At 42.3% G+C, this 144179-nt stretch overlaps 1 pseudogene; it reads right to left on the bottom strand.

The window, feature by feature from the left end:
• Positions 1-58141: 58141 nt before the first annotated feature.
• Positions 58142-120431, bottom strand: LOC138733780 (A disintegrin and metalloproteinase with thrombospondin motifs 6-like; annotated as a pseudogene).
• Between the last annotated feature and the right edge of the window lie 23748 nt (positions 120432-144179).

Genomic DNA, 144179 nt, shown 5'->3' with positions numbered 1-144179 from the left:
GCAGGCATCCATATCCCCAAGTCACATACCTTGTCTGCCCACTGATGGGCCGTCTCTCTCCCCGCAGCGATCGGATGGGGATGGGAGATTCACCAGAGAAATTGTCCAGAGGCGCCGAGAATGTTCCACTCCTCACTGGTCCTGCAGCCGGACAGAGAGGGTGTCCCATCTGGGGTGCCAAATTGTTTTGCAGAATCAAACTCTATAACTCAGTTAAGGGTTATAAAGCAGGTATGTGTTTATTTGCCAGCGGGTGTGAGGGGGTAATCCTCCTAACTCGCACACCGTATGGTCTAACAAGCAGATAGTTATAGTGTAAAGACATGCCTATTCATAAGCGCCTATTACATATTCATGACCTTTCCCTGCTTCTTATTATAATTAGATTCGAGAAGCTTCTCCCATACTCGCACAGGCGCGGTGTCGTGGTCAGGGGCTCAGGGCTGAAGTAGCCTTCATCTTCTTCATGAATCGTCCCTGAACCCAGTCTGTGCGCAGGCGCATTCTCATCCTGGTCAACCTCCAAGACTGCAGAGACAGGTGCAGTCAGCTTTCTGCTGTTGTCCACATTTCAGCTTTCCCTTATCAGTGAATGTCTGCGAATGAGCTCCTCCCTTATCAACATCCAGGGTCTTCAAGGTCTTTATTAGCAGACAGTGCGTATTTCAGCAAGCTAAGCCTTCTAAGTTTTTCTAACCTTTCCCCTATATCATATGCCCGCACATCAGTGTTACAAGTGATATTCTTGGGAATGCAATTGGTTCCATATGATATTAATCAGATAGTTGGCCTGTTGTTAACACCCACTCAGTTGATTTTGTTTGGAAGTAGCTGGCGGAAAGCAGTGGAATCTGCGGCTTTAGAAAATCTTGATGGCGGCACAAAGATGTTCTGTTATAAATGCGGCAAGGAGGGACATTTTAAACGAGATGGCCACATGCTATGCCAGGATAGAGGGCCTAAAATCTGCCCCTGCTGTAGAAAGGGTAAATATTTTGCCAGTTCCTGCAAATAAAAATCAGATAAGTACAGGAGACCATTGCCAGGAAACCAGCAGCAGAGCGCGGTTTGGAGGCACATGCTGACACAAATGCCTCTGCGGCAAGCAGCGGCTCTCTCCTCTGAGCAAGGGCCAGTGGCAGCACCGGGATGGACATGGCCACCACCATCGCAGTAGTACTACAATCATATGCAGTCCACACAATACCACTGAATGTAAAAGGACCATTGAGGGGTGGCTTTAGTGCCTTGTTATTAGGATGATCATCAATAACTCCATTAGGAATCTTTATTTTACCTGGGGTCATAGATGCAGACTTTACTGGAATAATTCAAGCAATGGTATCGACACTGTCTCCGCCAGTCTTAATACCAAAAGATAGCCGGATAGCACAATTAGTTTGGTTCAAAGCAGCTGTGTTCCAAGCTGACTCTAGAGAGCATGGCTCACAAGGTTTTGGGTCCATGGGAGTTCCTGAAGTACATTGGGTTCACTCCTTAAAAACTCAGCGTCCTATGTTAAAGTGCACATTAACTTTAAAAGGGGGGAAGCCAGAACATATTATCTTGGACCACATGATTGTTACAGGAACAGATGTTACAGTGGTATCTCATGCAAAATGGCCTGACATCTGGCTGTTAAAAGCCATAAATGCACCCTTATCTGGAATAGGCGGAACCACTACATCTTTTCCAAGTGTAAACCACATACAAATCCAAGGACCTGATGGCAAAATGGCTGTAGTGCAACCCTTTGTTGTGCACATTCCACTGATTTTGTGGGGGAGACGTGTGCTAAGTGCAATGGGAATAGGCGTTGGAACCATAGATGATGGGCATTTTTTACCGGGGCCACCACAGGAAAGTGCCCAACCATACCTTTAATATGGAAATCAGATACTCTGGTATGGGTCAGGCGGTGGCCCCTATCTAGTTAAAAAACTGGATGCATTGCAAAAGTTAGTGGAGGAGCAAATAGATCAAGGGCATATTGTCCTGACTAATAGTCCTTGGAACACATCTGTATTCGTGATAAAAAATAAATCTGGAAAATGGCATTTATTGCATGACTTGCGAAAGGTTAATGAAGTAATTGAGGATATGGGAACATTATAGCCAGGGTTACCTTCACCTACCATGATTCCAGCTAAGTGGCATATAGTGGTGATAGACTTAAAAGACTGTTTTTTTACCATTCCATTAGATGAAAAAGACGCACCATGATTTGCCTTCTCAGTACCATTGATTAACGTCCAAGAACCAGTAAAGCGATATCATTGGGTAGTTATACCACAGGGCATGAAAAATAGCCCCACAATTTGTCAAACCTATGTAGCAGGTGCATTGTCTGAGGTCAGAGTTCAATGTAAAGACTTGAATATACTAATATATCATTACATGGATGATATATTAATTGCAGGATCTGATACAATTCAATTGCAAAAGGTTGCAAAAAAACTTTTTAAAAAAACAGAAAAATGGGGCATGAAAGTAGCCCCTGAAAAAATTCAACAAACCATGCCATGGAAATATTTGGGATGGAAAATATTTGACAGCCATATTGAGCCCCAGGCAGTGCACCTAAGACACGATGTGCGAACATTAAATGATTTGCAAAAGGTTTTAGGGGCCATCAATTGGATGAGAACACTATTGGGAATTACCAATTATGATTTACAACCTTTGTTTGATTTGTTGAAAGGTAACCCCAATCTACAGTCCACACGATGACTTACCTGGGAAGCAACTAAAGCTCTCAATAAAATTGATACAATGCTGCAGCAATGACAAGCTCACCGTATCGTAGAAGGAAAAGGGCTTTGATTATTTATATTAAATGGAGCACGAAAACCGTTAGGGATATTAGGCCAATGGACATAGGAAAATTCAAAAGATTCATTGCAAATTATTGAGTGGATATTTTTACCACACCAGCCTCAGAAAACAGTAATAACTTGGCTTGAGATGATTACAATGATAATCACCAAGGGAAGAAAAAGAGGTGTTCAGTTATTAGGCCAGGACTCAAAAATCATTTATATCCCAATGACAAAAGAATATGTTAAGTGGTGGATAGCAAATAGTTTGAATTTATAGGTAGCTCTAACATATTATCCAGGAAGTATTGATACCCACTTACCAAGTCATAAATTTTCCTCTTAACAAATATTACAAATAGAGCAGAAACCCTTATGTAGAGAGCGACTGGTTGACAGCTCTACAATATTTACTGATGGCTCAGGAAAAACAGGAAGAGCCGTACTAATGTGGAAAGAAAATGGACAGTGGGCAAATAAGGTGTATATAATAGAAGGATCAACAGTAATAGTGGAATTATATACAGTGGCAAAGGCCTTTAAAAGGCATCACAGTCCTTTTAACTTAGTCACAGTTTCACAATGTGTACCTGGAGTAGTGCAACGTATAAAAAGAGGATGGTTTAAACAGGTAAACAACGAGGGCTTGTTTTTAATGTTAAGGCAGTTATGGTTTCAAGTCACAACTAGAAGAGCAGAATTTTACATGATGCACATTGGGAGTCACACATCACTTCCAGGATTTATAGTCGAAGGGAACAGAATAGCAAACAAGCTGACAGCAGGGGCAGTCCAAGGCCCACTACCAACAAGTGCTGATTTCACATAATTTTTATCACCAATCTGCCAAGGCACTACATAGGCAATTTAAAATTTCGTTAGAATTAGCACGGAACATAGTAAAAATGTGCCCAGATTGTCCACAAATAACGCCATTACAGCCTGGAGGAGCCAACCCAAGGGGATTAAGCACTTTACCAATTTGGTAAACAAATATTACTCACATACCCGAATTTGGAAGACTGAGATATGTACATGTTCCGATTGGCACGTATTCGAATGCAATATGGGCAACAGCACATACAGGGGAATCTTCAAAGGGAATAGTGAAGCATTTTGTCAATGCATTTGCAGCCCTGTGAATTCCCACACAGGTATAAACAGACAATGGGCCAGGATATGTAAGTGACCGACTTAAGAAGTTTTTTCAAACCTGGTGAATAACACATGTCAAGGGCATACCACATTCTCCACAAGGACAGGCGATAGTAGAACGAGCCCATCACACTCTAAAAAATATGTTATTAAAACAAAAAGGGGGAATGAAGGGTGAAACACTGCAGAACAGATAAGGGAAAGCACTGTATGTATTGAATTACTTAAATGTGCGAGAGAATCAGGGAATAGAACAATCACCTGTAGTAAGGCATTTTTCATCTTTACAAACAGAGGGTCAGTAGCTCAACAAGGAAGGAGCCAAGGTATTATTAAAATCTTTGGAATCAGGCTGATGGGAAGGACCATATCAGTTAAGAACATGGGGTCGAGGATATGCTTGTGTTTCCACAGGTCAAGGACCCAAGTGGATGCCAGCGCAGTGTTTCCATCCATATTTAAGCAGAGATGGTAATTATGACGAAGATGACGGCGATACTAATATAGACAGCAATAATGCTGGGGCTGTATCAGCACTCATGGACGGGACAAGAAGTTTGAAGATGAACACTGGTTGAAAAACTTGTTATAAAGGATTGATGAGCTAGCTAAAAGGTTTAATCAAAATCACTTTTCTTTGCATTAGTATATTTCTGTGTATCTATAGTAAGATATTTCTATGTCTAATCATGTGTTTAACATGTTTTCCATGAGAGGTACAAAAAGCAATTGATAGTCCTTCAAAAACTGTGATGATTGTAAACAAAGAAGGGGGAGATGAGGGCATAAAAGATTCCACTGTCGCTTGTATGCTGGGACAAGCGGCCAATGCCTTGGCATACCCGCAAAATTAGCAGCAAGCACAGAACAAACGGCTGGTGTTCTCATGCTTGCTAGCTTTTTGAGACCTTGGAATCTTTACCAAGACTCGTGAGTTAATAAGAAAAGAATGCATTAGATGGAAAACATGAAGATAAGGGGCACATCGCTGGTGAATAGTTGGTTGCACTGTATCACTGTAGCTGTGGGATTTTTAGAAGTGGAAATTCACTGGGGTAGCTGCTGACTGGATAGAGAAACACTATATAAGGCTTTGCGTCCACTCAATAAAGCGATCTTGTTTGTTGCCTCAGAATGGGGTCCATGCCTCAATCTCTACAAAAAACAGGGTTTCCAACCAAACGTTCCTGTGTAGATCTCAAGAGATTCTTAAATGAATCCAGCAGTTCATAAATTTTCTAATACTTAGAAAGGGGAAAAATTAGTCTTTTGTCTAGCAGATGTGTCTGTTAACCATTGAAGTGAGATAGAGGTAGTAAAGACCATTGGTGAAACCCAGGAATATAATCTTGATGAGAAAGAGATCACATTTCAAGCCACATTCACATTAGACTAGACATAAGGAGGAATTTCTTCATGATGAGAGTGGTGAGGCACTGGAACATGTTGCCCAGGGAAGTTGTGGATGCCCCATCCCTGGAAGTGTTTAAGGTCAGGTTGTATGGGGCCTTTGGCAGCCTGATCCAGTGGGATGTCCCTGCCCACAGCAGGGGGGTTGGAACTAGATGATCTTTAAGGTCCCTTCCAACCCAAACTATTATATGATTCTATGATTTGTATTTGACCTCCAAGGTAGACATACCAGGAAACACCAGTAAATTCTTCCCCCAAACCTTCCCTTTTTCTTTTTACATCCCATTTAGGGACAAGGCTGGAAATCGGTTTTGAGGAACAGCCCACTCTAAACAAAGGCTGGATGAACTGTCTCCTGCAGTACCTGTGGCTTTACCAAATGGATGGATATCTCTGACAGACAGAAATGTTGGCATGTTTTGAAATGTGAATTGCAGCAGGGAAGTTCCTGTCATGGGGGAGGAAAGGAAGGGGAAAGATTTCCTTTTACCAACCCTTAATTAAAACGGAAGTAAGTTAAACTCAGTAGAGAGGGTCAAAGCAAGCCATGGGAGACAATGCATAAGGGAAAGAGAGCATTAGGCATGGTGAGCAATTTCATAGTTCCATTTTTATGGAGTGCAGCATACTGGGATGGAAAACATAGCTCAGAGAAATGCAGAATGAGGCATATGGGAAAAGAATAGGCACAGTGGCAAAGATTTTGCAATAGTGAACTTCCTTAAGAAAAAAAGCATGAGATTTGGAATATCTCCTTGAAACCATTCACCTAACTAGCACCAGACCTCTCAAAAATCACTTATAAAAGTAGCAAACCAAGTCTCAGCTAGAAGCAGCATGACCTAGTCTAGAAAGGTAAAATGAGATAGAGTAAATTCAGATTATGTAAATTCTTAATTAAAGGAAATGTTTGGAAAATAGCATTTTATTTAGGAGTGAGAGAAGTAAGCTTTATTTTTCCTGCAACATAAAATGATACGGAGAATTGGACTGCATTGATAGACAGCAAAGGGAATACTAAGGAAAAATCTGAAAAACTACGCAAGATAAAAAGCTTTGGAATTTTTATTCGCACTTTGGCAGCCATCCCCTTTGTAACATCCTCTTTGTCTGTTGCTGTACATGCTGCAGAGAAAAGGAACTAAAAAATGCTCCAGCACAAGCATGCATCACAAGGACAGGTGTCAATCAGGATGAAAATACCAGGCACTCAAATGAAAAGCTGGGGAGAGCTCTAATTTGCAGAAGACATTGCTGAAGGTGCACAAGGAAACATGGAAATCAACATATTGGTTTGTTGACAGGGGCATCAGTTTTTACAGATCAGAGTACAGAATCCAGAATCCAGCATAGCACAAAGAAGGATAAAACAAGAGGTGCAAGTGAAGAACATGACTTACCTGCAGATTTACAAGTAATGAAATTTTGTTGGGTCTGAACATGATTTGTGAGGTTACGTCTGGTTTAGGAATCCCAACTGAAATGGATATGATTTTGTTGTTGTTTTTTTTTTACTGCTAGCCTTAGAGCTGAATTTATACTAGACAATTATAAGTTTTTCTGCTATGGAGAAGCTTGGAACTGTGTCATTTTTTAAAACAATAGACTGCTCAGAGCTTTTTAATATAAAACAAACACAAGTCAAAATGCAAATGAACAGAACAATATATTTTTGAACAAACCTTGAAATCAGATGTTGAATAAGCAACATATTTTTCAAAAGCACAAAGATTAAACATTAACATGTGACAGGAATAGAACATGCAATATGAGGGCAACGCTGTACTCAATATATTTCATGAAAGCAGCACCGTGAAGTACTTCATGGGTTAGCGGGGGTAGGGGAGTGTCAGAAGAGATGCTGAGCAAAAAATGACCACGAGTGTTGCTGGGCCTCTGAAAACAGAGTGCAGAGAGCTTTGATAACCAGCGAGCCTCCAGCCTGAGAAGAATCAACATCAGTGGCAAAAACAAGAAGGCAAGAAAACAATAATTGTGGTCACAAGGAGCTTGGAAGGAGAAGAACATGCTGTGGTAATTTTTATGAAGGACTTGTGGGACTGTAGGTGACATTTTTACTAATGTATAAATACGAGTTTGTAACAATAAACTTGGTCTTAGCTTGAAATGAAAGCTGAGTCCGTGCTTGTTAATACGCCACAAACGGCGCCCGTATCGGGTCTGAACGGAGGCTCGCGTTAGGAGCACGGTCCGGTGGCATACATCGGCAGAATGTTTGGAGGGGCTGAAAAGAAGCCCAGGGTGCACCCGTAGACACCTGCCTGCTGGACGGAAGGTGAGCTGCCAATAAGGGGATGGGGAACACAGTAACCCAGGAACAGAAAGATGCAATAGATTTATTTAAATATATTTCAAAGAATCAAAACCGAACACTAGATATTAATGATCTTAAAGCGCTTTTGACGTGGGCTCGGGATCATGAGGCCCCTTTGATGTTTGCTCAGCATTCGAGCAAGAAGTCTGGGATAAGATCGGAGTTAGACTATGGGACAAAGCGACTTGGTCGGATAAAACGGCTACTAAGTTGTACGGTCCCTGGCAGAATGTTCTTGAAGCGCTAAAGGCATATGTCGGCTCTATAAAGCACAGCGATAAGTGAGAGCCAAGTGCAGGATAGTCAACAACTGCACTAAGCCCCAACTCCACTAAACTGTCTGCACTTGCCTCCGCACCCCCCGACGAGGATGCTGACAATCGCTTTGATCTGGGTCCGATAGACACCGAGAAGGAGACTGATCCATTTCCACCCTGTCCCTCAGACCGATGGGCACAAGCCAGGAGGGAGGCGCAGCAGCAGGGGGAAGTTGAATTGTTGCAAGCTTTTCCTGTGATCTATGCACGGGACAGCGGTCCGCGCTGGGAACCAATTAGTTATGAAGCGATAAAGGAGATTCCAAATGCTGCAAAAGAGAACGTACTACCTGCTCTGCAGCAAAGCCGCCCAGCCAAGGGGGGGCCGCCCCCACCCTCCCAGCACCCGCAGCCCCGACTGGAGTGGCTGGAGCAGCTCCTGGTAATTTACAGCCCCTGCAGGATGGTCCTTTGTGACAGAAGGGCTGCAAGAATCAGAAAATTTAACTGCCTTAAAAGAACAGAAACACGTCAAACTGCAGTTCAGCTCATCCCTACAGCAGTTAAGGGCCCCTTAGGAAGCAGACTTAGTGCACGGTTAACTGGACGATCATCTGTCACAAAGCAAGGATTGTTTTACCGGGGCTAATTGATGCCGGTTTTACGGGAAGAATATAAGCAATGGCTTGGATGCCTATGCCTCCTTGCTTTATACCAAAGGGCATTAGAATTACTCAGCTTATTTGTTTTCAAGCAATTCTACCCCATGGAGCAAATCTCATACGGGGAGAAGGAGGCTTTGGCTTGACTGACCAGCCCATGATTCTATGGACGCAGAAACTGCATAAATCACAGCTGACGTTAACCTGCAAAGTACGACACTCACAGACCAATAGAGAACAATATTTTGCTGATATTATAGACTGCAGCACTGATGTAACAGTCTTTTCTTTAGCAGAGTGCCCACAGACTGGCTATTGACCAAACCACATACTGCTCTGACGGGGGTGGGGGGAGTGACTAGCCCATGACAAAGTTTACACTCCGTAATCATATATGGACCCAAGGGTCATGTGGCAAATGTTAAACCATACGTTCAGTCACTTCCCACTATCTTATGGGGTGGAGACTGTGCAGCACAACAGGGTCTGACTTTGAGCACCCATTTTTAATGGGGGCCACTGAGGCGCAGACCACCCTGCCTCTAACCTGAACTACAGATGAGCCGATCTGGGTGGAACAGTGGCCCCTCAGCACCGAGAAACTGCACCACCTTAAAGCTATAGCGCAAGAACAATTACAAGCCTGACACATCGTACCAATTACCAGCCTGTGGAACACACCAGTGTTTGTAATACCGAAGAAAAGAGGAAAATGGTGTTTATTACAGGACTTGCAAAAAATAAATGCGATTATTGAGCCTATGGGAGCATTGCAACCAGGAATGCCCTCACCGACAATGTTACCACAAAACTGGGACTTAACTGTTATAGACTTGAAAGACTGTTTTTTTACCATTCCATTACATCCAAAGGATGCAATCTTTTTCTATTCCTTCTATTAATAGGGCAGAACCGAGCCAATGGTATCACTGGACTGTATTGCCGCAAGGCATGTGTAACAGTCAAATAATTTGTCAGTGGTTTATAGCAAAAGCTTTATCACCAGTTCGTGAATTATATCCTCAAGCCCTGATTTATCATTACATGGATGATATTTTAGTTGCAGCCTCGACACCAGAACAGACAGCTAAGGCTGTAGCAGCTGTGACCGCATCAGTTACCCAAGTAGGTCTTTGTGTTGCACCAGAAAAAATCCAAAAAACTTCTCCATGGAAATATTTGGGGTGGAAAATTCAAGAACAAACTATTCAACCACAGCAAGTTAAACTTTTATATTCTGTAAAGACATTGAACGATGGGCAAAAATTGTTGGGAGCCATAAATTTGGTACACCCCTTGATAGGCATCACTACAGAAGAATTACATTCTTTGTTTATGTTGTTAAAACGGGATTCAGATTTAACCTCTCCCAGGCAATTAGACAAAGATTCATTGGTTGCATTAGACAAGGTCACTAAGAAGCTTTGACAGGAACAATTATTTCGCAAATGTTTAAATACTCCAATTGAATTGTATATTATTTCAGCCAAATTCCAACCATTTGGAGTTTTAGCCCAGTGGGCAGAAGGTGTGTCTGCCAAATTTAGACCTTTAGAATGGATATTTTTACCACATCAGTTTTCTAAAACAATAACAACTCAGCATGAAATGTTAGCTATGTTAATTCAAAAGGGTCGGCAATTGTTTCTTGGAATTGGATGGGATGGATCCCTCAACCATCTATGTTCCAATGACTCAACAACAAGTAGACTGGCTTTTGCAACATTCTTTTTCTATGCAAATTGTATTAGCAGACTTTAAAGGACAAATTAGCATTCATTATCCTCTGAGCCCCCTTTTGAGTCTGTTTGAGTGCATAAGCTTAATTCCTGTCACAAAATTAAGTCATATCCCTCTTAAGGAGGCGTTGACACTTTTTACAGATGGATCAGGGAAAACTGGGAAATCAGTGATTGTTTGGAGGACCAAACAGGGCATGTGGAAACCAGACATTTGTCAAGTGTCAGGGTCACCTCAAATTGTGGAATTGGCTGCAGTTGTTAGATGCTTTAAGCTGTTTTCACAACCCATAAACATTGTTACCTATTCAGCCTATGTTGTTGGCATTGCTTCACGCTTGGAGAATGCCTGTTTAAAGTATGTAGACAATGGACAGCTATATGCTTTTTACAGGAATTGAAATATCTGTTAGACAATCGACATGAACCTTACTTTATAATGCATGTACATTCTCATACAAATTTACCAGGATATTTGGCTGAAGGCAATCGCCGAGCTGATGCTCTGGCAGCCCCCGTAATCATTCCAGATACATTACAACAAGCATGCATGTCACATGATTTTTATCACCAAGGTAGTACAGCCCTTAGGACAATGTTTCAGTTAACTCATGAGCAAGCCCGGCAAATTGTACACATGTACCCTGATTGTCAATTAATCCCAAACACTACTTTTGATGCTGTAAATCCTCATGGATTAGGTCCTCTTGAAATATGGCAAACTGATGTAACACACATCCCCGAGTTTGGACATCTAAAATATGTACATGTATCAATTGACACCTTTTCTACCAGCATTGTTGACTCCGCACATACAGGAGAACAAGCAAAAGATGTAAAAAACCATTTATTATATGCAACTGCTATTTTGGGGATGCCAAAACCAGTAAAAAAAGACAATGGCCCAGGATATGTTTCTAATATAACAAAATCCTTTTTTCAACAATGGGGAATCACATATGTCATGGGCATTCCTCACTCACTGACAGGGCAAGCCATAGTTGAACGAACTCATGGTATGTTAAAAAATATGTTGTTACAACAAAAAAGGGGGAGCATGGGATACGCCCCTCAAGAGAGACTAGTAAAAGCTATGTATGTTCAAGTTTTTTAAATTGTTGCCAAGACAACATACCCCCAACAGAGCAACATTTTATTGCAAAATCAGTTGATAACATGAGTAAAGCTAAAGTAATGATACGTAACTTAGAAACAAGACAATGGGAAGGTCCATGGACATTAATAACGTGGGGGCAAGGGTATGCTTGTGTCTCTACAGATCGTGGACCACAATGGATGCCAGCAAGATGTGTGCGACCTGCGTTGCAATAATTGTGGGAATTTCGTGTTGAGCAATCACCATTCCATGGATCCCCACACAATCCCAAGAAAACATCTGGGTAACCCTAGCCAATGCAGCACAGCAAGATTTATTGTGTTTGTTGGTAGCAACACCGACCAATCTATTTAGCACCTGTTTAGTAAGTTTGCCGATAGATGATGTTCTTTATTAGGTGTGATAACAGTAGATTTTAGTAAATATTTTAGTTATATAGGCAAAAATGTAACACTTATATAAAATGTTAATTCCTTTCTTAGTGTTTATAGAAATTATTTTATGTGATGTAATTACATATCTGCAGATATATCCAAATCCAACAACATCTCCCTGCAATTACCAAGAGAACTGTATTTTATTTGAGGAGATAGAGCATGGGCAGGTATTCCTGCCTATATCTCAGGAGGCCCATGTACATTTGGCAAATTCACGTCATTAACTCTGAATGTTTCTATGATTTTTAAACCACACTTTGGCTCACCATCTTCAAACAAATGCCACATTAGCAGCTTTAGCTAGTCTTTTGACGAATTTATCAGACTATTCAGAATTTATACATTAAAGTATTAACACCTTAGAAGATTTAACAGAAAAATTGCAAATATAGAATTAATGGAATACATTTGCAGGGCTTTTAGTTGGAACTGGACTTTGGATTATAAAATTAGTCATGATAGGTTTTATGATTTTACTTGTTTTTTTTCTAGCATATTGATTTGTGTGCCTTGCTTAATCAAATTAGTGCAAAGCTTGATGGATAGAGTGTTAAGACAAATATTAGTAGTTCACAAAAACAAAAAAGGGGGAGATGTCAGAAGAGATGCTGAGCAAAAAATGACCATGAGTGTTGCTGGGCCTCTGAAAACAGAGTGCAGAGAGCTTTGATAACCAGCGAGCCTCCGGCCTGAGAAGAATCAACATCAGTGGCAAAAACAAGAAGGCATGAAAACAATAACAGTGATCACGAGGAGCTTGGAAGGAGAAGAACATGCTGTGGGAATTTTTATGAAGGACTTGCAGGATTGTAGTTGACATTTTCACTAAGGTATAAACATGAGCTTGTAACAATAAACTTGGTCTTAGCTTGAAATGAAAGCTGAATCCATGCCTGTTAATACGCCACAGGGGAGTTATTTACTTTTGGAGTGGTTGTTTTTTAACAGGATTTATGATAAGGTCTTAAAAAGCTGAAGACAAATGGGATTAGGGTGCTCTCTACATGAGGAGACTTAGGTGTCTCAGGATGGGATCAAAAATTGCCAGCTCGATAAAACACCAACACCCAATGTCAGCAATTGGCTTCATCTATTCTGCCTGTGATAAACCCCAGATAGCAGAGAGACTTAAGGCCCTCAGACTAAGCAGGTTGGATTATTTATGCTGTCCAAGTCTCAGGATCCTTTGAAATAACAATTTGTATATGGTTTGTGTCTGGTGCAGCCCTCCCATAAGTCCATTGCATCTAGACAGAACATCTCTGTGCAGGTTTTTGTAGACTGAAGGTCACAGGGAAATGGAAGCTCTTCTTGAAAGACCTTGGCTTAGAGAAGGAGAAACAAAGTAACAAGAAGAGACACGAATACAGTGAGTGAACATCTAATCTTAGCCAATCCTATGCCTGGCCTAGGCCCCTGAACAAGTAGCAAACCCCAATCATTGTAAAGAAAAGAGAGTGTGTTCTTACTAGTTAACATATATAAAGGAGCCATTAAGCCTAAATAAAGGTCTTCTGCAGTCCATGCCTCAGTCCCCTCACATCTCCTCAATAGACCCCATTCCTAAGTATTCTGGGAAACATAAGGTCTGCACAGATATCCTTGGAGGTAGTCTAAATCTAACCTGTCATGGCTTGCATCCATGCAAGGGCCTTGGTGCATATCATCCTCCGCTTCTGCAAAAAAAAAAAGGAATTACTTGGTTTGGCCCTGAAAGGAGTCCCGGTATGAATTTTGATATAGTCACTGGGAAGAAAGTGGGGACAAGAACTGCAGAGTTTCAGTTTCAATGGGTCTAAGCACATAGCTTACATCTAATTCCAAAATGTGACAAAAGCCATAGAAGAGAGGTGCTCAGACAACTTAGACTGAATTGATTAAGCCAGAAAATAACTGAGCTAGGAAAAACACCTCTCAATGCTTAGATGTATATAAGGTCCTGTAGGCGGTATTTTCTCTTACTCAAATAAGTTGCTTTTGTTTTAAAGAACTGCAATTAATGCTTTCTGTCAGCCTGAAAGCACCTACCATGGTCACATAAATATCAGTGACTGCACTCAAATGCAGCTCACTCCAGGCTAATTTGCTATTGTGCTAGCAGTTCTGTATTTAGATTTTCATTGCTACCAGTTTTTACTGCAGACAACACACTATTACCTGGATGCTATTTAATTGACACTAAAAAGGTGGCCTGTCAGAGGAATAAAGTTTTTTTAAAAAGTTTCCCTTTTGAGAGCTGAACAGTAAAGACTTCATGGAAGAAAAGTGAAAAGTGATTTATTTTTTAGTGCTGGTAAAAAATACCAACCCTATAGGCTTCAAAACTGAACTCCTCAATTATCCATTGAAGAAAGAAATGATTTGTTATAAGTTATAAGTTATAAGCTTCTTCGGCAGCACCTGGCAGCAGGACGGTGAGTTCTGTGGTGGGGTGGACTTTTTGAGGCGGTGGGAGCTTCCCGGAGCCGGGAAAATCCCAGAAAAAACCCAGGCGGGGGTCCTGACAGCCCCCACACGCTGGTCCCGCGCGGTGCCTGACGGGAGGGGGCGGTCCCGGCAGCTACCGCGGGAGATTTAAACTACGCCCCTGGGAGCACCGCGAAGAGGAGTGTGGCAAAGAGGTGTGGGGCAGTTTGAGCGGCAGTTCGAGCAGGCAGGGTGAGAAGTCAGGGCGCAGAGAGGACCTAGGGAATAGGCAGAAGACACTGAAGACCATGGTGGCCACCCGGCAGAAGGTTAAAGCTGCTCCGTGTGCTGCAGCAGGCAGGGTGGATGCAGCCACCCAGACGGAGCCACAGTGGGTGCGTGCAGCTACCCAGACCCTGGGCTGCAGGCAGTGCCCCCCTCCCACACCGGCTCGTGCCTCTGGTACTGGCTCCACTTATGAAAGCTGCGCTCGAGTGGGGGAACTCCTTCACATGGTGAAGGAGCTAAGAGAGGAGGTGAAGAGGCTGAGGACCATCAGGGAGTGTGAGAGGGAGATTGACCAGTGGAGCAGGGCCCTCTCACTAACTCAGCAGGCTGCTGGGGCTGGTGTGTCTGAACATCATCCACCTGCAAACTGCAGGGTTGGGGGAACAAGAGATGGGGAATGGCAGCAAGTTCCTGCCAGAGGAAGGAAACCTGCTCCCCTCACCCAGACACCAAAGCCCCAGATCCCCCTGGCAAACAAGTACCAGGTGCTGCAGGTGGAATCCAGCCCTGAGGATGAGGATGATGACTCCCACAGCCTAGAATCCTTCCCTAGCCTGCACCATCCTCAGAAGAAGATAAAAACATCCTCCATCAAGAAGAGGAGGGTGATTGTTGTATGGGACTCCCTCCTAAAAGGAAGAGAGGGACCCATTTGCAGACCGGACCCGCTCCACAGAGAGGTCTGCTGCTTACCGGGGGCATCAGGGAAGGAGGTTGCTAGAAAACTTCCTTCCCTGGTCCATGAGACAGACTACTATCAGAGGATAGTAGTCCAAACTGGTAACGATGACCTAGCAAACAAAAAGGCCAAAGCAATCAAGAATGGCTTCAGGGCCATTGGGAGAATGATGGAGGGCTCTGGGGCACAAGTAGTATTCTGCTCCATCCCATGGCTAAATAGAGAGGAGCGGGAAGCCAGGATGAAGAATTCGATTAATACCTGGCTCCGAGCCTGGTGCGAGGAGAGGGGCTTTGGCTTTTTTGACCATGGGGTGGCTCACGCACCCCCAGGCTTTCTCGCTAAAGGCGGGACACATGGGTCTCCTAGTGGGGCTAAAGCCCTTGCTAGAAACCTAGCCAAGCTCATAAATCGAGCTTTAAACTAGATGTGAAGGGGGAGGGGGTTGAGCCCAGGCTAGACAGGAACGAGCCTGGACATGGGGCAATGGGGATTGGGAGAGGGTGTGCTGGTGACGACCACCAGTACCTCACCACACAAAAAGTGGGGGAGAACACACCTCGGGGTGCTAAGGGAGATGCAGGCACTCTGGTGCTAGCTACTCCAGTTACCAGGCAATTGGGAACGAACCCTGTTCCCTCTAGGAGGGCTGAAGGCTCGGCAGCTCAGCTGAAGTGCATTTACACCAATGCACGCAGCATGGGGAATAAGAAGGAAGAGCTGGAAGCTGTCGTAGGGCAAGGAGCCTATGATGTCGTTGCCATCACGGAAACGTGGTGGGACGACTCATATAACTGGACTACGGCTATGGTGGGGTATAAGCTTTTCAGGTGGGACAGGATGGGTAGGAGAGGAGGCGGGGTAGCCCTCTTTGTAAGGGAGGACTTGGACTCCATTGAGATGGATTGTGGCGATCAGGAGGTTGAGTGCCTGTGGGTCAAAATCAGAGGAGCCCACCAGAAGGTAGATTTTGTGATGGGAGCCTGTTACAGACCACCCAGCCAAGGAGAAGCAGCTGATGAGCTCTTCTATAAACAGCTGCGGTCAATCTCTAGATCAATGCCTCTCATTCTGGTGGGAGACTTCAATCTGCCTGATATCTGCTGGGTGTACAACACAGCAGAAAGGAAGCAGTCTAGGAGGTTCCTGGAGTGCGTGGAAGACAACTTCCTTGCACAGTTGGTGAATGAAACGACAAGGGAAGATGCCCTCCTGGACCTGCTGTTTGTGAACAGAGAAGGCCTTGTAGGGGATGTGGCAGTATGTGGACGCCTAGGACTAAGCGACCATGAGATGATAGGGTTTTCTGTTCTAGGTGAAGTGAAGAGGGTGGTTAGCAAGACGGTAGCATTAAATTTCCAGAGGGCAGACTTTGATCTCTTCAGAAGGCTGGTTGGCGAAGTCTCATGGGAGACAGTACTCAAGGGCAAAGGAGCCCAGGAGGGCTGGGAGCTCTTCAAAAGGGTGGTCCTAGCAGCTCAGGAGAAAGCCATCCCCATGTTCTGGAAAAAAAGCCGGCAGGGGAGAAAGCCAGCTTGGTTGAATAGAGAGATCTTGAGGGATATCAAGAAGAAGAGAAATGTTTATGGGCTCTGGAAGAAGGGACAGGCCTCCTGGGTGGACTACAGGAGGGAAGTGAGATTGTGTAGGGAAAAAATCAGAAGGGCTAAGGCTCAGCTAGAAATTGGATTGGCCAAGTCTGTGAAAGATAACAAAAAATCTTTCTACAAATAAATAAACAATAAAAGGAGGACTCGGGAGACCATACAGTCCCTATTGGACACAGAAGGAACAACAGTGACAGGGGATGAGGAAAAGGCTGAGGTACTTAATGCCTTCTTTGCCTCAGTCTTTAGTTGTAAGGAGGGTCGTTCCGTCTGTGTACAAACCCAGGAGCTAGAGGAGCATAATGAGGCTCCCGTGATCCAAGAGGAGGTGGTCAGAGCCTTGCTAGCCCAACTAGACACCCACAAGTCTATGGGGCTGAACGGGATTCACCCAAGGGTATTGAAGGAGCTGGCGGATGTGCTGGCCAAATCCCTTTCCATCATCTTCCAACAGTCCTGGAAGACTGGGGAAGTCCCACTGGACTGGAGGCTGGCTGATGTTGTGCCCATCTACAAGAAGGGTCGCAGGGAGGACCCAGGAAACTACAGGCCTGTCAGTCTGACCTCAGTGCCAGGGAAAGTCATGGAGCAGGTGATCTTGAGTGCTATCATGAAGCACATGCAAGAGAACTGGGTGATCAGGCCCAGTCAACATGGCTTCACAACAGGCAGGTCTTGCCAGACTAACCTGATCGCCTTCTATGACAAAATGACTCGGCTGCTGGATGAGGGAAAGGCTGTGGATGTGGTCTTCCTGGACTTCAGCAAAGCCTTTGACACAGTTTCTCACAGCATTCTGCTTCAGAAACTGTCAGCCTCTGGGCTGGACAGGCGCACACTCTCCTGGGTGGAAAACTGGTTGGATGGCCGGGCCCAGAGAGTGGTGGTAAATGGTGTTAAATCCAGCTGGAGGCCAGTGACAAGTGGGGTTCCCCAGGGCTCAGTGCTGGGTCCAGCCCTGTTCAATGTCTTTATCAATGACCTGGATGAAGGCATTGAGTGCACCCTTAGCAAGTTTGCGGATGATACTAAGCTGGGTGGAAGTGTCGATCTGCTGGAGGGTAGAGAAGCTCTGCAAAGGGATCTGGACAGGCTGGACCGCTGGGCTGAGTCCAATGGCATGAGGTTTAACAAGGCCAAATGCTGGGTCCTGCACTTGGGGCACAACAACCCTATGCAGTGCTACAGACTAGGAGAAGTCTGGCTAGAAAGCTGCCTAGAGGAGAGGGACCTGGGTGCGTTGGTTGACAGCCGACTGAATATGAGCCAGCAGTGTGCCCAGGTTGCCAAGAAGGCCAATGGCATCTTGGCTTGTATCAGAAACGGCGTGACCAGCAGGTCCAGGGAGGTTATCCTCCCTCTGTACTCGGCACTGGTGAGACCGCTGCTCGAATACTGTGTTCAGTTCTGGGCCCCTCACCACAAGAAGGATGTTGAGGCTCTGGAGCGAGTCCAGAGAAGAGCAACAAAGCTGGTAAAGGGGCTGGAGAACAGGCCTTATGAGGAGCGGCTGAGAGAGCTGGGGTTGTTCAGCCTGGAGAAGAGGAGGCTGAGGGGAGACCTCATTGCTCTCTACAACTACCTGAAAGGAAGTTGTAGAGAGGAGGGTGCTGGCCTCTTCTTCCAAGTGACAGGCGACAGGACAAGAGGGAATGCCCTCAAGCTCCGCCAGGGGAGGTTTAGGCTGGACGTTAGGAAAAAATTCTTTACAGAAAGGGTCATTGGGCACAGGAACAGGCTGCCCAGGGAGGTGGTTGAGTCACCTTCCCTGGAGGTGTTTAAGGCACGGGTGGATGAGGTGCTGAGGGATATGGTTTAGTGTTTGATAGGCACGGGTGGACGAGGTGCTGAGGGATATGGTTTAGTGTTTGATAGGAACGGTTGGACTCGATGATCCGGTGGATCTCTTCCAACCTGGTTATTCTGTGATTCTGTGGAGTTGCTAACCTATTATATATTTGAATATATTATGCATAGTTTTTTGTGAATTTAGAACTAACATATAGGATTAGCTTGAATAATAACTTTTAGCCTGCCTGTGCCTGGATACTTATGCTTACATAAGGAATTTTCACAAGGCTGCAGTTAGAAAGAACTGTATCTAATTAAGCCAGATAACAAGGACTAGCGCAATGATAAGAGAAAGAAGAACCAGCTAGGACCAGATGCAGCCTTGAAGAGGTGCCCAAGGAGTCTAAGAGCATGCACAAGAAGGAGAGTTGAAAAGTTCAACTCTGAGGAACTTCTACGGCCTTTATCTGGAGACCTCTGAAGAAGACCCCTAGAAGGCAGAGCACGTGCACCAAGGGAAGGAAATTTATGTAAATAAATTCCAGGAATTGATTGATAATAGACACACCTGTTCCAGGAAAAGTGATGAATATGTATGCTTTGACTGTATATAGCCTTTGTGAGTTGTACTGGAAGTTGTGTGCACATTAGGTGGAGCAATCCCTGCATGACCGACATCGCATTAAAGAATACCTTACTTAATCAAATTGGCATTGATTATTGGATTATTGGATCTGGCTTTTCACAGCATCACCATGGTCAAGAGAGTCTACAGTCTGGAAAATAAGGAGAGACTGAGAGAGGTTGTTTATTCAGCCTTAGAAGAGATGGCTATGGGGAGACCTTGTGGTCTTCAGTTACCTAATGGAAGTTGTTAAACATGTCAGAACTAGGCTCTTCTCCGAGGTGTGCAGTGATCGAAGATGAGGCAATGGACCCAATCTACAATAATAGAAAATTCCAATTAAAAGTAATGAGAAAAAAAATTCACCATGAAGATGGTCAAATAGTGAAACGTACAGGAGTAGTTGTAGACTCTCCTTCTCTGGAGATATTCAAAGTTTGCTGATCAGAGTTTTGAACAACTCGGTCTACTCATGACATGCCCCAGATCCACGAGCTACACACTTGCGCATGGGCTTCTTTCGACCTGCACAGCTGAAAGACAAAGGTTTGTTTATCCAGAGGCCGACAAGGTCGCTGCAGGGCAAAAACACAAAGCAAAATTTATTCTGACTTTGACCAAAATACTAAGGTGCAGCTTCCCAAAGTTGCAGAAAACATATTTCAATGTATTCAGATCACAATCTGATCCCTGAACACAGTCAAGGTCACTGGGATTTGATCTGACACACACCAATACCAGTCAAGAAACAGTAAGGTAAATGAGAGAGAGAGAAAGAAAGAAAGAAAGAAAGAAAGAGAGAGAAAGAGAAGGGGAAAAGAAAGAATTACCACTTCCATGGGCAGCAGCAATTCCTCGGGAACACATGGTTGCTGCAGCAGCTTCTTCCAGGCCGCGTGGTCTAGGCTGGTCTGATTGAAGTGATAGGTGCATGCACACGGCGTGGCTCCTTGCGAGTTCTTTTAAAAGGCCAGTCCATGCCCCACTGATGGTGGTGGGGGAGGGCGTCTTGCCACATATGTGCAGAAACTCCTTTGGCCAGGGCAGTCCCATGGCTGTGAGGAAGGGGGGGCAGTGCCCGCAGCTGCATCTCCTCCCCCCATAGCAGCCAGCTCAGGACAGTGAGCTTGGCCTGGCAAGGGGAAGCGGTGCTCACTCCTGCACCTCCCCTCCATTGAACCCAGTGCCACAGATGAGGCCCTCAGGCGATATCCTAAAATCAGTCTTTGTGGAGCACTTGCTGCTGCTGCACCCCCTCCGCTATTCGTTTCCAGTGCCACTAAACAAAGGCAGAAATGACCAGCCTTCAGACGAAATGTTTAAGGCAAAGAAAGAAGCAAAGTCAGACTTTACAACTCAGAACCCTCTTTGAACATTAGTGAACAAGATGACATCCAGAGGTACTTTCCAATCTAAATTATTTTATAATTCTATTTTTTTGTGCCATCTACACAGCAACAGGATTGGGACAACATAAGAGAACTCAAAAGTACTTACGAGCTTAAAGACATGATTTTCAGGCAATTTTGAATAAGAAAATTTCACCAGTAGAAGCACAAGCCTTTTGCCACCCAAGCTAACAGCACGTTAGGCTGTAGATGTGACAGGACTGCTGTCTCTTTGGCCCAGCCACTACAAGCAACATTTCCCCATCCCACTGAGCTCTTCACAATCAGCTGAAATAAGATCTTCTCTGGGCTGAAGCTGCTGCTCTCACGCAACCTAAAAGGTGCCTTACAAGGAAACACCCCAGGAAAAATGTATCAAGATGGTTAATTAGTTATGCATTGCTGTTGCAACATGTCTACAGCACTTCTTGTGCTGACCTCATGCCTATATCTGTGTAAAGTTCTACTCTTAGCCCCATTAAATAAAACCAACTAAATACAAAAACACAAAAAAAAGTTTGTCACGAGGCAGATTACTAAAATTAGGCAAAATAGAAATGTTTTTCCCCTTAAGATTTGGCTTATGTAGGATTTGGATGCTTATTATGTTCTTTCAGAGAAAGGTCAGACTGAGTGAAACTGCAAATAAATGACTTGCATTAACAGTACTTTCTCATCATCCATGTTAAGGATAACCCTGACAGGGCAGGCTTTTTGGAGACTAAGTACCCAAGCCCCAAAACCATCTCTGGGTGTGATACAGGCAGCCTCAGACTCACTGTTTATTTAAGCAACGTCGTTACGTGACAAAATCTTACAACTGGCATTTTCTGTGTCTCTCTGTGATGGTGAGGTGGAAGATGTCAACATGCAGCAATTCAAAGAGAAATCCAAATTTCCTGATTTGTGAAACCTTCACTTTTCTTTCCTCTCTGTGTTTGTGATAAAAGCAGCTACTTTGGTTCCCTTCTACTAACAAAATGGCTCTTGATCTCCTTTCTCTGTTGGTGTAAGGAAGCAGAAAACCAAGACACATCTTTCTGCTCTGTGTCCTGTTCTGATCATCAGTCCTCAAAGCCTTCCCTTTTTCTTATGCCTTATCTGTTGTGGAATTCAAATGATTTTTAATTAAAAAATACAATTCCAACACACATAGCCCCAGGCAGATCACCAACAAGGCACAAATCCATAATTTTGAGACCCAGCAAAGACTGGTATCACATGAATTACAAGGGCAAGCATCTCCCTCACCCCCACACAAATACTGACTAGCCAAAAGAATACCACACAGAAACATATCAGCAAAAACGCTGATCATGATTCCAGACGTTTAATACTGGAAAGGAGCACTATCATTTAACTACAGATCACTGGCAGGCTTCACACAATGCAGCAGAAGAGAAAACTCCATGCAGCCAAAATGCAGAATGTTCTTCCTGATCCAAGCACATGGATAGGTGGTCTGTACCTCATTCGGAGTTTAGTTCTAGGATACTTCCTCTTCATGAAAAAAACAGGTTTCTTCTACTACAGTATTATCCATACTATTTCTTAACTTAAGAGGAAAATTTTAAAAACGCTTTTTTAAAAAAAAAAATTTCAAAAAGTAAACTAATTTGCTGTTCAAGACCTCTGTTTCATACCAGTGAAATTTATCACGCCCTATTAGTTTTAATCTGCAGCTTCTCAAGCCAGGAGTAATGTACTGGAGAAGCCTCTGAATTAGGAAGACAATGCAAAATTAATTCACATTGGAAGCATTGCTTTAGCTACTTTCTGCTTTTCCAAATAAAAAGTCTTTAATTCTACAGGTATCTTTGCTATTTTCCACAATTCTAAAACAAACAAGCAAACAAACAAACAAGCAAACAGAAGAGTTTTCTTATCATGTTTATAACATTTTTTTTCTTCAATTGCACTGTTCATGTGACAAAGTATTAAGAAAATCCTTTGTTTCCATTTCTGTGGCTCGTATGTTCTTCATAAGAGTTTGGAGAAACTGTAAAAGTCAGGTCTGTAAAACAGTGGCAAGAACAGAGACAACTAAATGCTCAGATTTTAAATTCAGAATCGTTTACCATCTTTTTTCAGTATAGCACTTGTCTAACCCCAAACATCTTGCTACCTCCTCCTTCACCATCACCTCCTGTTAGATGGTGCTAGGCCTATATTTTACCTCAATTAGTATCCTACCTGAATGAGACTCAGAAATCATATCCTAGATCTACTTTTGCACTTCCACAACTCTCCTTCCAAAACGTCTTCATTCTAAATTTACTAGTCCAAAACACAGTTGCTGGATTATGTCTGTATTGCCATCCTGACTTTTAGATCTCTGTGAACTTGCCTATTTTGTCATCTCCAAGTATTTGGATTTTTCCCTGGGACTGTCAACCCTTAAAAACATATTTTCACATTTTTCCCAGCTCTAGAATTCTCTCCATTTTTAAAAATGTGAACAAAGTCCTATCTTACAACAAGAAAAATCTATTGGAAAAGCCTAAGGAACAGTTTGAGTAGTTTTACGCTCTTTCCCTTGTTTCAGGAATACCTGGAAGAGAACCTCTAGTGATCTCCCATAACAGCATTTTTCTAAACACAGTAGAATTACATTAGTTTTGTTCTTATAAGAAGCTGTATATTTTTAAATGCAGAAAACCTGACAGTAGCTAAAGCTTTTGCATCTTTCACAGAGCAGTAGGCTTCTCCATGAATGGTCCAGAAAGGGGCCTAGTTTAGATACAGGGATAGCAACAACTTTAACTACTTGAGCAGAGCGCTCTTAAGTTGTCTTCATCTCCCTACCACAAGCACCTCTGCTCTCTGTCAGGAGAGTTGTTAGACAAGAGGGAGGAGTAGAAACTGAAAGTAATAGATGGAGACTTTGAGGTGGAATATGTCAATATGGAATGAATCCTATTTGAAACATTCATTTTGTAATTAATAGCTAGTGAGCATTCTTGCAAAACAAAGTCCAGAAGGTTAGTTGTTGAGCCTCAGCCATTGCAACATCCATACTGTTGTAATATTTAAGGCTATCAGTTTTCCTCAGTTCTTCTGCCTTTCCACAGCTGACTTTCAGGGTTTATAGCACTTTCTCTCTGCCTTTAGTTTGTCACTGCTTATTTGATAACTTCAGAGACCAGACTGCTTCATGACGCCAAAAAAAGTATGCTCAGCTCATATCAGAGAGGAGCATTTGTTTCCAAAATCAAAAAGGCAGTCCATACTTGACCAATAGATGTATGTACACACATGTATTTGTACACACTGTAGTCCAAAAGATAAAATGAATTTTTATGAGCTAAAACATATCCAATCCAACATTTTTTTTATTATTAAAAAATAAGGATTGGTGAATAACTTAGGAAGCTTTGCTCATGTGCCCAAGTGGCAAATCACACAAACTGAAGGAAGCAGAAAGAGGAAGGAGTTAAAATAATAAGAAAACTGAGAGCAGTGAGAAATTCCTCAGGAATGCACAGCTGCCACTCAGCCATTTAAACAATAAATAAAAATAAAATTAATGCACTAGTAAAGTGAATAATAAGGATGAGTAAGTTAAAGCCTATTACACTGATACAACAATGAAGAATAAGAGATCCAGATTTTTTTCCTGTTACATCAGATGTTTAGCAGCTATGCTCTGTTCACATCTACCATAAAAAGGAATGACTTTTAAACTAAAACTAATGCATATTTTATATTTAGCTTGTCATTCCAAGAATCCAGTCTAGAAACATAACATTTTTATCCTATCACAAGGCCATGATTCATAAGCAACTTTTAATCCTTACAAAGATTTATTTTGCTCTGCTCACCTCTCTGACAAATTTTCAGTTTAGCTTTCTTTATATTAAACCCACTTAACTCCATGACTCGCAGAAAAAAAAAGGCGTCTTTAACTGAACAGCTTTTGGCATTTAACAATATTGTGCAGTAAGCTAGGCACTACAGGTTCTTCCGTCAAAATATACTGGAAATATATTATACTGTTAGCATTTTAATTAGCCAGAAAAGGGCAACTGAAGTATTATGCTACAGAAAGGTTTATTAGCAGACTTATTATTAATAAACATATATAAAAAATAAGCTGCTGAGACACAATCCTGGCTCAATGAGCTAAAAAGTTAACCATAACCTGCAATAATCAATATGCTTTTTAGGCCAATATCATACTCATATACAAGTTTGAGATGTAACAAAAGCCAGCAATAAGAGGTCCGCATAATTATGATCACAGTAAAAAGGACATAAGTCTTCACTTTGAACAATGTGCCAGGATAATTGTAAACAGAGGCAAACAGATGTTCTTCATGATCTGTTCACACACGAGTAACTACACACCTATTTACTACATGGAAATATGAAGCAATGAACTTACCTTTAACACTTTTTCTGTGGAGACATTTTACAGGGAAGAAGGACTCGACGCTGTAGGTCTTCTTGATATCGAGCAATTCTGGCAAGACCTTGAAACAGAGAGCCGAGAGATAAACAAGAGCTAGTTCACTGGGAACAAGCAGCAACTGAGAGAAAAACAAAAGAAGCAAAATATCAACATGGGTAATTTTAGTGTAACTTGTTTTTTTAGCATGTGCAGTTTTGTAGCCAATAATACGTTAGTAATAGCTTTATGGACAGCTATTTTTTAGCCAATAACACACTGTAGATATCCTCATGGACAGTCTGTTATGTAACCCAAAAGGGTATATAAAGAAACATCTAACTCAATAAAGGGTCTTCGATCAATCAGATTAAAGTCCATGTCTTAATCCCTGGAAGACGACCAGAGATACTGAAGATAGCCAGAGATACTGAAGACGACGGGAGATACTGCAGTACGCTGGGTTGATAAAGCACATCCCATCGCGGTGTGTCTGGAGGGGAACACTCGGCTGATCGATTGTCTACTGGCTGGACCAAGTAGGCACAGAGCTCGAGAAGGAGAAGAAACAGAAGTAGTTCTGGAACTGCCTGTTCTCATCAGGATCAGGTGAGCAGCTGAGATCGTAATGGGTGTGAATATGTGAGCAGAAGAAAAGTCTGTGTTGAAGATGTTTAAGCATATTTTAAAGAAACAGGGGGTACGTATAGAAGGAAAAACCTTAGAACTTTTATTGACCTGGTTAAACAGTAAAGGAATGCCCCCAGAAAGCTCTCAAGAGTTGGATTTAAAAAAAACATGGAAGGACGCAGGAGGACAGTAATATTCCATATTCAGAGTCGAATGCAGGGCCATCAGCACCTGCTGATAGTCCCTTTGATCCGGGGCCAGCAGCCCCTGAGAGAACTTTGATTTATTTTCATCTGTGGAGGTGTGGTGACCTTAAACAGTTACAAACTTTTCCTGGGATTTGTTCACGGGAGGCCGGAGACTCGAAAAACCATAGAGAAAGTACTAACTTCTCCGCTACCACTGTGGGGGGGCCGCTGCCCTGGGCCAAGGAGGTCCACCCACCACCGCTGCTGCTGCTGCTTTCTGTAACCCAGGCAGCTTCAGCGTTACAGAAGGGACTGTTAACAGATATGATAAGAAATGACTCAATTAAACGACATTGGTAGCAGTTCAAGAATCAAGACAGTTTAAATAATGCGATTTTACAACAGGTGCGGCTTTTTGGTTTATCAAACACTTATGAAGATACTGGATGTTGGAAAGTTGAAACAGGCATGATCCATATATGGCATTTATAGACAGACTGAAGGATGCGCTCGACAAGCAGGTAGACAACCGAGCAGTTAAAGAAGCCTTAATTTTGCAATCAGCGATAAAAAATCCTAATGACAAATATAGAAAGATATGGTGCAGTCTGAAAACTCCTACAACAACAGCTGGGATTATTTAGCTATCAAGCACAGCTGATGGCTGCCACCCGAACTGTACACGGGGAGAGAAAGACATTCTGTTATAGATGCAGGCTTTACTAGAATAATTCAAACAAAGGAAATCATATACCGGGAGATGAAGGCATTGGCTTACTGACCAGTCCGTGATTCTATGAATGCAGAAACTACAAAAATCATGAACCTGCAAAGGATGACAATCACAGAGCAAAGAAGAATCATATTTTACCAGAAGTGAAATATTTGTTAGACAATCGATATAAGCCTTATTAGATAATGCATGTGCATATTTTAAGTGTTGTATGTGCCCGGTACCGTGTGTATTTTAAATACTAATAGCATCAAAAAATTGTGGATCCAATAGTGATAACCAACATTGTATGAATGTATTCAGCCAGCTGAGAAATGAGTGGTCATGTGTGTGTGGGTTTGAAGCACTTCAAACGTTTGTAAGACTTGCAAATTGGTTTTGATTAATCTTGGAAATACATCTCTGGGACCTTTCAATCTCAAATGTCCACTAAGCTGGCAAACAGGTAGATTTACCTGGGGATGTTTGGAATGAAAGGCTTCAGAAGGAAAAATTTTAAAATACCTAGCAAAACAAAAAAAAAAGGAAAAAGAGAGAAAAAAAAATGGAAAAAAACCAGCCATGAGGATGCATGTGTGTGAGTGCCGCCCCCATCCCAACTCTTTTCTAAGTTTTTTTCTCTTTTCTAGCTTTTTTGCCGAAGTCCAGAGGAGTTAAGGGTCTTGTCTCTCTAAGGGAATGACAATTTGTGAGAACACACTGCATTCCAGTGTCCCTCATCAGATCAACAACTCCTGGGCCCTAGCACAGACAACCCTTAGGGATATTAGGCCAATGAATAGAGGAAAATTAAAAACATGCATTACGAATTACTGAGTGGATATTTTACCAAATCAACCTAAAAAAACTCAAACCAAAAACAACAAAAAAACCCCGAAAAAACATAGTCACTAGAATTGAAATGATTACAATGATAATCACCAAGGGAAGAAAAAGAAGCATTCAGTCATTAGGCCAGGACCCGACAATCATTTATATGCCAATGACAAAAGAATATGCTAAGTGATGCATGGCAAATATTTTGAATTTACAGGTAGCTCTAACAGATTATCCAAGAAGTATTGATATCCACTTACCGAGTCATAAATTGTTTTCCTCTCTGCAAACATTACAAATAGAACAGAAGCCCTTATGTAGAGAGTGACCGGTTGACAGCCCTACAATATTTACTGATAGCTCAGGAAAAACAGGAAGAGCAGTACTAACATGGAAAGAAAATGGACAGTGGGCAAATAAAGTGTAGTTTATATAGTAGAAGGATCAACACTAATAGTGGAATTATATGCAGTGCTAAAAGACTTTGAACGGCATCATAGTCCCTTTAATTTAGTTAGAGATTCACAAAATGTAGCCAGAGTAGTGCAGCATATAGAAAGGGGATGGTTAAAACAGGTAAACAATGAGTGATTGCTTTTAAATGTTAAAGCAGTTATGGTTTCAAGCCACAACTAGAAAAGCAGAATTTTACATGATGCATATTCGGAGTCACACGTCACCCAGAATTTATAGTCGAAGGGAACGGAATAGCAGACAGGCTGACAGCAGGGGCAGTCCAAGGCCCACTAACAAACATTTTTCAACAAGCAGTAACATCACATAATCTTATCACCAGTCTGCCAAGGCACTACATAGGCAATTTTAAATTTCGTTATAACTGGCCTGGAACATAAAAATTTGGCAAAAAGATACTATTCACATACCTGAATTTGGAAGATTGAGATATGTACATGTTTCAATTGATAGGTATTCAAATGCGATATGGGCAACAGCACATACAAGGGAATCTTTAAGGGATACAGCAACTCACACAGGTAAGAACAGACAACACGCCAGGATATATATGTGACCAACTTGAGATGTTTTTGCAAACCTAGGGAATAACACATATCACAGGGGCATACCACATTCTCCACAAGGACAGGCGATAGTAGACCAAGCCTACCAGATGCTGAAGAATATGTTGCTAAAACAAAAATGGGGAATGAAGGGTAAAACACCATAGAACAGATTAAGGAAAGCACTGTATGTATTTAATTGCTTAAATGTGAGTGAGAATTAGGAAATAGGAAAATCACCTGCAGTGAGGCATTTTTTCATCTTTACAAACAGAGGGTTAGCAGTTCACTGAGGAAGGGCCATATAAGTTAATAACATGGGGTCGAGGTTATGCTCGTGTTTCCACAGGTCAAGCACCCAGGTGGATGCCAGCACGGTGTGTCTGTCCGTATCTAAGCAGAGATAGCAATTATGACGAAGATGACGACGATACTAATATGGACAGCAATAATGCTGGGGCTATATCAGCATTCATGGACAGTGCAAAGAAGCTTGAATAGGAATGATGATTGAAAAAAAAAAACAAAAAACCCCAATCTTTTTATAAAGGATTCTTAAGTCAGACAGCTAGCTAAGGGCCTTAATCAAAATCGCTTTTATAAACAAAAGAAGGGGGAAATGTGAGCATAAAGATTCCAGTATTGCATGTATGCTGAGGCAAACGGCCAATGCCTTGATGTACCTGCGATATTAGCAGCAAGCACAGAACAAACGGACGATGTTCTCATGCTTGCTAGCTTGTTGAGACCTTGGAATCTTTATTAAGACCCATGGGATAATAGGAAAGGAATGTACTAGGTGGAAAACATGAAGATAAGGGGCACATCTGTGGAAAACAGGGGGTTGCACTCTGTTGCTGCAGTGCGGGATTCTCACAGGTGGAAATTCACTGGAAATGGGCCAAATCGGGAAAGGCAGCTGGCCTGGACAACCATGGAAAATTGATTTTCACCCTCACACAGTATGGTTGGTATGATCAATCTATTTGGCTGATGTGGCAAAATGTAGCTCCCTCATTTATCCTTGTCAATGAAAGTTGGTTTTGTACAGTAAATAGTTATGGAAATACGATTGGAATGTATTTGACGGAAAAGGGAATATGGAACAATGGATCTGTGAAATTGTTGCCACCAGGCTACCTTTTGATCTGTGGTGATCGGGCTTGGGCAGGAATCCCCAGTAAAGCAGTAGGGGGTCCGTGTTATCTTGGCAAATTGTCCCTATTTGCTCCTAGTATGGATCATTTCAATATTTCAAGACAACCTCGTGTGAAGCTACGCACAATTTTAGTACCTTTAATTGCAGTAGGCCTGTTAATTTTTTGTTTCCCTATTTTGTTAGGATGCTGCCAGACTTGTTTGGAAAATAGCATAGATTCGATTTTAAAAAGAAAGGGGGGAAAAGTAGGAGCATATTCTGGTCTAATGATGTGGCCTTATCAGGTTGCTAGGGAGAAGTTTGGAACACATCAAGGTCGAGAAGCAGCTACAGCGTGAGAAGAAGAAGGCAGTCTACCTGCAAAATTACATGTAGAAAAACTACTAAGGGAAACTTTGGGCTTTAGCCAAGTATTATGTAAACGTAAGACAAGATAACGGAAAAGTACAAAAGGCTTGCTTGCTTGCATATAAAGGACTTGATTTCCAACCATATTGATTGTCTGTGATCTTGTCCAGGGTACCTGCACGGGTTCAGTCTCCCACACAGGACCTTGAAACAGAGAGCTGAGATGAAAACAATAGCCAGTTCGGTGGGAAGAAGAGACAGCCGAGTTCAGTGGGAACAAGTACCAACTGAGACAAAAACAAAAGAATAAAAATATCAACATAGTTCATTTTAGTGCAACTCATTTTTTTAGCATGCGCAGTTGTTTAGCCAATAATATGTTAGTAATAGTTTTATGGACAGCTACCTTTAGCCAATAACATATTGTAGATAGCCTCGTGGACAACCTGCTATGTAACCCAAAATTGTATATAAAGAAACAGCTAACTCAATAAAGCGTCTTCGATCCATCAGATTGATGTCTGTGTCTTAATCCCCTCGACAAATGGATAAAGGTCTTTATTATTTTATTTACAACTCGTAAGTCCTGGACCACTTGGTATGAACCATCAGGCTTACAGACAGGTATTGGCCAAATTTCTTCCCTGTCTTCCCTCTTTAGGGGTTATTATTTAATTCTTATTGGCTGTCGCTTTGTAATTTCCTCATTGACTTTTCCTCCTGTGGGAACACTAACTAGGGATAAGCTCATTATCTGTATGTATTGTCGATCATTTACCTCCAGAGTAATTTCTCCTTTTTCAAATTTAATCAGAGCCCCTAATTGTTCTAATAAATCTCTCCCCAAGAGTGCCTTCAGGGAATTGGGCATGTACAAGAATTGGTGTATACCCCATTGTTTCCCCAGTTTGTAGTTTAGAGGTCTGCAAAAATACGCCTTTTCGCCTTGGCCAGTTGCTCCCTTTACCATCATGTAGTCATTTCCCAGGGGTATCAAAGCTTGGTTTAAAACTGAATATATTGCCCCGGTATCAATTAAAATTCTACCTTCTTTTAGTCTTTCCCTAGCTTCATTATAACCAGAGGATCTGCTAGGGTGGATTTCCCAGATCTCCATCAATCCTCCTTCACATGGACAACTACCTGTCCTTTCTGATTACTCCCCTCTCTTTCATTTCTTTTTCACCTCATTCAACAATACTTCCAGGTTCCTATCTTCTGTGGAACGCAGCTTCTGAAATTTTCACCTGATATCCCCTGCTGAGTGACCCAAGAACAAAGAAACTAGTTGTTTTATTCCTACCTCCGACCCAGGATCCAGTGGTGCGCTGTGGGACTTCGCGTCCCTTAATCAATCCAGGAATTCAGATGGTGACTCGGAAGGACCTTGCTTAACTGCATATAATACTGACCAATTTTTTTTTGGGGGGAATGGCTCTCTCCATCCCTTCCTGAATCCACCCTTGATATGCTTGCAGCCTTTCTTTATGTGCATTCCTGTTCGTATCCCACTTTGGGTCTTGAAAAAGGAAATAATCTTTAACGTCCACCCCTTCTCGTTTATAATAATCTTCAGCCAAATCCCCCCCAGTCTTTAAGACTGTTTAATTGTTTCTCTGTCTCTGTCAAACACTCCAATAATAACTGAAGATCACCCCCATCGGGGTTGTGCTGTTTTATAATAAACTGAAAATGTTTTGACTACACTTACCGGATCATTTTGGTAGTCTCGGGCAACCCTTTCCCTACTTCTAAGTCGGAGGTGGAAAAGGTACCTTGATTAGCACTGGCCCTCCATCAGGTCCTACTGCCTCCTGGAGATGTGCCTGCAGGACCATTGGAGAAGACTTCTTCTGATGCAGGAGGATACAGAGCTATCTGGAGGAGTGGGGGTCCTTTCTGAGTCGGCATCTTGTTCCTGTGATTGAGGGGGAGGCTTAAACAGATCACTTAGATCCTGTTCTGGTGCCTGGCGAGTTTTGTTTAACTTTGTGCACTTTTGTCCATTGCTGCATGCTGAACAACACCGCCTCAGTTTACCTCCAGATTCCTTGTTATTTTCTCACTCAAGGGCGAGTGCCAGAGGGTCCTGTGAGGGGCACAATTCCACAGTCCCTTTGCTACTCCGGATGGTTACGGAGGGTTAAGAACATGTCCCTGTGAGACACTTCATCCCACTTTCCTTCTCTCCTCAAAACCAATATTAATTGTAAGATGGTGTTATAATCTATTGTCTCATTAAGTGGCCACTTTGCCCCATCATCTAATTTGTAAAGCGGCCACCATTGGTTACAATATTTAATAATGGTCTTTTTGTTTTCAGTGCTCCCAGTTCCAAACAATATCCTTCCAATGTGTTAATACACACCCCAGAGGGCTCTTTTTATTTTTGTTTTTAGTTTTACCTGCATAGTACTTGAAACTCCTTGGTGGCACAGGTCGGCAGCTTGAGCCCACCCCGGCGTGCCCACTTCTCTCTCCACTAGTAGCTAAAGTTTTAAATCCCTGCCAAACTCCAGCACTCTGTCATACATGAAACAATTCACGGAGCACAGAACAAATTAGCAACACACAATAGTCAGAACTCCTCACTCGCTCCACAATTTCCAATGTCATGGATATCCAAACCACACACAGTACTGGGCACATACAACACTTAAAATACAACGATAGCTATCCCCAGCTTCAGATGCCATACAAGGTCTTGGCAAGTTAAAGGGAACCCCCCCACAGCTCACCTCACTACGCGTCCTGATGCCTTACAAGGTCTTGGCAAGCTATAGGAACCCCACAGCTTACCTCACTATGTGTCCCGTTGGGCCCAACAATTCCAGAGGCGAGCATTCTAGCTCCTTGTTATCGCATATGGCATCCCACGCACGGCTTACAGACTCATCCCCTCTTTCCACTTCCCAGGGGTGAGCAATCTAGCTCTTCGTCTTTGCGTGTGGCGTCCCATACACAGCTTACAGACTCATCCACTACCTCCCCTGCAGGTATCCGTAACCCCAAGTCACATACATTTTCTGCCCACTGATGGGCCGTGTCTCTCCCTGCAGCAATCAGATGGGGATGGGAGATTCTCCAGAGAAATAGACCGGCGGTGCCTAGAACGTCCCACTCCCCACTGTTCCTGCAGCTGGATAGAGAGGGTGTCCCACTTGGGTCGCCAAATTGTTTTGCGGAATCAAACTCTATAACTCAATTAAGGGTTATAAAGTAGGTATGTGTTTATTCACCGGCGGGTGCAAGGGAGTAATCCTCCTAACTCACACACTGTATGATCTAAGGAGCAGAGAGTTATAAAGACATGTCTATTAATAAATGCCTATTACATATTCATGACCTTTCCACGCTTCTTATTATAATTAGATTCGAGAAGCTTCTCCCACACTGGCGCAGGCGCAGTGTCTCCTGGTGATTATGGTCTGGGGGCTCAGGGATGAAGTAGCCTCCATCTTCCTTTTGAATCATCCCTGAACTCAATCTGTTCGTAGGTGCAGTCTCATCCTGATCGAGCTCCAAGACCGCAGAGCAGGGTGCAATGGGCTTTCTGCTGTTGTCCACATTCCAGCTTTCCCTTATCAGTGAATGTCTGCAAATGAGCTCCTTCCTTATCAACATCCAGGGTCTTCAAGGCCTTTACTAGCAGACAGTGCATATTTCAATGAGCTAAGCCCTCTAAGCTTTTCTAACTTGTCCCCTATATCATATGCCCATTCATCAGGGGCAATCCCTGATTTCAGTACAGGATAGGGGATGACATGATTGAGAGCTGCCCTGCAGAGAAAGACTTGGGGATGCTGGTTGATGAGAAGCTCAACATGAGCCAGCAATGTGCGATCGCAGCCCAGAAGGACAACCATATCCTGGGCTGCATCAAAGTAGCATGGCCAGCTAGTCGAGGGAGGTGATTCCTCCCTTGTGAGACCTCATCTGGAGTATTGTGTCCAGTTCTGGAATCCTCAACATAAGAAGGATAAGGAACTGTTGGAACAGGTCCAGAGAAGGGATGCAATGATGATCCGAGGGCTGGAACACCTCCCATACGAGGACAGGCTGAGAGAGTTGGGCTTGTTCAGCCTGGAGAAGAGAAGGCGCCGAGCTGGGTGGAAGCATGGATCTGATGGAGGGTAGGGAGGCTCTCCAAAGGGATCTGAACAGGCTGGACCACTAGGCTGAGTCCCATGGCATGAGGCTTAACAAGGCCAAATGCTGGGTCCTGCACTTGGGGCACAACAACCCTATGCAGTGCTACAGACTAGGAGAAGTCTGGCTGGAAAGCTGCCACTAGCAGAAGGACCTAGGGGTGTTGGTTGACAGCTGACTGAACATGAGCCAGCAGTGTGCCCAAGTGGCCAAGAAGGCCAATGGCATCTTGGTTTGTATCAGAAACGGCGTGACCAGCAGGTCCAGGGAGGTTATTCTCCTTCTATACTCGGCACTGGTGAGACCGCTGCTCGAATACTGTGTTCACTTCTGGGCCCCTAACCACAAAAAGGATGTTGAGGCTCTGGAGTGAGTCCAGGGAAGAGCGACAAAGATGGTGAGAGGGCTGGAGAACAGGCCTTATGAGGAACGGCTGAGAGAGCTGGGGTTGTTTAGCCTGGAGAAGAGGAGGCTGAGGGGAGACCTCAGTGCTCTCTACAACTACCTGAAAGGAGGTTGTAGAGAGGAGGGTGCTGGCCTCTTCTCCCAAGTGACAGGGGACAGGACGAGAGGGAATGGCCTCAAGCTCTGCCAGGGGAGGTTTAGGCTGAACATTAGGAAAAAATTTTCACGGAAAGGGTCATTTGGCACAGGAACAGGCTGCCCAGGGAGGTGGTTGAGTCACCTTCCCTGGAGGTGTTTAAGGGATGGGTGGACGAGGTGCTGAGGGGCATGGTTTAGTGTTTGATAGGAATGGTTGGACTCGATGATCCGGTGGGTCTTTTCCAACCTGGTGATTCTATGATTCTAAACACAACGGATCTGGCTGTGCCACATTGGCTAAGGTTACCCAGATGTTTTCTTGGGATTGTGTGAGGATCCATGGAATGGTGATTGCTCAACAGGAAATTCCCACAATTATTACAACGCAGGTCGCACACATCTTGCTGGCATCCATTGCATTCCACGATCTGTAGAGACACAAGCACACCCTCGCCCCCACGTTATTAATGGCCATGGACATTCCCATTGTCTAGTTTCGAAGTTGCGTATCATTAATTTAGCTTTACTCATGTTAACATTTGCATTCGCAGTAAAATGCCACTCTATTGAGGGAATGTTGTCTTGGCAATGATTTAAAAAAATTAGAACATACATAGCTTTTAATAGTCTTTCTTGAGGGGCGTATCCCACACTCCCCCTTTTTTGTTTTAACAACATATTTTTTAACATACCATGAGCTCGTTCAACTATGGCTTACCCTGGTGGAGAGTGAGGAATGCCCGTGACATGTGTGATTCCCCATTGTTGAAAAAAGGATTTTGTTATATTAGAAACATATCCTGGGCCATTGTCTTTTTTTACTGGTTTTGGCACCCCCAAAATAGCAGTTGCATATAATAAATGGGTTTTTACATCTTTTGCTCATTCTCTCATGTGTGCGGAAGCAACAATGAACATAGAAAAGGTGTCAATTGACACATGTACATATTTTAGATGTCCAAACTCGGGGATGTGTGTTTCATCAGTTTGCCATATTTCAAGTTGACCTAATCCACGAGGAGTTACACCATCAAAAGTAGTGTTTGCGATTAATTGACAATCAGGGCACATCTGTACAATTTGCCGAGCTTGCTCATGAGTTAACTAAAACTTTTTCCTAAGGGCTATAATACCTTGGTGAGAAAAATCATGTGACATACGTGCTTGTTGTAATGTATCTGGAATGATTACGGGGGCTGCCAAAGCATCAGCTCGATGATTGCCTTCAGCCAAATATCCTGGTAAATTCATATGAGAATATACATGCATTATAAAATAACTTTCATGTCAATTGTCTAACAGATATTTCAATTCCTTTAGAAAAGCATATAGCTGTCTGTAATACCAGTAAAATATTTTTATGTGTTGCTCTGTGTGTGTCGTACTTTGCAGGTTGACGTCGGTCATCATGTCTGCAGTTTCTGCGTCCTCGCAGGTTGGTCAATCGAGCCAAAGCCTCATCCTCGCCGTATGCGATTTGCTGCATGGGGTACAATTGCTTGAAAATAAATCAGCTGAGCAATTCTAGTGCCCTTTGGTATAAAGCAGGGAGGCATAGGCGTCCAAGCCATTACTTGTATTGTTCCCGTAAAATCAGCATCAATCAGTCCCCGTAAAACAAACAGTCCTTGCTTTGTGACAGATGATCGTCCAATTAACATTGCACTAAGTCCGTTTCCTAAGGGGCCCTTAATTGCCGTAGGGGTGTGATGTGTTTCTGTTCTTTGAAGGCAGTTAAACTTTCTGATTCTTGCAGCCCTTCAGTCCCAAAGGACCGTCCTGTGAGCGCTGTAAATTACCAGGGGCTGCTCCAGCCTCTCCAGTCAGGGCCGCGGGAGCTGGGACGGTGGGGGCGGGCCCCCTTCGGCCGGGCGTCTTGGCTACGGAGCAGTTAGTACGTTCTCTTTTTCAGTTTGTGATATCTCCTTTATTGCTTCGTAACTAACTGGTTCCAGCGCGGACCACCATCCCACGCATAGATCACAGGAAAAGCTTGCAATAGTTCAAGGTCCCCCTGCCACTGCGCCTCCCTCCTGGCTTGTGCCCATCGGTCTGAGAGACAGGGTGGCTCCTACTCGGGGTCTCTCAGACCCGGATCAAAGGAGTTGTCGGCATCCCCGTCGAGGGGTGCAGAGTCAAGCGCAGCCAGTTTAGCGGGATGGGGACTTAGTGCAGTTGTTGACAATCCTGCACTCAGTTCTGAATTATCACTGTGCTTTTTAGAGCCGACATATGCCTTTAGCACTTCAAGAACATTCCGCCAGGGACCGAGCAACTTAGTAGCTCTTTTATCCGACCAAGTCACTTTATCCCATAGTCGAACTCTGATCTTATCCCAGGTTTCTTGATCGAATGCTGAGCAAACGTCAAAAGGCGGCTCATGATCCTGAGCCCATGTCAAAAGCGCTTTAAGATCATTAATATCTAGCGTCAGTTTTGATTCTTTGAAATATATTTAAATAAATCTATTATATCTTTCTTTTACTGGGTTACTGTGTTCCCCATCCCCTTATTGGCAGCTCACCTTCCGCCCAGCAGGCAGGTGTTTACGAGTGCACCCTGGTCTTCATTTCAGCCCCTCCAAATGTTCTGCCGATGTATGCCACCGGACCGTGCTCCTCACACGAGCCTCCATTCAGACTCGATACGGGTGCCATTTGTGGCGTATTAACAGGCACGTACTCAGCTTTCATTTCAAGCTAAGACCAAGTTTATTGTTACAAGCTCGTATTTACACATTAGTGAAAATGTCAACACCAGTCCCACAAGTCCTTCATAAAAATTCCCACAGCATGTTCTTCTCTTTCCAAGCTCCTTGTGACCACTGTTATTGTTTTCATGCCTTCTTGGTTTTGCCACTGATGTTGAGTCTTCTCAGGCTGGAGGCTCACTGGTTATCAAAGCTCTCTGCACTCTGGCTCCAGAGGCCCGGCAACACTCGTGGTCATTTTTTGCTCAGCATCTCTTCTGACAAACAAGGGCATCACCAGCAGAGATAAAGAAGTCATTATCTCACTCTACTCAGTGCTTATCAGTTCACACCTAGAATACTGCGTTCAGTTTTTGTCACTGCTATAAAAAAAGATGTGGACAGACTGGAGAGGGCCCCAAGAAAGGCCACAGAGATGATCAAAGGACTGGGAAGCCTGCCATCTGAAGAAAGGCTGAGAGAACTGGGTTTGTTTGGCCTTGCGAAAAGAAGGCATAGGGGAGACCTTATCATCATGTTCCAGTATTTAAAGGGTGTCTACAAAGATGGCGATTCCCTTTTTACGAGGGGTCACATGGAAAAGATGAGGGGTAATGAGTACAAGTTATTCTTGGGGATATTGCAATTGGACAAAAGAGGAATATTTTTCACAATGAGAACAATCAGCCACTGGAATCATCTCCGTAGGGAAGTGGTGGATTCCCCAACATTGGACACACTTAAGATTCGACTGGACAGGGTTCTGGGCCATCTTGTCTAGACTGTGATTTTGCCAAGAAAGGTTGGAACAGATGATCCTTGAGGTCCCTTCCAACATGGGATTCTATGATTCTATGATTAATGGAAACGGAGCACTATTATCATACAACTTTCACAGCAGAAGAATATGGATCTGTTCTTGCAATGGAGAAGCATGTTTTTTCAGTCTAAATTTAAAGAGGAAGGCCTTAGTCAATGTGACACAATGTCTTAAGTGTCATAAAATAATATTAATTATATGACCTTATATAAGAATTATATTAAAATCCAAGTGCTCTTGGAAATTTTTAAGATTATTTTCTAAACTAATTAAGTTATTTATACACCTTTATTTTTGCTGTTCATCTGAACTTGACAGGTACAGTAAAAGTACTCAAGATCTTACACCTATGGATCGTGACTATAATAAATATGGTTTCAGTGACAAAGGGCAGTAAAAGTCTTTAGGAAGAAGTATTCATCACTTACCTTTGGATTCATTATCCCTTCTTACTTAAAACAGCTATAAAAAAGTACCCATGGAAAACAGTTATCCATAGTGCTCATCATTGTAACCACCTGCCAGATGTCCAAAAGTAGCTAGCATGTTTGTTCCTTAAAGTAGATAAACATCAATATATTTAAATCAAATGCAGTTATTTCATTGATGTATACAGTACTTCAACTTTATGAAGAAATTAATAAGGATTTTGCATCAACTACTTTGAAACTTCGAACATAAAGAGTCTGAGTATACCTCTAAAAGTATTGGCCATATTCTGTTGACTACAAAGGAAACAGAATTTTCCATTTTAGGCTAGTTGCACATCCAACACTGATGTGACAGAACATCTAATGTGGTATTCACATCTATTCACTCTAATGTATAATCTCCAAAAGGTTAATTTTTATATTTAACTTAATCTTCCATCAAAAGAGATCATGAAGATAACCCCAAGGGAGAAGAATTCCCATTGTATAGAGGCAGTCACTTAAGACACCAGGGCATTCCCTTGGCCTACCTGAAACGGCTGTGCTTGGAAAAAGACCTCCTTATTGCCTGAAAAAGGGGACTGATAATTGTTCATCTTAACCAGGCACACTGGGGGAAAGAATACCCATTGTCACAATGCAATGATCCAGAACACTAAGGCATCACCTCAGTGCTCCTGGGGTCCTGTGTGCCTGGGAAAAGGCTCTGTCATTGCTTGAGAAAGAGATTGACCATTAGTCACCCTCCCGGCAGCTGAATACGCCTGATACCTGGATTGTGGCCCAAGTGAGGTAGTCTGATATAACTGGTAAAAGTTGCCAGAATCACATCTTCCAAGTTGCAGCCAAAATGAATATTAAACATCAAAATGAATATTCAAACATCTGAGGAAAGTCAATTATCTCAAAGCCCGATAAGTAAGCGATCATATGGAAGGCTCTTTCACAGAATCACAGAATAACCAGGTTGGAAGAGACCCACCGGATCACCGAGTCCAACCGTTCCTACCAAACACTAAACCATATCCCTCAGCACCTCGTCCACCCGTGCCTTAAACACCTCCAGGGAAGGTGACTCAACCACCTCCCTGGGCAGCCTGTTCCAGTGCCCAATGACCCTTTCTGTAAAGAATTTTTTCCTAACGTCTAGCCTAAACCTCCCCTGTCGGAGCTTGAAGCCATTCCCTCTTGTCCTGTCCCCTGTCACTTGGGAGAAGAGGCCAGCACCCTCCTCTCTACAACGTCCTTTCAGGTAGTTGTAGAGAGCAATGAGGTCACCCCTCAGCCTCCTCTTCTCCAGGCTAAACAACCCCAGCTCTCTCAGCCGCTCCTCATAAGGCCTGTTCTCCAGCCCTTTCACCAGCTTTGTTGCTCTTCTCTGGACTCTCTCCAGAGCCTCAACATCCTTCTTGTGGTGAGGGGCCCAGAACTGAACACAGTATTCGAGCAGCGGTCTCACCAGTGCCGAGTACAGAGGGAGGATAACCTCCCTGGACCTGCTGGTCACACCGTTTCTGATACAAGCCAAGATGCCATTGGCCTTCTTGGCCACCTGGGCACACTGCTGGCTCATATTCAGTCGGCTGTCAACCAACACCCCCAGGTCCCTCTCCTCCAGGCAGCTTTCTAGACAGACTTCTCCCAGTCTGTAGCACTGCATAGGGTTGTTGTGCCCCAAGTGCAGGACCCGGCATTTGGCCTTGTTAAACCTCATGCCATTGGACTCTGCCCAGCGGTCCAGCCTGTTCAGATCCCTTTGCAGAGCCTCCCTACCCTCCAGCAGATCGACACTTCCACCCAGCTTAATGTCGTCCGCAAACTTGCTCAGGGTGCACTCGATGCCTTCATCCAGATCATTGATGAAGACATTGAACAGGGCTGGACCCAGCACTGAGCCCTGGGGAACCCCACTTGTCACTGGCCTCCAGCTGGATTTCACACCATTTACCACCACTCTCTGGGCCCGGCCATCCAACCAGTTTTCCACCCAGGAGAGTGTGCGCCTGTCCAGGCCAGAGGCTGACAGTTTCTCAAGCAGAACGTTGTGAGAAACTGTGTCAAAGGCTTTGCTGAAGTCCAGGAAGACCACATCCACAGCCTTTCCCTCATCCAGTAGCCGGGTCACTTTGTCATAGAAGGCGATCAGGTTAGTCTGGCAAGACCTGCCTTTTGTGAACCCATGTTGACTGGGCCTGATCACCCGGTTCTCTTGCATGTGCTTCATGATAGCACTCAAGATCACCTGTTCCATGACTTTTCCTGGCACTGAGGTCAGACTGACAGGCCTGTAGTTTCCTGGGTCCTCCCTGCGGCCCTTTTTGTAGATGGGCACAACATCAGCCAGCCTCCAGTCCAGTGGGACTTCCCCAGTCTTCCAGGACTGTTGGAAGATGATGGAAAGGGGTTTGGCCAGCACATCCGCCAGCTCCTTCAATACCCTAGGGTGAATCCCGTCCGGCCCCATAGACTTGTAACTGTCCAGTCGGGCTAGCAAGGCTCTGACCACCTCCTCTTGGATCACGGGAGCCTCATTATGCTCCTCTAGCTCCTGGGTTTGTACACAGACGGAACGACCCTCCTTACGACTAAAGACTGAGGCAAAGAAGGCATTAAGTACCTCAGCCTTTTCCTCATCCCCTGTTACTGTTGTCCCTTCTGTGTCCAATAGGGACTGTATGGTCTCCCTAGTCCGCCTTTTATTATTTATATATTTGTAGAAAGATTTTTTGTTATCTTTCACTGACTTGGCCAATCCAATTTCTAGCTGAGCCTTAGCCCTTCTGATTTTTTCCCTACACAATCTCACTTCCCTCCTGTAGTCCACCCAAGAGGCCTGTCCCTTCTTCCAGAGGCCATAAACATTTCTTTTCTTCTTGATATCCCTCAAGATCTCTCTATTCAACCAAGCTGGCTTTCTCCCCTGCCGGCTTTTTTTCCGGACCACAGGGATGGCTTTCTCCTGACGTTCAGTTATTAGGCCAGGACCCAACAATCATTTGTATGCCAATGACAAAAGAATATGCTAAGTGATGCATGGCAAATATTTTTGAATTTACAAGTAGCTCTAACAGGTTATCCAGGAAGTACTGGTATCCATTTACCATGTCATAAATTTTTTTCCTCTTTACAAACATTACAAATAGAACAGAAGCCCTTATGCACAAAGTGACTGGTTGACGGCCCCACAATATTTACGGATGGCTCAGGAAAAACAGGAAGAGCAGTACTAACATGGAAAAGAAACTGAACAGTGGGCAAATAAAGTGTAGTTTATATAGCAGAAGGATCAACACTAACAGTGGAATTATATGCAGTGCTAAAAGACTTTGAACGGCATCATAGTCCCTTTAATTTAGTTACAGCCTCATAATATGTAGCCAGAGTAGTGCAGTGTATAGAAAAAAGATGGTTAAAACAGGTAAACAATGAGTGCTTGTTTTTAATGTTAAAGCAGTTATGGTTCCATGTCACAACTAGAAAAGCAGAATTTTACGTGATGCGCATTCGAAGTCATACATCACTTCATGGTTTTATAGTCGAAGGGAACCAAATAGCAGACAGGCTGACAGCAGGGGCTGTCCAAGGCCCACTAACAAACATTATTCAACAAGCAGTAACATCACATAATCTTATCACCAGTCTGCCAAGGCACTACGTAGGCAATTTAAAATTTCATTAGAATTAGCCTGGAACATAATAAAACATGCCCAGATTGTCAAGAAATCACACCATTACAGCCTAGAGGAGCCAACCTGAGGGGATTAAGCGCTTTACAAATTTGGCAAAAGGATATTACTCACATACCTGAATTTGGAAAATTGAGATATGTACATGTTTCAATTGACAGGTATTCAAATGCGATATGGGCAACAGCACATACAGGGGAGTCTTTAAGGGAAATAGTGAAGCATTTTGTCAAGGCATTTACAGCCTTGGGAATTCTCACACAGGTGAAAACAGACAGTGGGCAGGATATGCAAGTGACCAACTTAAGAAGTTTTTTCAAACCTAGGGAATAACATGTCACAGGTATACCACATTCTACACAAGGGCAGGCAATAGTTGAGTGAGCCTGTCAGACGCTGAAGAATATGTTGTTAAAACAAAAAGGGGGAATGAAGGGTGAAACACCATAGAACAGATTAGGGAAAGCACTGTATGTACTGAATTGCTTAAATGTGCGAGAGAATAAGGAAATAGAACAATCACCTATAGTAAGGCATTTTTTTGTCTTTACAATCAGAGGGTCAGCAGCTCAATAAGGACAGAGCCAAGGTGTTATTAAAATCTTTGGAATCAGGCCGATGGGAAGGACCAAGATGCCATTGGCTCTCTTGGTCACCTGGGCACACTGCTTGCTCACATTCAGTCAACTATCAATCAAAACCCACAAGTGCTTCCCCTCCAGACAGCTTCCTAGCCACTCTTCCCCTAGTCTATAGCACTGCACAGGGTTGTTGTACCCCACTGCAGGACTTGGCACTTGGCCTTGTTAAACCTCATGCCATTGGTCTCTGCCCAGTGGTCCAGCCTGTTCAGATCCCTTTGGAGAGCCTCCCTACCCTCCAGCTGATCGACACTTCCTCCCAGCTTAGTGTCATCCGCAAACTTGCTAAGGGTGCACTCAGTGCCTACATCCAGGTCATTGATAAAGACATTGAACAGGGCTGGACCCAGCACTGAGCCCTGGGGAACCCCACTTGTAACCGGCCTCCAGCTGGAGTTAACTCCATTTACCACCACTCTCTGGGCCTGGCCATCCAACCAGTTTTCTGTGATGTATTAAATAGACACGGACTCTGCTTTCATTTCAAGCTGAGACCAAGTTTATTGTTACAACCTCATCTTTATACCTTAGTGAAATGTCAACAACAGTCCTGCAATTCCTTCATGAAAATTTCCACAGCTGTTCTTTTCCTTCCCAGCTTCTCGTGACCACTGTTATTGATTCTCTGCCTTCTTGTTTTTGCCACTGATGTTGAATTTTCTCAGGCTGGAGGCTAGCTGGTTATCAAAGCTCTCTGCACTCTTATCTGCAGAGGCTCTGCAGCATTCATGGTCCTTTTTGCTCAGCATCTCTTCTGACATCTCCCCCTTTTTTGCTTTAACAACATATTTTTTAACATACCATGAGTTCGTTCAACTATGGCTTGCCCTGTCAGTGAGTGAGGAATGCCCATGACATATGTGATTCCCCATTGTTGAAAAAAGGATTTTGTTATATTAGAAATATATCCTGGGCCATTGTCTGTTTTTACTGGTTTGGGCACCCCCAAAATAGCAATTGCATATAATAGATGGTTTTTTACGTCTTTTGCTCGTTCCCCCGTATGTGCGGAGGCAACAATGCAGGTAGAAAAGGTGTCAATTGATACATGTACATATTTTAGATGTCCAAACTCGGGGATGTGTGTTACATCAGTTTGCCATATTTCAAGAGGACCTAATCCATGAGGATTTACAGCATCAAAAGTAGTGTTTGGGATTAATTGACAATCAGGGTACATGTGTACAATTTGCCGGGCTTGCTCATGAGTTAACTGAAACATTGTCCTAAGGGCTGTACTACCTTGGTGATAAAAATCATGTGACATGCATGCTTGTTGTAATGTATCTGGAATGATTACGGGGGCTGCCAGAGCATCAGCTCGGTGATTGCCTTCAGCCAAATATCCTGGTAAATTTGTATGAGAATGTACATGCATTATAAAGTAAGGTTCATGTCGATTGTCTAACAGATATTTCAATTCCTTTAAAAAAGCATATAGCTGTCCATTGTCTACATACTTTAAACAGGCATTCTCCAAGCGTGAAGCAATGCCAACAACATAGGCTGAATAGGTAACAATGTTTATGGGTTGTGAAAACAGCTTAAAGCATCTAACAACTGCAGCCAATTCCACAATTTGAGGTGACCCTGACACTTGACAAATGTCTGGTTTCCACATGCCTTGTTTGGTCCTCCAAACAATCACTGATTTCCCAGTTTTCCCTGATCCATCTGTAAAAAGTGTCAACACCTCCTTAAGAGGGATATGACTTAATTTTGTGACAGGAATTAAGCTTATGCACTCAAACAGACTCAAAAGGGGCTCGGAGGATAATGAATGCTAATTTGTCCTTTAAAGTCTGCTAATGCAATTTGCATAGAAAAAGAATGTTGCAAAAGCCAGTCTACTTGTTGTTGAGTCATTGGAACATAGATGGTTGAGGGATCCATCCCATCCAATTCCAAGAAACAATTGCCGACCCTTTTGAATTAACATAGCTAACATTTCATGCTGAGTTGTTATTGTTTTAGAAAACTGATGTGGTAAAAATATCCATCCTAAAGGTCTAAATTTGGCAGACACACCTTCTACCCATTGGGCTAAAACTCCAAACAGTTGGAATATGGCTGAAATAATATACAATTCAATTGGAGTATTTGCGAAATATTTGTTTCTGTCTAAGCTTTTTAGTGACCTTGTCTTATGCAACCAATGAATCTTTGTCTAATTGCCTGGGAGAGGTTAAATCTGAATCCCGTTTTAACAACATAAACAAAGAATGTAATTCTCCTGTAGTGATGCCTATCAAGGGGCATATCCAATTTGTGGCTCCTAACAGTTTTTGCACATCGTTCAATGTCTTTACAGAATATAAAAGTTTAACTTGCTGTGGTTGAATAGTTTGTTCTTGGATTTTCCATCCCAGATATTTCCACGGAGAAGTTTTTTGGGGTTTTTTTCTGGTGCTACGCAAAGACCTACTTGAGCAACTGCTGCGGTCACAGCTGCTACAGCCTTAGCTGTCTGTTCTGGTGTCGAGGCTGCAACTAAAATATCATCCATGTAATGATAAATCAGGGCCCGAGGATATAATTCACGAACTGGTGATAAAGCTTTTGCTACAAACCACTGACAAATTGTTGGACTGTTACACATGCCTTGAGGCAATACAGTCCAGTGATACCATTGGCTCGGTTCTGCCCTATTAATAGAAGGAATAGAAAAAGCAAAACAGATTGCATCCTTTGGATGTAACGGAATGGTAAAAAAACCAGTCTTTCAAGTCTATAACGGTTAAGTCCCAGTTTTGTGGTAACATTGTCGGTGAGGGCATTCCTGGTTGCAATGCTCCCATAGGCTCAATAATTGCATTTATTTTTTGCAAGTCCTGTAATAAACGCCGTTTTCCTCTTTTCTTCGGTATTACAAACACTGGTGTGTTCCACAGGCTGGTAGTTGGTACGATGTGTCCGGCTTGTAATTGTTCTTGCACTAAAGCTTTAAGATGTTGCAGTTTCTCGGTGCTGAGGGGCCACTGTTCCACCCAGATCGGCTCATCTGTAGTCCAGGTTAGAGGCAGGGTGGTCTGCGCCTCAGTGACCCCCGTTAAAAATGGGTGCTTAAAGTCAGACCCCATTGTCCTGCGCAGTGTCTACCCCATAAGATAGTGGGAAGTGACTGAACGTATGGTTTAACAGTTGCCACATGACCCTCGGGGCCATATATGATTACGGAGTGTAAACTTTGTCGTGGGCTAGTCACTCCCCCCACCTCCATCAGAGCAGTAAGTGGTTCGGTCAATGGCCAATCTGTCGGCCACTCTGTTAAAGAAAAGACTGTGACATCGGCGCCGCTGTCTATAATACCGGTAAAATATTGCTCTCTGTTGCTCTGTGAGTGGTGAACTTTGGAAGTTAACGTCGCTCGTGATGTTTGCAGTTTCTGCGTCCATAGAATCACAGGCTGGTCAGTGGAGCCAAAACCTTCTTCTCCCCGTATGCGATTTACTGCACGGGGTACAATTGCTTGAAAACAAATCAGCTGAGCAATTTTAGTGCCCATTGGTATAAAGCAGGGAGGCATAGGCGTCCAAGCCATTACTTGTATTGTTCCCGTAGAATCGGCATCAATTAGTCCCGGTAAAACAAACAATCCTTGCTTTGTGACAGATGATCATCCAATTAACAGTACACTAAGTCCGTTTTCTAAGGGGCCCTTAACTGCCGTGGGGATGAGCTGAACTGCAGTGTGACGTGTTCCTGTTCTTAGAAGGCAGTTAAACTTTCTGATTCTTGCAGCCCTTCGTTCCCAAAGGACCGTCCTGTGAGCGCTGTAAATGCCCCGGGGCTGCTGCAGCCGCTCCAGTCGGGGCCGCGGGAGCTGGGGCGGGGGCGGCTCCCCCTCGGCCGAGCGGCTTGGCTCCGGAGCAGTCAGTACGTTCTCTTTTGCAGCTTTTGGAATCTTCTTTATCGCTTTGTAACTAATTAGTTCACAGCGCGGACCGCCGTCCTGCGCATAGATCACAGGAAAAGCTTGCAATATTTCAACTTCTCCCTGCCGCTGCGTCTCCCTCCTGGCTTGTGCCCATCGGCCTGAGGGACAGGGTGGAGGTGGATCAGGCTCCTTCTCGGTGACTATCGGACCCGGATCAAAGGGTTTGTCGCCCCCCCCATTGGGGGGTGCAGAGGCCAGCGCAGGCAGTTTAGGGAGGTGGGGGGTTAGTGCAGTTAAACTCGGCTCGGAATTATCTCTGTGCTTTTTAGAGCCGACATACGCCTTTAACTCATCAAAAACAGTCTGCCACGGGCTGAGCAACTTAGTAGCTGTTTTATCTGACCTAGTCGCTTTATCCTATAGTCGAATTCCGATCTTATCCCAGGCTTCTTGACCGAATGCTAAGCAAACGCCAAAAGATGGCTCATGATCCCAGGCCCACGTCAAAAGCGATTTAAGATCACTAATATCTAATCTTTTAGAATATGTTTAAATAAGTCAATTACATCTTTCTCTTCCTGGGTTAACGTGTTCCCCATCCCCTTATCAGCAGCTCACCTTCCGTCCAGCAGGCAGGTGTCTATGGCGCGCACTCCGGACTTCGTTTCAGCCCCTCCAAACGTTCTGCTGATGTACGCCACCGGGCCGTGCTCCTAACTCAGCCTCCGTTCAGACCCGATACGGACGCCATTTGTGGCGTATTAAACAGACACAGACTCTGCTTTCATTTCAAGCTGAGACCAAGTTTATTGTTACAACCTCATCTTTATACCTTAGTGAAATGTCAACAACAGTCCTGCAATTCCTTCATGAAAATTTCCATAGATGTTCTTCTCCTTCTCAGCTCCTCGTGACCACTGTTATTGATTCTCTGCCTTCTTGTTTTTGCCACTGATGTTGAATTTTCTCAGGCTGGAGGCTAGCTGGTTATCAAAGCTCTCTGCACTCTTATCTGCAGAGGCTCTGCAGCATTCATGGTCCTTTTTGCTCAGCATCTCTTCTGACAGTTTTCCACCTAGGAGAGTGTACGCCTGTCCAGTCCAGAGACTGACAGTTTCCGAAGCAGAATGCTGTGAGAAACTGTGTCAAAGGCTTTACTGAAGTCCAGGAAGACCACATCCACAGCCTTTCCGTCGTCAAGTAGGTGAGTCACTGGCTTGTCATTGAAGGCGATCAGGTTAGTTTAGCAAGACCTGCCTTTTGTGAACCCGTGTTGACTGGGCCTGATCACCTGGTTCTCTTGCATGTGCTTCATGATAGCACTCAAGATCAACTGTTCCATGACTTTCCCTGGCACTGAGGTCAGACAGAAAGGCCTGTGGTTCCCTGGATCCTCCCTGCGACCCTTCTTGTAGATTAGTTTGGCAAGACCTGCCTTTCATGGAATCCAGCCCAAAGGATTAAGAAGATGGTTCCCACAGCCTAGAAACATTCCCTAGGCTGCGCCATCCTCAAACAACCATAAAAACATCCTCCGTACAAAAGAAGAGAAGAGTGATTGTCTTAGGGGATTCTCTTTTTAAAGGAACAGAGGGACCTATCTGCAGACCGCACTCACTCCACAGGGAGGTCTGCTGCTTACCTGGGGCATCAGTGAAGGATGTAACTAGAAAACTTCCTTCCTAGGTGAAAGAGACAGATTATTAACCTCTGGCAGTATTTCAAATCGACAATGATGACAAACAGCACAGAAAGCTGAAAGCCATTAAGAGAGACTTCAGGGCTCTGGGGAGAATGCTGGAGGTCTGTGGGGCCCACATAGTGTTTAGCTCCATTCCAGTGCTAAGGAATGAGGAGCAGGAGGTCAAAAAGAATCACTTGATTAATACCTGGCTCTGAGCCTGGTGTGAGGAGAGAGGCTTTGGGTTCTTTGATCATGGAGTGGCCCACGCACCTCCAGGCTTCCTTACTACAGGTGGGGAACACTTGTCTCCTAGGGGTACTGAAGTCCTTACTAAAAATCTAGCTAGGCTCATAAATAGAGCTTTAAACTAGATGTGAAGGGGGAGGGGGATGAGGCCAGGCTAGTCGGGAGTGAGCCTGGAAGTGCAACTCCAGTGCCTGAGAGATAGTGTGCTGGCAAGGACCACCAGTATGTCACCACAGAGCGAGTTGGGGTGAGTACATCTGGTGACGGTAAGAATGAAACTGGCACTGAGTGGTTAGATATACCAAGGACCAGTCAATCGGGAATGAACACTATTCCCTTTATGAGGGCTGAAGGTTCGCCAGCCCAGATGAAATGCATTTACACCAATGCAAGCAGCATGGGCAATAAGCAGGAGGAATTAGAAGGTATTGTAGGGCAAGGAGACTACGATGTCATTGCCATCACGGAAATGTGGTGGGACAACTCGTATAACTGGAGTGCAGCTATGGTGGGGTATAAACTCTTCAGGAGGGACAGGAAAGTTAGGAGAGGAGGCAGGGTAGCCCTCTGTGTTAGAGAGTGCTCTGATACCCTTGAGCTCAATTATGGTGATGATGGGATAGAGTGCCTGTGGGTTAAAATCAGAGGAGCCCACAAGAAGGTAGATATCGTGATGGGAGTCTGTTATAGACCACCCAGCCAAGAAGAAGCAGCTGATGAGCTCTTCTATAAACAGCTGGGGTTAATCTCTAGATAGATGCCTCTCATTCTTGTGGGAGACTTCAATCTTCCTGATATCTGATGGAAGTACAATACAGCAGAAAGGAAGCAGTCTAGGAGGCTCCTGGAGTGCGTGGAAGACTACTTCCTCGCACAACTGGTGAATGAACCGACAAGGGAAGGTGCCCTCCTGGACCTGCTGTTTGTAAACAGAGAAGGCCTTGTTTGGGATGTGACGGTTGGGGGACACTTGGGACAAAGCGACCACGAGATGATAGGGTTTTCAGTTCTAGGTGAGGTGATGAGGGGGATTAGCAGAACAGTCACATTAAACTTCCAGAGGGCAGACTTTGGACTGTTCAGAAGGCTGGTTGGCAAAGTCCCATGGGAGACAGTCCTTAAGGGCAAGGAAGCCCAGGAGGGCTGGACGCTCTTCAAAAAGGAAATCCTAGCAGCTCAGGAGCAAGCAATCCTCATGTTCTGGAAAAGGAGCAGGTGAGGGAAAAAATCAGCTTGGTTGAGTAGGGAGATCTTGAGAGACATCAAAAAGAAGAGGAATGTCTATGAGCTTTGGAAGAAGGGACAGGTGTCTTGGGTGGACTACAGGAGGGAAGTGAGATTGTGCAGAGGAAAAATCAGGAGGGCTAAGGCCCAACTAGAAATCAGATTGGCCAAGTCTGTGAAAGACAATAAAAAATCTTTCTATAAATACATTAACAATAAAAGGAGGACTAGGGAGAATATTCAGTCCCTACTGGATGCAGAAGGAACAACAGTGACAGGGGATGAGGAAAAGGCTGAGGTACTTAATGCCTTCTTTGCCTCAGTCTTTAATAGTAAGGAAAGTTGTTCCCTCTGTGTAAACACCCAGGAGCTAGAGGAGCAGAATGAGGCTCCCATGATCCAAGAGGAGGTGGTTAGAGACTTGCTCGCCCAGGTAGACACCCACAAGTCTATGGAGCCGGATGGGATCCACCCAAGAATACTAGGGGAGCTGGCGGATGTGCTTGCCAAACTTGCCCTCTGTACTCGGCACTGGTGAGACCGCACCTCAAATACTGTGTTCACTTCTGGGCCCCTCACCACAAGGAGGATGCTGAGGCTCTGGAGCGTGTCCAGGGAAGAGCGACGAAGATGGTGAGGGGCTGGAGAACAAATCTTATGAGGAGTGGCTGAGATAACTGGGGTTGTTTAGCCTGGAGAAGAGGAGGCTGAGGGGAGACCTCATTGCTCTCTACAACTACCTGAAAGGAAGTTGTGGAGAGGAGGGTGATGGCCTCTTCTCCCAAGTGGCAGGTGACAGGATAAGAGGGAATGGCCTCAAGCTCTGCCAGGGTAGATTCAGGCTTGACATCAGGAAAATTTTTTCACGGAAAGGGTCATTGGGCACTGGCAGAGACTGCCCAGGGAGGTGGTTGAGTCACCTTCCCTGGAGGTCTTTAAAGGACGGGTGGGTGAGGTGCTGAGGGGCATGGTTTAGTGACTGATAGGAATGGTTGGACTGGATGATCCAGTGGGTCTTTTCCAACCTAGTGATTCTATGATTCGATGATAATTTTCTAACTGGCAACTACATGACTTCTGATGATTAACTGTGTGTTCCATAGCCTATCTAGCTCAATGAAAATGTCAGTCCTGCACAGAAATAGAAGAAAATAAATGATGCATAGTATTAGGTGATGTGCCATTTTAAGGGATGCCGTATCCTTAAATGCACACTGTATTTCATTTTTAGCAGCTGTTTCCTAAACTGGTCATGAGCTCTCCCTTTAGCTGGGCCCAATATACTTATGAAACTACCAAGTTGCTAGTTTGCTGTAGCAAAACCTTTTTTGTGGCTGACTGAGCCCTTATAAATCTGTTTCAGATTCCATTCTGATTACTGCATGCAAATGCTCTTGCATCATTCTGTCTAGGACAAAGATTGTAGGGATCACGCAGAAACAATAATCCATTCCTTCTACCTAGTTGTTGTTTGTGGTGAAGGGAAGATAGCCAGACAGGGCTTCACTTCTCACAGAATGACAGTCTTAGCTTAGTAGTGGCCTTTTCTTAAGACTCTTAGATTGATGACTGACTGACTCCAGATGACACTCCCAGGACTCATCCGAAGTCCATTGCTGTAAACCTCCACAGAACAATTCTGGATTTATTTCGTAGTAATAAATCATTTAAAACAATATCAGTAAAATAACCAAGATCTGTTCAGCATTCTGCAGAGGATACTGAAAAGTCCTTCTTGTAGATCAGATAGTTTCAGAGAGAACAGGGAGGTTAGGAACAATTGTGGGGTGTATCAAGGGAAATCAGAGAAATGATAAGCAATACCTCAGGTAAAAAATCGTGTCTGTTTCCACAAGAAATAAACTGAAACAGTGTAACAGAGAATTATAACAGCAGGGTTGGCTCCAGAGAGAAGTTCAGGTGCAAGAAGAGTGCATTTTAGGAAGACTGAAGGGAGTTTTGTGTGCCAGGAATTCTACAGTCAGCATGGGTGATGTTAGGTATAGGGTAGCAGGAGTAGGAAAAGAGAGGGAAACACAACAGCATCTGTTTCAGTGTACGCAGTTTGTTGTCAGAAGAGATGGTCAGCAAGAAATGGCCACAAGTGTTGTTAAGCCTCTGGAGCAGGAGTACAGAAAATTTAATATCCAGCAAGCCGCTGGCCTGAGAAGAATAAACATTGCTGGCACAAACAAGAAGGCATCAAAACAATAACAGTGGTCACAAGGAGGGTGGAATGAGAAAAACATACTGTGGAAATTTTTATGAGGGACTTGTGGGAGGGGCATTGACATTTTTAGTAAGGTATAAATATGAGCTTGTAACAATAAACTAGGTCCTAGCTTGAAATGAAAGCTGAGTCCATGCATGTTAATATACCATGGTTTGTCGTTATAATCCAAAATGCAGTTGCTCCAGGGGGAAGAATACTCAAAACTGAACAACAGTGGGAAACCTATCAGCAAAGACAGTGTCCTTCAGCCTTATCTCACTCTCGCAAGCAGCCCAGCTGTACTTGCTGCCCAGAGAGGTCATGCTGCAGCCTTGCCGGTAGGGAGAACAGGGGCAGAATGATACCTCAGACTCACCTTGGACCCCAGAGCCCCTCCAAACTCAGTTCCAGAACTTTCCTAGAAGAAGCACTGTGCAGGCCCACCAAAACTTATAAATAATACTCTGCAAGGGGGGCCATTTGTAGCGCACCCACTGTCCTGGGAGAGAGAAGAAGAGGACCAGAGCCCAGGTGGTGTCCTTGAACTTCTCTCTCTCCCCTCCTCTCTCTCTCCCCCTCTTTCCTCCCTTTTCTCTCTTTCTTTCTTTTCCCTGACCACAGATTTAGCAGCCAATGTCAATCTGATTCCTAAGAATACCTGTACAGATAAATTCCTTTTGGATCAATCATTTGGCATTGTTTTGCCCTCGTTTAGCCCAGTGGGTACTGAACCCATAAATTTTACCAGGAGACCCAGGATCTTACCCCAGTGACCCCTCGACTGCCCAGCCTGGGCTGAGACATGAACGAATGGGAGGAAAGTCAACAGAGTTTTGGAATGGCAGAAAACTCTTAATAGACTATGTAATTTACTAAGAGTATTCCATCTTTAACTTCTGATCTGTAGGGCAATAAAACTTTGTGATAGAGCTCAAGAGGAAATATCAATATCTTTAAAACAGGTTATTGTTTTTTGAATCCTCATTAGCAAACAGAAGAAAGAATAATAACCAAAATTAGTAAATGCCTTGTCAAAATATTTAAGGTTCTCTGTACTTTCTGTAGCATAGCATTTCTCATAGTACTAGATTGATTATTTTCATTAAAACAGATTTTAACTGTTATTCTAGAGAAACAAGAAATAGTTCATAGGACTTGATCAGATGTTTCAGTATATTTTTACTGTATCAGGTTAAGAAAAGATGCATCTCTCAGCAACAGTGACCTAAGCACTAAGTCTCCTGAAATGACTTTCATTTTTATATTTAAAAACATTATCATTTCAGTTAAAATCTTAAAAGCTCAGTGCAAGAAGGACATGTTATTGTTATTGTTATTGTTATTGCTATTGCTATTGCTATTGCTATTGTTATTGTTGAGTGGCTATTAATGAAATCACTCCAAGAAGTACAGGAGATTTTGCTGCCATTAATTTCATTCTTGATCTACATTTATTGCTTTAGCTAAAATATTATCTAATAATGTACTTGATCATGTTCTTGAATTTTCCTTTTCCTTTTTGTTTTGCTTATATGTAACAAACATTGCTGTTTACAAGGACAGAATTATGGCATACCATATAGATGTTACTTGAAAGAAAACATTTTATATATATTTTGATGCATTGGGCGAAGCAAATGTTAAGCATTAAGAATTCTAGCAACTGTAAGTCAGGGAATAGACAACTGTACCATGGGTATCATTCTTAAAAGCTGCAGTTTTATTTTGCTAAGTTATCTATGTTAAAACAAAACTGTGCCAGGTGTGGAATTTCACTGCATCAAGTGTTACAATATTTTTGGTTTTATTAGAAGCAGGAGGATGCATGTAGAACAAGTGTTAAGAAACATGACAATAAATTAGAATATAATTTACAAAAGTTAATAATAATAATAATAATGATAATGATGATGATGTAGCAGTGTACCACATTAATACTGAATATAAACTAATAAGCAACTAATCACAATAATACAAAGATAATTTCAGTCTGTAGTATTAAGGATATCTATGAGACATTCACTCCATTAAAAAGTTCCTAATGAAATGGACTACTTTGGGGTGAATACACCTTGAGGAGTTAATCTGTAGATTTTTTTTTCTGTTTTGATCTTCTTCAGCTGATAGTATTGCTCAGTGGAAGTACTGGCACCAGATTTATTTCTGCATTTAGTATTCTACTAGTTGATTCTAGGCTTGTCATATTTATGACCTATGTTGGAACATTTTACAGAGAACAAGGCCTGGATGCTGTGATATTGTCCCTGGGTGATCGATTCTCAAAAGAATGGGTGGATAACAGGATGGGTATGAGAACTGTTGGTCAAAGGAGGAATGTTATTTTTAATGGTGTTAATTGCTTTGACAATTATCCTGTGTGTTACAGTGTATACAATGTCAGGTCAATCATATGTTTCACCTGAACGCTTTAGTCATCGAAAAACTAAAAGGGGGAATTGTGGGAATATTCTACAGAGAACAAGGCCTGGATGCTGTGAGATTGTTTAATACTGAACAACTCTAACAAGGCCTTGAAACAGAGAGCCAAAAGATAAACAGGGGCCAGTTGGGAGGAATGTAGTGGCTACTTCTGTGGGAACAAGCACCAGCTGAAAGAAAAACAATTGAAGAGAACTGTCAACATAGTTAAGTTTAGTATAACTTGGTTTCTTAGCATGTGCAGTAGTTTAGCCAATAATATATTAGTAATAGCCTTATGGACAGCTACCTTTAACCAATAATACACTGTAGATACCCTCGTGGGCACCCAGTTATGTAACCGAAAAGGGTTTATAAAGAAACAGCTAAGCTCAATAAAGTGAACACTCGCTGATCACATTGATCTCTGCGTTTTGATTCCATGCTCCCGTCAACAGAACTATACAAATAATCCTATTGCCAATATTTAGGAATATAGGATAGAATCATAGAATCATAGAATCACCAGGTTGGAAGAGACCCACCTGATCATTGAGCCCAACCATTCCTATCAAACACTAAACTATGCCCTTCAGTGCCTTGTCCACCTGTGCCTTAAATTCCTCCAGGGAAAGTGACTCAACCACCTCCCTGGGCAGCCTCTGCCAGTGCCCAATGATCCTTTCTGTGAAATTTTTTTTCCTAATGTTCAGCCTAAACCTCCCCTGGCAGAGCTTAAGGCCATTCCCTCTTGTCCTGTCCCCTGTCACTTGGGAGAAGAGGTCAGCACCCTCCTCTCCACAACTTCCTTTCAGGTAGTTGTAGAGAGCAATGAGGTCTCCCCTCAGCCTCCTCTTCTCCAGGCTGAACAACCCCAGCTCACTCAGCCATTCCTCATATAACACTATTTATCTTAGCTTACCTTAGAATGGAATGGAATGGAATAGAATAGAATAGAATAGAATAGAATAGAATAGAATAGAATAGAATAGTTCAGTTGAAGGGACCTACAATGACAATCTAGTCCAACTGGCTGATCAATTCAGGGATGACCAAAAGTTAAAGCATGTTAGTAAGGGTATTGTCCAAGTGCCTCTGAAACAGACAGTCTTGGGGCATCGACCACCTCTCTAGGAAGCCTGTACCAGTGTTCAACCACCCTCTCAGTAAAGAAATGCTTCCTCAAGTCCAGTCTAAACCTCTCTTGATGCAGCGTTGAACCATTCCCACACGCCCTGTCACTGGACACCAGGGAGAAGAGATCAGCACCCTCTCTGCCTCTCCCCTTCTCCACCTCAGGAAGCTGCAGAGAGCAATGAGTCGCCCCCCAGCCTCCTTTTCTCCAAACTGGACAACCCCAAAGTCCTTAGCTGCTCCTCATAGGACATGCCTCCCAGCCCTTGCACCAGCTTTGTTGTCCTACTCTGGACGCATTCAAGGACCTGAACATCCTTCATAAATTGTGGGGCCCAGAACTGCACACAGTACTCAAGGAGGAGCTGCACCAACACCAAATACAGTGGGATCATTGCCTCTTCTGATCAGCTGGTTATGCTGTTTGATGCACCCAGGATGCAGTTTGCCCTCTTAGCTGCCAGAGCACACTGCACATCCATGTTTGAGCTGCTCTCGACCAGCACCCCCAGATCTCTTTCTGCAGGGCTGCTCTCCAGAAAGCTTAGATTATATAGATTGCTACAGTTCAGCAGCAGCTATGAACTGTGCTGTGGAAACCAATTATTTTTCTTTGAATTAGGTTTTATTTTCAGTCTTAGTCTGAAGTGTTGCTTATTTTATAAATTCACGTACATTCTTTGTTTTGTTCCCTTTTATATTACAATTCATTGTTGATTGAGGAAGTTCTTTAAATTCCAACCTCAGTACTGTTATGTTGCAGAGTAAACATTGGACTGCCTAGTTGTCTAGCACCAGTAAGATAGTAAGATTCATCTTTAGAAACACTCCTTACAATTTTAATGTCCTAAGTGAGGTTTAAAAAAAAGGTTTCTTTAGAATGCTTAGAAAACCCTTTTTCTTGTTAGCTGAAAAGACACATTAGCTGGTAAATAGAGAAAACCGGACCCTGCTACAAAGAGGCCTCTTGCTTAAAGAATGCCATAGCAACCCCTTTCTCTTCTATAGTTTGGGGTTTTTTTTTCTTTTTTTTTTTTTACTTAACCAGGGTATGTTAGCACCGAGGTGTTTTGTCAAAAGGATATAGAAAGTCGATTCGCTGAACATAGAAGGACTATGTACTGCCCTTAATCCATATGTGCAACTCCTAAAGAGTGGAGTTTTTTTTATCTTCTGGTGTCAGTTTTAACAAGAGTTGTTTACATGGTGATGAGATCAGCAGGGGATTTATGTTTAGTTGTAAACCCTGTTCACTCAGATGCGGGCTCCTGAACTGTACATTCACATATCCTTTCTCATAAACAGATACCCTCCTGCTATGGTATCAAAGAAGAGACCATCTGGAATCCATTTCACCTTTCAGCTCGGCAAAGGATTGTTGCTATTACACAGTAGGCTTATCTTTTGCATTGGAACTCTGTTGTTGGAGAATCAAAAGTAACATATAAACCAGATCTAAATGCCCATAAAGTTTTATCTTCTTTGTGGCTGATGTTGTAAACAAAAGTGAGCTGGAGTCAAAGTGGAAGTTCTAAGCAATCCGTATGGTCGTAGTGAAGGAGCTGTTAATATGGTCTACACCTCTATTAGAGTCTGCTTCCTCCATGATACTGAAATATGTTCCCTTTCAGTGGAAATCTCAACTTCACTTTTACAATGGCAAGATGGCTATAAAACTGCAACACAGATTTCATTTTGTTTCATGGAACGCTTGTAGTTCATGCACCACTGCAATAACTGTTGCACCTCTTAAAATTGACTAGAACAGCTTTATATATTTCTCATAGCAGTGTTCAGGAAATACGGATTACTCCAAAGGGAATTAGGTGGAATGAAGGAAAAAATGATATAGTTTTAATTTTTGCTCTTTAAATAACATTTCCAAGCTAACTTCATAATTTAAATTGTGGTTCTGTATTGTGAGAGAAAATAGTTAATGTTTTTTAGCTATGACTTAACATTTCTATGATTCTTCTTTACTTCCATAGTAGACCAAGTCATAACAGTTACATTTCAAACAGTTTTAAATACAAATGGATTCAGTGTCATTGCTAAGTCCATAATAAAAATTATTTTAATGGTACAAGGAGGTAAACAGGGTATTTGATTTAGTAAAAAACCACAATTGTTCCACAGTAAGCTATTCTATATGTGTGGATCTTTCCAATTTGGTATGCCCTCCTTATACTGTGTCCAGCACTTTGGATGAATTAGTCCCACTTCACAGAAGTTAAAATAATATTGAAATCCTATCAGCTGGCGCTGACCAGTGGTTACGTTTTCCACAGGGTAATGCATTTGCAAGGACGTCAATCTCATTCTTCTGTGTGGCTGTCTTCAATGGACACTTTTCCACAACAATAACAAGGCACATTCTCATGCTTTCTGTGGGTCAGTGTCCTTGGCAGGTCTTGCAGCACATCTGTCTGAAGTATGCTTGACTGCAGAACTTGAACTTCAACACCAGTGAGCAATATGCCACTTCGTTCACATCTTTGCACTCTAATAATTAAGGGCATTAAAGAGAAAAAGTCGGAAATAAAAATTAAAGTACAAAGAAAATTTGACATTTAAGATGCTGCTTCTCTATCCATCTACCTTGCCCTCTTTGTAACTACTCTTTCTAGTGCAAACAATATATTTTAAAAAGCCATAAAAATGTTTGTGGAGCTTCTCTCCTACACATTTAGAAGTGTGCCCACTTTGTCTTGAAAGAATCAACATTTATCGGGTTAAATGATCACTTCAGACAGCTAGGAAATACAAATAATTTTTCTTACAATACTTTCATGTCTTTTTTCTCAGGAGTTATTTTATCCATCCATGAGAAGTTACCCAAAATCTAACACAATTCACACTATTTGGTACCATGCCTGCACATTTGTAAGAAACCTTGAAATAGAATATGCATTGCAGCTAGCAAGAAAGCAACAAGTGTTATAAATAAAGGCACCAACAGTGTGTGTTCAGTGACTGGACTAAATGGTGGATTATACTTCAGGTTTGGTTCCATACATCCACACTGTCTTCTATGCAGGAAGAAAAGGCATTTTAATATCTGTAATAGACATGTAAGAGAGTTTTTTCATACTTGTGCTTGTTTCCTGTATGCTGGGCTTACTGCCTCAGCAGCCCTTATCATACTGGCAGGTAACTTCCAGGAAGCGAGAACAAAGCAGAAGAGTGATTACTTCTTTTCCATCCCACACAGGTTGTATCTAAAGTGACTTGTGGGTGTACATTACAGGAGCACTACCGGTGTATGCTGTGGTTCTCCTCAGGCTCAGTTTTCTTTCTGTAGAAAGGTGAGAATAGGGAATGGAATAGTTTGGTCCATGCCCAGTTCTTTGATTATAGCTGGAGGTACAGCTGTATCTGAGAGCTCAACAGTATGCTCAGGTTCTACAGTTCAGGCGTTGCTACTGCAGAATTGCTTTGCACTGGAGTGACTATTGATAGGTGCCTGATAGGGGATTTTTAGTTAAAAGCATTTGCACAGTTTCTTCCAGACTGATATTAAAACAGGACATTGACAAGGAGCCTTGCTTCATGTATAGGAAAATGGAAGAGATGTATACAGACAAAAAACAAGTTTCAATTGCAATAATGAAATGGTGGGAAGAATGAATTTAGATTAATTTATCAGAAAATATTTTGTCTCAAAATAATACTGTAAAGTTTTACTGTTTTTAAGGGTGCATTTGATACTGACTTCCTCCTACAATCTTTCTCAAATTACAACAGCTATAAAGAAAATGTGAATAAAAAGGAGAGAAACTAGCAGTACTTCGACTATAACCATATTTTGCATTGATATGATATCTAGAAGTGAAGACTGAAGGCCAGGATGCTGTTGCTCCAAGGCCTGGCAGAACAACAGTCCCTGACTCTGAGATGTATGTAAGCCAAATATGAAAGAGACAACAAACAGACACAGCAAACATAGAAAAAAGTAATAATGAAAAACCACAATAATAATGTACAATTCTTCATCTACTTCTATTTGTCTTCCTTCTAGTACAGTATTTTTGCTCCAGAACAGGTAGTTACGAACAGTGCATTAAGGTTGCAAGCATACCGTAGTAGCAAGTTAAGTGCAGGTGAGTATTTTTAGTATTTGAACCTAGGAAAGCATTAGTGAGGTTGAAATTCAGGGTCTGTACTGAATGGCATTTCCAATAATGGCAATGTGCATGTTTCTAGCTAGACTGATTTAAACTTTCATTTCATTAATACAGATATCGTGCTTTCATTGTAATGTTTTACTCCACCTACCCAATATTTTATGTACTACTTTTCTACTTTTTTTAATTGTCAATTTGTAAATGAAGTTGGATGTCAGCAGAAAAGACATTGAATGTAGCTGGTTGAAACAGACATATTTCTCTATCAGCATGGTCATTATTTTATTTCAAAAACTCTTCCCAAAAGAGGTCAAATATCTTCCACAAATATTTCAGGTTATTGTGCTTGTGGAGATATGCTCATGCCTGGCCAACTCAGAGTGCAGGCCAAAGAAGTCTATCTAGAATACTATGTAAGTGATTTTTAATTTGTGGATCCCAAAAATTTTCCAGTGAAAATGTAGGTCCCTGGAAAACACTACTGCAAACAGGCTTGCTTTTCATAGTTTCCCTGAACAGTTCTACTTTAAAGTTGTCCATGGCCACCTAGTGTCCATAGATCACACACAGAAAATTCCCAATTGAATTCATATATTGGAGATCAGTGTATTTTCCTGATAATATCAAAGAATCAGTAGCATAATGATCATAAATAAGAAGATGACTTTTTAATCTTGAACTTAAGAGGAGACTGAGACTAGTTATGCACTTAGAAGTACTTTATTACTTCCTTCCTTTGGAGAAAGGCATCTGTTTTTGTAAATAAAGCATCAGTTAGCCTTCGAGCTTCAAAGGGCAGAATGTTTTCTAGACTGATAACCATAGAATAAAGATTATTTAAGAGCATAAAACATAAAAATGAGAATTAAAATAACCAAGTAAAAGTCTGTTGTGGAGGTGTTTTCAAATGCCAACATGGAATGATAATCCTCTATGTAAAATTAAAACTTCCAAGCAGTAAATTAAAGTGCTCATAGTGAATCAACAGTGTATTTTTGTGAAGATTTTAGTATGCTGCTTTTCATTACAGACATCTCAGTTTGACAGACTTTTATGACAACTTTGAATCTATGGCATGAACCTGAATAGATACAGAAGGTATTATATGAACACCAAATCAGAGAAGACTGTAGCATAAAGTTGCCTTTTTTGATTTAAAATCAGAATATTTGTTCCATACAAATAGAATATTAAACTTTGGTGCATTTTGAGAACCTGTGTGAAAGATACTCCATTATATACTGCACAGAGATTAAATACATTAAAAGGAGCAGCTTTAGTGACATTATGAAGTCAAGCACTCAAAATTTAGGGAATACCTGTTTTAAGAGAACTATTATTGTTGTGCAATCTTTCTTTATTTTTGGACATGTGTGCATTGGTAATTTTTGATTCCTCTTCCCATTCCACACAAAATGTAATGTACTCATTTGGTGAGCAACTATTCTAAATTTTTACAATCAGTAAAAATTTTTACTGTCTAGCACTCAAATTTACTTTGATGACAGAATTTCCTAATACGTTGACTTGGACAATTTATGAGTGCGGATCTGGAGCCTTTAATAAACATTAATAAGCTTAGTTTGACATTATTATCTAATGCATCCTTTAGCAAAAAAATGTTATGATAAATTTATATAAAAGTAAGTCAAAGTATAAGAACAGGCTTGTAGCACCATGCAGCATTAAATCTGTGGTCCCAGTCTTTCAATGACATGTGATCAACTATTTTTGCCACTATGTTGTTATGTTAACCACTTATGGACTAGGCAACAGTTCAGTGGATGAGAAGTATATCATGCTCTCCCTGCTATGATGGACATTTCCACTGAACCAATAAAGAGACTGGAAAACCAATGAGACAAAACTATAGTATTTTGTCCATGACTTATGCTTTATATTTTAAGGGCGTGGTTTTTTAAATGAAGAACCTGTATTTAGGTTTTTATTGACTTCACCTTTGAACTACAATGGCTAATTATGAAATAATTGTAAAAGATTCATTCACAGTCTGAGACATGACATAACGTAGAATTTTACTAATTAATTAATGCAGTAAGACTGACCATGTCACTTTACTGTTTCCAGAATAAATTATATTAAGATGGCAAATTTATCTTCTGTGTTGGAAATGGGAGTATTGTCACATTTACTTTCACACTGCTGCATTGATGGTGGTCTAAGTGCTTCTGGACACTCACTGGATGCTTGTCTGGTATATGAGAGGCACTGTAATATTCGCATCTGTTGCCCAAGACCACACTGTGCAGTACACTAAAAATAAGAGGTTAAAAAAGTAAAACAACTTGGATCCAATTTTTAAATGCAAAACAAGATAACAAGAAAGCAAATAAGAACAGTACACACATATAAATTAAAAAAAAAAGCATCTGAAGAGATTTGGTTAATGCATAAAATAACAGCTTAGATTTTTTGAGTTTTTGACAGTATATGCAATCAATTGACTTTTAAAGAAAATAAAACACAGTGCAATGTTAGCTTCCTGAACAGCTTGGATTTGAGGTATGAGAATATAATTTATACAATTTCATATACTGTGCCTGAGTTTTGTTGCATGTTTTCAAGAGAGAAATCATTTACTTTAGAACAAAGAAGAATAACCAAGGAGAACAACAATTCAAATGAGCTAGAGGACTTTTCTATGGAAAAAGGAAAGTATCTTTTAAACAAAAATATCTTGCTGTTTCAAAATATTTTTTAATTTCTGTAACTGGTTTTAGGACATATCAATTTAAGATAAATGTGCACCTGGACAACTAGCATAAAAGAAAAGTCAATTAGACTGTAATACCACAAATTATTGTCCTGTGGTTAGTTAAGCCAATATGTTTTATTTTCATTAGTGGCAAATTACTCAGCAAACTTAGAACTGAAATATCAAGTCATTGTTTAATAACAGGTCATTGATCATAACTGAGATGCAAAAACATAATGAAAGAAGGATATTCAGTATATCCTATTTAGAAACACTGCGTAATGGCAGTACAGTTCAGCCTGTGCTGTAGCAATTTAGATTCCTGTCTGGTATTTAAGTGTATTTTATGAAAAATTATATAGATCTCAGAAAGTTTTTTGGGTGGCTATAAATCTTAGTAAAATTTTAATTGGCTTTGTATTTCCATCATGTTTCTCAACTATGTTAAATGTGTTTTAAAAATACTAAATCTTGCAACACTGCTGTATGCCAAAATCCTATTCTAAAAAGCTGTAATAAGAACTATTTAATTTTTTTAAAAAAGCATACAGAAATTCATCCAGTAGAAACTAGATTATTGACAGAAAATTCTTTATAGTTCAGCAGACAATTATCATTCAAAATCACATTTCAGTCTGAGACAAACAGGCTTTTGCTTCAGTCATGAGAACCATTCTTATCCATTTCCAGCAACGTCTTATCCTTAAATGTACTAATGTGTAGGAGACTAATCAAAAAATACTGTCTATATCTTAACTATCTTACCTGTCCCCAGTCTCCAGTAATCCAGCGAGGAGGAGGACATCGGCCTAAACTACAGCGGATGTGGACTGGAGGTTTGCTTTCCTCTGGGCATTGTGAGGCTGGAAAAGTTTTTAAAAGATCACTGCTTTTGCACAGAACAATTTGATGTTTGAATCCTGGGCCACACTTTGGTGTGCACTGAAAAAATATTGATATAAATGAATAATGAAAATCTCAGTAAATGTCAATTAAAGTGTCAGAAATGCTATTATGGAAAACGGGAGAATATATTTATGTTCTTATAATTAAACTATAAACACAAATTTAATGATAATTTAAAAATGTTCAGAAACACAGACAAGCTGGCTGATGATTACTTTATTTAGTTAAAGTTTTAATTTGATAAAAGTAGATTTCCTTTGCTATTTATATTTAGGCTATTGCATTACTATTTACTTTTATATATAAAAAGCCTTTAGGTTAGGTTTAGGAAAAGCACTTTGCTACACAGTAGAAAGGTCTGCCAATGTTACATTATTATGAAACAAACTTGAGTGTGCATTTCAGAAATTAAGGGAGAACTCTGTTCTTAATATGACCTTAGTAGAGTCTTTCTCCACCTCACTTAGAGACCACTGAGCTACAATGAACACATCTTTCCCCAATAAACATAGGGAAAGATAAATGCTTTACTGGACTCCACAGAAACCAGATTATTGTTTCAGATAGAAATACTGTACTCTCTTCCCTACAATACATGCTTTTCTCTCCTTTCCTATTTAAATTTGAATTCTGTTTTCTCACAGTTCTTGGTTTTCCTCCTTTTATTGCTCCTCTGCTCATTCTAACAGCAAGCAGATAACAAAACATTAATTTGAAAAGAAGCAGATCTGAAGATCTCTGCTTTTCCTCCTCTTTCTTCATATTGGTTCCCCCCACCTTCTCCTTCCTTTTTCATACTGACTATTAACTGTCATTTACATTAGCATAATTCCAGAACAGGGAAGAGACAAGGGCTAACAAAATTAAGACCTTCCTCAAATCAGTCCCTCTTTAACATCTGAGCAGGAGTTTTGGCAAGCACAGTTTTAGAATTCCCTATAGGCATGTTTACCTTTAACCTGTAAACATATCTGCACTATTTGAATCAGAATAAATTTCTGATAAATTTAATCCTACACACAGATTGTTAAAGCTGTCAAGAGTGGAACTGCTTTCATATGAAAGCAGCAGCAGAGACAAAAAACTTATCTGGGAAATAATACTATGTGGAATTGAAGAAAAATTCAAGAGTTGGCTTGCTGAAGACCTTCCACCCATCAAAACAGGTCATTATATAATTGGGGGAAAAAGAAAAAAACCCAAAATTCACTTTCAGAAAATGACTTGAGTGATCCAAACTTTAATGTTGTATGCCTAATTCATATCTGCCTAACTTAAAGACACTTTAAAGCAGTTCCACAGGACTATGTAAGGTATCAATATTCCCTATACATAAGTAAAGGTGTATATATACATATACAGTGAGACTGAGTGCATCCTCAGCAAGTTTGCTGATGACACCGAGCTGAGTGGTGTGGTTGACATGCCTGAGGGATGGGACATCATACAGAGGGATCTGGACAGGCTTGAGAGGTGGGCCTGTGCAAATCTCATGAAGCACAAAAAAGCCAAGTGCAAGGTCCTGCACCTGGGTTGGGGCAATCCCAAGCACAGTTACAGGCTGGGCGGAGAATGGATTGAGAGCAACCTTGAAAAGAAGGGCTTGGGGATGCTGGTGGATGAGAAGCTCAACATGAGCTGGCAATGGGTGCTTGCAGCCCAAAAAGGCAACTGTATCCTGGGCTGCATCTAAAGTAGTGTGGCCAGCAGGGCGAGTCCCTGTACTCTGCTGTCAGGAGACCTCACCTGGAATCCTTCATTCAGTTCTGGAATCCTCAACATAAGAAGGATATGGATCTGTTGGAACAGGTCCAGAGGAGGGCTACAAAGATGATCCGAGGGCTGGAGCACCTTCCCTCTGAGAACAGGCTGAGAGAGTTGGGCTTGTTCAGCCTGGAGAAGTGAAGGCTCCGGGAAAAACTTATAGCAGCTTTTCAGTACCTGAAGGGAGCCTACAGGAAAACTGGGGAGGGGCTCTTTGTTGTCCCTCTTTATTTATTTCTTGTGTGAAATGCTGGCTAACAGCAGGGAAAAAAATATGTTGTTCTGCATGTAGGACATGACATATTTTGAGATTCACTGTGCAGTTTCTAAGTTTCTTGAGCTCCTGGCCTACACTGAGAAAAATTGCTGAAAGAAATTGCTTAATTACAAGTTTCAAGATATAAAGTTGACAACTTTTTACAGAACTGATTCCCAAAAATATTTTAACCCTAAATAAAACTAAAGAGAGATTCAAGTATAGTCTGGGAAGTAATATCTGGTTTATGATAATAGGTTATTTACAAAACCTGTTACAAATAAAAGATTAAGAAGATAAGGAAAAGCATCTGTATGATAAATTAATGAAAGCAAAAAAATTAAAAAATTCAGAAGTCCACATTACATTTTAGAAAAAGTTACTTTGATATAAAAGCTCACTAAAATGTCATTTCATTCATAATTCCTTATGGAACAAAATCAAACAATTGAGCAGTGCAGCAAATTGACACATTTTACTTTTATTCAAATAAAAACAACATAAATTGGTTGGATGGAAAACTGATTGGATGGCTGACCCCAGAGAGTGGTAGTAAATGGAGTTAACTCCAGCTGGAGGCCAGTTACAAGTGGGGTTCCCCAGGGCTCAGTGCTGGGTCCAGCCCTGTTCAATGTCTTTATCAATGACCTGGATGAAGGCATTGAGTGCACCCTTAGCAAGATTGCAGATGATACTAAGCTGGGTATAAGTGTGGATCTGCTGGAGGGTAGGGAGTCTCTGCAAAGGGATCTGGACAGGCTGGACCGCTGGGCTGAGTCCATTGGCATGAGGTTTAACAAGGCCAAATGCCGGGTCCTGCACTTGGGGCACAGCAACCCTATGCAGTGCTACAGACTAGTTGAAGTCTGGCTAGAAAGCTGCCTGGAGGAGAGGGACCTGGGAGTGTCGGTTGACAGCCAACTGAACATGAGCCAGCAGTGTGCCCAGGTGGCCAAGAAGGCCAATGGCATCTTGGCTTGTATCAGAAACGGCATGGCCAGCAGGTCCAGGGAGGTTATTCTCCCTCTGTACTCGGCACTGGTGAGACCGCTGCTCGAATACTGTGTTCATTTCTGGGCCCCTCACCACAAGAAGGATGTTGAGGCTCGGGAACGAGTCCAGAGAAGAGCAATTAAGCTGGTGAGGGGCTGGAGAACAGGTCTTACGAGGAGCGGCTGAGGGAACTGGGGTTGTTTAGCCTGGAGAAGAGGAGGCTGAGGGGAGACGTTATTGCTCTCTACAACTACCTGAAGGGAGGTTGTGGAGAGCAGGGAGTTGGCCTCTTCTCCCAAGTGACAGGTGACAGGATCAGAGGGAATGGCCTCAAGCTGCGCCAGGGGAGGTTCAGGCTTGACATCAGGAAAAAACTTTTCACAGAAAGGGTCATTGGGCACTGGAACAGGCTGCCCAGGCTGCTGGCTCTTGTTCAGCTGCTGTCAACCAACATCCCCAGGTCCTTCTCTGCCAGGTAGCTTTCCAGCCACTCTTCCCCAAGCCTGTAGCACTGCATGGGTTGTTGTAACCTAAGTGCAGGGCTCTGCACATGATCTTGTTAACCTCATCCCGTTGGCCTCAGCCCATCGATCCAGCCTGTCCAGATCCCTCTATAGAGCCTCCCTACCCTCAAGCAGATCGACACTTCATCCCAGCTTAGTGTCATCTGCAAACTTACCGAGGGTGCGCTCAATCCCCTCATCCAGAACATTGGTATTGAATAGAACTAGACCCAACACTGAGCCCTGGAGACACCACTTGTGACGAGCCTCCAGCTGGAGTTAACTCCATTTACCATCACTCTCTGGGCCCAGCCATCCAGCCAGTTCTTTACCCAGCAGAGGGTACGTCTGTCCAGGCCAATGGCAGCCAGTTTCTCAAGCAGAATCCTGTGAGAAACAGTGTCAAATCTTTACTGAAGTCCAGGTACACCACATCCACAGCCTTCGTCACTAAGTGGGTCATCTTGTCATCGGAGATCGGGTTGGTTTGGCAGGACCTGCCATTCATAAACCCATGCTGACTGGGCCTGATCACAAAGTTATCTTGCGTGTGCTTTGTGATAGCACTCAAGATGATCTGCTCCATGACCTTCCCTGGCACTGAGGTCAGAATGACATGCCTGGAGTTCCCTGAATCCTCCCCTGCAACCCTTATTGTAAATGGCCTCCATTCAAGTGGAACTTCCCCAGTCAGCCAGGACTGCTGGTAGATGAAAGAAAGGGGTTGAGCACCTCCACCAGCTCCCTCAATACCCCTAGGTGAATCCCATCCGGCCCCATGGACTTGTGAATGTCTAATTGGCCTAGCGGGTGTCTAACCATTTCCTCTTGGACCATGGGAGCTTTGTTCTGCTCCCCCTCCCTGTCTTCTGGCTCAGGGGGCTGAGTATCCAGGGAAAAGCTGACCTTACTATTGAAGACTGAGGCAAATAAGGCATTAAGTACCTCAGCCTTATCCTCATCCTTTGTCACTATTTTTCTCTTTGCATCCAGTAAAGGATGGAGATTCTTCTTGGCCCCCTTTTGTTGTTGATGTACTGTAGAAAGATTTTTTGTTATCTTCCACAGAATTGGCCAATTTGAGTTCCAGTTGGGCTTTAGCCCTTCTGATTTTCTCTCTGCATGATCTCACTTCAGCTTTGTAGTCCTCTGGAGATGCCTGCCCCTTCTTCCAAAGCTCATAGACTTTCCTCTTTTTTCTGAGATCCACTCATATCTTGCTGCTCAGCCAAGCCAGTTTTCTTCCCCACCGGTTCATTTTCTGGCACACGGGGATGGCCTGCTCTTGTGCCACCAGGATTTCCTTCTTAAAGAGCATCCAGCCTTCTTGATGCTACAGAGATATGCTGTACAGAAGAGCTGGACAACCATGAAGACACAAATAACTGAAATGAAGTGAAATTTGGGAGTATGATGCGCAAGAGCATACATTTTAAAAAAATAACAAGAACCTTTGTTTAAATTGGGAGATTACTAACCAAAATGCAAAAAGGAGGATAAAGTTCATATTAACAGAGCATAAGATGACTAAGCAATCAATATGTGATAGCTGCGGAACAGAAGGAGATTATTTAGGGTATACTGATACACTCTATGTTATGGGTATTTTCAATAAAGGCAGGAAACAAAAGGATGAGGCACATGTGAAACCTACTCTGGGATAGCATATACATTTAACTCTAGTAATCCATGCCCAAAAAGGTGACTTCAAACTGAAACATGAAAGCAAGAATGTGGTCAATAATTCCTTTCTGACAAACAATAACTGGAAAGGAAGAGGAGCTGTTTCAGATAACAAAAGCAAACAGGTACAAACTGTCATGGAACTAGAACATTGGAACACTTCTTGCAATTCAAAGACTAAAGTTCAGGTATAGTTTTCCAAGAAGCATTAGGACAAATCCCCGAATTAACTAATTTTAAAACAGACATTTTTGCACTCTGATTTGCATGTGATGCAGTCCTATTCAAATGTATCACAGATCAATCTATCTTCTTTTAGCTGCACTGGTTCACATCCTTCAAATTTAATGCTTGAATCAGTATAAGGTCATGATTTGGCTTATACTATAAGAGACCACCATATTTAACAGAAGATGCTTTTTCTTTAATAAAGAGAATATCAATTTTCAGGTCTGCCTCTGAAGATATGTTGCTAAGAAAGATGATGCTTTACATCAGCATGGTTAATTAAGAAAAAAAACCCCAGCAGATTATTCTGCCTTCTGATATTGTAAACCTGTCATCTCTACTCTCCAGCTATTTGCTGGTTCAGGAACTAATGGAAATGGAAATTGCTTTTTCCTTTAAGCTAATTATTGCATACCAAGTGGTTATTCTAGGTTTGGGTCTTTTTTGGTTGGTTATGTTGGGTTTTTTTTTACTACTTTATTATTCTATTTTGTATTTTACTATTTTTCTATTATGATTAATAACAACAGTTCATAGTCATTTGACAAAACAACAAAACTGACAACATAGAAGAAAAGGAAAAAAATATGAATGACAAAAATTTGCATCAATACTCTAAACCTATCAGGTTTTGAATTTCTTATTAATCCTTTACTTAGCAAGCAACAATAGAAAATGTACTAATATTCAGTGATCAAGTGCTCTTGTCTTCACTGTTGCCAATAAGCTAACATAGCAAAATTTCCTTACTTCTGACCAGTCCAAACTAACCCACTGTGGGGGACAGGACTGATTGTTACAGGGCTCTTTTTCAATAGGCCAGTGTGTTAAACAGTTGGTATTGTCCAGCGTCTCCTCCTCAGAAGTTCCAATCTTTCTGATACAGAGAACTGTTCATGAACGCATTCCTCCATCACAGATCTTACTGCATTCTGACCAATCTCCTATAAACCATCTGGATAGAAAAAGTTAGGAGACTCAGTTAACGCATTTCAGAGATGGAGTAGATAATTACCCAAACCCAGAATCCAAATAGTTTAAATAACTAAATCTAAATAAATGTCAACAATACATGTATGTGAAATAAAGTAGAAACTTACGAGTCTTTTAATTGAGCATTTTTTCTCACTGCAATCATATCTTCCAATAATAATACTACTTCATATTTTTCTAGAGCAGCAATTTCCAGCCTAGGCTACAGTAGTTAGAAAGGAATGTTGAACCTGTCAAAACTGCAGCTATTTAGGTAGATTTGTACTGGACTTGTATGAAATTATTCCTGTGAAAGTGGTTCGCAACTGGAAATGTTTGGGAATCACTGCTGTAAATTACAGCACAAGTTAAAAGCCAATATGCTTGCCTCTCTAGTCTCATTGCAATAAAATAATTTGATCTCAAAATTGGGCTATATGAGATTTAACTCTCATATGATAATGAAACATTTCTAAATTTTTTATAGAAGGTTATACTGAAATGCAAAATATTCTCATTTATTAAACTAAAGTAAACACTAGTAAAGCATAATTCATCACAAAAAGACCTCAAAAATATTTAAAAAATGTAATATGCTATCACATGCTGCCAGCATGCCAAAAATGTCAGGCATGTCAGTCACTGTGGATGTTCCTGGTGATATGCTTGGAGCTGCCTCATAAGATCTGTCATTTTCTGAAGCCTCTGTCAAATAGATGTTCTTCTATCCTGTCATGTATTACAGAATATATAATATATTCTAATATGAACCTAAATCAATGCAGAGATGCAAACAAATATGCCATATTCAGTCATTTTTTGCCCAGTGAAAGAGAATTAATTTGTGATTATTCACCACCAAACTTATGCTCTTACCACAGTAGGGAGAATTAGAAGCTCTTCACAGCTTTGAGGGGCTGAGGAGTTAATTTTCAGTCGTTACAAAGATTTGCTCAAGTGCATTCTCAGGTACCTTTTATGTTTATACTATATCTCACATTACAATACTGTTCATAGGATCCTGAGAGAGTTACCTATATCTTCTCTTGAAATCTGGAACTTCAGAAGTTACTTATTGTAATAACAAACAAAATACTGTGAACAGTCTATGGTGCTGTTCAGAAGCCTCAAGTACAATGTAACAGGCATTCAGTCAGAAGGAGTAACATTTTCACCACAAATAAAGTGGAATTGTGTTAATTAAGAACAGGAAATATTTGGCCACTTTGTTTAAGTACTAAGCCTTAGTGGGTGATAAATCTTCCAGCCAAAAGGGTCAAACTTCTTTGGGGAACTATCTCAAAAGATGGTATTTGAACAACCTTCTTCTAGACGACTTACAGGATCAAGAATCAAGAAACATTCCTTAGGAGTTTGGCACTTAATGTTCACCTTGTGGTGGGCATTAGAATGGAGACAGATGTGGGTTGTTCAACAAGGCCAAGTGCAAAGTCCTGCACCTGGGTTGGGGCAATCCCAAGCACAATTAAAGGCTGGGTGGAGCATGGATTGAGAGCAGCCCTGGAGAGAAGGACTTGGGGTGCTGGTGGATGAGAAGCTCAACATGAGCTGGCAATGGGCACTTGCAGGCCAGAAAGCCAACTGTATCCTGGGCTGCACCAAAAGAAGAGTGGCCAGCAGGTCAAGGGAGGAGATTCTGTCCCTGTACTCTGCTCTCAGGAGAACTCACATGGAGTCCTGCATCCAACTTGGGAGTCCTCAGCACAGGAAAGACATAGATCTGTTGGAATGGGTCCAGAGGAGGCCACGATGATGATCAGAGGCCTGGAGCACCTCCCATATGAGGGCAGGCTAAGAGATTTGGGGTTGTTCGGCCAGAAGAAGAGAAGGCTCCTGGGAGACCTTATAGCAGCCTTTCAGTACTTAAAGAGGGCCTACAGGAAAGGTGGGGAGGGGGTCTTTATCAGGGAGTGCAGTCAAAGGACGAGGGATAATGGTTTTAAGCTGAAAGAGGGCAGATTTAGATTAGATATTAGGAAGATATATTTTCCTATGAGGGTGGTGAGGCATGGGCACGGGTCGCCCAGAGAAATTATGGATACCCCACCCTTGGAGGTGTTCAAGGCCAGGTTGGATGGGGCTTTAGGCATCCTGATCCAGTGGGAGGTATCCCTGCCCATGGCAATCTTTAAGTACCCTTCCAACTCAAACCATTCTATGATTCTATGATTCTATGATTTTATGATTCTGTGAACTGCTCTGATATATTCAAGCATATGAATATACTGATTAATACACCCTATCCACTTTCTGAATCTTGATGACTTGAGTTTCACCATGTTCATCAATGGCTCTGCTGTACTGGATGGAGAATGCAGAAGTATCCTACTTTGTGAAGGGTTTTTGTTTGGTCGTTTGGTTTTTGTTTTTAAAATAAGGTCATAATGTCAGTACAAAAAATAAAAATTGACTATGTTAGAATAACTATGTTAACACTACTTTTTAAAGTACTAATTTGTTAATAATTAAACCACACAAAGGAAGGGATATGGATATGTTTGGTGAAAAGAAACTGACCAAACATGACCACTTCCCAAATTCTGCTCTTGGGTACATGGCATGAGAGTTTAGTTACTGCACTTACAGCCACACTAAACAGTGTTATAGAAACAGAAATCAAATGCATATCCTTGCAGAATAAGCATATATTTACACATAGACTATGGGGGACAATAATTTAGATCTGGTTTTGAGACAGCACATCCACCTTCAAACACACTTAAGGTGAGAACAGCGTAATGGCTTCACTTCTGCTTACTTTATATTAAAATAAGTATGGTACATGGCACAGGGGGAATAAGTGTAAGACATTGCTCTGCCATCCTGCAACCTGTCACCATGCCCAGGGAAGCAGTTGATACTCAAAGAAGAAACTGGCTTCATGAAGACCTGTTAGATTTTAATGCATTATATAATAGTATTTTCTCATTCCTCATGGCGCCCTTCATGCTATAGTTTTAAAGTTTCTAAGAGACATTTAAAAGAGACCACAGTATTCCATTACTGTGCAATATCTACACTTAATGATTTTCATGCCCAATTAGAATTAGCTACAGATTATCATGAAACTTAAACTAATCAGAGCTTGTGAATCAATAAACTGTTGTACTATTTGTCTCAAAACATAAGAAGTAACTGTTGTGCATATGCCAAAATTATTTTCTAGTGCAAAATATCACTGCAGATTCTAGTTGGTTTTGTAGTAAGATTAAGCTATGCTATAGGTCCTTACCAAATTTCTTTTAGGAACAAATGAGTTTCTGTGTTTTAATTATTTTTTCAATATGTCTCATAAAGTTACTTTCAAAATAAAACTAAATAGACTTAACCAAGTATGCATCTAATCCTAAAGGTGCACAGCATTACTGTACAACACTGAGCATCCTGGAGAGAAAGGTTGTTTGACAAAACTATTATCAGGAAATGGTTTGGTCTACTAAGCAGTTTCTCTGTTTACCGTTTCTCATCTGAACATTTTAACCCAAATTTTAATATACTATACTTAAAAAATTTGGCAAATGTTTAGTGTGCAATGTAAATATCTATGGGAAAGTTAGTCTCCCCTCACCTCAAGATTCTTTGGTCATTATTGCCTTAAGAATGGCCCCTCCAGTTCTTTTCCAAGCATTAATCACCACACCTGACAATTCCATCATAAGAAAATACTTTGCTAGTATCTTTTTATTTATAATGTCTGAGTTGCGTAGTGTAGTCTAAACACCACTGTTCCTCAGTCGAATCAGGCCTCCTCTAAGTCAAAGTATGTATTTTCTACAATTGATTCCAGAGGAACAACAAACCATAACCGAAAACCTAAACCAAATATCCTGTCTGATAAAACAAGTTCCTAATGCTAGATCAGAATTTTATATCATCTTTGGTCAAATGGATTCATTATATATTACAAAGACTTTTCTATCTTTGCAAAACAAATGTCCATCTTAGTGATTAATAACTTACTCAGGTGGGCAGGGCTCAGTGTTGCAGGCTCTTGGGTTTTCTGGAGGCTTACTGTCAGATTCACAGTAATTGTTTTGTACAATGGAGTTATCATCCAGCCTTTTACACACCACCTCTTGTTTCTGCACACCTTAGGATTAAATGAAACACTATTAATTAATCATTCTTGCTCTTCTACTTGTTGAGTTAAAGTGTATTTCACCTATTGCTTATTAATCTTACTATCTCCACTTTAATTAGCTGAATGCTCCAGGTATGTGCATTCCAGTTGACTGAATGGCCCCTGACCACAAAAAATCTTTCATTTTCCTCCCATTTTAGGCCACTCCACTGAGAGAGGATATTAAATTGCTGCTGTTTTCTAAAACAAAGGCATATTTGTTATAGATTTACTAACAGATTGGTTTTATCTGTATACTGCACAAAATTAATTTTCTGTCTACTCTCCTCTCTTAGTAAAAGACACTTTAGTTTCCAAATAAAATGCCACCAAATAGACTGCGGTCACACTTCAATGCAGAATTATTGTTTATGTGCTGTGGTTTAAAATAAAAGAGCAATAATGGGACACAGTGCTGCAGTTTTATACATGTTATCCTATAAACATTTTCTTCATTAAAAAATAGAAGCATTATTCATTATGAAAGATACAGTTTGTCTCTGCGAACTCTCATTTTGTCTGGCACTCCCAGCTCCTCTTTCACTGTTAACCATCAACAGAACAGTTCAGAACTGATTATTATTCCCAAAACATAATGTCATGTCACTGCCAAGGCAACATTATGAAGTAACACATTAAGCAGATTTTGCAGTTTTTAAAAACATAGGTTCTAAAGAAAGGCATTAAAGAACCATTGATATGACAACAGGGCAGCTGAAGGTATTGTAGTAAACAGTGGTAACACATGGCCATCGCTCATGTTTTTAGAACAAGCGGTATGATGTTTGCTTAGCATAAAAATACTGTGGATCTGCAATTCATATGCAGTTCTTATTGAACATGAGTACTGAAATAATAGGATTATTTCTATAATAAAAGTTGAAAAAAAAGCCCTATACCTTTCTTAAAAACAGAAGCAATTATTTAACTTTTTCCAAATTGTGGAATGCATTCAGGTAAATAGGGATTAAAACATTCTGGTTTCAAATATCTGCAAAATTTACAGCCCTCTCTTCATTTTAAGACAAGCATTTTATAGGACCTAAATATGCAGTAATAAAATTAATTGTAAAAATGTTTTCAGACACTGAATGCCCGCTAAAAACATAGGATTTTCTTTCACCAAACATTTGTAGTCGTTTTGCTTATTTTAAACTAGCTAAACAAGTTACCTTGCAATTGTTTCATTTGTTATTCAATATGGACAAGAATCAAATCTTCTACTTCAGTTCCTAAAATGAGACCTATATGGAATTTAGGCCTTGAGATGCCTTAAGTTTGGCTTGGTTATGGACAGAAGTCTCCCAGTCTAAGCACAGAGGCACATGAAATGTCTCTATGATGTTATGTGTAAAGGACCTGGGGAAAATGGTAACCTTTTTGATGAGTCTTGAGGATGGCATGCAATCCCCTATGAGGCTGCAGATCCAGAAGTAGTAGGTATGATTCCTTTTCAACACTGAGGGGATTCCAACTTCCCATGAGCATACACTAACTTCTGTGACTTAGTGATTATTTTAGCTAAGGTGGGAAGACTGTGGTTTCTAGTCTGTAAATTATTTCTAGTTTTTATTCAGTTACAGTCTGAAGTAAAATGTCTAAACTATCTTGAGAGCAGGGATGAAAATCCATACCTGCCTATGCTAGATTAATTTCTTATTTAGTGGTAGCAGATTAAGTCCTTTTCTTGTCTTCCTGCCATCGGCCCCATGAATCTTGCATCCCTGGTTGCACTGTGTCCCAGAATGCTTATTAAAGAAAAAAATCTTCCTTTTCCCTATCCCTCTTAGACTCCTCAACTGTTCTATAGCAGACAGTTAAAGTACACTTCTGGAGATGTACTCCCAGTTGAAATCTATCAGTCTGTTATAGGTAATTGCTATTTAATAATTGACATGGCATCCTGCAAAATATGGGTATTATCCCTTACGTAAAAATATAGCCTTGTTAATTCAAGTACTTTCAGGAAAACCCAGCAGTCTGAATTCTAAGCACATAAAAATGTTCCATGTGTGTCCTCAACCCAAATGTGCATGCTCCTGGCAAGCAGGGTAGAAGTCAGATTCATCACTCAACATACTGCTTCCTACAGGTTGCCCGTTTAACAGATGAGAACTTTGTATCAATCCTCAAAATCACCTGCCTCCTCACCTGACCTCAAAATCATTAACTATGTTGAGACCAAAGATGCCTAATGCTGAAGTCTTCACTCTACTGCAGTACCCAAGTCCAGAGTTCCGGCTTTGCTGCTGGGATATCTCCATTTTGATTACAGCTACACATAACATTCTGAAAGTAGGTGCTTTAAATCAGACTGAAAATCATTTCACATCTTACATCTCAGGTTATCACAATAATTTTAAATTTATGAAAAATATATTGATTCATATGAGACAACTTGCAGGTGAGCCGGGTAAACCAATCAGCTTCTTCCATTTACTCTTCTTTCTACATCTGGATGCCACAACATTAGACAACACTAGGTACCACTAAACAGCACAGAAGACTGCCAGACTGTTTTCCAAGTGTATCCTACATACACAAATCTACATGAGCAAGCTAAAAAGAAAATACCATTTTTGAACAGTATTCAACTTCCATTTTGCCCGATAGTGTGGGAACATTCTATAGAGAACAAGGCCTGGATGCTGTGAGATTGTTTAATACTGAAAAACTCTAACAAATATTTGTTAGACAATTGATATAAGCCTTATTAGATAATGCATCTACGTATTTTAAGTATTGTATGTTCCCGGTACCATGTGTAGTTTAAATATCAGTAGCATGGAAAAATTGTGGATCCAATAGTGATAACCAACATTGTATGAATGTATTCGGATAGCTGAGAAATGAGTGGTCGTGTGTGTGTATGTGTTTGAAGTACTTCAAACGTCTGTAAGACTTACAAATTGGTTTTGATTAATCTTAGAAATACATCTCAAGCTCCACCAGGGGAGGTTTAGGCTGGACATTAGAAAAAAATTCTTCACAGAAAGTGTCATTGGGAACTGGAACAGGCTGCCCAGGGAGGTGGTTGAGTCACCTTCCCTGGAGGTGTTTAAGGCACAGGTGGACGAAGTGCTAAGGGGAATGGTTTAGTGTTTGATAGGAATGGTTGGACTCGATGATCCGGTGGGTCTCTTCCAACCTGGTTATTCTATGATTCTATGATTCTATGATCTCTGGGACCTTTCAATCTCAAATATCCACTAAGTCGGCAAACAGGTAGATTTACCTGGGGATTTTTGGAATGAAAGGCTTCAGAAGGAAAAATTTTTAAATACCTAGCAAAACATGCAGCTGTATTTGTGTGAGTGCCCCCCCACCCCCCGCCCTCCCACCCTTCTCCTTCTGAGAAAAGACCAGAGGAGTTAACGGTGTTATCTCTCTAGGGGAATGCCGATTTGTGAGAACACTCTGCATTTCAGTGTCACTCATCAGCAACTGCTGAGTCCTAGTGCAGACAACCTTTAGGGATAATTGAGTCAATGATAGAGGAAAATTCAAAAGATTCATTACGAATTATTGAGTGGATATTTTGCCACACTAACCCCAAAAAACATAGTCACTAAATTTGAAATGATTACAATGATAATCACCGAGGAAAAAAAAAAAAAAGAAGTGCTCAATTATTAGACCAAGACCCGACAATCATTTATATCCCAATGATAAAAGAATATGCTAAGTGGTGCATGGCAAATATTTTGAATTTACAAGTAGATCTAACGGATTACCCAGGAAGTATTGATATCCATTTACCAAGTCATGTTATTATTGAACATACCCATCAAGTAGTAAAAACATTGTTAGCAAAAAAAAAAAAAGGGGGGGGAGAATCAGGAGAGACACTGCGATTAGCAAGAGATGATCAAATTGTGCCGTAGTTGAAACATATACAAAATCATCAAAATTAGAGCAAATATAAGACAATGTGAAAGTGCTATTGAAAAACAGTTACTATGGGCAATGGACAGGTCTGTATAAGCTACTAACATGGGGACGAGGTTATGCTTGTGTTTTAACAGATAAAGGACCAGTTTGGGCACCTGTGAGGTGGATCAAGCCCACGCTGCTGTATGACAACTGTTAAGCCCCAACCACGAAAGCAGTCGACAAGAATGAGGAGCATGTAAACATTATGGATGCTCTTAATCCTATGGGTGGTAGTTAACGGATGTCCCTGGGTGATCGATTCTCAAAAGAATGGGTGGATAACAGGATGGGTATGAGAACTGTTGGTCAAAGGAGGAATGTCATTTTTAATGGTGTTAATTGCTTTGACAATTATCCTGTGTGTTACAGTGTATACAATGTCAGGTCAATCATATTCTTCATCCAGGATGAAGAATTCGATTAATACCTGGCTCCGAGCCTGGTGCGAGGAGAGGGGCTTTGGCTTTTTTGATCATGGGGGGGCTCACGCACCCCCAGGCTTTCTCGCTAAGGGCGGGAAACATGGGTCTCCTAGGGGGGCTAAAGCCCTTGCTAGAAACCTAGCCAAGCTCATAAATCGAGCTTTAAACTAGATGTGAAGGGGGAGGGGGTTGAGCCCAGGCTAGACAGGAACGAGCCTGGACGTGGGGAATTGGTGATTGGGAGAGGGTGTGCTGGTGAGGACCACCAGTACCTCACCGCACAAAAAGTGGGGGAGAACACAGCTGGGGGTGCCAAGGGAGATGCAGGCACTCTGGTGTCAACTACTCCAGTTACCAGGCAGTTGGGAACGAACCCTGTTCCCTCTAGGAGGGCTGAAGGCTCGGCAGCTCAGCTGAAGTGCATTTACACCAATGCACGCAGCATGGGGAATAAGAAGGAAGAGCTGGAAGCTGTCGTAGGGCAAGGGGCCTATGATGTCGTTGCCATCACGGAAACGTGGTGGGATGACTCATATAACTGGAGTACAGCTATGGTGGGGTATAAGCTTTTCAGGTGGGACAGGAAGGGTAGGAGAGGAGGCGGGGTAGCCCTCTTTGTAAGGGAGGACTTGGACTCCATTGAGATGGATGGTGACCATCAGGAGGTTGAGTGCCTGTGGGTCAAAATCAGAGGAGCCCACCAGAAGGTAGATTTTGTGATGGGAGTCTGTTACAGACCACCCAACCAAGGAGAAGCAGCTGATGAGCTCTTCTATAAACAGCTGCGGTCAATCTCTAGATCAATGCCTCTCATTCTGGTGGGAGACTTCAATCTGCCTGATATCTGCTGGGTGTACAACACAGCAGAAAGGAAGCAGTCTAGGAGGTTCCTGGAGTGCGTGGAAGACAACTTCCTCGCACAGCTGGTGAATGAACCCACAAGGGAGGGTGCCCTCCTAGACCTGCTGTTGGTGAACAGAGAAGGCCTTGTAGGGGATGTGGCGGTAGGTGGACGCCTAGGACTAAGCGACCATGAGATGATAAAATTTTCTGTTCTAGGTGAAGTGAAGAGGGTGGTTAGCAAGACTGTAGCATTAAATTTCCAGAGGGCAGACTTTGATCTCTTCAGAAGGCTGGTTGGTGAAGTCTCATGGGAGACAGTACTCAAGGGCAAGGGAGCCCAGGAGGGCTGGGAGCTCTTCAAAAGGGTGGTCCTAGCAGCTCAGGAGAAAGCCATCCCCGTGGTCCAGAAAAAAAGCCGGCAGGGGAGAAAGCCAGCTTGGTTGAATAGAGAGATCTTGAGGGATATCAAGAAGAAGAGAAATGTTTATGGCCTCTGGAAGAAGGGACAGGCCTCTTGGGTGGACTACAGGAGGGAAGTGAGATTGTGTAGGGAAAAAATCAGAAGGGCTAAGGCTCAGCTAGAAATTGGATTGGCCAAGTCAGTGAAAGATAACAAAAAATCTTTCTACAAATATATAAATAATAAAAGGCGGACTAGGGAGACCATACAGTCCCTATTGGACACAGAAGGAACAACAGTAACAGGGGATGAGGAAAAGGCTGAGGTACTTAATGCCTTCTTTGCCTCAGTCTTTAGTCGTAAGGAGGGTCGTTCCGTCTGTGTACAAACCCAGGAGCTAGAGGAGCATAATGAGGCTCCCATGATCCAAGAGGAGGTGGTCAGTGCCTTGCTAGCCCGACTGGACAGTTACAAGTCTATGGGGCCGGACGGGATTCACCCTAGGGTACTGAAGGAGCTGGCAGATGTGCTGGCCAAACCCCTTTCCATCATCTTCCAACAGTCCTGGAAGACTGGGGAAGTCCCACTGGACTGGAGGCTGGCTGATGTTGTGCCCAACTACAAGAAGGGCCGCAGGGAGGACCCAGGAAACTACAGGCCTGTCAGTCTGACCTCAGTGCCAGGGAAAGTCATGGAGCAGGTGATCTTGAGTGCTATCATGAAGCACATGCAAGAGAACCGGGTGATCAGGCCCAGTCAACATGGGTTCACAAAAGGCAGGTCTTGCCAGACTAACTTGATCGCCTTCTATGACAAAGTGACTCGGCTGCTGGATGAGGGAAAGGCTGTGGATGTGGTCTTCCTGGACTTCAGCAAAGCCTTTGACACAGTTTCTCACAGCATTCTGATTGAGAAACTGTCAGCCTCTGGCCTGGAGAGGCGCACACTCTCCTGGGTGGAAAACTGGTTGGATGGCCGGGCCCAGAGAGTGGTGGTAAATGGTGTGAAATCCAGCTGGAGGCCAGTGACAAGTGGGGTTGCCAGGGCTCGGTGCTGGGTCCAGCCCTGTTCAATGTCTTCATCAATGATCTGGATGAAGGCATTGAGTGCACCCTTAGCAAGTTTGCAGAAGATGATAAGCTGGGTGGAAGTGTCGATCTGCTGGAGGGTCGGGAGGCTCTGCAAAGGGATCTGAACAGGCTGGACCGCTGGGCAGAGTCCAATGGCATGAGGTTTAACAAGGCCAAATGCCGGGTCCTGCACTTGGGGCACAACAACCCTATGCAGTGCTACAGACTAGGAGAAGTCTGTCTAGAAAGCTGCCTGGAGGAGAGGGACCTGGGGGTGTTGGTTGACAACCAACTGAATATGAGCCAGCAGTGTGCCCAGGTGGCCAAGAAGGCCAATGGCATCTTGGCTTGTATCAGAAACGGTGTGACCAGCAGGTCCAGGGAGGTTATCCTCCCTCTGTACTCGGCACTGGTGAGACCGCTCCTTGAATCCTGTGTTCATTTCTGGGCCCCTCACCACAAGAAGGATGTTGAGGCTCGGGAATGAGTCCAGAGAAGAGCAACAAAGCTGGTGAAAGGGCTGGAGAACAGGCCTTATGAGGAGCGGCTGAGAGAGCTGGGGTTGTTTAGCCTGGAGAAGAGGAGGCTGAGGGGAGACCTCATTGCTCTCTACAACTACCTGAAAGGACGTTGTAGAGAGGAGGGTGCTGGCCTCTTCTCCCAAGTGACAGGGGACAGGACAAGAGGGAATGGCCTCAAGCTCCGACAGGGGAGGTTTAGGCTAGACGTTAGGAAAAAATTCTTTACTGAAAGGGTCATTGGGCACTGGAACAGGCTGCCCAGGGAGGTGGTTGAGTCACCTTCCCTGGAGGTGTTTAAGGCACGGGTGGATGAGGTGCTGAGGGATATGGTTTAGTGTTTGATGGGAACGGTTGGACTCGATGATCTGGTGGGTCTCTTCCAGCCTGGTTATTCTGTGATTCTGTGATATGTTTCACCTGAACGCTTTAGTCATCGAAAAACTAAAAGGGGGAATTGTGGGAATATTCTACAGAGAACAAGGCCTGGATGCTGTGCGATTGTTTAATACTGAACAACTCTAACAAGGCCTTGAAACAGAGAGCCGAAAGATAAACAGGGGCCAGTTGGGAGGAATGTAGTGGCTACTTCTGTGGGAATAAGCACCAGCTGAAAGAAAAACAATTGAAGAGAACTGTCAACATAGTTAAGTTTAGTATAACTTGGTTTCTTAGCATGTGCAGTAGTTTAGCCAATAATATATTAGTAATAGCCTTATGGACAGCTACCTTTAACCAATAATACACTGTAGATACCCTCGTGGGCACCCAGTTATGTAACCGAAAAGGGTTTATAAAGAAACAGCTAAGCTCAATAAAGTGAACACTCGCTGATCACATTGATCTCTGCGTTTTGATTCCATGCTCCCGTCAACAAGATAGGATAGCTAGGTCCAGCTGGAATTGAGAAACAACTCAAATCATATGCATGAGGGGGCCCCTCAAGGGCCTGAAGTACATGCCTCCCCATAGCTGCTGGTTGACTGTGCTAACACACAGATATTGTCTTTCAGGTATTCATCCATCAGGTATCAAAGATCTTATTAGAACTTCACACAGAGATGCTCTGTTCACAGTATTCTCAGCACCTAATATTTCAACTACATGAAATGTTATAAAGCTGAAATTCAGTGAGATCTTACACTATAAAGGCAATTCAATAAACTTGGAACACAGGAACTTGGAACATACAACAAGAAGCAACACTCTTCTGCTGAGAACATACCCCCTTTCATAAACCTTGATCCATCTTAAACACAGGTACATTTTTTGTCTCTGAACTTCACACCTTGACTACTATAAGCATTCTCATTTCCATTCTAGATGCATTAATTGCCAAATAATACTATTTTTAATCTCAAAATGTTTTTCCAGATTTAAGTAACTTTCTTCTGTTAACTAAATACACTCTTGCAGTCTGTGTTGTTAGATACACCATTCCTCTGGTCAGCCTCACAACCCTTCCGTTCACACTTTTTATTTCAGCCACAATGCAAACTGTGCCCAGTACTCCAGAGGGATTTTACTAGTGTCTTATCTAGCATCTTTAATACTTCAAAAGAAATACATCCTAAAATCAGTCTGCCTTTATCATAACTACAACATATCCCAGTCTTCTCCATGTCTCCTAGTGCTGCATTGTCAGCAAATTTCATCAGAGCTTTCTACTTTTTATGCTACAATCAGAACAAGAAAAACTGAAGTCTGATGAGTCACGTGAAAGGTCTTTAAGAGGCCCACTAGACTCACTGACTTTTGTCCCAGTAATTTACATTTTAAGTATACCTATTGTCTACTAATCTTTTCTAATTCTTTATTAAATGTAGGTGATAACAAAAGTCTTATTAAAAGCCTAGATAAATTAATCTACTAAATTTCCTTGGTCTAGAAAATGAGTTGTATATTAAAATATATCTGGCTAGTCAAGCATGATCTATCATGTTACACTTTACCTAATTTGTCATTTATTTCTAGATATTTAGTTATCTTCAGATTTCAAATCAGTACTTCAGTGTTGTTATTTATATTTTTATACACGCACAAAGAACAAGAGATGATTTTCTTCAGTTCTTTACTCTTTTAGTCAGTAGAGAAAAGACATAAATTGGAGTATGACAAAGAGCAGAAAATGTTTACCAGATTAGGTTCTCCTTTATAATCTTTTCCTTTCGTTCTTGACAAACAAGTGGAAGATCTAAATATTTGAGAAGCTGTGACAAGATGATTCACTTAAAATTCTATAATCCAGACAAACACTGCCAACAGATGAGAATAATTAAAATCAGATCTGACAACCTGAGCAGGAGTATTTCTTTTGCAGTTTTCTACTCAAACTTCAGCATGATGAGAAATAATATTTAAAAGGACTAGCCAAACAGCAATGCCAGCAACATGACACTGCTAGTTAATACAGAATTTATGGTCAGCTCTGACTGATGAATAATCATTTATTGTTTCTGTCACAAGCTGCTTTAATTCTGTTGGTGGCTGATAAAATAAGAAGTTTCCCACAAATTTCCCTCAAATATAATTGATTAAAAGAATAATAATAATTTATACACACTTTATAATTAAACACTTTAATAATACTCAAATATATTTCTGGGATAGCATAGATATTAATGTTATGTTTTCACTAAGTTTCCTACCTGTATCAGACACATTTCCTTCCAGGCTTGGGTAAAAATCGGCAGTCCCAGTAAATTAATTTCTGAGGAGCTATATAATAAGAAAGTATTCTGAAGTACTATGAACACAAAGTATGCTTGTGCTCAATTAAAAAAAAAATTAAACCAGCCATGATATTTATTGAACATTGATCAGGTTGCATACTACACCTAAGACAGCATTCACCACTATTCACTCACACAGTGAAGAATCTTTAATCCATGCCAGGCAGATATGTTAATCCAGTTTTAAAGTGTTCTGCAGCATCTTGCCACACAGTATGCGATTTGTGGTACAAGAAACATAGGTATGGATTAAAGAAACTTTACATCATTGCTGTCTAATTCCAGTGTTATTTAAAATAACATCTCAGAAACAAAATTCAGATTCTAACTTTAAGTCAAGAAAAAGAAATGTAAAAGTATGGAAGCACAGATTTTACCCAGACAACAGCGACACCTTGGTTAAGCCCTGTGGGCCTTGAAAAAATAGTTTAAAATTATCAACTCTTCTTGGAGTATATGGTCTCTCTTCAAATAATCTAAAAAGCACAGCGAAACAAGTTCATTTAAACTCTAGCAGAATAATTACAAGCAGTTAGACAGAAACACTCTGCTTTCCAATCTACAGATCTATAGTTTATAATAAATGACACAAAATGTCCTTATGACTGGTCAATGCAATTCTAATAGAAAACAAAACTCCAGTGGTTTAGTGACCGTACTCTCCAGAGAAATTAGATGTTTTGTAGATTTCAATTCTCACAAAAGAGTCTGCATGACTTCAAGTAGTAAATTTTAAATTACACGGAGCACATTTTATTCTTAAATTAAAATTGCAAGCATGTAAATGCTATATCTATTTTTAAAAGCAATCTCCCCCCAATCGTGGTTTGTGATTGCAACAGTTAATTATAAAGATGCCAGAAACAATACATAGTAAATCTTGCATCACTAAAATTAGTGCATGCTGGTTAGTCCAGACATACTTTCTGAGTTCAGATCTCATCAGATCACAAGATGTTCATCACGGAGCCAAACTTATATTTTCCTTGATGAGGACAAGTATGTTTTATTTGTCTAAAGATAGTTTCATAATTCATCTGAGGGCATGAAAGAAAAACATAGTAGGCACCACTCCACAAGAGTGATGAGCAGCAAAAGAAACTGGACACGATCAATTTACTTATAATACTATACTGACTGAATATTACATAAAAAAGCATGAAGATTTTTGACTCATCTTGAGATGAAGACTAATAGAATGAATGAAATTAAAACTAATGCTTAGGGTACCTGGTAAATTCTAGAGAATAAATGCTGTCATTTGTTGCCATTTATTGCTAGAATTCTGTTAAGCATGGAAGAAAATAAAAAAGGGTGTATGCACTTACTTGAGCATATTTTTAATGTATACAAAAGTAAAAATAGACAGAAGGATTTTTCCCCTTGTTGATTTTTTTTAAACAATACCACCAGCAGTACACTTCCTTATTAAGAATACTTATGGATCTGGGTGAAGATATATAAGGAAAGACAGGCATGAGAGTAAATAAACTGCAATTCTGTGATCTGTAAGTGATATATATCACCCATTTCTATTTTAGCACTTTCTTTTTCTCTTTCCAGACTTCATTTTATTGTTTTATTTCCTATTTCTATGTATTCTAATTTACCCTTTCTTAGATTTTTCTCATTAAATAATTAAACAGTCATGTCCTTTAAAAAAATCTTCTGCTGTTTTCATTCATTTTCTCTGAATTCCAGCAAGCTGTTCATCCATCCCTTCCTCCCTTCTAAATCCCCTGTATTCTTTCCTCTCTTGCTCTTCTCTGTCTAGATAAACTTGGACTGCACATTCTGGTATTCTCTGGCATTGTTTTCCTGTAGCCTTGTCCATGCATGCTGGGAGGCATGTCCTATGAGGAGCAGCTAAGGACTTTGGGGTATCCAGTTTGGAGAAAAGGAGGCTGAGGGGCAACCTTGTTCCTCTCTGCAGCTACCTGAGGAGGGAGAGGGGAGAGGGAAGTGCTGATCTCTTCTTCCTGGTAGCCAGAGATAGGACGTGTGGGAAAGCTGCACTGGATGAGGTTCAGACTGGACATGAGGAAGAATTTCTTTACCGAGAGGTTGGTTAAACACTGGTACAGGCTTCCTAGAGAGGTGGTCAATGCCCCAAGCCTGTCTGTTTCAGAGGCACTTGGACAATGCCCTTACTAACATGCTTTAACTTTTGGTCATCCCTGAATTGATCAGGCAGTTGGACTAGATTGTCATTGTAAGTCCCTTCCAACTGAACTAGTCTATTCAATCTCTCATTAAAGGAGGACTAATTTCCTTCTGTTTTTTTTTTTTTAAGCAATCTAAACATGCAATTGCTTGTTTCGCAAACTTTATCTCCTAAACTCCTCTATGAAAAATAATGTCTACTGTGGAACGTGGAAAGAGTCCATTGATTTCAGGTGCCCAGCTGAGTTTTCAGAATACTTAGCTTTACACACATTTGATGAACTTAATTGCATGCTTCAGAGCTCAGACATTTCAGAGAGGTATCCAGATTACAATGAGCTGACAATTAGCAAGTAAGACTAATGTCTGCTTTGAGTTGCTCAGTATCACGTGAGAATCACACAAGGGAGGCAGGAATGGAATCCAGACCTCTCACACTGCACTGAGCTACTGTAAGCAGGAAATCTTCTTCCTTCGGGTCCTACACTTGGGGCACAACAACCCTATGCAGTGCTACAGACTAGGAGAAGTCTGTCTAGAAAGCTGCCTGGAGGAGAAAGACCTGGGGGTGTTGGTTGACAGCCGACTGAACATGAGCCAGCAGTGCGCCCAGGTGGCCAAGAAGGCCAATGGCATCTTGGCTTGTATCAGAAATGGTGTGACCAGCAGGTCCAGGGAGGTTATTCTCCCTCTGTACTCGACGCTGGTGAGACCGCTCCTCGAATACTGTGTTCACTTCTGGGTCCCTCACCACAAGAAGGATGTTGAGGCTCTGGAGTGTGTCCAGAGAAGAGCAATGAAGCTGGTGAAGGGGCTGGAGAACAGGCCTTATGAGGAACAGTTGAGAGAGCTGGGGTTGTTTAGCCTGGAGAAGAGGAGGCTGAGGAGAGGCCTCATTGCTCTCTACAACTACCTAAAAGGAAGTTGTGGAGAGGAGGGAGCTGGGCTCTTCTCCCAAGGGGAAGAACCTCCCAGGGGAGGTTTAGGCTGGACATTAGGAAAAAATTCTTCACAGTAAGTGTCATTGGGCAATGGAACAGGCTGCCCAGGGAGGTGGTTGAGTCACCTTCCCTGGAGTTGTTTAAGGGATGGGTGGATGAGGTGCTAAGGGACATGGTTTAGTGTTTGATAGGAATGGTTGGACTCGATGATCCGGTGTGTCTCTTACAACCTGGTTATTCTATGATTCTATGATTCTTCCTACCATTCTATTTACAGCATGCTTGTCCTATTCTACAAAACCGAGACAGGCCCGGAACAGAGTTCCTGTTTTAAAAGTTAAAGAACTTTTACTGTTTAGATGTGACTCTTCAGCACAGCAGAGATGAATGTAAGATAAAAGTCTAGTAGAAAAGACAGCACATAAGCATATAATAAAGATTGTAGGTTGCTCTTAGCTTGCTCCTTGGCTCCTTCTGCAAGACAAGACCTACAGGCAACTCTAGGAATTGCTGAATGCAATGGATTGCTCTCAAAAGACTATTAAGAAGAGAATGCACAAAGTTCGGACACTTCTGCAAAATACAATACTCCAAAACTATTTAAACTTTGCACTGTTAAAATGCTGCTCTAGCCTTTGTGCTCTTCTTCACGACATTCAACACATATCCTCAAGTTCATACCACTCAGGTGAGCTGTACGCAGTTCTCACTTTTTCGATTTAGACACGTTGAATTAAAAAATGTACATCAAGTAATAACTATGATTTCAGAGTCACAGACTTGGCCAAATACTATGTAATGCAGATACAGTCAGTTTGATTTAGAGAGAACTAGACCTAAATAGCATGGAGTGGACATGATCTAGTCTGTGACACAGCCTCAGGATCAGAGAATGGTCCCTGCTCAACTGGTCCCTGTTTCACAGAACAGCCACAACCACAGAAAACAATTTAAGATTCCATAGTCATCCTTAATTCTGCCATTTCCTGGTGTCTAAACACTTGCAAACTTGATATTCTTTTAAGACGGCTTTTAAATGTAACATACACCTAGACAAAAGACAATATTAGAATACAGATATGTTCAGAGATGGACAGAAGTTAAATGTGTTGATTAGAATTTAGATTTGCCTACAGCTTTGATATAAAGCCTATGATTTGATATAAAAATATATCTGGCTCTATATCATCTAGAGCTTTCCTGGATCAAGATGGAATATCATATGATCAAACCTTAAACAGTCCATGCACTATGGGTGAGCTACACCAACTACAATGAGAGGCAGGATAATGTTGATGCCTTTAACCTATTCACAGTCTGTCTCAAAGTCACAACATAATTTTTTTAACATCATAAAGAAAAAATAATTTCCATATTAATATTCCTTACACATGCTTTTTGTCCTTTTTTACTTTCAGTGAGAAAAATGTTGAATATTTTGTTATCCTTTGATGCAGAGAAAAATTTCTTTTCTAAAGACAGAGTTCAAATAAATACAATCTCAATAATGAATGTCATAACAAATCCTATAGAAATAAAAAAATAATCCATGCAGCGGTTTCATTTCTAAGATTTGTCCACATTTCATATTTATATTAGCCAGCTTTTCCAGTTATTGTCTCTGTCTCTACAGTCTTTGTCTCCCTTTCTTTTTCCCTGACTCAGTTCCATTTCAGAACTGTGTTTTCTTTTGGCATATGGCAAAAGGTCCTTCATAAACTGAGAAGAATAGCAGGTTCTCATATGGAGAAAGAAGATACAGTTTTTAACATGAATCATAGCTAAATGAAACATTTATTCCCTGAGCACAAAACTCAAAGAAAATAAGCAACCATAGTATATCCTCATATTAAATTGAAAGGAGAGAAAAGTGCCTGGTTTAGCCACAATAAGCTACTGAAGAAAATCTTTCCTACCACCCCCTAGTGTTTCAAACAAATAATAAATGTATGTAGTTATCACGGATTCACAAAAAAGTGAAAAAAAAGTTAATTAATTATGTCAAAATGTTCTTATCTAGACAAGTGTCTACTCCTTCAGAGCCAATTATTTTTTCTGTTGTATACTTTTGAATCTGTGAAGTGACAATGACCTGCATGACAGAAGATCCATGGCTAAAATCTTGTCTCTACCTAAATCAATGGGAGTTTTCCCATGTCTTCAAAAAGATCATTAACTCATTGCCATCATAAAACTACGATTTGGAAGTAATTGTAAGGTTCTGATACTCAAAACTGTCTTTTGCTATGAGATTCACACATCACTTCTACTCACTAGTCCATGCAGCAGCAATGATGTTGGCTTTGAAGGAAGCCAACTGTCCTGCTCTCCCAGCCATAGGTAAAGATTGCATTGGTGGCAACTAGAGGGAGGATTAGGAATATAGTAAATTGTAGGCAAAAGGCACCCATGATGAATCATATGGGACAATCTACAAATCCCCCACCGCTGCCAATACGCAGCAATTCTCAGATACTGCTACAGGTTGGGAAATATAATTGAGTTCTTATCATCTGCTATAGAGAAGCTGCTAGTATGCATCCTGAACTTTGGTGGCTGGAGGATAGGAGGGCTGACTAGGATCTTGTGAAGCATACCTATAAACACACAAACATATGTCCTTTTATTTACAGTTGCCTTATTTGCCTTCTGGTTTTTAATCTCCTTACTTAAAACTTGTGATGTCCTTTACTGAGAAAGCTCCTGTGAAAAGCAAACATCCTAGCTTCAACAGAAACTCAGAAGAAGCATCAGCAGAGACACACCATGCCAAGATACAATGAATTTAACATTAAGATGTGAACGCATTAAATGTGCTTGAAAAAAAAATCTGTTGTGATAAAATAAATATTCTTTCACTAAATTAAGGTTTGAGGCATGTCTGAAAGAAATGTTTTTTATTAGCTTCCTACATAATTATATAGTAAACTGTATCTTGTAATTCAGTTTATCCTGAAGCTTGACTGCCTCGTGTCTTACCTACAGCACAAGTGGCAGAACATTCTGACCAAGGCAGATAATTCCATGCAAAGCCAACTTCATTGTCTCCACTGCCAGTGCGAGAGATGGGAACACTGAATTTATACCTTATACCCAAATTTTGTTCCTGTAGCAGAATCTGTAGTTGAAAACAACCAGTTATACCATTAAAACAGGGAAGCAGAGAGCAACTACAGTGACATTTAATCTAGGTATGTGTTATTTCCCGTGGAAGGGAAAAAAGTAATAAAGGAAGTCATAGTTGTTCTTTTGGGAATCTGGACTAATTTTTAAAACATATATAAAAGAAAAGTATTATTGTCTAAGGTGAGCTTTGTCTTTTTTTTCCAATGACACAACTTCATAACTTCTGGAAATTCTTTATTCTTTACATAATTGTTCTAAAAAGCCATTTTTCATAATATTAATGTCTTAATGGAAGTTAATTTTGTAGCTGAATAACTACATGAGGTCAAAGTTGGGTAAGACATTCCTGTGCAAACATGCAGCAGTCTCTGCTGAAATCTTGTGAGGAGCTACTCACATAGCAGTTATGAACCTAGCTCTACCCTTGCTTATGCTTCTAGTGATTGTAATAATAGTAATAATAATAGCAACAGACTGCTGTTGAGGTCATTGTTTTCCCCTAATGCAATAGCTAACAGCATTAGCTTGGTGGAATCACACCTGTGGTTCCTTTAAAGGAATATCAAAACTCTCACTGCAGCTATATCACTGCAAGTGATACAGATGGAAGTGCAACAATCATTATGAGCTTTCATCTACCCTCACTATTGAGTTGCACTTTTACGTACCACCTGTCTAACACTAGCCTTTGAGTTTCTACCTAACTTTTCTTTCTGTTACTAATAATATATATCAAGTTAAGATGCAGCAATCTGACACATCTTAGAGCTATTTCTCATCCTCTTCTACTATCTGTGATATTTGGCAGAGGCATATCTGCCTATGTCCATTGGACAAAAGAGCAGCTAACATTCAGCCAGAAAGTCAGTGGTAATGACTGAATGAGAAAAGGCACTATTAATCATTGTGTAACTTATTCTATATGCATTCTAGCTTATCCACAGCTACAGCCAGGATTTGGGTGTTTGAAAATATCACCTAAAATGTGAATATCCAGGCAACAATCATTCTATACACAAAAATATCCTGTCTGGCTCAAGCAATTCCTGAACTGCAAATCTGGCAGCTGATAGAACATATTGGGCAAGTATCACCTTATTCTTATACTCTTCTTAAACACATTAGAGCAACAATAGGTTCACTATTGCCTACCATCAGAGATCAGGTACCAGGACCCTGGTCACATCTTCTGTTACATTCTCATATGTTGCACAATGTATGTCACAGCAACATACTTTAATATAGGTCAAATCATTATACTCTTGCTGTGATAAAAGTATACTTCACACTCAGGACAGGCTTAAAACCACTGACATCTACAGAATTATAAGGAACTGTCATGCTATATCTTAACACTTCCATGCATCAGCTGTATGCAGAGATACATTATACACACAATTCACAGTTTCTGCTACCATTATTCCGAAGCACATTTGACACAGATGGAGCATTTTCTGTGAGATTTCATGGGATTCTTCTGACTTAATCCCATTTTCATCACAATGTTTGCCTGTCAGTTTTGAAAGACAAGCGAGCTGTGTTAGAAAGCTGTGTCCCAGCTAGTCCCAGCAAGGCAAACTATATGATCATTCATTGCCTTGTCTTTCCTCAGAATATAAATGTATACATAAATTTAAGAAATATATTAATTATAACTTTACCATGACTACGAGATTTTCTGAAGTAGGGCCTAGTGCTTCCAAAGACTCTGGTTCATCTGTTGGTCTGTTGTAATGGAAAGCTGTTCCAGCAACATCAAACTTTCTTGGTCAGTCAATAGTCCAGGCACCATTAATATAGTATAGAATCATAGAATCACCAGGTTGGAAGAGACCCACCGGATCATCAAGTCCAACCATTCCTATCAAACACTAAACTATGCCCCTCAGTGCCTCGTCCACCTGTGCCTTAAACACCTCCAGGGAAGGTGACTCAACCACCTCCCTGGGCAGCCTGTTCCAGTGCCCAATGACACTTTCTGTGAAAAATTTTTTCCTAATGTTCAGCCTAAACCCCCCCCGGTGGAGCTTGAGGCCATTCCCTCTTGTCCTGTCCCCTGTCACTTGGGAGAAGAGGCCAACACCCTCCTCTCCACAACTTCCTTTTAGGTAGTTGTAGAGAGCAATGAGGTCTCCCCTCAGCCTCCTCTTCTCCAGGCTAAACAACCCCAGCTCTCTCAGCTGTTCCTCATAAGGCCTGTAGTCATCCTCTTCAGATTTTAAAGCTTAAAAAAAAATATAACCCACCCAAGTATTGGAAACAGCATTTATAATGGAGAAGCCATTGCAACTTATACTACTAATTTGTTAGAAGTATGTGAGCTTCAGCATAACATCACTTTTTTTTCAGACAATATAAAACCTTTTCTTTAGTCCTGGTCAAAATATCCCTCATGGAGTTTTGCAATACTGCCTCTTAAATAATCTTCAATGTGCAGGTATACTTTGCAGACTTCAACATGCAGATGCTGTATGGAACGCACAACAGAATGCATCATTGCAACTTACAATATATCTTTAATTTTAAAACTGATTTTTGTATGCTGTTCTACCCAAGATATATGTAGGTCTCAAATGTACAATCAATTATCAATCTAATCTTTAGATTAAGATGTCGGGGCATGGGATAGATAGCTCAGATAATGTACAGAGGAAAAAAAGAGAAGGAACATTAAGTCTGACATATGGTTCAAATCAGCTCTTGCTTTGTTGTCTTTGTCCGCTGTTTTTTTATTTCTTCTTAAAGCATAAATCCAAGCAATTTCTACTACCAATCAAATACTAGTTATTTAATCTAGTAAAAGACTAAAAGCTTGTGGGTGAGAATGAAAGACCAAGACAGCAAAAGGAACCTTGTGGTTGGTGTCTACTACAGGCCACCTGATCAAGGGGAGCCTACTGATGAAGCCTTCTTCCTCCAGCTACAGGAGGCTTCACGCTCACATGCCCTCATCCTAGTGGGGGACTTCTACCACCCTGACATATGCTGGAAAAGTAGCACGGCAAACTGTAGGCAATCCAGGAGACTCCTAGAGTGCATCAAAGATAACTTCTTAACCCAGGTAATAGAGACCCCCACCTGAGGAGATGCAATACTGGACCTGATGGTCACCAGTGCAAATGAGCTCATCAGCAATGTCAATATTGGAGGCAGCCTGGGCTGCAGTGATCACGCACTGGTGGAGTTCAAGGTCCTGAGGGATATGGGACAGGCAAGGAGTGTAGTCAGGACCCGAAATTCCAGGAAAGCAGACTTCCAGCTCTTCGAGGAGTTACTCAGTAGGACCCCCTGGGACATGGTCCTCGGGGACGAGGGAGCAAAATGGAACTGGCAAATATCTAAGGATGCTTTCCATAAAGCAAATGAACTCTCAGTCCTCACATGTAGGAAATCAGGCAGGGAAGGGAAGAGACCAGTCTGGCTGAGTTGAGACCTGCTGGTCAAACAGAAGAGCAAGAGGGAACTCCTCAGGCAGTGCAAGCAGGGACAGGGAACCTGGGTAGTGTATAGGGACGCTGTCTGGTTGTGTAGGGATGGGGTCAGGAAAGCCAAAGCACAACTTGGCAAGGGATGCAAAGACTAACAAGAAGGGCTTTTACAGGTATGTCAGCCAGAAAAGGAAGGTTAAAGAGAACATACCCCCACTGATGAACAAAACCGGTGACCTCTTATCAACAGACGAGGAGAAGGCAGAGGTACTCAACAACTTTTTTGCCTGTCTTCACTGACAACTGCTCTCTTCACCCCTCCTGGATCAATGGACAACAAGATGTTGACCAGGGGGGTAAAGCCCCTCCCACTGCAGGGGAGGATCAGGTTCATGACCATCTGAGGAACCTGAACATATGGACTGAATTGTGGGAGCAACACCAAGTATATGGAAGATTAATTGGGACTAAGATAAAGCATGAAGCTGGTACCAAGCACATCAGAATAAACATGATTAAAAGACCAGGTGCTCCAAACAAGAATCTTCTGTGCATGAGAAAGCCAGGCTGGTAAAACCCATCTGGGAATGAGAGTTTGGTTGTGAAACAGACAAAACAAAATATCCTGTTTGTCTTTTTAGTGTGGAACCAAAGAGTTGTATAAGACAGCTTGAAAGAGAGCAGCCAAACTGTACTTTCTTAATTTGACTTCTGTATGTGATGCTGATTAAAAGAATATACTTAGAGAAAACTGTGAGGTCTGCATCTCATTCATCGCCACACTGGACAGATGACCCTGGGTACTACTGACCTGTCAGCCTCACCTCTGTGCCTGGGAAGATCATGGGACAGATCCTTCTTGAAGTTATTGCAAAGCACGTGGAAGATGGCGAGGTGATTAGTGGCAGCCAGCATGGCTTCACTAAGGGCAAGTCCTGCCTGAACAAGCTAGTGGTTTCTATGATGGGGTAACCACAGCAGTGGACACAGGAAAACCAACAGATGTCATCTGTCTGGACTTCTGTAAAGCCTTTGACACGGTCCCCCACAACATCCTTCTCTCTAAATTGGAGAGATATGGATTTGATGGGTGGACTGTTCAGTGGATAAGAAACTCATTGGATGTTTGTATTCAGAGAGTAGTGGTCAATGGGTCAAAGTCCAGATGGAGATCCGTGACAAGTGGGGTCCGTACTGGGACCAGTGCTGTTTAATATCTTCATCAGTGATATTGACAGTGAGATCGAGTGTACCCTAAGCAAGTTTGCAGATGACACCAAGCTGAGTGGTGCAGTTGCCACACTGGAAGGACGGGATGTCTTCCAGAGGAACCTGGATAGGCTGGAGAAGTGGGCCTGTGAGAACCTCATGAGGTTCAACAAGGCCAAGTGCAAGGTCCTACACCTGGGTCAGGGCAATCTGTGGTTTCAATATAGGATGGGGGATGATGTGATTGAGAGCAGCCCTGCGGAGAATGACTTGGGGGTGCTGATTGATGAGAAGCTCGACGTGAGCTGGCAATGTGTGCTTGCAGCCCATAAGGCCAACCATATCCTGGGCTGCACCAAAAGAAGCATGGCCAGCAGGGCAAGGGAGGTGATTCTGCCCCTCTACTCCGCTCTTGTTAGACCCCACCTGGGTATTGTGTCCAGTTCTGGAATCTCCAACCCAAGAAGTATTTGGAACTGTTGGAAAGGGTCCAGAGGAGGCTACAAAGATGAGCAGAGGGCTGGATCACCTCCCGTATGAGGACAGGCTGAGAGAGTTGGCGTTGTTCAGCCTGGAGAAGAGAAGGCTCTGAGGAGACCTTATAGCAACCTTCCAGTACCTGAAGGGGGTGTACAAGAAAGCTAGGGAGAGACTTTTTACAAAGGCATGGAGTGATAGGCCAAGGGAGAATGGCTTTAAATTGGAGGGGGGAAGATTTAGACTAGACATAAGGAGGAAATTTTTCACAATGAAGATGGTGAAGCACTGGAACAGGTTTTCCAGGGAAGCTGTGGATGCCTCATCCCTGGAGGTGTTCAAGGCCAGGTTGGATGGGGCCTTGAGCAGCCTGGTCTGGTGAGTGGTGTCCCTGCTCATGGCAGAGGTTTGGAATTAGATGATCTTTAAGGTCCCTTCCAACTCAAACCATTCTATGTTTCTATGTTCTGCAAGATATTTTATTATACCTAATTTAAAGCCTTAAAAAACCCCTGTAAAATATTGTGAACAAAACATAAATTTTTTAGCTAAGCAACCAATTAGGCTGGACAAACAGATATTATTCACAGTCCTATATAAGAATTTTTTATCAATAATATTAGGTTAAGTTTCTAAATAAGAAACTGACTTTGTATCTTAAAGTGAATATTCTATTAATTGGCATTGACCGCTTGACTTGAGGTGAATTTTACTGAGTTATTCAGCATTCGTATTTTCTATAACTAAAATGTTCTTAAGGTGAAATGATGGTTGGAAATACAGGATCAAACAGCTATGTCTTTTTTTTTTTTGAGACAAATGACTGACTTCACAATTTACAAACTAACATCACATCATAAGGAATAAGACAACAGGATCAAGCTTTATTCTCAGCTACATCTGTGTGGGCAGATGGATACCTGAAATGATTAGGGAAAATGTCTGAATGACGCTCAAATTTTCTAAAAGAGATGAGAGAGCATTCATATGATCAGGAGACACAGTTGGGAGGCAGTAACATACTGTTGGTGACAGCCATATTCAGCAGGAATTGGTAACCATTTCCATCAGCACCACAAGATCTGTAAAGGAATGTCTTTCCATCGCATAAGTCTTATACCATTGACTTTCCTGGATTTACTCTGGAAACACACATGTGCTTTGAGTGAAGAAAGTAGCTCTAACACATTCACTTATCTGGAATTCTCAAAGTAATTCAGATTCTTTATTGTTTATATAGATTTTGTAGTACAAGAAGGGGATAGTAAAAAAATGTGAGTATAGGAGAACAGGACAAATTTCAAGCAGTACAATACTAAAAGAAAGGAACATTTTTTTTCACTATTTATCTATATGAAATAATTATGTTATAGCTGAACATCAGTATTTTTTTTTTTGTTAGGGGTCTTATTTCCACCTAGCAAAAATTTCTGTCCATCCTGCTTTCAGAAAATCTAGCTTAATTAAAATAGGGTCACAGGGTCTCCAAAAGCCACCAAGACATTAAAGTCTCTTACTGTGCCACTCAATCCCAAGCATTTTCTCATCAGTATGTCTAGTATCTACTAAGAACAAATAATGAAATGAATTATTTACTTATGTTATTTGAGACACATGAACAACAAACAAGACACATAAATGAGCACAGGAGAACAAACATTCTCATACATAGTTTACATAATTAATCATTCTGAAATTATATGCTATCAATTGTCTGTATGCTATATATACTTCAACTAATGCATACTCAGAAGCAAAGTAGTTAATTTTTTATCTGCTCAACTGCCAAGAAAAATGCATTTGCATTCTGTAAATAGATTAGCTTAATGTCAGTTTTTATGCATAGGTGAAGGCCACACAGCTGTGAATAGCATTCCAATAATATAATTACATGACAAGGATGAAGCAGTGGCATAATGCTATTAGCATATGAGACAAAAGGAACAAGTTAATGTCCTAATCAAATAATTTATGAGGACTTGAGAATGCAGGAAGCCCACAGGAAATTAGCACACAACACCTTGCTGCATAAAGGGAATATAAGGGAAGATGTCACCTCCAATCAGTCCATTTAAGGGAAGATTACAGCATTACTAAACATACATTTTTTCAGTAGTTCTGAAAACAGGCAATTTGTATGCATCAGTATAAAAAAAACCAGAAAGCAAATTTAACACAGCCTTTAAAGGAAGGAATGATAATCTGGGAATTTGAATTTAATTCTGTGATCTACCACAAGCTTCCTGAGTTATCTCAATCTCAAGTTTTTCTGCACCACATTTTCCTTATCGATAAAACAAGGATGGCATTATGTGTCTACAATATAGTAACACAGAAACACTGTGGACTACATACATTAAGTTGATGTAAGATAAGGAGATTTTATTGTTAGCATTTAAGTAACCATGGCTGTTGATGAATAATCATTCCAAGAATTAAATGGTGTTTTAAAACAGCATGAACCCCCAAGATCAGAGACTTCCCCAGGTGGAAGATGCTACCTCAGAGTGAGACAGTATATCATTTGAGTGTTCCTCATTCACTTCAGCTAAAATCTGATACTATAACTATAGTGAAGTTGACCTGATTTTTCCACTAAATGGACAAAGAAGAATCACATGATATATTTCATTAGCTCCACTCAGGATAATACATCCTAACCAGCTGCTGCGATTGTCTAACCACAACCTAATATTAACAGCTATCATTCCTTCTGCTGCTTCTTACCATGTGTATGGTTTGTCCAAACCAGAAAATGTACCTTCAAATTGCATCATAAACTCTAACTTAATAAGTCTGCTATTTAAACCATGCTCTTACCAACGTAGTTCTTTGACATTGCCAATTCTCTTATTTCAATGTGTATAGAACCTCTTGGAATTTGAATCACTTCCATATAGCCTATAAGACAAAAATAAATTTTATTTCTTCTTGTTTATCTTAAGCAATAGCAGTCATGAAGCTAAACATTAATAAATTACTTTCTACTAAAAATTAGTAAGAGATATAGAATTCAACTGTACTTCAACATGTTCTTTCATGTGATACAATAGAAAACTCTTTAAATTTCAGATTTGAAAATGATAGACAGAATTTGAAAGTGATAGCAAGAATTTACCATGTAGTCAGGAATTCCTTTTTTTTTAAATGCTAATAAAGTCTTTTCAACAATGTATCGCAAATAATTAATGTATAAAATTAGATAATTCATAGGATAATTCAGGCTGGAAAGGACCTCAGATAGTCATTTAGTCCAACTTTCTGCTACAAGCAGGGTCAGTTAGGAAGTCAGTTAGGTCTGATAGACCAAGTTATTCAGTGCTTTATCCAGCTGGGTCATGTAAACCTCCAAAGATGGAAACTGTAATACCTTTTTGGGTAACCTGATCCACTGCTGGACTGTCCTCCCGGGGAAAAAGTTTTTCCTTCCATTTGGTCAGCACGAGTAATTTTTCAATTTATAGCCATTGTCTCTCCTCCCACCGTGTACCCACCACTGCGAACAGTCTGGCTCTGTCTTCTCCATAACCTCCTCCTCATAGGTATTGGAAAGCTGATACTAGGTTCCCACAAACCTCTTATCCAGGCTAAATAAGTCCAGTTCCCTCAGCCTCTCCTTACAGAGGGGCACAAGCCTCCGATAATCTTAGTGGCCCCTCATTGAACTGAACTCACTCCAGTGAATCAATCATTTGGGGACCCAAAACTAATAACACTAAGATTGCAACACTAATATTGTCGGTTTTGAGCTAAACTTTCAACTAGTTGCCCATACACACTTCTTGAGTTCTTAATAACATGAACCTAAGAGACATTTCTGGATTCTTTCTATTCTAAAATTTCATGTACGACTAAATAATAGATTCTACCATACGCATTAAAATTATACACAAAATTACTTTTACCATACAACCATAACCAATGAATTAAAAAAACCCAAACATTCACTTAAAATTAAGTTTATTAAAGACCATGAGAACTAAGTATTCAGTAATGAAACATATTGTTGTATTTGATATAAATCCAAACTAATACAGAAAAAGGAAACAATGAGGCAAAAGGAGTCCAAGTGAATGACCAGCAGCAATGCCATGCTGGATATCAATGCAACACTGTTATTTTGTCATCTAAATGCATTGTGCATCAGAATGGACATATATGTGCATACCTCCCTTGGACAATGAATCATTGAAGAAACCTTCAGTGGTGTCACATGTACTCCCATTTCCTCCACAAACACGGCATCCATCTTCCTTAGCATCAGACCCCAAAATATTATCACAGCCTACATGCTGAGAACAGATAAAACCAAATATTTTTACAGGATGATGGTTTATTGCACCATTATCCTCATAGTTTTTTAAAGTGTTTCTCTCAAGTTTGACACATTCAGTTGTTCTTTTTATCTGCTCTGGTTTTGATAGCTATTACTCTAAGTAGGTTGTCACTTACCAGTGGAAGAAATTAAAGTATAACAATCCACATTTTGGTTCATTACCAAATCTTGATTAAGTAATACTTTGTATTTCTACTGTGGCTTTCAGGAAGGGATTTCACAGCATTTTGCAAACAACCAATATAAGTATTACAGTTATCAATAAATGATTAGTGATAATTTTAGTTAATATTACAACAGCTACATTAGTAGTCATTTGAAAACAAATAAGATGCAAAAAAAAGTGGAAAAATCCATTGCTGCTCTTATTTCATTTAACAAAAATGGAATTATACCAGGTACTACTATGGCTATACCTTCTTTATTTTCAGTTGATTTTGGAAAGTTAACAGAGAAATTCTTCTAAGGTGCATACAGCTTTCTATTCTCTAGCTCAACCCTATACCTGGTACTGCCTTAGTTTCATAGTTATTGATTTGAGATATTTCCTTATTAGCACTTGTCCTATCAGTAACATCTCTAAGCAGCTGTTTTTAATAAGCCAGCCATAAAAGCATACGAGGAACTGCCCTGGAAAGGTCAGGCCCAAAATCACTAGTAGAAAGTATACTGCTTTTTTTCCCACACACTAACATGCATGCACAGCCACCCAGAAACATAAGGTGACCCTTTATGATAGCCTTTTCTTCATTGGTAGACATTGGATAAAATAAATATATCTTTTTTCCAACATTACAGTTGTGTGAGTAATTTACTGAAACTAAAAGAAAGAAGCAGAATCTGAAAATTAATCAATGACCTCCAAGTCAGTCTCCAAGTGTGTGGATTTAATAACTATTAATTTGTAAAGTAGACAAGGGAAAGTATTTTAAAAATCCTGGAAACAAACTGAAGCTGAGGCCTTTCACAAGATCAAGACAAGATAGATAACAACCTGTAACAGTGTATCTTAGGGCTCCATGACTTCAGTTTGGAATTCAGATGCTTTTATTTGCAGTAAATTAAACAAAGCTGAACCCATCTAGAGAAAAAAAACAGCAAATCAAATTATCTTCCTTTTGCCTAAGTGTTATCAATGATGGAGCCTCTTTTTGTTGTGTCATGCAGAGTTACACATAGGCATTTGAAATTATGTAGCATCTAAGCATACTATATCATAATCATAAATGGCAACAATACAGCAAAATGAAAATTCAGTAATATGAGTAAAGATATAATAAAAATAAATAAATATAAAATAGCTGTGCTGTTCTTAATGTTTTCAAGACTAAAGAAAGCCTCCAACAAAAGTTAGCAGTTTGGCCTGTAACAGAAAAAAAGGTAAATGCATCCACAATGCATATTAAATTATGATAATTTGGGAATTTTTTTTTACCATACAATTTTAAAATTTTAATTAGGATGTTATGTTACTTCAGCATGTTTCATCTATAATATGCTGCATCTCTTGATGAGCATTTGCTAAAATAGATCATAAAAATAACTAGCTTGAATTGTAATTTACAATATTGATCTCAAAATCATAAACCTAGAGTATTTTCAGCCTCATTGCTGAAATACTGATGGCAACACAAAACCAGAAGGCTGATTATAAGTATGGGTGAACTTCTGAAGGTTCAAAGTTTAGCTCACCCAAAAGTAACAATTTTAGTGCTCCTCTACCAAATGTTCATTAAGTGATGCAGCACGTTATGAATCACAACATGCTGAAAGAATGTGAAATAGAAACTGAAGCTTAGGTCATACATTTGTATTATGTTACCAGCGTTCTTTGCTAAATGTTGGGTGCTTATGTGAACCTTATGGAAACTACAGAAGCCCCACAAGGTCAATCATCTCCAAGTAGCATCTTATTTCAAACCTATGCAATCTATCTCATCTTTATTCCAATCTAATTATTGCTTCTACAATCACCTAATGCACTCTTCTCACTTTGATCACTGGCTTGCACTTTTTTTAAACAACTTTCATAAGATCCAGGTACATTTGTGTTATATCTATGTTTCTTGAGAGGAAAAAAAAAGAGAAAGAGAGAGAAAGAAGAACGTGAAAGGGGTTTGGAGACAAGACAGTCCTATGAAAGAAGAAAGGGGACTATGGGAACTTGCTAAAAAAAGACACAGAAAGGATTTAAAACCACTTTAGGATTCAGAAAGGGGAAAACTTCTAGGATTTACCATGGTTATACACCTAATCTTACAAAAAAAAGAGAAAAAATTCACTTTAAGAATAAAGCTGAAAATATATCAAATGTTCTTAATTACAACATGATCCTGTACGTTCTTACACAAGAAAAGCTTGAAACTTTAACACCAGTTTGTGAGTAATATGTAATAAATAAATCTGATCAAACTACTTATACTCTGCTAACAAACACCAAGTTTAAAGTGACTTAACCACGGTATGAAATATGAAGCCAGGGAAAAAAAGTCACTTTTCAGTCAGTTACTAAGCACTATGTACAGATTCAATTGAATGCACAATCCTAGTCATAGTATCAACAGGTAAAGGAACAGAAGAGAACTGGTAATTCTGATGCAAAGATGCACACCCATGTATTTTCTAGCTTTCTTTTTTTAAAAAAAAACAGCTTTCAGAATCTGCTTCCACCTTCCTATAAAAGCCCTACATAAAGCTAAATAACTCTCTTTATTTAACTGGAGTAAATCACATCAGTGTTTCATGAAAGCAATGACAGTTTAATTCACTAACATTAAATTTTGCATCACCTGATTACAAGGGTCAATTGTAATTCAGGCTATTTTGCCTGAAATTTATTTTTTAAGAAATATTGTAGAACTGTTGTGTATAGCAATTTGTTTGCTCTCCTACATTTAAGTTAACTGGCCATGATGCTGTTTTGTTTTGCTCATTACTAATTCAGTTACACTATTCTGTCTCTGAACTGGCATGTGGGAAACTAGGAAGCAATGAAACTGCACGTCCTGTATTTCTGTAGTTGATGCTTTCCCAGCAACTTTCTATTAATGGTAATTAACTTAATGGCCACTCCTCATAATTCATTAAAAGCTTCCTAGACCCAAATGGTGCAAGGGAGCTACTGAAAGCAGAAGGAGGATTCCTTATCTTGAAAATATATCTTCCTTCTGCCTCTCTATAAGCAGTAAGTTCATACCTTGAACTCTATTTGTCCTCCAAAATGCACTAACGAAATGTGAATAAAAATTGATATTTGAGTTTTAAGCTATTTATGTTGGCAAAATAACTGGAGAACTTAATTGCAAACATAAGACAATGACAAAGACAGTTGCCTGTCATCAGCTAAAATACATTACCTGATGTGTTAAACTCTAGCGTGAGATATGAATAGATTGGCCCTGCTGATTTCAGAGAAACCATGTATGCAAAGGAAAGGAAACTTTGTCCCCTTATCCCTCTACTCAAAGTATTTACTGACAACAATGATGGTTTTGCATTTCAATGCAAAAAAAATACCAAAGAATTGTTAGGCACTATCTCTGAAATCCATGCTAGCTGTCAACAGTTTCACAGATCATAAAAAGTACCACAGCAATATATTGCATAAAGTATTAACTGCTATTAAAATGTCTGAGGCTTTAGCCTCTGTCCTAACAATGTGGGGACTAGATCTACATTAAATCATTATTTTGAACCACAAAAATCTGAAAATTAGGTATATTCCAGGTATTGTTTAAACTCATAAAACAGAAATTTAAAGTCAAGACTGCAATTCTTTCCTGAGTTAATCCAGGGACAGCCAACTGTTATTAGGCAGATGCTCAAAGGTTAAGGAGGTAAGAAGTAAATGAAAAAAGTTCTCTTTACACTCACCTAAATAAAAGCATTGAAAAAGTTTCTGAACTTTCAGGGGAACTGGCACACAAAAAGAGCAGAGAAGAACTGAGCCACACCTGACAATCAGCAGAGTATTCATGCTGCATCACTCTAGAAGATGTAGCATATCTATTACCTACATAAAAGAATAGGAACTAGCACTGTTCCTAATAATCCCAAAATCTCCCACTGCAGTTAATCCAATAAGATCCTTGAAAGCATGTATTGCCTTTAAGAAGAAGCTGTGCATCAGTATTATACAGTGAAATTTCTACCATTACAATTTGGCTTACTGGAAATCATAAATTTAACATTCTCCTGAATCTGAAATATTATAAATAACTTAAGGCATTGCCTCTCAATTCTTTATTCAAAGTATCTGTTTCTTCACTTAAATTCTCTAAAATTGCCCCTGTATCAAAGATAGTGGTAAGTACAGTATAAAGAACAATGCACATGTGACATTAGAAGGATCATTGTCTTCTTGCAAAACACGTAGTCTTAGTTTTTTAGCTAACACATCTCTGAATTCTTGTCTGACTTAATGTGCTGAACAATATAGGGAAATCTGACCAATAGCCACAATGCTGGAACAGTTTTGTCCATAACTGACTAAAAAGTTTATTTAGGTCTAGTACTCAAAATGGTATCAGTACAGCTGCCAAAGAGCTCCTTTCAAGGTCAAATTGGCTCCTTGTCAGTAAACACACACAGAGAAAAGCAGATCCTTGTAGTCCCTTTGGTACTTTAGTTCTGATGTCTTAACCATTCAGTCACCACTCCACGTATTTAACTTCAAGTTCATAAATGAGAAAGGCTTCATGAACTTAAATGTGCAAAAATCTTTGCAGGATTAGGACCTAATTTATGATCAAAACCAACAAAGAGTTTAAAATAAAAATACATAGGGAATGTATGAGGAAATGTGGGAGAAAAGACGATGAATACAGATGAACATCAAAGCTAGATGGTTGAAAGAGGTATTTTTTCTAAAGGATAAGTACCAAATCCCAAAGAAGAAAGAACATGAAGATTTTCCAAGTTACTTTAAAAACACCAACTATCTCAACAGCTATATCGAAGCCCAAAGGAGACTTGTATTTTTTTTGCCTTTGATTTGAGAGTTTGACTGTTTCTCTTGCCATGTCTTGCCATCACAAATCAGTAAAGAACATGAGAAAGAGAAAAAGGCAAGCATTTTTCTCTGAGATTTCCTTTTGGTTTAAAATTTATTTACTTCTGGGTCACTAAATCCCATGTTGGAAAACATGCTCTATCCCTTTTTTTTACCAGACACTTCATATAAAAAGTACTGAATGAAGTGCTAGAAAGGAGTTAGTATACGAATTAGGTCCACTGTCAATTGGGGATTTTTTCTATGTTTTTCCATTCATAGTTGCACATGTGTCCGTTAGAATAAGATCAATTAACTGTTAATGGCATCTTCATGTGATTTCCAGTTTAATTTAAAATGCAGTATATCTCTGAAGGCTGTGCTATAAATCATGGGATGAATACTTGCAGATTACCTTAGTCTGAAAATAAAGAGTATGTGTGGTGAGAATTTGTAAGGAAAAAAAGGGTATGCCTTAGATATAGTGACAGGAAACAGGGCCCTTAAAGAACACTGGTGGGAAGTGAGAACTTAAAGAGGAACATTAAAGGCCAAAAGAGGTTTGATGATGGATCAGGAATAGAAGATCCAGTGAGCTAGTTGGCCAACTACATGTAGCTTTTAAGTTCTTTGCACAATGCAATCTGCCAAAGAGGCATCCTAAGAATAATGTTGTGTTTATCACCCCTGGGTTATTAGAAATGGACCATCTTTTTAGCTAGACTTTAGAAAAGTGAATAGAGTAAATTCAATTATTACATTGGTTTTTTTTAAATAATCTAATACTGAAAATATTAAAATTATATATTTTTAAACCACTAGATATGTTTTCAAGGTTTATTTAATTTAGTCTCAGCTGATTATCTGTTAACAAGCACAGCAGAATGCATCCTTTAACTACATACTTTGGGCTGTAAGATTTTAAGTATTGGTTATAAATATATTGCATAATGGCCTAAGCGTGCAGGGGTTTATGTATACTGTAAATTTCTTTACCTTAAATATTGCACACTGGTGCTTGCAGCTGAAGCTTTGCTAGTGCTTAGCTATTCAGTATTCTATTCAGCTATCTAGCTTCATGTTTCTCTGTTCCCATAACAAATTATTCTTCCTTTCAAAAAGAGATCTGAACAATGTGAGAAACAATACTCAATGTCAGCAATAAAAAACAAAAAGCAAACAGACCTGACAAATGAATACATGTGGGAGTGGGAGGCGGACCCCGAGTAACGATGAAATCTCAATGTGAGTATAGTCGTTCTCCTTTATTCATAAACACAACACTCCTTATATACTTATTCTAGCAGAGCACAAGCTAATAAACAATTTACAATTGGTCCTACTGTACTGTCCACGCACCTTAAGTAGTTACAAGATTGGTTAAAAGATGTTAAGCACGTGAAGGGGGCTGGTACAATGGTCTTGACATTTTAGGGACTTTCCAGCGCTGAGTTCCGTGCTTTTGTTATGCACTTTCTTCTATCAACATACCAAGGTCAATTTTAAGGAGGAACGCCAGGCCTAGTCACAAGTGTTAACCCTGGATTGTTCATTGCTATCAAATCATGTCCTCGGTCGTCGAGCCATCCTTCCACAAATACACATACAAAAGTAACTTCAAAATGTAGCTTTAAGTTGAAAAATTAAAGCCAACACAACAGATTTCATGTTTCAATATTAATACAACATAGACCTGATCTCATTTAACTGAAATCAGGGAAAATTCTGTAGTACACTTTACAAGGAGCAGGATCAAGTGTTCTGGGCTCCTTTTTCCCCCTAAAATTTAAGAATGCTTCTCCAGCTCATTGTAACCCCCACATTTTGGCATACAGTACACACAAATGACTCAAGCAAAAGATGCAGCATAAGGATTAAAATATACTCTTTGCTTACATGTGATGGCAACGGACAGTATGCTATCAGAAATCTGTAACCCACTACTGCATCTAAATAAAGATTTATATTATAAAGGAATATGTACAAATGACTAAGCAGAACATTCAGCATAAGGATTAAGACTTCTTACCCCATATTTACATTGTCAAGATGTTGCTCCATACTGGAAGTGACACTGTTCATCAGCATCATACACCTGACCTGGGGCCACAGCTGGATAAAGAAAGTCATGCTTGGGAGGTTCATTATTGAGGCAAGTACCACGGCCTGAACTGTTCAACATAAATGACCAAAGGAATTAGGAATTCTACTGACTGTAAATCACAGTAACAATATCATGTATCTAGTTCTTACTTTTAACAGCACTGGGTGTGAAACAAATATGATTGCAATAAACAAACAGATGTTATACCCATAGCAAAGATAAAAATAAATAGATAGGAGCAGTTTATGTAAAACACATTAAAATTTCAATGTGACTAAATGTTAGGATGGTCTTGGTAGGATTAGGACTCTGACATGCATGCTTTTCTTCAGTTTGAGTGAACAAAATAGTTATGGTGGCAAAAATTCTCCAGGATCTTAAAATCTACCTATACTTGGGTGAGTGACAAAATTTCTATGGATCCAATGTTCTTTTCTATTGAATTAATAATATTTAAAAAATTCATGTTAAAACTAAGATCATCATCTTTGAAAACTTTAACATTCTCTTCTTTTCACTGTTTTCTTTGGTGGTTTTTGTTTTCAAAATATGCCCATCTTCAACTACAATATTTTAGTGTAGTGGAACAAATAACAAAGAAAGCCAAAGGCAGACCCAAGTTCTTTTGTTTAGAAAACTTCGTAATTTGCTAAATAAAATCATTCCATTTTATTCAATCATTGTGCATAAAATAATACAGATGCTTTTTAATTTTCATTTCACATGTGAATAAGCAAGGATTTGTAAAGAATTCTTATGCCAACACTTTAAATTTTTTCCAACATTCCTACAAATTTTGCCAGGACTCTGTTTTTTTTCCAAATATTTTCCATGCACCTTGCCAAAGGAACATAATTTCAGAAGTGAATGTTCTACACTTTTTTGGAGATCTCCAATTTTCTATGCTTTTTATCTGCAGATAAAAAAAGATCAAAAAGCCCTCTTTAGCAATGCATTTTAAGTTCTCATTTTAACCCTATTTTATTAATTTCTTTGTAATACAAGAAACAAACAACTGTCAACCACTTCAGAAGAATGCAAACAGCAACTAATGCAATAAGCAGGTAAATACAGAAAAAAAATATGATATTCGGTTACTAATCCCAATGAATTTAACATGATACACCGGCACCCAACTCCACACACCCCCTCCCCCCCAACTCGGTTAAAATCTACATTTAAAATATCACACATATGGTTCTGGCATAAAAAATAATGTACTCACCCCTTTAATTTAATTAGTTTTAATTATTGCAAGCATATATGTTTTCTAACAGCAGAAGTTGGGAAAGTATCCTACATTCTTTTGAATCTAAATATTTCAGTGTTGTATTTTGCATGTATGAGGAGAACATGTTAATAATTCCAATATGGAAATAACTCAAATGCAATCTGATCTTTCTGTATTGTTTAGACCAAATTACAGGTAGGAACGCTGGTTAAACAAGCAGTGGGAAGTTTAACATTTGACATCAGCTTATTGCATATGATGGTGATATTTCCATAGATTCCAATAGTGTAAATGTTGATCTGTAAACTGTGATCTTGTAAACAGAGAGGCAAGGGAACGGCGTTTAAAAACTCTTATTACCTTTGATGATTCTCTCTGGAAGCGTATGGACCCCTCAGTGGATTAGATTACAGAATTGGATATAAATCTTTAAATGCACCAAACCTGTAGATTAAACTCTATACCTACTCTACAAGACATATAATTGCAGAAATGCAAGTTAAAATCCTTGCAAATAAAAAATATGCCTGTCCAGCTCTAATGACAGGATTTTCACTATAATGAATTGTTGTAGTAGTAAAAAAGTAAGAAAATTAGTACTATGCAATCATTCGCTTACTAGCTATGTTACATCACCATCACTCAAACTGAAAATTTGTTTCTCTCTCCTGCTTCAGTTCTATTACTTCTCTCAAGTGCTAAAACAAAACTGACACATTTTACAAACTTAGTGTGGAAACCTGATACTGTATTGTGTGAACTGAAGTATTTTGGAAAAGAAATGTGTTATAAAACACATTCATAAGGTGAGGGACTTTCCATTGGTGACAAAGGGTCTCACCAAAGCTGGACAAAGGATGAATACAGGAATCTATCTTGCAGAATCTTGTGAAGCATGCACCACCGGCACACGCCCATTCAAAGGCAGCATTGACCGTGGTGGGAGGAATGGTACCGGTGGCTGACTTTATTAATCTCCTGTGGGATTTTGGGGACAGTTTTTCCTCCCCTCTAGTGGCCTGCATCTCAGTTGCGGAGAAACTGTTTGAAAGATTTGAGAGATCTGAACAAAGATCTGAATGCTTATATGATGAATTGTTTGACAAATTGTCCCAGACAGAGAATAGATCCTATGCCTCACCTGCAGGGGCCTGCATCTCAGCCATTAAGAGAAAACATCCTCCTACGAGACCTGTCCAAAGGAGAAAGTGCACACCATGACACACACCTCCTGTAGTATTTCCTGCATGATCATGAAGAGGGCATGAGGAAATGGGATAAGAAACCTACCTCTGTCTTAGAGTCACAAGTTCGTGAGTTAAAAGGAAATCCACATGATTCTTTTAGGAGAAATGTTCCAGTTTCCAGGGGGCAGCTCTCCAAACAGGGTAGATGGGATTCAAATAGCTATCTATGAGATGTGGGTAAGTAGGATGTGTCTCAACCCTCTATGATCCATATAAACCCATGCCTTCATTGGCACTATGTTCCAAATTAGAGGGGCCCTGCCTCCAGCCAGGTGGAGGAGAGGGACAACTGAGTTTATTGGACTGTGTGGATTCCATGGCCTGGCATGAGAGAACCACAAAAATACAAAGCCTTGGTAGATACCAGTGTGCAGTGCACCCTATTGCCATCAAATCATAAAGGGACAGAATCTGTCACCATTTGCAGAGTGACAGGGGGATCTCAAGAAGTGACTGTAGTGAAGGTCTAAGTGAGCCTAACTGGGAATACATGGGAAAAGCACCCCATTGTGACTGGCCTTGATGCTCTGGGCATCCTGGGCATAGACTTAAGAGACGCTACTTTAAAGACCCAAAAAGGCCTTTGGTAGAGCAGCTGTAGAGACTGAGAATATTAAACAGCTGTCTACCTTGCCTGGCCTGTCAGAGGACCCTTCTGCTGGGGGATTACTGAAGGCTGAAGATAAAAGGTGCCAATTGCAAATAGAATGATGCATCAATGACAATATCATACTGAGACACGATGACTCCCATCCATACGCTGATCCGTCAACGGGAGGACCAAGGAATGATTTGAGCAACGAAGCTGGTGAAGGGGCTGGAGAACAGGCCTTATGAGGAACGGCTGAGAGAGCTGGGGTTGTTTAGCCTGGAGAAGAGGAGGCTGAGGGGAGACCTCATTGCTCTCTACAACTACCTGAAAGGACGTTGTAGAGAGGAGGGTAATGGCCTCTTCTCCCAAGTGACAGGGGACAGGACAAGAGGAAATGGCCTCAAGCTCCGCCAGGGGAGGTTTAGGCTGGACATTAGGAAAAATTCTTCACAGAAAGGGTCATTGGGCAATGGAACAGGCTGCCCAGGGAGGTGGTTGAGTCACCTTCCCTGGAGGTGTTTAAGGGATGGGTGGACGAGGTGCTAAGGGGCATGGTTTAGTGTTTGATAGGAATGATTGGACTCTATGATCCAGTGGGTCTCTTCCAACCTGGTTATTCTATGACTCTATGATTCTATGAACAGCCAAAATCACTCACCCTTTCATAGAATCATAGAATGGTTTGGGTTGGAAGAGACCTTAAAGATCATCCAGTTCCAATCTCCCTGCCATGGGCAGGGACATCTCCCACTGGATCAAAGTCTCAAGCCTCATCCAACCTATCCTTGAACACCTCCAGGGATGGAGCATCCATGACTTTTCTTGGCAATCTGTGCCAGTGCCTCACCACCTTAACAGCCCTATATGACCAGTGCACAAATCTAATGACAAATGGAGATTCACAGTGGATTATCATGGTCTGAATGAGGTCACACCACTGCTTTGTGCTGCTGTACCAGACATGATGGAACTGGAATATGAACTAGAGTCAAAGGCAGCCAGGTGGTCTGCCACAACTGATGTTGCTAATGCGTTTTTCTCTATTCCTTTAGCAGCAGAGTGCAGGCCTCAGTTCGCTTTTTTCCTGGAGTGGCATCCAATACACCTGGAATCGACTGCCCCAGGAGTGGAAACACAGCCCTGCCATTTGCCATGGACTGATCCAGACTGCACTGGAGAAGGATGGAGCTCCAGAACACCTGCAATGCATTGATGACATCATCATATGGGGTAACACAGCAGAGGAAGTCTTTGAGAAAGACGAGAAGATAATCCACTTTCTTTTGACAGCCGATTTTGCTATAAAGAGAAGCAAGGTCAAGGGACCTGCACGAGAGATCCAGTTGTTAGGAATTAAATGGCAAGATGGACGTTGACAGATCCCATTAGATCAGATCAACAAAGTAACAGTTATGTTCCCAGCAACTAACAAAAAGGAAACACAAGCTATCCTAGGTGTCGTGGGTTTCTGGAGATTGCACATTCCTGGTTACAGTCAGATTGTGAGACCTCTCTAGGAAGTGACCCAAAAAAACCCCAGATTTAATGGGGGCCCTGAGCAACAACAAGCCTTGGAACAAATTAAACAGGATATTATGCACGCAGTAGCCCTGGGGCCTATTCCAAAGAGGACAAGGTATCAAAAATATCGAGGATACAAAGGCTCTGAGGCTAACTATACTCCCACTGAAAAAGAATTCTTAGCAGTGTATGAAGGTGTTAGAGCTTTTTCGAAAGTCATTGGTATTGAAGCACAGCTCCCCGAAACTTTTTTCTGCTCGTCATGCCACCAATGCTACCTGGAGTAAGTGGATCGCATTAAACACATGGTGAGCCTGCATAGGAAGCCCTAATCATCCAGGAATCTTAGAAGTGATTGTGGACTGCCTGGAAGGCAAAGCCTTTGGAATGCCACCAGAGGAGGTGGTGACACATGATGAAGAAACCCCACCATATAATCAGCTACCAGAAAATGAGAAACAGTATGCCCTGTTCACTGATGGATCCTGCTGTCTTGTAGGAAATCACCAAAGATGGAAAGCTGCTGTATGGAGTCCTACACGACGAGTCACAGAAGTGACTGAAGGAAAAGGTGAATCGAGCCAATTTGCAGAGGTGGAAGCCATCCAGGTGGCTTTAGACATTGCTGAGCAAGAAAAGTGGCCAGTACTTTACCTCTGTACTGACTCATGGATGGTAGCAAATGCTCTATGGGGGTGGTTAAAGCAATGGAAATGGAACAACTGGCAGTGTAGAGGTAAACCCATTTGGGCTGCCACATTGTGGTGAGATATTGCAGCCCGGCTAGAGAAACTAGTCATAAATGTACATCATGTGGATGCTCACATACCCAAGAGTTGAGCCACTGAGGAACATCAAAACAACCAGCAAGTGGACAAGGCTGGTAAAGTGTTCCAAACAGATTTGGTCTGGCAACATAAAGGTGGATTATTTCTAGTCCAGTGGGCTCATGACACTTCATGTCATCAAGGAAGGGGTTCAACATACAAATGGGCCTGTGACCAAGGGGTGGATTTAGCCATGGATGCTATTGCGTAGGTTATCCACTACTGTGAAACAATTAAACCCTTTGTGTCATGGGGGACGATGGCTGAAATATAAATATGAGGAGGCCTGGCAAACTGAATATATCACACTCCCTCAAACTCAACAGGGTGAGCATTATGTGCTTACGATGGTGGAAACAAACACCAGATGGCTGGAAACATGTCTTGTGCCCCATGCCACTGCCCCTAACACTATCCTGGGCCTTGAAAAGCAAGTTTTATGGAGGTGTGGCACTCCAGAAAAAAATGAGTCAGACAATGGGACTTATTTCAAAAACAGTCTCATAGACACCTGGGTCTCAAACATGGTATCGAATGGATATATAATATTGCCAATATATCAATTTGATATATTATGCATTCAATATATCATGCACCAGCCTCAGGAAAGACTGAGTGATATAATGGACTATTAAAAACACATAGTACATTTAAAAATGCACATGGTGATGCAAGAAGTAGTTACTATTGCAAAAGTGGAGTATTCTGGTTTGAGCAAAAGTAGAAGCAGTTTTCTAACTTCAGCTCAGTCTCATCTAAGTAACTGTATTTTTGAAAGTTACAGCCAGCCAGCATGTTTTTCAGACGACATGTTTTCAAATAGTGTGTTCTTTTTCAGGCACTGTTCTCTTGAGAAATGTTAACGTCTTATGTTTAGTATGATATGTGATGAACAGATGTAATCATTTCTGTGTGTTTATAGTCTCTATCTAAACAATGTAAGGTCAGACAGAAAACTGATACCAATTAGTTGAGATTTGGTTGTTGTGACATTCATAATAACATAATAAGTAGTCCTTGGAAGTAACAGAATATGCATGAGATTTCTGGGCAATGTTATACATATGCATGCAGATGGAAAATATATCCTGTCTCATTACACGATTGATGGAATAATTCTTTATGCATCCAGTGTTGTAATAAAGGATGCTTGCTTTCTAAAACTCCAAAATGAGTCTTAGAGAGTTTATTTGCCAGCATTTTCAGTACCAATAGCACATTTAAAACCTGAGATAAGCATTTGGCATAAGCCACCTGGTGAGTTAACACCAGAGGTTCTACTAATCAAGCTGGTCCTGATCAGTCGGATCTTCTACATACATTAGAAGGGGATAAAGTCCCTGTGGTGCATGAAAGGAATTTGTTGGGGAAAACTGTTTGGGTTTCTCCTGCCTTGGGCAAAGGAAAACCCATTTGTGGGGTTGCTTTTGCTCAAGGGCCTGGACACAGTTGATGAGTAATGCTGAAGGATGGTTAAGTATCATAAAATCATAGAATCACCAGGTTGGAAAAGACCCACCGGATCATCGAGTCCAACCATTCCTATCAAATACTAAACCATGCCCCTTAGCAGCTTGTCCACCTGTCCCTTAAACACCTCCAGGGAAGGTGACTCAACCACCTCCCTGGGCAGCCTGTTCCAGTGCCCAATGACCCTTTCCGTGAAAAAATTTTTCCCAATGTTAAGACTAAACCTCCCCTGGCAGAGCTTGAGGCCGTTTCCTCTCGTCCTGTCCCCTGTCACTTGGGAGAAGAGGCCAGCACCCTCCTCTCTACAACGTCCTTTCAGGTAGTTGTAGAGAGCAATGAGGTCTCCCCTCAGACTCCTCTTCTCCAGGCTAAACAACCCCAGCTCTCTCAGTCACTCCTCGTAAGGCCTGTTCTCCAGCCCCTTCACTAGCTTTGTTGCTCTTCTCTGGACTCACTCCAGAGCCTCAACATCCTTCTTGTGGTGAGGGGCCCAGAAGTGAACACAGTATTCGAGGAGCAGTCTCACCAGTGCCGAGTACAGATGGAGAATAACCTCCCTAGAACTGCCAGTCACGCCATTTCTGATACAAGCCAAGATGCCATTGGCCTTCTTGGCCACCTGGGCACACTGCTGGCTCATATTAAGATGGCTGACAACCAGCACCCCCAGGTCTTTCTCCTCCAGGCAGCTTTCTATCCAGACTTCTCCTAGTCTGTAGCACTGCATAGGGTTGTTGTGCCCCAAGTGCAGGACCCGGCATTTGGCCTTGTTAAACCCCATGCCATTGGTCTCAGACCAGCAGTCCAGCCTGTTCATACCCCTTTGCAGAGCCTCCCTATCCTCCAGCAGATCCATGCTTCCACTCAGCTTAGTATCGTCTGCAAAATTGCTAAGGGTGCACTCAGTGCCTTCATCCAGGTCATTGATAAAGACATTGAACAGGGCTGGACCCAGCACTGAGCCCTGGGGAACCCCACTTGTCACTGGCCTCCAGCTGGATTTCACACCACTCTCTGGGCCCGGCCATCCAACCAGTTTTCCACCCAGGAGAGTGTGCGCCTCTCCAGGCCAGAGGCTGACAGTTTCTCAAGCAGAATGCTGTGAGAAACTGTGTCAAAGGCTTTGCTGAAGTCCAGGAAGACCACATCCACAGCCTTTCCCTCATCCAGCAGCCGAGTGACTTTGTCATAGAAGGCAATCAGGTTAGTTTGGCAAGACCTGCCTTTTGTGAACCCATGTTGACTGGGCCTGATCACCCAGTTCTCTTGCATGTGCTTCATGATAGCACTCAAGATCACCTGCTCCATGACTTTCCCTGGCACTGAGGTCAGACTGACAGGCCTGTAGTTTCCTGGATCCTCCCTGCGACCCTTCTTGTAGTTGGGCACAACATCAGCCAGCCTCCAGTCCAGTGGGACTTCCCCAGTCTTCCAGGACTGTTGGAAGATGATGGAAAGGGGTTTGGCCAGCACATCCGCCAGCTCCTTCAATACCCTTGGGTGGATCCCATCCGGCCCCATAGACTTGTGGGTGTCTAGCTGGGCAAGCAAGTGTCTAACCACCTCCTCTTGGATCATGGGAGCCTCATTTTGCTCCTCTAGCTCCTGGGTTTGTACACAGAGGGAACAACTTTCTTTACAATTAAAGACTGAGGCAAAGAATCACAGAATCACAGAATAACCAGGTTGGAAGAGACCCACCGGATCACCGAGTCCAACCGTTCCTACCAAACACTAAACCATATCCCTCAGCACCTCATCCACCCGTGCCTTAAACACCTCCAGGGAAGGTGACTCAACCACCTCCCTGGGCAGCCTGTTCCAGTGCCCAATGACCCTTTCTGTAAAGAATTTTTTCCTAACGTCTAGCCTAAACCTCCCCTGTCGGAGCTTGAGGCCATTCCCTCTTGTCCTGTCCCCTGTCACTTGGGAGAAGAGGCCAGCACCCTCCTCTCTACAACGTCCTTTCAGGTAGTTGTAGAGAGCAATGAGGTCACCCCTCAGCCTCCTCTTCTCCAGGCTAAACAACCCCAGCTCTCTCAGCCGCTCCTCATAAGGCCTGTTCTCCAGCCCTTTCACCAGCTTTGTTGCTCTTCTCTGTACTCTCTCCAGAGCCTCAACATCCTTCTTGTGGTGAGGGGCCCAGAACTGAACACAGTATTCAAGGAGCGGTCTCACCAGTGCCGAGTACAGAGGGAGGATAACCTCCCTGGACCTGCTGGTCACGCCGTTTCTGTTACAAGCCAAGATGCCATTGGCCTTCTTGGCCACCTGGGCACACTGCTGGCTCATATTCAGTCGGCTGTCAACCAACACCCCCAGGTCCCTCTCCTCCAGGCAGCTTTCTAGACAGACTTCTCCCAGTCTGTAGCACTGCATAGGGTTGTTGTGCCCCAAGTGCAGGACCCGGCATTTGGCCTTGTTAAACCTCATGCCATTGGACTCTGCCCAGCGGTCCAGCCTGTTCAGATCCCTTTGCAGAGCCTCCCGACCCTCCAGCAGATCGACACTTCCACCCAGCTTAGTGTCATCCGCAAACTTGCTAAGGGTGCATTCGATGCCTTCATCCAGGTCATTGATGAAGACATTGAACAGGGCTGGACCCAGCACTGAGCCCTGGGGAACCCCACTTGTCACTGGCCTCCAGCTGGATTTCACACCATTTACCACCACTCTCTGGGCCCGGCCATCCAACCAGTTTTCCACCCAGGAGAGTGTGCGCCTGTCCAGCCCAGAGGCTGACAGTTTCTCAAGCAGAACGCTGTGAGAAACTGTGTCAAAGGCTTTGCTGAAGTCCAGGAAGACCACATCCACAGCCTTTCCCTCATCCAGTAGCCGGGTCACTTTGTCATAGAAGGCGATCAGGTTAGTCTGGCAAGACCTGCCTTTAGTGAACCCATGTTGACTGGGCCTGATCACCCGGTTCTCTTGCATGTGCTTCATGATAGCACTCAAGATCACCTGTTCCATGACTTTCCCTGGCACTGAGGTCAGACTGACAGGCCTGTAGTTTCCTGGGTCCTCCCTGCGGCCCTTTTTGTAGATGGGCACAACATCAGCCAGCCTCCAGTCCAGTGGGACTTCCCCAGTCTTCCAGGACTGTTGGAAGATGATGGAAAGGGGTTTGGCCAGCACATCCGCCAGCTCCTTCAGTACCCTAGGGTGAATCCCGTCCGGCCCCATAGACTTGTGACTGTCCAGTCGGGCTAGCAAGGCTCTGACCACCTCCTCTTGGATCATTATTAGAAGGCATTAAGTACCTCAGCCTTTTCCTCATCCCCTGTCACTGTTGTTCCTTCTGCATCCAGCAGGGACTGTATATTCTCCCTAGTCCTCCTTTTATTGTTAATGTATTTATAGAAAGAGTATTTTATCATCTTTCACAGACTTAGCCAATCTGATTTTTTGTTGGGCCTTAGCCCTCCGGATTTTTTCCCTGCACGACTTCACTTCCCTCCTGTAGTCCACCCAAGACACCTGTCCCTTCTTCCAAAGCCCATAAACATTTCTCTTCTTTTTGATATCTCTCAAGATCTCCCTACTCAACCAAGCTGCTTTTTTCCCCGACGGCTCTTTTTCCGGAACATGGGGATGGCTTTCTCATGAGCTGCTAGGATTTCCTTCTTGAAGAGCTCCCAGCCCTTGTGGGCCCCCTTGCCCTTAAGGACTGTCTCCCATGGGTCTTTGCCAACCAGCCTTCTGAAGAGTCCAAAGTCTGCCCTCTGGAAGTTTAATGTGACTGTTCTGCTAACCACCCTCGTCACCTCACCTAGAATTGAAAACCCTATCATCTCGTGATCACTTTGTTCTAGACGTCCTACTACCACCACATCCCCCACAAGGTCTTCTCTGTTCACAAACAGCAGGTCCAGGAGGGCACCTTCCCTTGTCGGTTCACTCACCAGTTGTGCAAGGAAGTTGTCTTCCACGCACTCCAGGAGCCTCCTGGACTGCTTCCTTTCTGCTGTATTGTACTTCCAGCAGATATCTGGAAGACTGAAGTATCTCATGAGGGCAAGAGGCATCTAGCTAGAGACTATCCCCAGCTGTTTATTGAAGAGCTCATCAGCTGCTTCTCCTTGGCTGGGTGGTCTGTAACAGACTCCCATCACAAAATCTGCCTTCTGGTGGGCTCCTCTGATGTTAACCCACAGGCACTCAATCTCCTCATCACCATAATCCATCTCAACAGTATCCAAGTCCTCTCTTACAAAGAGGGCTACCCTGCCTCCTCTCCTACCCTTCCTGTCCTGCCTGAAGTGTTTGTACCCCACCATAGCTGTACTCCAGTTATATGAGTCATCCCACCATGTTTCCATGATGGCAATGACATCATAGCCTCCTTGCCCTATGACAGCTTCCAGCTCTTCCTTCTTATTCCCCATGCTGCTTGCATTGGTGTAAATGCACTTCAGCTGGGCTGGTGAATCATCAGCACTCATAGAGGGAATAGAGTTTATTCCACAGTGCCTGGTCATTGGAGTAGCTAACACCAGAGTGCCAGTTTCTTCCTTACTGTCATCAGGTGTAATCACCCCCACTTGCTCTGTGGTGATGTACTGGTGGTCCTCACCAGCACACCATCTCTCAGTCACTGGTGTCCCATGTCCAGGCTCACTCCTGTGTAGCCTGGTCTCATCCCCCTCCCCATTCACATCTAGGTTAAAGCATAGCTAGATTTTTAGCAAGGGCTTTAGTCCCTCTAGGAGACATGCGTTTCCTATCCCTGGTAAGAAAGCCTGGGGGTGCGTGGGCCACCCCATGATCAAAGAAACCAAAGCACCCCTCCTCCCACCAGGCTCAGAGCCAGGCATTAATCAATTTCTTCTTTTTGACTTCTGGCTCCTCTGTATTTAGCATTGGAATGGAGCTAAATACTACTTGAGCCCCAGAGCCCTCCATCATTCTCCCTAGAGCCCTGAAGTCTCTCTTGATGGCTTTGGGCTTTCTATACTCTGCGTCATCACTATCAATTTGGACTACTATCAGAGGATAGTAGTCTGTCTCGTGGACCAGGGAAGGAAGTTTCCTAGCTACCTCCTTCACTGATGCCCCCGGTAAGCAGCAGACCTCTCTGTGGAGCTGGTCCAGTCTGCAAATGGGTCCCTCCATTCCTTTTAGGAGGGAGTCCCCTACAACAATCACTCTCCTCTTCTTCTTGATGTAGGATGTTTTTATCTTTTTCTGAGGATGGTGCAGCCTAGGGAAAGATTCTAGGCTGTGGGAGCCATCATCCTCATCCTCAGGATTGGATTCCACCTGCAGCACATGGTATTTGTTCACCAGGGGGATCTGGGGTTTTGCTGTCTGTTTGAGGGGAGCAGGTTTCCTTCGTCAGGCAGGAACTTGCTGCCATTCCCCATCTCTTGTTGCCCCAACCTTGCAGTTTGCAGGTGGGTGGTGTTCAGACACACCAGCTCCAGCAGCCCGCTGAGTTAGTGAGAGAGCTCTACTCCACTGATCTATTTCCCTCTCACACTCCCTGATAGTTATCAGCCTCTTTACCTCCTTCCTTAGCTCCTCCACCATACAAAGGAGTTCCCCCACTCGAGCACAGCTTCCACAAGTGGAGCCAGTACCAGAGGCACGAGCTGGTGTAGGAGGGGGGCACTGCCTGCAGCCCAGGGTCTGGGTAGCTGCATGCACCCACTGCGGCTCTGTCTGGGTGGCAGTATCCACCCTGCCTGCTGCAGCACGCAGTGTAGGTTTAATCTTCTGCCGGGTGGCCACCATGGTCTTCAGTGTCTTCTGGCTAGTCTCTAGCCCCTCTCTGCACCCTGTCTGCTTGCCCCACCCTCTCGAACTGCCACTCGAACTGCCCCATGACAATAACATGCCACACTCTTCTTCACTGTGTTCCCAAGGGACTGTTTAAATCTCCCGCAGTAGCCACCGGGACCGCCCCCTCCCGTCAGGCACCGCGTGGGACCAGCGTTTGCCGGCTGTCAGGAGCTCAGCGCCCCCCGCCCTCCTCCTGCCTGGGTTTTTCTGGGATTTTCCCGGCTCAGGGAAGCTCCCCACCGCCTCAAATGTCCACCCCACTGCAGAACTCACAGTTCTTCACTGGATGCCGCCGAAGAAGGTACAGTGTTTACCTCAAAGGAATCTGACTCTGAGTTAGAATATGCAATTTTAAACTGTATTATATTAATTGATACATAATGCTAACAGTGTTTATTGGTTTTCAGGATAATGAACTAACTTAATCATGTGTCACCCAATAATCTGCTTGAGGTTGTCCTCTCTAACCTGCAGCCTGTGGGCACAAACCATGATGAATCCTCACACCATTCCTCTTGCCCTGAGCGACTGCTGTCATAGATGGAGACCCACATTCATGAACTTAATGAACTTTTCTGTAGATTAAACATAGATTGGTAATATATAGGTGTGTATGTGTATTTGAAGGCAGTGGTGACCTGAGCATGACGTAAATGGTATGGAATAAGGGCTGGAATGTTCTGGTTTGGGCTAAAGCAGAACAAATTCTCTAACTTTCTGGCTAAGCCTGAGTGACTTCAGTTTCTAAAAGTTACCAACACAGTTTTCAAGACAGTGGCTGCCTCTAAAAGTGATAACCCTGGTATTTATTACCAAGGTAATGGGGCATTGGTATGTAGAGGCCATTGCTCACGCTGATTCCTATGTAAATCAAGACCATCCTAGCCTTGGTGGCAAGGATTTCCACCTGCAAAAGGGGCAGACAGGACAGGTGATCCAAACATAACCAACCTGACATACACATTATACTTGGTATAAAACCTTAGGGATCATGAGGGTCAACCTCATGACCGACATTTCTTCGATGGCCGACATTCAGGGAGGACCTCATCTGTCTGTTCCCGACTCCGGTTCCCGAGTCCAGCTTCTGCCTGCTGCTGTGTCCAGTCTGGGACTTTCCCTGCACCTGCCCTGCAGTGTCAGTGGTGACAGAGTCATAGGGGAAGTTTCAATTGGGTTCATATACTTGTATATATTTGGTTATTTTCTTATTAATATTATCTTTTTCTTATTATTATTGTTTCATTAAAGCTGTTTTAGTTTGGGGGGGGAAACAATGATGATGACACACAGGACTGGGACTATAGCTGCGCTGTGTTTATCTACTGACCTGGCCATGGGAGGGATAAACTGGGACAAATACATTTTAGAAAGACTACAAATGGGAACAGTGTTGAATTAACAGATGTGACTGGCAATGATGAAACAACACTACCCTGTATTTTTTTATATAATACTAGTTTTAAATTAATACATGTTTATCTCTCCTGAGAAAACCAACTTATATTGTGAGAAACCTGTATAACACATACATGTAGGATGGCTTATTCAGTGTTCTTCAGTTTAGACACTCATCTTAAACACTTCAATACATAAAATTGGGTGGGTGCATAGTTCAGTGGGATGAAACTAAATGCCTTAACCTGATACAGATACTGGTGTGAAGTATTTTACAATGAACAGCACCTAATACCAACATGAAATGCCAGTCTCTGCCTACTGAGTGATACAAGAAGTAGTTACTATTACAAAAAGTGGAATATTTTGATTTAAGCTAAAGTACAGTTAAGTTTCATGTAAGCAGTTGTGGTTTTTTTGAAGTTAGACAGAATGTCCCTCTGATAGCATGTTTTCTTTCTCTGAGAGCATGTTTTCTTTTAGACAGTTTTTTCCAGACATTGTTCATTCTTTGAAGATGGTAACATCTTGTGTGAAGTGTAATATGTACTGAACAAACGTATTTTCTTCTGCAATCACCTCTGTTTGGAGTTTTCTTCCTATCTCAAATCCAGGGTCAAGCAGAAAGCTGGTGCCACCTCCAAATGAGCAAGAGTTTTGACTGTTGCAAAGTTTCATAACATTAAAATTAGACCTTGGAAAGTAATAGAATATGCTTAAGTTTTCTGGGGAAATTTGTACACATGCACGTAAGTGGGAAATACATTCTGTAACCAGCCTTTGTCTCATTGCACATGATTGATGGAGATGACTGAGGAGGTAAAGAGGCTGAGGACCATCAGGGAGTGTGAGAGGGAGACAGATCAGTGGAGTAGTGCCCTCTCACTAACTCAGTGGGCTGCTGGAGCTGGTGTGTCCAAACACCGTCCACCTGCAAACTGCAAGGTTGGGGGAACAAGAGATGGAGAATGTCAGCAAGTTCCTGCCAGACGAAAGAAACCCGCTCCCCTCACCCAGACAGCAAAACCCCAGATCCCCCTGGTGAACAAGTACCATGTGCTGCAGGTGGAATCTAACCCTGAGGATGAGGATTATGGTTCCCACAGCCTAGAATCCTTCCCTAGGCCGCACCATCCTCAGAAAAAGATAAAAACATCCTACATCAAGAAGAAGAGGAGGGTGATTGTTGTAGGGGACTCCCTCCTAAAAGGAATGGAGGGACCCATTTGCAGACCAGACCCACTCCACAGAGAGGTCTGCTGCTTACCGGGGGCATCAGTGAAGGAGGTTGCTAGAAAACTTCCTTCCCTGGTCCATGAGACAGACTACTATCAGAGGATAGTAGTCCAAACTGGTAACAATGGTCTAGTAAACAAAAAGACCAAAACCATCAAGAATGACTTCAGGGCCATTGGGAAAATGATGGAGGGTGCTGGCGCACAAATAGTATTCTGCTCCATCCCAAGGCTAAATAGAGAAGAGCGGGAGGCCAGGAAGAAGAATTCGATTAATGCCTGGCTCTGAGCCTGGTGTAAGGAGAGGGGATTTGGCTTCATTGATCATGGGGTGGCTAAGGGATCCCCAGGCTTTCTTGCTAAGGATGGGACACGTGTGTCTCCTGGGGGACTAAAGCCCTTGCTAGAAACCTAGCTAAGCTCATAAATCGAGCTTTAAACTAGATGTGAAGGGGGAGGGGGTTGAGCCCAGGCTAGACAGGAACGAACCTGGATGTGGGGCAATGGTGATTGGGAGAGGGTGTGCTGGTGAGGACCAGCAGTACATCACCACACAGAAAGTGGGGGAGAACACACCTGGGGGTGCTAAGGGAGATACAGGCACTCTGGTGCTAGCTACTCCAGTTACCAGGCAATTGGGAATGAACTCTGTTCCCTCTAAGAGGGCTGAAGGCTCGGCAGCTCAGCTGAATTGCATTTGCACCAATGCAAGCAGCATGGGGAATAAGAAGGAAGAGCTGGAAGCTGTCATAGGGCAAGGAGCCTATGATGTTGTTGCCATCACGGAAATGTGGTGGGACGACTCATATAACTGGAGCACAGCTATGGTGGTGTACAAACTCTTCAGGTGGGATAGGAAGGGCAGGAGAGGAGGTGGGGTAGCCCTCTTTGTAAGGGAGGACTTGGACACTGTTGAGATGGATTGTGGCGATGAGGAGATTGAGTGCCTGTGGGTTAAAATCAGAGGAGCCCACAAGAAGGTAGATTTTGTGATGGGAGTCTGTTATAGAGCACCCAGCCAAGAAGAAGCAGCTGATGATCTCTTCTATAAACAGCTGGGGTTAATCTCTAGATCAATGCCTCTCATTCTTGTGGGAGACTTCAATCTTCCTGGTATCTGCTGGAAGTACAATAGAGCAGAAAGGAAGCAGTCTAGGAGGTTCCTGGAGTGCGTGGAAGACAACTTCCTTGCACAGTTGGTGAATGAACCAACAAGGGAGGGTGCCTTCCTGGACCTGCTGTTTGTGAACAGAGAAGGCCTTGTGGGGGATGTGGCAGTAGGAGGACGCCTAGGACTAAGCGATCATGAGATGATAGGGTTTTCTGTTCTAGGTGAAGTGAAGAGGGTGGTTAGTAGGACAGTAGCATTAAATTTCCAGAGGGCAGACTTTGAACTCTTCAGAAGGCTGGTTGGCGAATTCTCATGGGACACAGTACTTAAGGGCAAGGGAGCCCATGAAAGATAACAAAAAATCTTTCTATAAATGTTGAGGAGTTTTTATATCAAAATGGGCACGTATATTTAGACGTGCACAACCCAGCTTCTGCACCTGAATAAGTTAGCTTTGTAAGAGAATTAGTCACTGTAGAGGACACGTTGCCTTTAAGGTTTCTCTCTGTATTATCAGAAAGTTGCTCTGCCTTGTACTCCTCTCACTTCTCACAGGAGGCTTTCCTCAGTAGTCCTTGACTTGTTATTTTGTAGACCAGAGTGCTCACATAGCCGTTTCTCATGGGAAAGCATAATACTGTAGGTAAACAATGATTGTTTACTGCTAAAGGAGAACTGACAAATGAGCTTGTAACACCACGGCTCGCCCCTTCTGAAGAGGGGTATAAATGTAATGCAAAATCTCAATAAAATGGCTTCACTTGATCATATTGGTCGTGTGATGTCCCTATCCTCTGCATTTGGTGACCCCGACGTGATACTACAACAGATTAATTCGTATCGGATTGGAGACTGGAGCAGCTGAACGGATGGGACGCAGAGAGGCCGATCGACACATCCTCGCTTCCCCGGCGAGAAGGCCAGAGACAGGCATAGTTTCGCGTTACAGAAGAAACGCGAATTCAGTTATTTACAGCGGAGCGCTCTGCTGGTGTGAAAATTTGGATCTCACTATAAAAAAGGTGAGCGGTCAGGGAGGAGATGGGGTTGGACGAATATGAAAAAGAAGGTGTCCTAAAACTCCTCCAACATATCCTCTCTAAGAGAGGGAAAAAATATGATGCTTCCGTTATTAAAGCATTTATGAACTGGGTCTGGTGCCATAAATTAATCCCGGGAGCGCGGGTCGCATTTGAAATTCCTACCTGGGAAGCAATAGGTCATGTATTATGGGATGCAGTGGCCGAAGGAGGCAAGGAGGCAAAAGAAGCAGCCAAATTTGGACCGGCGTGGAGGGAAATAGTGGAGGTGCTGCGGACAATGAAGGGAGAGAGATCAGCAGCTGCAGCGGCTACAGCGGTACTCAGAGCGTCCGGGGCTCCCGTATCGCTTGGCATGGCTCTGCAGGCTTTCCCAGCAACTTCACTCTTCTCCCACACGCTAAACATCCCACAACAGGCCCCACTGGAATCTAGCCCATTAAATGTATCTGGTGCTGTCGGCAGAGAGCTCACCGCCCCTGCAGCTGCGCCTGACAAAATTTCAGCAACAGAGACGCCTAAAGCGTTACCTCCCCAGACGGAGACAGGTGAAAAACCATCTGATAAGCCCCAAGAGACTGTGTTAGTAACGGAAAATGCAGAGCAAGGAGGGGCTGTCTTTCATCCTTCTGCACCTCCCAAAGAATTAACTCCCTATAACCCAGGTGTGGTAACTACAGTAGATGGTGCCGCTGGAACGGCCGCAAAACCCTCGCTTGAAGGGGACTTGAGAGAGTTAGTAAAGGCGTTGCAACAATTGGCTATTCAACAGAAGCCAGAGCTGCTATCAGCTCCGGAACCCCCTGCACGTAAAAATTATACCTTTACGGATGGATCTGGTCCAACTCTCACAATTGCCACAAAACAATTATCGGTACAACCCTCATCTGCCAAGCCAGACACTGAGATAGAAGAAGCCCATAGCCAAAAATGGAAAGGCATAATCACGAATGCAATTTTAGAAGGGGACTTCATAACTGCACCAGAAGCATTTCCAGTAATGCATGGTGCAGGAGGTCGAAACTGGGAACCGATCGACTGGAAACTGTTGGAGAAACTCAAAGCTGCCGTGATCCAGTATGGCCTTAAATCACAAGTTACGACATCGCTAATACAGTACATCTTTCAATCGCATACCCTCATTCCGGCGGACATATGTACTCTAGCAAAATTGATTCTTGCAGCAGCCATCTCAGCACTGCACACAGAAAATCCCCCACAGAAAAGACAAGGAAAACTGACTACCTTTTTCGGAGTAAGACAGGCTAATCCAATACATGGAATGTCTGCATCCACATGCAGGACCGCACAGAACTTTAGTCAAAACTGTGCTACTTAGTCAACCATCAGCACCTGTCGATAATCCCTTTGATCCAGGGCCAGCAGCCTCTGAGAGAACTTTGATTTATTTTCATCAGTGGAGGAGCAGTGACCGTAAACAGCTACAAACTTTTCCTGGGAATTGTTTGCGGGAGGCATGTACCAACACAGATGCCTTCGCAGCAAGCAGCAGCTCTCACCTCAGAGCAAGAACAAGAGGCAGCACCGAGATAGATGTGATCACCACCATCGCAGTAGTGCTGCAATCGTCTGCACTTCACACAATACCATGGAACGTAAAAGGACTATTGGAGGGTGGCTTTACTAACTTGTATTTAGAATGATTATCAATAATTTGGTTGGGAATAGGCATATAGGCATATGGGGAGACAGAGGCTGTTGTTCAACTGACCAGTCCGCGATTCTATCAATACAGAATCTAAAAAAAAAAAAGAACAAAAGAAACAAAAAAAAAACCCAAAACAAAACAAAAACTACCATAAATGAAATATTTGTTAGACAATCTGTGGATGACCTTGTCAGCACTTGGCTACAAGAGAAAGGTCATGAGGCCCCTCGAAGCTTGGCTACCTAAGCTGAGTATTGTTTAACAATATTTATGGCCGTAATGCAAGGCTTAACAAGTACAAAGCCGCTTGCACGCAAAGATCATAGTACAGAACGTAGCCAGATTAAGATAATTATATTTGCAGCTGTCTTCTTCTTAAGAACCTGATGTTTAGATAATCACAATAGCCATGGTAACAGAACAATGTAGAAATGACTAAAATAGTGTAACCAATGATGAGCTTTTATTTTGTAATATGTATGAGCTAATTAACTAATGTATATATATCATTGCTTTGCTCCTAATAAATTGAGACTTGTTGATCATCATCTGATGTGCTTGTCTCCCGTCGTTTCTGACAAATGGTGACCCCGACGTGATTAAGGTGACCGTACATACAAGCCTGTTGCCACGGCGGAACGACGAGTGGTCGAGTCCTTACGCGGCGAGGACGGCTACAAGCGCAGGAGGAACCGCGCCGAGCCCCAGGTGACCGTATAGACGAGCCTGGTCGATACGTGCTGCCGAGACCTTGGAGAGCCGCAACAGCGCTGACGTTTAAGGTATGGAGAGGCAAGCAGCATATGATTTATTTACTTGTTTCTTGACTAAGAGGCAGGTCAAAGATGTAGATTTAAAGAAAGAACTTCCAAATTTATTAGCATATGGTCAAACGCAGGGTTGTTTTCAAAACCCGCATACTGTACACGAGCTGTCTGAATGGCGAAAATTCGGAGATAAATTATGGGATGCAGCGATTGATGGGGACAAAACTGCAAAGAAGTTTGGTAAAGCATGGAAAATTATACATAATGAGCTGTTACAGTACCAGGCAGAACAAAAAGCTGCCGAGCATGCCACAGCCGCGCAAGATAAAAATAAATCTTATACCTCTGATTGGCTGCAGGTCCCTATCTTACCTCCTAGCACAAATACTGTCGTTTTACCTCCTCCGCCGCCTCCACCTTCTTTTGATGCAGCTGTTCCCTCCGCTCCTCTGGCAGCGCCTCCAGACCCGCTGCCTGATCCGCCTCCCCCTGATTCTCTTCCAACCTCTATCAAAGTATCTACGCCTAATAAACCTTTTATCACGTCCCCTAGCCCAGAGGATGATACCTTGCCTTGTGCTGAATCGGATTTGGCCTAAGCCATGGCAAGGGAGCATCGAGAGGCATGGGCAGCTTTAGCTAGAGAAGGTATAGATACGGGAGATGCTGATGTGCTTCACGCGGCTGCTCAATTGGCGTGCCCAGTAATTTATCAGCCCTTGCCCAGTGGCGGATTGAATGCTACTGTAACAGCCCTAGACTGGAAGCTTTTATCACAGCTCCGCTCCACTGTTAGTCAATTTGGAGTGAGCAGTGAACCCGTTAAACAAATGTTAGACTATATATGGGACACACAATTATTATTGCCCTCCGACTGTAGAGGAGTGGTTCGTCTCATTTTTTCGCAACATCAACTGCTTTTTAACGCTCATTGGCAAACTTTGGTAAATGAATGCCTAGCTGTGCAGCAGCACCCAGCAGATCCCCTTCATGGTATAACTATGGAGGAATTAATGGGTCTGGGACCGTTTTTGCGAACAGAGGCTCGGGCACTTATCGGCCCAGATAAAATACATGAAGCTATGCGCCTTGTTCGGTTGGCAATTGCTCGTGTAAAGGATCCGGGTGGTTTACCAGTTTATATGGGAATTAAACAAGGTCGTGATGAACATTTTGGTACCTTTATAGATAAAGTCGCTTCTGCCATTGAACGTGCGGGAGTACAAGATTATATGAAAGGGGCATTGCTAAAACAATGCGCCTTGCAAAATTGTAATACTACTACACGAAATGTGCTAAATACGATGGGAGCTAATTGGAGCATTGAAGAAGTGTTAGAGAGAATGTCCCACATCCCAGTGGGTCCGCAGGCTTTTGTAGTTGAAGCTATTAAAGAGTTAGGACAGGGATTACAGGAACAGGCAAGAGCCCCTCAATCACAAGTGTTAGCTGCTCTTGCACCTCTCCAAGTGTCAGCTGCTCAAACTAGGAACGCACAACCCAGAGGCTGGCCGAAATGTTAGCGTTGTGGAGTGCTCGGACATACTCGGTGAGAATGTGCAGCAACAGGAATATGGTGTGCCCGATGCCGGTCTGATACACACAATACTGGAGCTTGTCGCCGCAGATCGGGAAACTTCAATGGGAGCGCGACTCGCAGCTTCTGCGCAACGACACAAGTGGCCGCTGCTCAACCGGCACTGCCTCCACACTTTCGCCAGCAACCCGGGGCAGCCTCGGGCTCGACTTGGCAGCCTCAGTAGATACTAATTTATTGACGAATCAGCCACACAAGATTTCAACTGGAATCATCGGACCACTAAAAATTGATGGACAACAAGTGGGAGCATTGTTAATTGGGAGATCCTCCGCTTCAATGTTAGGACTTTTTGTGCTCCCTGGACTTATTGATGCCAATTACACCGGAGAAATCATGATCATGGCTCATACGCCGTTTCCACCTGTTTGTATTCGCAAAGGACAGCGAATTGCTCAATTGATACCAATGCCACAATTAACCAACAAACTAACTCCAATATCTACTTCTCCCTGAGAAGACAAAGGCTTTGGATCCACAGGAGGACTTACACTGTTGACAATGAACCTCTCAGAGTGCCCTAAACGTAAAGTTACAGTGACCTATCAAGGAACTCATACTACACTGTTAGGACTTTTTGACACTGGGGCGGATTCTAGAATAATTGCCCCACAATTTTGGCCTTCTGAATGGCCAATTCAGCCAGCTACAGTAGCAGTTTCTGGAGTTGGGGGTTTAACACTGGCCCAACAATCACCTACCATGACTGTAAAAATTGATGGCCGGCAAGTATCTACTGTCTTTTCAATCGTCCAGCTGCCACCTACTGTTCAATGTCTTGCTGGCCGAGATATCCTCGCTCAATTGGGACTGGTTCTTACAAATGAGCACCCTTTAACCTTGTAGCCATTGCTTGGTCTTTCCCGATTCCCATAACTTGGACAACCGACACACCAGTATGGGTTAAGCAATGGCCTTTAAAACGGGAAAGCCTTCAGCAAGCACATCATCTGGTGCAAGAACAATTTCAACAAGGACACTTACGACTATCTACTAGTCCCTGGAATACTCCCATCTTTGTTATCAAGAAAAAATCAGGAAAATATCGTCTTTTGCATGATCTAAGAGCCGTGAATTATTGAGTGGATATTTTGCCACACTAACCCCAAAAAACATAGTCACTAAATTTGAATTGATTACAATGATAATCACCGAGAAAAAAAAAAAAAAAAAAAAAAAGGGGGAGGGGGGAGAATCAGGAGAGACACTGCAAAAAAGATTGATAAAGGTGCAATATGTAATGAATTTTTTGCGATTAGCAAGAGATGATCAAATTGTGCTGAAGTTGAAGCATATACAAACCATGTCATCAAAATTAGAGCAAGTACAAGACAACGTGAAAGTGCTACTGAAAAACAGTTATTATGGGCAATGGACAGGTCAGTGTAAGCTACTAACATGGGGACGAGGTTATACTTGTGTTTTAACAGATAAAGGACCACTTTGGGCACCTGCGAGGTGGATCAAGCCCACGTTGCTGTATGACAACTGTTAAGCCCCAACCACGAAAGCAGTCGACAAGAATGAGGAGGACGTTAACATTATGGATGCTCTTAATCCTATGAGTGGTAGTTAAAGGATTCACTGGCTGGTTAAAGGATTTGATTAAGGGTGCACTTATGTTAGTTATTACAGCTTTTGCATTGCTTCTTGTATTACCCTGTTTGTTTCGATGCTTGCAAAGATCAGCAGAAAGACTTTTGAGTCAAGCTTGGGTTGTGCAAAAACAAAAGCGGGGAATTGTTGAGGAGTTTTTATATCAAAATGGGCACGGATATTTAGACGTGCACAACCCAGCTTCTGCACCTGAATAAGTTAGTTTTGTAAGAGAATTAGTCACTGTAGAGGACACGTTGCCTTTAAGGTTTCTCTCTGTATTATCAGAAAGTTGCTCTGCCTTGTACTCCTCTCACTTCTCACAGGAGGCTTTCCTCAGTAGTCCTTGACTTGTTATTTTGTAGACCAGAGTGCTCACATAGCCGTTTCTCATGGGAAAGCATAATACTGTAGGTAAACAATGATTGTTTACTGCTAAAGGAGAACTGACAAATGAGCTTGTAACACCACGGCTCGCCCCTTCTGAAGAGGGGTATAAATGTAATGTAAAATCTCAATAAAACGGCTTCACTTGATCATATTGGTCGTGTGATGTCCCTATACTCTGCATATAAATATATAAATAATAAAAGGAGGACTAGGGAGACCATACAGTCCCTATTGGACGCAGAAGGAACAACAGTGACAGGGGATGAGGAAAAGGCTGAGGTACTTAATGCCTTCTTTGCCTCAGTCTTTAATTGTAAAGAAAGTTGTTCCCTCTGTGTACAAACCCAGGAGTTAGAGGAGCAGAATGAGGCTCCCATGATCCAAAAGGAGGTGGTCAGAGCCTTGCTAGCCCGACTAGACACCCACAAGTCTATGGGGCCGGATGGGATCCACCCAAGGGTATTGAAGGAGCTGGCAGATGTGCTGGCCAAACCCCTTTCCATCATCTTCCAACAGTCCTGGAAGACTGGGGAAGTCCCACTGGACTGGAGGCTGGCTGATGTTGTGCCCAACTACAAGAAGGGTCGCAGGGAGGATCCAGGGAACTCCAGGCCTGCCAGTCTGGCCTCAGTGCCAGGGAAAGTCATGGAACAGGTGATCTTGAGTGCTATCATGAAGCACATGCAAGAGAACTGGGTGATCAGGCCCAGTCAACATGGGTTCACAAAAGGCAGGTCTTGCCAAACTAACCTGATCGCCTTCTATGACAAAATGACTCGGCTGCTGGATGAGGGAAAGGCTGTGGATGTGGTCTTCCTGGACTTCAGCAAAGCCTTTGACACAGTTTCTCACAGCATTCTGCTTCAGAAACTGTCAGCCTCTGGCCTGGAGAGGCGCACACTCTCCTGGGTGGAAAACTGGTTGGATGGCCGGGCCCAGAGAGTGGTGGTAAATGGTGTGAAATCCAGCTGGAGGCCAGTGACAAGTGGGGTTCCCCAGGGCTCAGTGCTGGGTCCAGCCCTGTTCAATGTCTTTATCAATGACCTGGATGAAGGCATCGAGTGCACCCTTAGCAATTTGCAGATGACACTAAGATGGGTATAAGTGTGGATCTGCTGGAGGGTAGGGAGGCTCTGCAAAGGGATCTGAACAGGCTGGACCACTGGGCTGAGTCCAATGGCATGAGGTTTAACAAGGCCAAATGCTGGGTCCTGCACTTGGGGCACAACAACCCTATGCAGTGCTACAGACTGGGAGAAGTCTGTCTAGAAAGCTGCCTGGAGGAGAGGGACCTTGGGGTGTTGGTTGACAGCTGACTGAATATGAGCCAGCAGTGTGCCCAGGTGGCCAAGAAGGCCAATGGCATCTTGGCTTGTATCAGAAACGGTGTGACCAGCAGGTCCAGGGAGGTTATTCTCCCTCTGTACTCGGCACTGGTGAGACCACTTCTCGAATACTGTGTTCACTTCTGGGTCCCTCACCACAAGAAGGATGTTGAGGCTCTGGAGCGAGTCCAGAGAAGAGCAACAAAGCTGGTGAGGGGGCTGGAGAACAGGTCTTATGAGGAACGGCTGAGAGAGCTGGGGTTGTTTAGCCTGGAGAAGAGGAGGCTGAGGGGAGACCTCATTGCTCTCTACAACTACCTGAAAGGATGTTGTGGAGAGGAGGGTGCTGGCCTCTTCTCCCAAGTGACGGGGGACAGGACAAGAGGGAATGGCCTCAAGCTCTGCCAGGGGAGGTTTAGGCTGGACATTAGGAAAAAATTCTTCACAGAAAGGGTCATTGGGCACTGAAACAGGCTGCCCAGGGAGGTGGTTGAGTCACCTTCCCTGGAGGTGTTTAAGGCACGGGTGGACGAGGTGCTAAGGGGCATGGTTTAGTATTTTATAGGAATGGTTGGACTCGATGATCCAGTGGGTCTCTTCCAACCTGATTATTCTATGATTCTATGAGATCACTCCTGCATGTTGCCCAGGCCTGAGAAAGGATGCTTGCTTTCTAAAATTCCAAAACGAGTCTTAGAGTTTGATTTACCAGCATTTTTGGTATCGTAGAGAACTCAAATACCTCTTCAGAACAATTCAGTGCTCTTGTACATTGTGTGGGAAGCTACATATGAATCAATCTAAAGAAAATTTATTGATCTGGATGGGTCCCTTCAGGTAAGATTCAGGATACAGAACCTTATCCTGATATTAGATACCTGAAAGAGGAAGGAGAAGCCCACTTTGTTCTTAGTAGCCTAGTGGTTAGACTGCTTGATTAGTTTACGTCCATCTCCTAAAACATAGTGTCCGAATTACTGAACAACCTTTATTTCTAAAAGGAACAATTGCACTGATGACACTTGAACCTACCAACCAACTGCCATTTTCTCCCATATAGCCCATCTTACTAACATTTTTTAAAATCCTGTTTTTAACGTGTTCTCAGTGAACTAATAGTTCTGTGTATTTCACAACTTAAAATACATACAAAGTCTTTATTATGCATCATGTATACCAATGTATACATTGATATGAACACGTTTTTGAGACTGACATATTTTGACTATTTTAGTTTTTTCACACAGAAGTAAAATTTCAGGTAGCAATCTGTTTCTGGATAAAAATCACCACAGAAGTATAGATTAGCACAATTTTAATGTGTTAATATAAAATTTATGCCATGCTCTCCTATGATCTTTATATTCTCACTAAAGGTAACAAAGAACATTAATAGAAAAAAGTGCCACAAGATTGCATTAAGAAAAAAATCAGGGAGATTAAATGTACAAGGAACAGGGCTAGAACCATGTTCCTTTAATTTGATTCCTTCAAATTATGCATGTATTTAAAAAAACACCAAAACACTTCCTATTATTCATAGACAAAATTAGCCCTTCTCTATTTCTCACCCTCAGATTAAATTAGTAATAAAATATGATCAGCACTTTAAAATGTTTTTATTAGGTTAAAAATGATAACTATAAGGTGGGGAATGGAGCAGAAAATGATTTTACCATTACAGAGGAAAAGGACAAAAGGACTCTGCAATATAAAAGCCTTAAGGAACTTGCTATACTTCCATCTGTTCTTTCTAAAAATGTAAATCATCAGAACAGGTCACTGTGTCTCTACTATTTATTCTGAAAGGTGTGAATTTCTGTAACAACTCATGATTTTTCTGGAGAGATTACTTACTCTAAAAAACTGGTGATGTAATCCTGACTGCAGGCTGACCAAGAGAAAGGGTTGGTGTTTGCTGTAATATGAGCTGCCATTAGCTTTGCTGCTTCATGACCTTTGGTCCCACAGGAATTTCCAATTCCATCATGATTTATACCAAAACTGTCCAAAAGAGGAGAGAAATTTCCCATTCTGCAGCATCAGAAATCTCTTAAAACTTAACATGATTTTTACAGAAATCATGCTCAGACCTAAAAGAACATAGTGCAGAGAGTCTAAGTGGAGAATCAGCATCAGTTAAGTTCTGTTTATTTTATTCAGATTTCGGAATATCGAGCAATTACATAACACTTTTTCTCCACAGACTTTTGAAAGCATTTTACTTATTTTCCGAAGTTTTAAAAGAAGATTTAACAATATTCTTGCAAGATAAATACAGAGCACTCAGTCCTTCTTTGGGCATTGTACCTAGATAAGGAATACACATTTTGGCACTGATACTTGGATTAGTAAAGAGGGACATACAGGGAGTAGGTGATGTTGCTGTAAAAGTACAGTATAGGCACACAGTAGCCAATGAGACTTCAAGCAAGATGTGGGTTTTGCAATTCCCAGGGCCATGCTGTGTGCATGCTCCCTCTATGTATCCACTCACAGGGTGACTTGGAGCCCTTCTAATAGTGCTCTACTTTATCAGGGAACTTCAGAATGAAGACTAGAAATCAACAGAAAATGAAGTAAGAAACCTCTAGGTGGCATGTGGCCAAGAGAGATTTCCTAGCAACAAATTAATTAACTTTCAGCAAAGATGATATGACTCTGGAATAAGAAGTACAGGAAAAGAATCCTTATGCCCTATAAATCCTGTGCTACTGAAAGACACACTCAGAGCTATAGATGGCCAAGATAATCATCAAATTAAAACTAGAAGTTAACTCACAGAAAATCCATTTGAAAAGACATTCATTATATGTATCTTTAATTAAATTGTTACTGTTATTCCTAAACAAATAACAAATACCTGACTGGTCTGACATAAATGAAGTACTTGAAGAGCATATGCAAAACAATGATATTTCTTAATAGTATACACTTTTTAAAACTAAATTTTGTTACTCTGCCTTTGATTAATTTCCTCTCAATAACTTGGAGGGGGGAGGAATTATTTCTTTAATTAACCTTTAGCTAAGTTAGTTCCTCCTTCCCAAACATGGCACGAGGCTTATGTAATCGGAGGAATGGGTAGTGAGATACATAGGAGCCTTCCTGACCATGGGACAGTGAAGTAGTCACAGGGAATGCCATAACTGAGCTTCTGCATACCCAGAGCAGCAAAACTGTCACTTTTTACATGCCATTTGAAAGGTCAGTCGTTGGAGCCTTCTCTATTACAACTGCTAACAAGTCTGACTTCCTGATTTCTTACTCATCATTTAGGAACACAAATGTATTGAGACACTCCATTTTGATTTTCTAGAAACCTTTAGGATTGACTGCCAGAAAATACAAATTGTGGTAGGTTATATATTGGCCTTTTGTCTACTGATAAGAGTATTTCATACCACATTCATTACTGAAAACAATGACAGTGTTATGTTAATCTGAACATATTCCTTAGTCTCAGCCGGCAACCAAGAACCACACAGCCGCTCACTCACTCCTTTCCCCTTCTGGACAAAGTAGAGAGGAGAATCGGAAAGAAAAGCTAAAACTCGTGGATTGGGATAAAATAACAGTTTAATAGAGCAGAAAAGGAAGAGATAATACAACCACAATAAAAACAATAAAAGGATATACAAAACAGGTGATACACAGTACAAAATGCTCACTGACAACCACACCTGCTCCTGATCTGGAAACCCGCCCAGCTGTAAAACCCAAATCCGTGCCACAGAAACAGGCCATGAAACCAGACTGATTACCACATTGCCAGTCATACTAAGCATTTAGCCAAGTCACCCAGAGCTGCCAAACCCCACCAACCACCCCCCTAATATACTGAGCATGACCTCATGGTATAGAATATGCCTTTGGCCAGTTTGGGTTTGGGTCAACTTCCCCAGCTGTGACCCTTCCCAGCTTCTTGTGAGAATTAACTCTTTCCCTGCCAAACCTAGGAAATTAACCCTTTCCCAATCTGAACCAGGATGTTATCTGCCCCTTATTCTACACCATCTATGTCATGCCTAGGTTCCACATTTTCCAACTGATCACCACCACTTTTCCTGTCTTTTGAGATACACATGTGCATCCGTGCACGCACACACACACACAGATATCACTCCCTTAGTCCATGGGCCACCCCTCCAAAATATCCATTGGGTTCATTTAGTCCATGGCTTTGGGCTCCATCTGTCATAACAGTCTTTCAGGGCAGGAGAGGTGGTATGTGGTGTGGGATTGTGGCATGTTGCATCTGGAGCTTGTAGATGGTGTATGTGGTGTGGCTCATGCCCACAACCTGCAGACTTAAGATGTTGATCTCGAGGAAGTTGCTGGATGCCAGCTGCTGAAGCCAGTTCTGGATCCATTACTGCTTCACTTTGCTCAGTTTCATCAGAGTTTGTTCTTCATCAGTCTGGGTGTTCTTCACTGTAACACCTTTGTTATGACACATAGCAATCATAGCAGTGATGACATACAGTACTACATAGCAATTAACTTCTTAAAGTACAAATTATTAACTATTCTCACCCAAAATCTCATCCTTGAGGTAAACATTGGGCTTCCCCATCCTTCCACATCATCCACCAAGTGCAGCCAGGTCCTTGAGCAAAAGCAATTCTGCAGATGTGTTTGTCCTTGCCTGAGGCAGGAGCAACCAAGACTGTTTTCTCCAATATTCTTCATGTACACTATGGAGACTTTGTCCCCTTCTATAATATGTGGAAGTTTTGAATGGGCAGGGTGGCTCAACTGGTAGACCCCCTGATGTTAACTAACCATGTGGCCTTTACTAAATGTGTATCCCAATGTTTGAAGGTCCCACCACCCATTGCTCTCAGTGCATTCTTTAACACTCCACTCTATCATTTGATTTTCCTGAAGTCTGGTGCATAATAGGGGATGTGATATTCCCAGTCAGTGTCATGCTTTTTGGCCCAGGTGTCTATGAGGCTGTTTCAGAAATAAGTCCTGTTGTCTGACAGTTCTTTCTGGGGTGCCATGTTGCCACAGGACTTGCTTTTCAAGGCCCAGGATAATGTTCTGGGCATTGGTGGCATGGGGCATAGGATGTTCTGCAATATCTGAAGCCAGCTGGATGGCTTTCACCTCTGCAAACTGACTTGATTCACCTTCTCCTTCAGTAGCTTCTGTGACCCATTGTGTAGGACTCCACAAAGCAGCCTTCCACCTCTGATGTTTTCCTTCAAATGACAGGACTAATTAGTGAATAGGACGTATTGCTTCTCATTTTCTGGCAGTTTATTATACAGTGTGGCATCTTCAGCACACACCACCTCCTCCTCTGGTGATATCTGGAAACTGTTGCCTTCTGGCTAGTCCGTGATCACTTCCAAGATTCCTGGATGACTGTGGTTTCCTATTCAAGCTCACTGGGTGATCAGTGCAACCCATGTAGCATCAGTTGCATGATGTGTAGAGGAGACCCTCCTTTTGAACACCCAGCCCAGCCCCAGCAGTCAGGGTGCTTAGAGGAGCTGTGCTTCAGTACCAACCACTTCCAAAGCAGCTTGAATCCCTTCATATGCTGCCAATATCTCTTTTTCACTTGGATTATAGCAGGCCTTGGATCCTCTATATCCCCAACTCCAAAACCCTAGGGGTTGGCCTTGAGTTTCCCATGGTACTTACTGCCAGAGGCTCCAGGTAGGGCCATTCTTCCCGGCAGTGGTGTAGAGCATATTCTTTACATCTTGTCCTGTCTGGACTGGCCCAAGGGCTACTGCATGATCAATCTCCCATTTAATCTGTTACAAGGCTTGTTGTTGCTCAGGGCCCCATTTGAAATCGTTGTTCTTCCAGGTCATTTGATAGAGAGGTCTCAAAATCAGACTGTAATTTGGAATATGCATTCTCTAAAAACCTACAATCCCTAAGAAAGCTTGTGTTTCCTTTTTGTTGGTCAGTGGAGACATTGCTGTTATTTTGATGATCACATCCATTGGGATCTCACAACACCCATCTTGCTATTTTATTCCTAAAAACTGGATCTCCTGTGCAGGTCCCTTGACCTTGCTTCTCTTTATAGCAAAACTGCCTTTCAGAAGGATTTGAACTATTTTCTCACCTTTCTCTAAAAATTCTGCTGTGTTTCCCCACACGATGATGTCATCAAAGTATCACAGGTGTTCTGGAGCTCCACCCTTCTCCAGTACAGTCTGGATCAGTCCATGGGAAATGGCAGGGATGTGTTTCCACCCCTGGGGCAGGTGTACTGGACGCCCCTCCACCTGAAACCAAACTGCAGCCTGCACTCTGCTGCCAAAGGAATAGAGAAAAATGCATTAGCGATATCAGTTTTGCCATATCACTTGGCTACTTTTGACTCCAGTTAATATTGAAGTTCTAGCATGTCCAGCATGGCAGCACTCAGTGGTTGTGTGACTTCACAGAATCACAGAATCATTTAGGTTGGAGAAGACCTTTAAGATCATCATGTCCAACTGTAAATCTAACACTGCCAAGTTCACCACTGAACCATGTCCTTAAGCACCACATCTACACGTCTTTTAAATACCTCCAGGGATGGTGACTCAACCGCTTCCATGGGCAGCCTGTTCCAAAGCTTGACAACCCTTTTGGTGAAGTAATATTTCCTAATATCCAGTCTAAACCTCCCCTGATGCAACTTGAGGTCATTTCCTCTCATCCTACCACTTGATACTTGGAAGAAGAGACCAATACTCACCTTGCTACAACTTCCTTTCAGGTAGTTGCAAAGAGCAATAAGGTCTGCCCTCAGACTCCATTTCTTCAGACTAAACAGCCCCAGTTCCCTCAGTCACTCCTCATAAGACTTGTTCTCTAGACCCTTCATCAGATTCGTTGCCCTTCTTTGCACATGCTCCAGCAGGAGCTTCATTAAGGCCACGATATTCTACTGTTAGTCTCTATTCTATTAACGGTTGGACTCGATGATCCGGTGGGTCTCTTCCAACCTGGTTATTCTGTGATTCTGTGATTCTGTGATTCCCTATTAGCTTTTTGCACTGGCCATATGGGACTGTTAAAGGGTGAACAAGGCATGCTGATCACTCCTTGGCTCTCCAGTCGATGAATCAGGTCATGGATAGGAATCAGAGAGTCCCAGTTGGTGTTATATTGCCGTCAATGCACTGTTGCAGTGATGATTTGCACTTGTTGTTCTTTGACCCTCAGCAATCCCACAACAGAAGGGTCCTCCAAGAGACCAAGTAAAGTAGAGACCTGTTTAATTTCCTCCATCTCCAAGGCAGTTAGGCCCACGGGTACCCTTTTGTGTCCTTGAAATACCCTCTCCTGAGGTAGTCTATTCCAAGGATGCATGGGGCCTCTGGATCAGTCACAATGGGGTGCTTTCATAACTCATTTCCAGTTAGGCTCACTTCAGCTTCCAATGCTGTTGGGATCCCTCTGTCACTCCAGAAGTACAGATGGGTTCTGCCCCACTATAGCTTGATGGTGTTAGGGTACACTGTGCACCAGTGTCTACTAGAGTCTTATACTCCCAGGGGTCTGATGTGCCAGGCCATTGAATCCACACAGACCAGTAAGCCCAGTTGTCTATTTCCTCCACCTGGCTGGAGGCAGGGCCCCTCTAATCCTGGTCATAGTATTTGTTACTCATTTCTTGGAAATATGATTCAGAAGTCCCTTCAAGGGGATCAGGAGTAAGATGAGCCCTTCTACTCTGTCTGAGGAACTGCCCACTGGAAACTGGAGTGGCATGTTCCCTGGAAGAACCCTCTTTTGTGGTTGTTTTTCCCTCCAATTCACGCACCTGTGCCTCTAGGGTCATGGTAGATTTTCCATCCCACTTCCTCATGTCCTCTCCGTGGTCACATACCACATAGTATACCCTCTATATACTCTCTCTTGAGCAGAGACACTTACTTGTAATGGTGGAGACACTGGTCTTTGCAGATGGGAAGTAGGATATATCCTCTTTTAGTTCCTGGACCTCCTGGGACAGTTTTTCAAACACATTTTTGTATTCTTCGGACAGTCTTCCACAGTCGAAAAGAAGACTCATAGGGAAGAAGAGACACTTGCTTCATATTGCTGAAGTTGGCCAGCCAATTTACCCTCAATTGTCACTCTTTGTCTTTCCAGGCCAGTACTGCCAATGGGTTGGCATATGATGGTGGTGTGCTCCATACAAACTTCCAACACATGGGTCATGTGCACTGAATGCCATCTGGGTTTGCAGGTAACTGCTTGTTGTCTGGCTCATTATAGATCAGCTCCAGCATGGCTAATTCCCTCAGGTACCAGATACCTCTCTCCATGGTGGTCGACTTGCCTGGGTGGCGTATAACATCTTCCTTGCAAGGTTACCTTTCCTTTACGCTTTACAGGAGTCGCTTCCAGAGGCTGAGGGTTTGTGTCCCTTTTCCAATCGCCTTGCCAACGCCCCCTTCCCTAGACAGGGATCCCAGCTGCTTGGCTTCCCTACCCTCTAATTCCAGGCTACTGGCCGGTTATCCCAACATCGGAGCAGCCAGGTGACAATGTGCTCCCCTGGACGACGGCTGAAATTCTTTTCCCCATAGATTAGGTGCAAATACTAACAAATTTCAAGAGGTGGCGCCCAAGGTACAGAAATGACAGCAATGCTGCATGCAAATACCACAGTAATCTTCCCAGTAATGTTATCACATCATAAACTGATATTACACAATACAGCAAAACATTAATCCTAATCTTTCTCCCAGAGGGGATAAACAGCACTGCAGAGAACACATAGGGCATGTAAGGTTTTGCATAACACAGCCATGTGAGCAAATGCAACACTACTGTGATCAGCAACTATTAAACTAACATAATTAATGCTTTCAAAAAAATTGTTTTAACACACTCTGGTCAGCTTTGTCATTATCCCAACCCTTTGAGCTCCATGCTGGGTGCCAAAAAAGACTGTTGTGGTTTAGACTTGGCTGGTAAAACCACATGGAGCTTAGCTGCCAACCAAGAACCACACAGCTGCTCACTCACTTCTTCCCCCTCCCAGACAGAATAGAGAGGAGAATCAGAAAGATTCAGAAATGTAAAACTCGTGGATTGGGATAAAAAAAATGAATTTAATAGAGCAGAAAGGGAAGAGAGAATACAACTACAATAACAGCAATAAAAGAATATACAAAGTGGATGATACACAGTGCAAAATGCTCACCACCCAGGAACTGACAATTGTGCATGCTCCCAATCTGGAAATCCACCTGGTGTTCCACAGCCGTGAAACCCGAAACTGCACCAAGGAAACCAGCCCCCAAACCAGACCACAATCAACACATTGCCAACCGCACCATGCACCCAGCTGAGCTGCCCCAACTGAGACACCCCCAGCAGAGCCACCGAACACCCCACTTATGTCCTAAGCATGATGTCATGGTATTGAATATCCTTTTGACAGGTTTGGGTCAGCTGCTCCAGTTGTGTTACTTCCAAACTTCTTGTGAGAATTAACTCTTTCCCTGCAAAAACTAGGAAATTAACCTCTTCCCAACCAGAACCAGGACAGTGACTCTAAGCTTCAATACACTGTGTGCTGTTTCACCTGTTTAGTTGATCATAACAAACTAAAAGCACAAGGTATTACTAAACACTACTGCCAAAATCTGTTACTTGCATGGATATAAGAAAAGGAACAGATAGGCACAGCCTCAGGTTCACAAGCCTTGGTCCTCATGAGGGACTTAAACCATCCCAATATCTGTTGGAGGGATAACACAGGAGGATACAAGCAATCCAGGAGGTTCCTGAAGTGTGTTAATGATAACTTCCTTCTCTAAGTGACAGAAGAGAAAACAAGTAGAGGTGCCATGCTGGACCTTATTCTCACCAACAAGGAAGGGTTGGTGGGGAATGTGAAGCGCAAGGGCAGCCTTGGCTGCAGTGACCATGAAATTGGGGAGTTCAAGATCCTTAGGGCAGTGAGAAGGGCACACAGCAAGCTCATTTCCCTGGACTTCAGGAGAGCAGACTTTGGCCTCTTCAGGAATCTGCTTGATCAATATTCAAGGATCACCTCCTCCAAACTCAAGAACAATGCATCCCAACAAAAGAAGAAGTCAGGCAAAAAAAACCAGGAGGCCTGCATGGAGGAACAAGGAATACCTGGACAAACTTAAACTCAAAAAGGAAGCCTACAGAAGGTGGAAGCAAGGGCAGGAAGTCTGGGAGGAATACAGAGAAATTGTCTGAGCAGCCAGGGATCAGGTTAGGAAAACTAAAACCCTGATAGAATTAAATCTGGCCAAGGACATCAATGGCAACAAAAAAAGCGTCTATAGGTATGTCAGTGACAAAAGGAAGAGTAGGAAGAATGTGAGCCCTCTCCGGAAGGAAGTGGGAGACCTGGTTTCCCAGGTTATGGAGAAGGGTGAGGTACTCAATGACTTTTTTGCCTCAGCCTTCACTGACAAGGGCTCAAGCCACACCATCCAAGTCACAGAAGGCAAATGCAGGGACTGGGAGATCAAAGAACAGCCCACTGTAGGAGAGGATCAGGTTTGAGGCCATCTGAGAAACCTGAAGGTGTTGCGAGGAGAACAGCCGTAGTCAAGACCATACCCAATGTGAGTTTAGATCTTGCTCAGTTTATTACGAACCCGCCACCAACTTTTATACACCGCGTTACAGTCTACGCGTAAAGTGCTTATTGGTCTGTGTCCACTACTCACACACTGATTGTTCAGCAGTTACTACGTGCTACGTGCCTATTGGTAGTGATTGCCAAGCATGCTCTGTTCTTGTTCCGCCTTGCGTTCAGCTGTACTACTTACTACATTACCCACCTTGCCTTGCTACAAGCCAACTTCCTCTAAATGTCAAGGTTATTCTGAGATTGAGGTGCTGCCAAAATATCAAACCTTAAAGAGCCAGTGTCCTGATGCCCTTTCCTTCTTAACCAATCCTCTACATGAAGGTGCACAAGTCTATGGGAGCTGATGACATGCATCCACAGGTCCTGAGGGAACTGGTGGATGAAGTTGCTAAGCCACTATCCAACTTATTTGAGAAGTTGTGGCAGTCTGGTGAAGTCACCACTGACTGGAAAAGGAGAAACATAACTCCCATTTGTAAAAAAGGAAAAAAGGAAGAGCTGGGGAACTACAGGCTGGTCAGTCTCACCTGTGCCTGGTAAGATCATGGAGCAGATCCTCCTGGAAAATGTGCTAAGGCACATGGAAAATAAGGAGGTGATTGGTGACAGCCAGCATGGCTTCACTAAGGGCAAATTGTGCTTGACAAATTTGTTGGCCTTCTATGATGGGGCTACAGCATTGGTGGATAAGGGAAGAGCAACTGACATCACCTACCTGACTGTGCAAAGCATTTGATACTGTCCCACATGACATTCTTGCCTCTAAATTGGAGAGACATGGATTTGATGGATGGACCACAAAATGGATAAGGAATTGGCTGGATGGTCACACTCTAAAGAGTTGTGGTCAATGGCTCAATGTCCAAGTGGAGACTTGTGACAAGTGGCATTCCATAGGGGTCAGTATTGGGCCAGTGTCATTTAACATTGTTGTCACAGACATGGACAGTGGGATTGAGGGCACCCACAGCAAGTTTGCCAATGACACCAAGCTGTGTGGCACAGTTGACGTGCTGGAGGGAAGGGATGCCATCCAGAGGGACCCAGACAGGCTTGAGAGGTGGGCCTATGTGAACCTCATGAAGTTCAACAAGGCCAAGTGCAAGGTCCTGCACCTGGGTCAGGGCAATCCCAAGTGCAATTACAGGCTGGGCAGAGAATAGATGGAGAGCAGCCCTGAAGAGAAGGATTTGGGAGTGCTAGTGGATGAGAAGCATGACATGAGCCAGCAATGGCCAGGAAGCCAACCATATCCTGGGCTACATCAAAAGAAGTGTGAGCAGCAGGGCAAGGGAGGTGATTCTGCCCCTCATTCTGCCCAGATGACTCTGGAGTCCTCAGTACAGGAAGGACATGAATCTGTTATAGCGAGTCCAGAGGAGGCCATGAAGATGACCGTAGGGCTGGATCACCTCCTGTATGAGGATAAGCTGAGACATTTGGGCTTGTTTAGCCTAGAGAAGAGAAGGCTCTGGGGAGACCTTATAGCAGCCTTCCAGTACTTAAAGGGATGCTTTCCCCAGGGGAAAGCTGGGGAGGAGCTCTTTATTGAGGATTTCAGGGATATGGTTTTAAGCTGAAAGAGGAGAGATTTAGATTAGATATTAGGAAGAAAATTTTTACTATGAGCATGATATGGCACTGGTACAGGTTGCCCAGAGAAGTTGTGGACGCTGCCACCCTGGAGATGTTCAAGGCCAGGTTGGATGTGGCTTTGAGCACCTTGATCCAGTGGGAGGTTTCCCTGCCCGTGGCAGGGGGTTGGAACTGGATGATCTTTAAGGTCCCTTCCAGCCCAAACCATTCTATGATTCTATGCATGATGGATGTTTCCTATAGGCTGGGGAAGGGTTTCATCATCAGAAAAGCCACACTTTCATGCCTGTAGTATGTACCCCTGTGAATACCTATTCTGTAGCAATGTCTGCATGTATCTAGTTTAGTGTTTGATATCTCATAAATGCAGAAAGTCATATGCTTTATCATACATAGGAAAGGTCTTGACGGAGACCAGCTCACAGGGACGTCTTAGAGAGACTAGAC

This window comes from Phaenicophaeus curvirostris (assembly GCF_032191515.1).
Source record: "Phaenicophaeus curvirostris isolate KB17595 chromosome W unlocalized genomic scaffold, BPBGC_Pcur_1.0 scaffold_34, whole genome shotgun sequence".
Lineage (NCBI taxonomy): Eukaryota > Metazoa > Chordata > Aves > Cuculiformes > Cuculidae > Phaenicophaeus > Phaenicophaeus curvirostris.
The sequence above is the reverse complement of the archived record's forward strand: the minus strand, read 5'-3'. Positions and strand labels throughout refer to the sequence as shown.